General features: G+C 47.2%; 1 protein-coding gene and 1 long non-coding RNA gene across 5 annotated transcripts; one reads left to right on the forward strand and one right to left on the reverse strand.

The window, feature by feature from the left end:
- Nucleotides 1-12,115: 12,115 nt before the first annotated feature.
- On the forward strand, nucleotides 12,116-16,436 carry LOC147112264 (uncharacterized). The gene is made up of 2 exons (XR_015079473.1): nucleotides 12,116-12,740; nucleotides 16,066-16,436. It is a non-coding gene; the product is annotated as an uncharacterized LOC147112264 (long non-coding RNA).
- A 5,436-nt stretch (nucleotides 16,437-21,872) lies between these two features.
- LOC147112265 (uncharacterized) lies at nucleotides 21,873-67,179 on the reverse strand. Of its 4 annotated transcripts, none has more exons than XM_085996379.1 (12): nucleotides 66,599-67,179; nucleotides 62,112-62,222; nucleotides 58,163-58,327; nucleotides 55,802-55,893; nucleotides 54,718-54,880; nucleotides 51,464-51,524; nucleotides 47,499-47,603; nucleotides 43,403-43,810; nucleotides 27,992-28,393; nucleotides 26,140-26,284; nucleotides 25,136-25,213; nucleotides 21,874-22,972 (listed from the first exon to the last, which is right to left on the reverse strand). In XM_085996379.1, the coding sequence occupies exons 3-12, from the start codon at nucleotides 58,172-58,174 to the stop codon at nucleotides 22,948-22,950; spliced, it is 1,491 nt and encodes a 496-aa protein (XP_085852505.1). In that variant the 5' UTR covers nucleotides 58,175-58,327; nucleotides 62,112-62,222; nucleotides 66,599-67,179; the 3' UTR covers nucleotides 21,874-22,947. The 4 variants fall into 4 exon arrangements, with proteins under 4 accessions (XP_085852506.1, XP_085852505.1, XP_085852502.1 ...); XM_085996376.1 differs by having other exon boundaries at nucleotides 47,193-47,603; XM_085996377.1 differs by having other exon boundaries at nucleotides 21,875-22,972; nucleotides 28,013-28,393; nucleotides 47,193-47,603; nucleotides 66,599-67,178.
- Nucleotides 67,180-144,179: the final 77,000 nt, after the last annotated feature.

Here is a 144,179-nt window from a genome sequence, read left to right on the forward strand (position 1 = left end):
CTACGTTTCTGCTTTGAACGACACTGGATTACACTACGGGCTGGATTTTCCTTCAGCAGTCGGGAAGGAGGCGGGACTACAACTTTCGGGTTTTAGTCCCGCCTCCATCGACGTCCAGCCAATCCACGCGATTTTCCCTTGATTGACCTTGTTGAGCCCGCCCAGCAGGCTCAGCAGGCCAATTAAGGGACACCCGGCAACAGGTGACATCACAGACTGAAATTTCATCTGTCAAGACGTCTTGACAGATGAAATATCAGTGTTTCACAGCTGTTTGAAGCTGTCAAACACTGACAGTCTGACTTCTAACCTGAGTCCTTCTACGCAGACTCAATTAGAACTCTCGCCAGCACTGAAAGCTGAAGGCTGTCACTTTTGACAGCTCGCGGCCATTCTGCTTTCTGTGCTGGTTAGATGATGGACTCCCGAAACCTAGAGGAAGGAAGGCTGTAAAGGTAAGTACAGGTAATTTAAACTTCTTTACACACTTTAGACACACCAAACACACTTACCTTTGCACTCATGCACCCATCACTCACCTGAACACCGACATCTCGACCCCTCCAAGTCCTTCAACCCGACGGCCCGCCTGCTCTAACCTGGCGTGGTTTGGAGCCGTCGGGAATCCCATACGACACCCTTCAAAATACGACACCCTTCAAAATAGGGATTGGGCTAAAAACTGCCTGTTAACTACCTGTTAACAGGCAGTTAATTGGCACTAATCCCTTCCCGCCTCGGGTCGGCGGGTCCCAGTGCGGGGCGGGTACCCGCCTCCTTTGAAACTTACGTGGAGGCGGGTTTTGGGTGGGATGGTGTCGGGACCCCTGAATTCGGGATTTTTGCCCCCCGCACGCCTAAAAGCCCGCCTCACGGCACACTGAAAACCAACGCCTACATTTCTGCACTGGGCTACACTGTATTACACTGTAAGACTTACCTGCTGTGTCTCTATCTCTGCTGCTAAAAGATTTTAAACTGTGGCTGTGTCTCTGCTGAACTGGTTCTACTGATTTTTCAGCTCTGCTGGCTTGTAGGTAGCAGCTGCTGGTCCACTTGCTGTCCGGTGACTCGTTCTACCGGTTTTCAGCTTTGCTGGTCGCTGGCTTGTGGTTTTCCTTTTTCTCCGCTGCTTTGATCTACGGTGACCTTCAGCTTACGTCAATTTAGCCATCATTTCTCTGCACCGCTACCGACTTTCATTCCAACGGCAACAACCTCCATCCTCAAACTCGCTACCCTTCAAATAGCTTCTGGACTTCACCCGCTTGCTTTGGACAGCGGTTCGTCGATGCTCCGTGCTGGCAGCATCCTGCTTACGTTGGCCTTGTCCCTCCATGGGACCTCTGACTTTGACCCTGGTCTCCCTACTATTGTCTCCAACCTATTCCCTGCTACCAGGAAATATGTATTCCATTAATTACTACATTTAAACAGGCCTATGTAACCTGAGCTTTCCCCGTGCCCATTCGAGTGCGCACTTTGGCCGCTGCTCCAGACCAGAGCCATGCAATACTTTTCCACTTTTTCCCCCTCTTTTCCTTTTCTCTCTATCCCTTCCTGACCACTCTCTCCTGTCGTCATGCCTCCTTTCATCTCTCCTCTCTCGGATACGCTGCCCTCCCAAATCCCTACCTCAATCCTTCATTACTCTTCGACCTTCCTACTCTCCTGCTGCTGTCCCAGGCTTGACTCCCTCTTAGATAGGCCTACAGCTTCCCTCTGTGCCTCTCTTGGCATTCTACAAAGGGCCCATCGAGGCACTCGTCGCTGCTGCCTTACGAGCAGCAACCCCAACTGTCCCATCCTACTCTCTCGCCGACCTTCCCGCCCAGCGCACCCACTGGGGGCAAATCTCAACCCCATCCAACTCATTCCCCCCCCCCGCCCAAGCGTTGACACTGTGGACGCTGGCAGTGGGGCAGCCATCACCGACCCTCTCCATATCTCCCTCCAGAATGTCCGTTCACTTGCGAACAAGGCCCTTGTCATCCATGAGCTTATCGTGGATGATTGCATCGACATCATGACCCTGACGGAAACTTGGTTGAAGGGTGATGACACCTTACCCTTAAATTAAGCCTCTCCGCCTGGCTATACCTTCCACCACTTGCCCTGCTCAGACCGCCGTGGTGACGGTGTGGCTCTCATCACCAAACCACACCTTGGTCCGTCCCCCTACTCCTCCAGCACTTTCTCCTCCTTTGAGCATCTCATCTTATTACACCCCTCTCACCTCTCATTTAAAATTCTCGTTCTCTACCGCCCATAAATATTTTATTACCAAGATATCTTCACTGCTCTCCTCCCTCAGCCTCTGCACCGAATGACTTCTCGTCCTTGGTGATTTCAACCTCCATCTCAATTCATCATGCTCTCTCTCCTCTGAGTTCACAAGTCTCCTATCCTCCCTTAATCTCTCCCTCCATGTAAACTCCCCAACCCATATTCACGGCCACCTCCTCGACCTTGCCATCTCTCGTGGCCTCGCTACTCCCGTCGTGTCAATCGCAGATAAGGCCATTTCTGACCACTTCCTCGTATCGCTCTCCACCCACATCCCCCTTCCTCCACCACCACCGCCCCCCAACCCTACTTCCTTCTATGTTCGCCCCTGGAAAAAACTCTCTCCCAACTGCACTTATGAAATCCCAACTGTCCAGCCTTTGGCCCTCCATTCATCATGACATTTCTGCAGCTACTGATCTGGTCAACCACATCCTCACCAACAACTTTGATGCCCTAGATCCTATTAAAACAATTACTCTCTCTGATCCTGGCCATTCCCTCTGGTAGGGCCCTCATCTTCACTCCCTTAAGTTGAAGGGAAGCAGACTTGAACGGATATGGCGGACAACTGGTTTAGCCATTCACCGCCAGATCTGGCTGGACCACATAAAGCGTTATCGGGCCCTGCTCTCGTCTGCCAAAATTGCTCACTAATCCAGAATCATTCTGGAATGCAAAGATAAACCCCGGCTCCTATTCTCTACTGCTAACAGTCTTCTTAAACCCCTCTCCTCTGTCTCCTCCACCCTCACCCCCGACAACAAGTGTGAGGAGCTCATGGACTTCTTTGTCTCTAAGATTGAGACCATCCGATCAGCTGCTTCTGCCACTTCCCTTCCTTCCCTTAGCCCACCAGGTCAAACTTCCTCTAAGGTTCCCCTCTGCCCTAGCCCTGAACTCACATCTTTCTCCTGTTTCTCTCCAATCTCCCCTCATGACCTCTCCACGCTCATCTTGTCCATGAGACCCACTTCCTGCTCCCTCGACCCTATTCCCACCAAACTGCTGACCACCCAACTTCCTTTTCTGGCTCCCATTTAAGCTGATATTTGGTTGTTAATGGTTCTCTCTCCTCAGGTACTGTCCCCCTCTCCCTCAAATCTGCTACCATCACCCCTCTCCTCCAAAAAAACCCTTGACCCGTCTGTCCTTGCAAACTACCGCCCAATCTCCAACCTCCCTTTCCTCTCCAAAGTCCTTGAACGTTTTATCGCCTCCCAAATCCGTGCCCATCTTTCCCGCAATTCCATGGTTGAATCCCTCCAATCAGGTTTCTGCCCTTGCCACAGTACCGAAACGGCTCTCATCAAAGTCACAAATTACATCCTTTGTGACTTTGACAAAGGTAAACTATCCCTCCTCATCCTTCTTGACTTCTCTGCAGTTTCTGACACAGTTGACCACTTCTCCAAAGCCTCTCCACTGTCATCCAGCAGGGTGGGACTGCACTCGCCTGGTTCCATTCTTATCTATCTAATCATAGCCAGAGAATCACCTGCAATGGCTTCTCTTCCTGCTCCCGCATCGTTACCTCTGGTGTCCCCCAAGGATCTATCCTTGGCCCCCTCCTATTTCTCATCTATATGCTGCCCCTTGGTGACATCATCCGAAAACACAGCGTCAGTTTCCACATGTACGCTGATGACACCCAGCTCTACCTCATCACCACTTCTCTCGAACCCTCCACGGTCTCTAAATTGTCAGACTGCTTGTCCGACATCCAGTACTGGATGAGCAGAAATTTTCTCCAATTAAATATTGGGAAGACTGAAGCGATTGTTTTCGGTCCCCACCACAAACTCCGTTCCCGAGCCACTGACTCCATCCCTCTCCCTAACATCTGTCTGAGGCTGAACCACACTGTTCGCAACCTTGGTGTCATATTTGACCCTGAAATGAGCTTCCAACCACATATCCGCAGCATAAAAAAGACCGCCTATTTCCACCTCCGTAACATCGCCCGTCTCCGCCCTTGCCTCAGCTCATCCACTGCTGAAACCCTCATCCATGCCTTTGTTACCTCCAGACTTGACTATTCCAACGCACTCCTGGCTGGCCTCCCACATTCCACCCTACGTAAACTTGAGGTCATCCAAAACTCGGCTGCCCGTGTCCTAACTCGCACCAAGTCCCGTTCACCCATCACCCCTGTGCTCGCTGACCTACATTGGCTCCCGGTTAAGCAGCGCCTCGATTTCAAAATTCTCATCCTTGTTTTCAAATCCCTCCATGGTCTCGCCCCTCCCTATCTGTGTAATCTCCTCCAGCCCCACAACCCCCCGAGATATCTGCGCTCCTCTAATTCTGCCCTCTTGAGCATCCCTGATTATAATCGCTCAACCATTGGTGGCTGTGCCTTATGTTGCCTGGGTCCTAAGCTCCGGAATTCCCTGCCTAAACCTCTCCGCCTCACTACCTCGCTTTCCTCCTTTAAGATGCTCCTTAAAAACTACCTCTTTGACCAAGCTTTTGGTCACCCACCCTAATTTATCCTTATGTGGCTCGGTGTCAAATTTTTTGACTTATAACATTCCTGTGCAGCACCTTGGGACATTTTACTACGTTAAAGGCGCTATATAAATACACGTTGTTGTTGTTGTAGTGCTATCAATTAGTCTCATTCCCCTGCTCTTTCCCCAGAGTCCTGTTTTTTTCCTATAATTGTGGGGTCTTATAATGTTATTAAGTTTTGCTATAAATTTTCCTCGATAACCTAAATGGCCAGAACTACAGCCATGATCCCCGCCTGCCTTTTCTGCTGCCTGGAAGAGTCCGTGTTCCATTTTTTTATGGAGTGTGTGAGGTTGCAGCCCCTCTTCCATTATTTGAAGGGGCTGCTCCTCGATTTTTGGCTGCACTTCAGTCCCACGCTCCTGATCTTCAGTCACCCGGTGCGGAGGGGGTGGGGGGGTGGGGGGGGGGGCGGGCAGGTCAAGGGACCTCCTCGTGGGACTGCTCCTGGGCCTGGCCAAAGTGGCCATTATAACGGGTCATAGAAACATAGAAGATAGGAGCAGGAGTAGGCCATTCGGCCCCTCGAGCCTGCTCCACCATTCAATGAGATCATGGCTGATCATCCAAATTCAGTACCCTGTCCTTGCTTTCTCCCCATATCCCTTGATCCCTTTAGCCTTAAGAAATATATCTAACTCCTTCTTGAATATATTTAATGAATTGGCCTCAACTGCCTTCTGTGGTAGAGAATTCCACAGGTTCACCACTCTCTGGGTGAAGAAATTCCTCCTCATCCCTGTCCTAAATGGCTTACCCCTTATCCTTAGACTGTGTCCCCTGGTGCTGGACTCCCCCGCCATCGGGAACATCCTTCCCGCATCTAGTCTGTCTAGTCCTGTTAGAATATTATAAGTTTCAATGAGATCCCCTCTCATTCTTCTAAACTCCAGCGAGTATAAGCCCAATCGACCCAATCTCTCTTCACACGTCATTCCTGCCATCCCAAGTATCAGTTTGGTGAATCTTCGCTGCACTCCCTCCATGGCAAGAACATCCTTCCTCAGATAAGGTCAAGGCAGCGGGCGGTCGAGGGGGTCGTTCGGCCCGATTGCCTGCCTCTCCTCCACGGCCACGTTCGAGCCCGGGTGGCCCTGAAGATGGAGCACGCGTTGTCCGCCGGCACGCTCGAGGCTTTCCGCGCGACCGGTGGGCGCCGCGGGGACTGGAGTGCATCATCACCCCCCGGGAAGCAAATTTTAATTTAATTTATTAAGTTTCATTTGATGTATTTTTGTTAAGTTACCGTTTTTTTGATTTCTTGATTGCACCAAAAGAGCAGCCACGATCCCGTGACTCCACCGCAGTGTCTGCTCGGTTTGGGGTTTATTGTTAATTTAAGCTTGTTGTTAAAAGTAGCAAGCCCATTCCTGGAAAGCAAGAGTTGGACAGACACAGCCGCCAACTTTCATTTCTCCGGGATCTCATTCGGGCTTCTGGCCAGTTTCACTTTCCAGACGTCACGGTTTGTTGATCGCCGGCTTGGGTTTCGATTCCGCAGCCCCGGCAGTTTCAGTGTTGATTTCACCGGGTGCCCTTTGGCCGGACCGCGGACTCCGGCCGCCTCGGTGTCGCCGATCGCCAGTCACTGCGGCCGGAATGAATGTCCGCTGCAGCCGAGAGGTGGCCCAGTCCCTCGGGTCGGCTCTGTATAAGGAATGGGCTCGAAGGATCTTTGCAATCGAGGGCAGCAACAACTCAGAGCCGCTTTATTTTGCCCTCAGCCCAAGCTGCGAGGGGCCCTGGGATGAGAATTCCCGTTTGCATCAACTCCTCGCCCGCGGTCAGACGTACTCGGTTTGCATTGCCTCTGAAAACAGGATTCAAGGTGCAGAATCATACCGACATCTGCGAGACAATCTGACGAGGCTGCCTGAAAGATGCCAGGTTGTGGAACTGATGGCGTTTTCCCAAACAAGCAGGGATCTTTGATCAAGGTTTTTTTTGGTCCAAGGCGATCAAAATCATAAGGGCACAGAGCGTCTCTTGCAAGATCTGGTCCGTGAGAGTGGGCAGACAAGTCTCTGCACCTACACCAGAGAGGATGGGGGCAGAATGTGGCAGAGACTGGGGCTGGTCACTGATGGGCAGGAAAGAGAGATCTTAAGAAATTGTTCCTGGGATGGTAGGAATGACCTATGAGGAGAGATTGGGTCGATTGGGCTTATACTCGCTGGAGTCTAGAAGAATGAGAGGGGATCTCATTGAAACTTATAAAATTCTAACAGGACTGGACAGACTAGATGCAGGAAGGATGTTCCCGATGGTCGGGGAGTCCAGAACCAGGGGTCACAGTCTAAGGATAAGGGGTAAGCCATTTAGGACAGAGATGAGGAGGAATTTCTTCACCCAGAGAGTGGTGAACCTGTGGAATTCTCTACCACAGAAGACAGTTGAGGCCAATTCATTAAATATATTCAAGAAGGAGTTAGATATATTTCTTAAGGCTAAAGGGATGAAGGGATATGGGGAGAAGGCAGGGACAGGGTACTGAATTTGGATGATCAGCCATGATCTCATTGAATGGCGGAGCAGGCTCGAGGGGCCGAATGGCCTACTCCTGCTCCTATCTTCTATGTTTCTATGTATGGGTTAAAAACGGGACATGGCCTGAAAACAGGCGGCGTCATGGCCCAACTATGTTAAGCTGCATCGGGTCAAAATGGTCTAGGTAGCACGCAAAGTTCGTGCTCACTCCTCATTAACATGGTTATAGCGCTGATCTCAGTGCTAAAACCACTGCTCATTGGCTTACCGCTTAATAGGTGGGCCAATATTGAGTCCAGTCTAATTCCCAGTCATGTTTGGCACAGGCTGTATTCAGTACTTAAAGTGGAGGTGCATTGATGCAACTTGAAAGAAGCACTGAGAGTAGCAAGGGCACAGAATGTACGGACTTCAATGTCCTTCACCAAGAGTAGCTCGGGGTAACACCACTACTGACCGAGCTGGACACAACTGCCAGACTGGGCCTGCGGCAGGCGGTGAGAGAACCGACACGAGGGAAAAGCCGACTTGACCTCGCCCTCACCAATCTACCTGTCGCAGATGCATCTGACCATGACAGCATTGGTAGCAGTGACCACCGCACAGTCATTTTGGAGACGAAGTCCCATCTTCACACAGAGGACACCCTCCATCGTGTTGTGTAGCATTACCACCGTGCTAAATTCTAATTCAGAACAGATCTAGCAACTCAAAACTGGGCATCCATGAGGCGCTGTGGGCCATCAACAGCAGCAGAATTGTATCCCACCACAATCTATAACTTCATGGTTCATGCCTTTATTTAGTACACTGTAACGGGGCACCAACTTCTCATGAAAATATTGCTATCCCCTCTTTTGTTTGTTTTGGGTATGTAGTTGAACCACGCGCTATTTTCATTGTGATGACATAATACACAAACAATGAGGTGATCAACTGATGTGATTTGCATCATCGAGCAGTATATTTCTAAACTATTGAAAATAGCTATCAAAGGGAGGAGGTACAGGGCCCCAAATGTTTATTTTTTTCATCGCTTGCCCCTGTGGCACAGCTATAGAACACCACCTACCTGTGATCATGGGGTAATTTTCATCTTCTCCATCTGGGCATTAATCTGGCAGAGTGGATCACCTTCTCTTATAGATCCGGCCCTATTTCATTCCATCGATTTTCAATCAGGTTCCACAACAGGCAAATTACCCACTTGACTCTTCCTCCTTTCCAATCTAAATAAATGCACAGCGATGGGTCTGGTGTAACCAATAGTCCGAACAGCCGCAGTGGAACATCAATCAGACACTTTGCTCCAATCAGTACTGTGAAAGGCAGGTGATCCTGAGGAAATTCTGTATACTCTAAATTGATTGGCGAGTTATTTTGAAGCCTAAGAAGGTAGCTGCTTGGCTCCACCCATGTTTAAACTGGCCAGCCTCAGAGTTATACCGAGTTAGTCCTGGCACAGAAAGCTGCAAGCTTGCCCCGAATAAACTCTTGGCGCAGGTTAAAGTTTGCTCCATAGAAAAGTAATTTGAAGTTGAATCATGCAAAACACTGAAGTAAGTTTGTTACCCCAAAATGCCTTGCAACTCCTTTCTGGTTATAGTGCCAGTGATGTCAGGGATGAGAATGGTCTATTCAACTAATTTTAGAATTACTTTTTGATTAACATATTTCACATTTTAAAAGTTGCACCAGTTTCATTCCAGTAAAACATCGCACCCACACCTAATAGGTCTGCAGTGCCTTAACCTGCTCTGCAGTAAACAGTGTACATAACAAATATATTTTATCTCACTGTATTGAGTACTTCTGTTATGTGTCATCATCCTGTAGTTTGGTTATATTTTGTAATGAATATACTTAAAATACATCCGCCCAACTATTATTTGTGCATCGATTTCATTGTATGGAAATCTTTGAAATTAAAGGAAGTGTTCAATCCACGTTGCCTCAGGAAGTGATTTTTGTTGTTTTTAGGAAAGGCAGTACTTATTGCCCACCCAATGTTTCCCGGAGGGCGTTCAGAGTCAACCACATAGTGTGGGACTGGAGTGACATGTAGATCAGACCAGGTAGACACGTGGCATGTCCCTTCCCTGAAAGGCAACTTGAATTGAATGGAAAATTGGGCTGGGCGGGTAACGGGCGGCCGATCTTATATCACCCGTTTTGTGCCCCGTCAACACGTTCCAGCGATTCTCTCTGTTTCAGCAGTACTGGCCACTCTTGTAAGAGTTTCAAGTGCCTTACGTTTGGAAGTGTGCCTGTACCGCCCAATATCTACCTATACAACAGCAGGCATAACAATAGGACCTCCTTGTAATCTTAACTGGATACTGTGTCTTTCGTATGTGCCCTCATGTGCTTCAATATTTCAGTATGCCGACTGAAAATACTTTAGTGAGATGAGGCCTGATGTGAATCGTTAAGGTGCCTTACATTTTATGGACAACAGGTGAACATCCAGTGTAACAGTTTAGAATTCAATTTCATCTTAATCCAATTAGCATCAGACCCCTCCTCCTGGACAAGAAAAATAGAAATACATCACACTCTACCTGTTAATAGGCTCACGTAACTTTTCTGCCCAGCTGTTTCTGACTGGTCCTGGACTTGAGATGATTGAGTTTCCCCTTGCCTGTTCAGGCACCTTGGACGTGTTTGATAGCATATACAAGAAAGGCCATCAGCATCCACGTCAGCGATGATGTGCTGTGGTGGGATCAGCACGTGCACAGGAGAGAGGTCCACAGGAGGGAAGTTTGAAGGTGGAGGCGGAGAAAGGGGTTCATCACTCATCTTCGGATGAGGAGAACATAGTGGAGGAGGAGCAGGAGGATGAAGATGAAGCACCCATCGCCAGACCAGCCGCTTACATTGCTGCCCAGGTTGCCCTAATATCGCAAAGGTTCACCTAGTGTGAAACATAACAAATTAAATCCCACAGTCCGCTTCCACCACTGCCAGCACCAAACACCACCACCTCCCCCCCACCCACCTCCCGCCACCCCCTTTGCAGTAAACAGTCCTTCAACCACTCATCCGCCCATTGCACATCCGCCCAATGGGACACGGCATGTATTGACACTCATCATATAACAAGTGAAAGGGCGAGTGGGCCCTCAGGATGAAAATAATGGGCAAGATGTGGTGCAAATCATTACATTTTATGTGGCATTAAAGGAAACTTAACAACATAACGTTTTGTCAAACATTCATGTGCATACACTTGGTGAATTACAATTTCTTCAACTTACGCTTCCTACTGCTTCTACATGGTGCATCCCGTGTGTCTTCAGCAGAGGTAGAGGCAGGCTGCTCAGATCCCTGCACTGACTGCTGAGATGTTTTTGCCCTACGCTCTCTGGGTTTTGGAGCCCCTGAGGGCCCTGCCAAAGACAGCTCCGCCTGCATCTGTGCAGGGGCAGACTTGGCCATCAGGAGAGGAGGCAGCATGTCAGGTAATGGCTGGAGAGCGGGAGGCCAAGTGGTGAGAAGTGGGAACGTTTTGAGTGGAGCGCCCATTTCCATGTCCCCTTTCGCCATCAATCCCTCCCCTGGGCCAGTGCCACATCACTCCTACCACACTGCTGCAGACCAGATTGGTGAAGATCAATGACGTGCTATGAGGCCATGGATAACTTATCTGTCATCCTGTTTAAGGTGGTAGACAAGTTGGCATCCAAAGTCTGCACGGCCGTGGTCATGGCTTGCATGGCCGCATTTGAGAGCCTTGCTTGAAACTCCATGGAGGCAGACACTCCATGGTAGACATTCTCACAATTCCCTGTGTCACCAATCCACTAGCGATCGAGTTGGACTCCTCCATCCTCTCCGCTATCATGGAGTGTGTGCATGGCACGCCTATCATTACCTAGCGAAGTTGCTGATGGATCTCTAGCATTCTCCTTCTCAATGATAGCCCCCAGGGTTCAGCATCAGTGTCCAGCTGAGTAGAGCTTGGAGGGGATTGCGCCCCCTCCCCCACCCCCCAACGCAGACTCTCCACAGCTGTCCCTGTCACCAGTGTCTGTCCGTGCTCACTTGTGAGGTGTGAAACACCTGCTGAAATCCCAACTAACTCTAAGTGAACCCACCGAACTGCGAGTATCTGTGCTGGTGCACAGCTGTAGGTCCTGTGATGGTGCACCCTCAGGAGGAATGAAATCCTCTGAGGAATCATCCTCATGGATGTCCTGCGACTCTCGCTGTAGGTGTGAAGGCCCTGGAAGACAAAAGAAAAGGAATATGATATGGTTGTGGCGAAGTCACAATCTTGACATTCACCATACTCAGTCTTTTCATAGTTCAGTCACTGATGAAAAAAAGCCGGCATATGTGTGTCAGAGATATTCTGTCGCCAGCTATCTGCGAGGTCCCCGTCTCTCCATCTCCGACTGAGAGGGATACCGATGTGCCACTTACCTCCATGGCACCTCCTCTGTATCTGTGAGCTGTACTGTTTGCGGCGGCCCACCTCCAGTCCTGTCCCTCTCCCTTGCGTTTTGTGCACTCTGAGCTGTGGCTCAGTGGGTAGCACACTCGCCTCTGAGTCAGAAGGTTGTGGGTTCACAGTCTGAGGAAATCTACATGATATAAGGGGTTAATTTCAAGTGCTTGCTGGGTAAAAGTTTTCAGACTTGACACAGGTAAAGAGTCGATGTGTAACTAGAGCTATTGCACGTACCTGGATTATAGTCAAGAACAGATGTCTGCCCACCTAATGAGAATGTAGAAGTGAAACAATGGGTTCCATTTGAAGTAACCAGTGACTTAATAATTTGTTAGACCTAGTCTCCAGATACATGATTAAGATTAAGGAGGACATCCGGTTACACGATTATATCTTAACCGTTGACTTATGTGTCCAGGATCCTTCTGTCAATATGTCATTAATACCTGATGATTAATCTAAAATGTATCCTGATAGAGGAACAAAGGAATGTCAATTAAACTTGTTTGTTACACTGTATAAATATGGAACGCTTACGCTGTATCATTGGAATAGTAGCCTCACCCCTTGAGTGGAGGTGCTGATTCCCCTTGCAAGAAGTGAAATAAAAGGCCTGTCCGTCTGACGAATCCAAGTGTGTATTGAGTCATTACCCAGAGCTAAGAAGTAAGGCACTTCTACAATTAGGAGGTTCCACCGAGATGGCTTGCTGTACCAATTGGTGAGTTAACAGACGCCGAGTACGTTGCTCGGTTGGGAAAATCCCATCGGCCGAAGGTGGTGTTTTGCCACATTTTTGGGACTTTCCCTGCCAGAAGCATAGCTGCGCATAGTCTGTTTATTCCATTGGACAGTACTGCCATCGGGTAATTGACTCACAAGGTTCGGAGGTTAAACTGCCGTTGTGACTGCTTCCCTTTCAGAAACGGAACAGAGGATCAGCCATGAGGCGCTGACGCCCCGCGAACAGGATCGTGCAGAAAAGGACTGTATAAAGGTACCAGAGAGAGAAGGTTAAGTCAGGAATTTGATTAACTAAGGAGCTAGCGATTTACTGGAAATTGAACTAGCAAGGTTCCATAAAGGGAGTAGGGTAGAAGGAGAGAGAGTGGGTGAAGTTAGTTGGGACAAATTGAAGGCCCTTTTTGCTAAAAAATTTGGCTAAAGGGAGTAAGGTAGAGGGAAGAAGAGTGGGCGATTGTCTGAAACACAGTGTCAATGTTTAATGTTTATGAGAGTGAGTATTTAACTACTTGTTATTATCAATCAACTTTGTCCAGTAAGGCTGCATAGGTTGGGGATTTAGTAACACTTTGGTTGTTGTTTAACAAGTGTATTGTTTATTGTTTATTGTCATATGTATTAATGTTTAGTCATGTCTGATCTGTAGAGGCGTCCCACGCAGATCATAGAGTGTTACGGAATTGTTGTATGTTTTAACTAAAATATTTAAGCTGAAAAAAAACTGCAGAAGGGGTTGGAAAAGACCCAAGCCGGGGAAGTGAGTCCCGCGGCGGAATGTATGGTTGAGAAAATAGTGATGTCTTTTACATGATCCACTAAGCTATTGTGGATTCAGTATTTTCCCCAGTTAGAAATACCTTCCACGAGGGTTGAGAACCCTCGAGTTTTAAAGCATAAGGATATGTCTTAATGTGTTGTAAATATTTTTTTAAAAAAACCTTGTTGCAGTCAGTTGACTAAATTCAGTCGGGAAGTGCTGAGTTTCAGTCGCCTAGCCTCAGGCCGGTTATTAAGAGGGCAAATGTCCCACGTGAAGGCCGGGACCATAAAGTAGGCGCCGAAACTCTAAAGGCACTCGGAGTGACAAATGGTCAAGGACTTTGTGACACTGATTTGAAGTAAAGACCAAGAAGATTGGATGTGACTGTAATTTTGATACGTATGTATAGTTTATTAATCTGATCTGTAGGGGCGTACAACGCAGATCACGGATTGTTACGGGAGTTTAGATTGTTTTAAGTGAACCATTTAAGCTGCTACAATGGGTGCTAGCACCAGTAAGCCACCCGAGAAAGGCTCGCCAGCAGCCTTTATGTTAAAGAACTGGTCAATCATCCATTGATCACCCACCAAACTGGTCCAAATGGACTGTAAATAAGACTAGACCCTTTCCCTCAGATGGTTCATTTAACAGAGAAAGAATTACTTGCCTCAAGGAATGTTTAACGGACAAGAGAGAAATAGAGAACAGCCAGATAAAAAGACTGCCTCTATGTTTGTTGAGTCAGAAGAAAAAAAAAAATTAATTACCCCGAAGAAACACCTTTCTCCTCTATTATGGTAGGATAACAAGGTAACTATAGAAGGATGAATAGAGGGGAATATAGAGGAAGACGTGGTAGAGTAAGAGGGTATGGACGATCTGGTAATTGTTACAATTGCGGACAACCCGGACATTGGGCAAACCAATGCCCTGCGAAAAATCGTCAGAACCAAACCTCCAATAATGGACCTCCGTTAGAGAATAAAGGTCCTAATTTCACTGTCCATAACCCTTTTTCGGACTAGTCAGGAGGTTACCCTACAAACGGACAGGGATTTAGGAGAAATAGAGATCAGAATTACTGACTGACACCAGCAGCCCCAAGCGCCACAGACCACCAAATGCCCGTTGTTTCATTTTAGTAGATACAGGAGCAACCTTTTCGGTGTTAGGGAAAGGATATTCTGAAGGAATGCCTATTAATGGGAAAAAGACCCCGATAGCTAGATTGGCTGGAATACTACAACGCTTGAATCAATCGACTCCCCTCACAGTAAAAGTAGAATTTGAGGAAGAACACTCCTTTCTGTTATCAGGAGATGTCTCTATGAATTTATGTGGAAGAGACTTGCTGTGCAAAATTAATGCTACAATCATTTGCTCCCAATCAGGAGTAACGGTAGAAATCCAAGTAGATAAGACATATGCATACCCAGTAACAGAAATAAAACACCCTGTTCTTTACGCATGGGAAATTGCCAACCCAAGTTTGAGTCCCAAACTTGTCAGTCTGTTAGGAGCGTGGGGATTCGTTACAAGCTCCATAAAACAATACCAGGAATATCTGAAACTAGGGAAATGGCATCCAAAATTGCACTGCACGGCCTGCTATGACAAAACAGGACAAGATTATCAGCCGTTTTTAAAATTTAAAATACCTCCTAACTATTAGACTGCACAGCCCAGATTAAAAATGCACAAGAAGTGCAAAATCTTTTACTAGCTATTCAGAGACGTAAACAGATTGCAATTATTAAGTGCCAAGCGCACACGGGGCATTTGGACGAGGTTGCGCTTGGAAACGCTGCTGCAGATAGCGCTGCTAAGTCAGTAGCTATATCAAGCACTGAACGACAAGTTTCAGCCTTCCCTGTTAGGGAAAAGCCAGAGATACCGCAGCCCCCGTCCTTAGATGATGTGCTGACCCATCAAGATAGGGCCAGTTCTGATGAAGTAAAGGAATGGGTTGTTAATCATTGTTTTAAAAACACTGACGGCTTATGGGTTCATCATGACGGCTGCATGGTGGCACCCAAATCATTACTGTCACCAATTGCCCGATGTGTTCATAAATTCACCCATGCGGGCAAAGGGGATGGCGGACTATATCCTCAAGACCTGGTATGCACCAGGAATCTCAAAATTGGCAAAACAAATTTGTGAAAATTGTATTATCTGCCAGACCATGAATGCAGGAAAAAAAAATAAAGAAGGTACAGCCTGCATCCCATCCAAACCCCATGGGTCCTTTTGTACACTTGCAAATGGATTTTATTGAACTACCTGTGTGCATGAGCTTTAAATATGTATTAATTATTGTTGATATGTTTTCAAGATGGATTGAAGTGTTTCCTTGTAGAAAGAGTGACGCCACCACTGTTGCTAAATGTTTATTGAAGGGCATTGTGCCTCGCTTTGGGATACCAGCAAAACTGTCAAGTGACAATGGGTCCCATTTTATGGGAACAGTGATTAAGGAACTGTGCAAAGCCTTACAGATTAACCAGCACCTCCATTGCAGTTATCATCCACAGTCGGCTGGACTAGTGGAAAGATATAACGGGATGCTGAAAAACAAGCTTGCAAAACTGTGTAAAGAAACTGGACTTAAATGGGTTGATTTGTTGCCCATAGCTTTAATGACAATGCGGTCTGCTACCAACAGAACTACAGGATTGTCGCCTCATGAGATCGTCATGGGAAGACCACAAAGATTGCCCTTTTCGGCACCTTTAACAGCTAAACAAATGGACATCCATAAAATGGAGGAAGATATGTTGAGTTATTGCATTGCACTAACCAAATGCATTTCTAGTTTCCATCAACAGGTGAAGGAAGCCCAGGTCGATCCCGCTGAAGGAAAGTGCCATACTTTCGAGCCAGGAGATAACGTCTACATAAAAATCTTCAAGTGAAAGAATGGCCTTCAACCCAGATTTGAGGGACCCTTCCAAGTACTCCTGACCACAAACACCGCTGTAAAAGTAAAGGAGCGACCAACATGGATACACGCGTCCCATTGTAAGAAGGCATCAGTTGAAGACGATACACTGCCAAGATGAACTGGATTTGGACTTTAACAAGACTGTTCTTTTTGTCAACAATAATTGAAACTGCCATATGGATTTACCCAGATCCTCTGCAAGGCAAACCATGCATAAAAGAATGTGTATTTTTAACCAAAAATCTCTTTTATATTATATGTTATAATGAGACCATGAAAGTCCAGCTCCAGGACCATACTATGCAGGTACCCCCGTATCAACCCCTAAATCTTAGGGTAAGACAGGGTAAGATAGTAGAAGAAGATAGTGGACAAAGGCTTGATAAGCTATGGGTCACATGCCCTGATACTGTATTACCAAGTGACAGAACTGCGAACGGAGGGGTTATCTGTAATGGTAATTCGAGAGGAGGACTGGCCCTGACAGCTAAGTCAATGTTTTGTGATAATCCTTTTACACAACCCCTCGTTTCAACATCAATTACTCAGAAAAGAAAAATTAATAGGACCGCTAAGAAACAAGGAGGGAGAGGTGGAAGACTGTTAAATAAGCATAACTATCATCATGTTAATACCTTTGTATACATGAGTTATTTGCACCAGATATGGAACAAATTTGAAGCCTATAATAACACCTATTTCATCTGTGGGCATAGAGCATACCCTTGGTTACCACAAAATTGGACTGGGTCATGTTATTTGGGATATGTAGTGCCCTATATACATCATATTTCATCTTTGGATAGCCACCCTGGGACACGAGCAAAACGAGCCATTACAGAAACTGAGAAGTTCTTTGCTATAGCATTTCCCTGGTATGGAACAGGGAAGTTAGCAAGAGAATCTATAAACATGGCAGCAGTGTTGGAACAAATAGCCAATGATGCTGCTGATGCTCTTAGTGATGTAAACGCAGAAATGGTGGCTATGCGCACTGTTGCTTTACAAAACCGCATGGCTCTGGACTATTTGTTGGCAAAAGAAGGGGGCACATGTGCAATCATAAAAACCGAATGTTGCACCTATATTCCTGATAGCTCCGAAAATATCACCAACCTGGTAAACCACGTAAAGGAGGCCGTAAAGAAACTACGTCAACCTGAACAGTGGTCCATGTGGGATTGGATTTCAGGATGGGGAGGAGCATTAGGAAAGCAAATTTTGGAAGTCTTAATTGCAATTGTGATGATTATAATTTTAATTAGTTTATTGATTGGTTGTTTAAAATTATTGTGTACAAAAGTCCTTTCCTCATTAACATCAACTCCCCCAGTACCAATGATGTCTGAATATGAGGATATTAAGGGTGAGACCTTTGATGTAGAATTTCTTAAATTTCAAAATAGATTGTCCTTAGAAAGGACAAAAGGGGGGAATGAGGAAATCTACATGATATAAGGGGTTAATTTCAAGTGCTTGCTGGGTAAAAGTTTTCAGACTTGACACAGGTAAAGAGTCGATGGCCTAGAAATTCAGTTGCGTCCGCCAGCCGTTAGCGCCATAATAGGGGTAGATTTCCAGCGCTAGGCACTTAGCGCCCGGGCGCAGGCCGATCTGCGCCTATGCCCAACTTCAGTTGACATTTAGCGCCGGCGCAAAGTGTTTGCACCCGCTCAGCTGCGCGCGCAGCTTATGACGTCATTTCGTCGTGCTATGCTGTTTGTGCGCCCCAAACCGGAAATTCAGTGGCGCCCGCCCAATGTGGGCGTGGCGCTGTTAAGAACTGTGAAGTGGAACGCAGCAGAGGCCCTGCGGGCCTCGGGGAGCGCTAATTAAAGGGCACTTAGACTGAACTATAAAGGCCAGCCATTTTGCTGCAATGACTTTAGTGCTTTGGATTTCTGGACAGAGACCAAGGAACAGACCTTCCTGATTTGGGACAACATAGGAGAGGTATTTTTGGCTTCTGGCCAGAGCTTGGAAATTTCACTCATTGTGATTTCACTGTTTGCAAGTTTATTATGGGGGCTGCATGGGGTTCCAACCCTCAGTTCCAGCATTATGTGCGAAGGGCTCGCAGATGCTGTGTGAGAGGGCCAGCCATGCCTAGACGCAGAGGGGCCATCAGGCGTCGGCAATGTAGGCCTTACCCACTCAGGGAATACCGGCAGCAGGTGTCCTATCTCACCATGACTGCCGCGCATTGTGTTAAGAGGCTGCGCTTCAGAAGGGAGGTGGTTGCAGAGATCTGCCAGCTGCTTCACAGAGATCTGCGTCCACAGCTGATGTGCAGGACGTCTCTGTCGGTGGAAGTGAAGGTCACGGTGGCTCTGAACTTTTATGCAAGCGGCTCATTCCAAGCCGCTGCTGGGGACATAGCGAACATTTCCCAGTTTGCCGTGCATCGCTGCATCCGGCAGGTCACCGATGCCCTTTTCGCAAGGAGACACCAATTCATCTCCTTCCCCATGACCCTAGAGAGGCAGGAGCAGCGTGCAGTCGGATTTGCCAGGATCGCCGACTTCCCCATGGTGCAGGGTGCCATTGACTGCACGCATGTGGCTATGCGGGCACCTATCGACAATGCCGAGGATTACCGCAACCGGAAGGGCTACCATTCCCTCAATGTACAGCTGGTGTGTGACCACAGGCAGCGCATCCTAGCTGTCAATGCCCGCTTTCCAGGAAGCAGCCACGATGCATTTATCCTGCGCCAGACTACTGTGGCTGACATGTTCGAGGCACAGCCTCCACCAAGGGGATGGCTTATTGGGGACAAGGGCTACCCTTTGTGTACATGGCTCATGACCCCGCTCCGCGCGCCCAGGACCCCTGCGGAGGAGGCATACAACGAAAGCCATCAAGCCACAAGGAACATCATAGAGCAAATGATTGGCGTCCTCAAGCAACGGTTCCGCTGCCTGGATCGATCCGGCGGATCTCTACAGTATTCGCCGGATAGAGTCTCCCAGTTCGTCGTCGTTTGCTGCATGCTGCACAACCTGGCTATCTGCAGGACTCAGGCACTGCCACCTCATGTTGGACCACCACCTCAGGAGGACGAGCAGGAGGACCATGAGGAGGAGGAGGAGGAGTACCAGCCCAGGAGGGAGCCACAAGGTCCAAGGGCCGTCCGCCGGCGGCTTATTGAACGACACTTCTAGGCCCCCTGTCAGGGAATGGCTTGTGGCAATGAACGCACCTGAATGCAGCCGCTCCGCAAGCCCTCAGCCGTTTAACGCAACAACCACTTGAAACATGACACCTGGACAAGCTGAATAAATAAAAAGCTTTATTTAACAAACTCAGGGCCCTTCCCACATGAAACAGAAAAACAGACAACACCCCCAAAAAACAGTCAAAAACATATCTCACTTCCACAACCTGGGAAGGAATAACAAAACTTGTCCATCCAATTGGCCTTCATCCTCGGCCTAACCAAGACAAACCCCCCCATACAGAACACAAACACCCCCATATAAAAAAACAGTTGCCTTCATCTTCGGCGTTAGCAAAATAAGCCCCCCCCATACAGAACACAAACACCCCCATATAAAAAAACAGTTGGCAACACACTCTACTTGGTGTGCCGACAGGGCGAGTCCTTGTGCAGGCTTCTCCGGCCCCTGCCCGACCTGTTGCTCCGCCTCAACCTGGGCCCTGTGGGTGTTGCAAGGCTGGGGGAAGGCTCCTGAGGGGCACAATGCGTGACGGCAGATGCCCTTGGGGGTCGGCCTAGACGAGGTCCGGCCCTGGAGGGGCCGGCTGCTGACTGCTGCAGCTGTGGCTGGGCAGCATCAGTCTCTCCAGCAGCTCGTCGCAGCTTGGCTGGGGGAGTGGCAGTGGCGGCTGCATCAATGGGGGCAAGCTGGCTGATGCCAGGCGCTCGCTGGTCGCCAGAGACACTGGCACTCGGCCGGGCTGGCACTGCAGCAAGCGCAGCAATCTGGTGAAGGCCAGACCGCTGTGCTGCAGCAGGGCGGCGGGTGCCCTGGCGATGCTTCCGTGACACAGCGAGTGTGGCAGAAGTGAGTGCCCGAACTGCCCTGGTCTGTGCCCGCATCAGATCAGCCAGTGTCTGCACGGCACCACTCATGAACTCTCGACTCGCGTCCTGTGCTGCCGCGAGTTGGTCGACACCCCTGGCCTGTGAGTCCCCGAAATCGGCCACACTATGAGCCAGGGACTCAATGGCCTGAGGTAACTGTCCCACAACCCCCATGAACTCGTTGTGGCGCCGCTCCGAGGCCGCGGACATTTCATCAAGGAGGCGCACCTCCTGGGCGAGGACCATCTCCGGACTGGAGGCCGGACTCTCCCTCTGGGGAGAAGGCCGCCGAGCTGCCCGACCCTTCCCGCGTGCCTGGACGCCACTGGGCCCAGCAACTGCCCTCCCCTGCAACACTTCCCCCCTCTGGGGAGAAGGCCGCCGTGCTGCCCGACCCTTCCCGCGTGCCTGGGCGCCACTGGGCCCAGGAGCTACACCCCCCTGCAACACTTCCCCCTGGCTCTCCTCCAGGCAAGACGTGTCCCCTCCATTGCCATCCCCTGGCGCGGATGAGGGTTCCCCCGATGTGCCGCCTTCCTCTTGGTCCTCGTCGTCCTCCTCTTCCGAGGGACTGGCACTCTCAGCTTCAGGGACCTCCTCCTCACCAGCTGAAAGCAGGAAGGCACAAGAGTAGCTTTAGAGTGAGGACAGGGCGTCAGCGAGGGAGGCATGATTGGTGGCATTATGCGCATTGGTCGGACAGTGGCAAAGGATGTAGATCTGAAGCGCAAGGGGAACGAGAGAGGTGCAAACGGTCATGTCCTTACCATTGGGGCCCAGCACAGGGTCGGCATCTCCAATAGCAACGGGGCCAACCACCCGGGCACGCATGAGTCGAGTCATGCGCTCCTCCAGGTCACTGAGCTCCTGGAACTGGGCACGCCCTCCCCCAGTGACAGTCCGGCTCCTCAGATTCTGCGCCAGCTTGGCCTGCAAGAGAAAGGATGGCCTCTAAGTACAGTGTGGTGCCCTGTTGTTGTGTGCACTGCCTCCCATGGTGGAATAGCTTGGCCAGTGTGGTGCCCTGTTGTTGTGTGCACTGCCTCCCATGGTCGAATAGCTTGGCCAGTGTGGTGCCCTGTTGTTGTATGCACTGCCTCCCATGGTCGAATAGCTTGGCCAGTGTGTGAAGTGCAGAAAGTGCTATTGATGTTCATGCCAGTGCCATAGCTGCGGGAGGAGGGCTGGCCATTAGGCCTTTGAGGTCCCTTTGCCCATAATGTGAGGTGCACATGCAAGGATGAGGAGGACACTGGAAAGGGTACTCACCCTGACCAACCGAGTGAGGTCGTTGTACTTCTTGCGGCATTGGTCACCAGTCCTGGGGACATCGCTGTTGGCTGACACCCTCAGGGCGATTTCCCTCCAGGCTCTCCTGTACTGCCTCCTGGGAGCCTTCTTGCCACTGTCCGGGCACAAGATCTCTCTGTTCTTTTCCAACCCCCTAAGCAGCACCCTCAAAGCATGCTCTGAGAAGCGCTGCGCTCGTTCACGGGCCTTCTGCATGGCTTCAGGCGCTATTTGGGTCCACCAGCAGTGTTCAGGCCTAGCTGCAGGGCTCCACTATCCAGGGCGTGGCAGCAGACAAAGTCGACCCTTCCCCCTTTAAGAGCTGGCCGGCGTCAGGGTGTCTGCTGTCAATCAAAACATGACCGCACCTGCGCTGCGCCCGGCCTCGGCGTTATCAGTCCGCACCGCCGGCTTAGCGCCTAAAGATAGGAGTGCAACGCCAGTTTCAGCGCTCGCCCAAACTCCTTGGCCAAAGCTACTGAATTTCGGCCAAGGAGTGGGTGTGAGGAGTGATGTGATGAGTGATGAGTGAAAGGAGGGTGGGCTTAAAGCACAGGATGTAGTTGAATCAGCAAATGTACTTACTTTTCCTGACCTGGTTAGGTAATTAAATACTTTCTAGATTGCATCCAGGACCTGGGCACATCGCTCATCTCCTCAGCTACCTCCAACCACGCCTTCTGGGTGAGAGCAGCAGGTTTCTTCCATTGCTGGGGAGAAGTATATCCCTCCTACTCCTCCTGACTGCACCCAGCAGTAATTCCAGCAGGGCATCATTGAATCTGGGTGCTGCCCTTGCTCGACATCCACCATTCATCTTGAACGCCTCCAATTTCCATTTGTGGACCACCCCATTATAAATACAGCTGAGATCGCCTTGTGCGGGCTGTGCATCGCGCCCACTGCGCAGCTTGGCGACGTGGAACTCGAAAGGGGGGGTGGGGGGGTGGTGGAGGGGGGTGAAGGTGAGAGAGTGGATTTAAGATTATGCCAAACTACAAAAGTAAAACAAGAGAGATTTAAACGCCAAATTCCATATCAGCAAATACTTATAGGTCAGGCCTACTCACGTGCAAAAAAAATCTCCATCTACTCTATCCTATTAGCCTGAACCTCAGGAAACCACCTGCTACTGCACCAGTGTAAATGTTGCACTCCCCCACAGTAGCTATCCTTGGCCTTTAAGCGACATTGCCAATTTAACGGCAGTTTGTACCAAATTGCTGGAAGTCCACCAAAAACTGAGTTGCAACCTAGTTTATTTCAGACATGATTACTACAGTGAACAGAGACAGAAGACTTTTAGATGGATAAAATCTAAAATGGTGACTGTAATGGTGCACCAAATCACTTCAATATCAGGCATGCCCTGTTCCTATCTAGGAGCCACCTGATAAAGTCGAAACTTGTTTTGTTCACCATTTAAATTCACCTTTATGTCTGTAACATAAAAAGATGCTAGTTAAGCACATTTAACGGGACACATTTCATTTCATTTATTGACAATTTTACATAATTCTGGGAGTTTTGTGTATGGATCTAATTTGCAACTGAACACATAAAGCATTGACTGGCTACTTGTTTTAAGTTTTGCTCTAAAGTAGGTATAAAAAGCCCAACTTAAAAAGCCCAAGTATCGCTCTGTAAAGCTGCTATTAGCTAGTTCTTCTATGGTTTTTCTCAAGATTCCTCATCAATCCCATTTGATCAAACTGCACACGTACTGTGTGTTAACAGAGGTGCTATTAGGGTCTAGCCCGCAATTGCTTTCTCTGTAAAACAACGGTTAAAATGTAGAAAGTACCTCAATGTGAATACATCATTGGTATAAATTTATGGGCAAATCAGGAAATTCAGAAAGTGCCACCTTCCAAAATGTTGTTTTTTTCCCTCAACCAAGGATTCCCCTCCCCTATGGTTGGCAGGGCCCTCGACTGTGTCCGTTCCATTTCCCGCATTTCTGCTCTCACTCCTTCCCCTCCCTCCCGGAACCACGATAGGGTTCCCCTTGATCTCACCTTCCACCCCACCAACCTTCACATTCAACGGATCATCCTCCGCCATATCTGCAATCTCCAGTGTGATGCCACCACCAAACACATCTTCCCCTCCCTTCCCCTTTCAGTATTCCAAAAGCACCGTTGCTCCGCGACACCCTGGTACGCTCCTCAATCACGCACAACACCCCCTCCCCATCTCCCGGCACCTTCCCGTGCAAGCGCAGGAGATGCAACACCTGCCCTTTTATCTCCTCCCTTCCCACTGTCCAAGGCCCCAAACACTCCTTCCAGGTGAAACAGCGATTTACCTGTACTTCTTGCAATCTAGTATACTGTATTCGCTGCTCACGATGCGGTCTCCTCTACACGGGGGAGACCAAACGCAGATTGAGTGACCGCTTTGCTGAACATCTCCGTTCAGTCTGCAAGCGTGACCCTGAGCTTCCGGTCGCCTGTTATTTTAATTCTCCGCCCCCACTCCCACTCTGACCTTTCTGTCCTTGGCCTCCTGCACTGTTCTAATGATGCCCAACGGAAGCTCGAGGAACAACACCTCACCTATTGATTAGGCACTTTACAACCTTCCGGACTCAACACTGAATGCAACCATTTCAGATCATAACCTCTGCCCCCATTTTTTCGGACGGCAGCTGTTGGTAATGATTCTGCTATTCCCAACTACACCTCCTCTAGACCCAGCTTTTGTTTCTCTACTTGTCCCATTACCGTCGCGGGATGTGGGGATAGTGCAGGAAAGTGGAGATGAGGTAGAAGATCAGCCATGATCTTATTGAATGGTGGAGCAGGCTCGAAGGGCCAAATGGCCGACTCCTGCTCCTATTTCTTATGTTCTTATGTTCTTTTGCCTTACAGAATCATCCCATTTGTCTCTTAATCTCTCCTGTCTTCCCCCCAATCACAGACCTTCCCTTTTGTTCTTTCCTCCCCTCCCCACTTTCCCTGCCCCTACACTTGCTCAAAAACCTGTCACATCTCTAACTTTTTCCAGGTCTGACGAAAGGTCATCGACCTGAAACATTAACTCTGTTTCTCTCTCCACAGATGCTGCCTGACCTGCTGTGTGTTTCCAGCATTTTCTGTTTTTGTTTCAAATTTCCAGCACCCGCAGTATTTCGCTTTTGTATTTATGCAAGGTGATTACTTTGTACAAATTGCCACAATTTCCACATCACAAGCTTTGTTACACTATAAACAGTAAATAACATCCCCCAAGCCCAGAGTGGTGACAAATAGTTTGCATTGATAAGATATCCATATTTTGCATTAAATGTTATTCGTGTTGTATTTAAAAAAATACACATAACTTGTTAATATTACAATAAATTTTGGCAGTAAGCATTTGTAAAATGGGTTAATTTCGCCCTGGGTATTGCGGAGTTCAGTTGCTCAATCAGCTTCCTATAATCTTCAACCACATGAAACTTAGCTGAAACACCAGGAAGAAGCAAGAAAAAAAAATGAGGATGCCCTTTTTGTTTATATTGATACAGCAGCAAGCTAAATGAATGGAAACAGTACAAGACAGTGTGCAAGGCATGTAAAGACGAGACACTAGCGAGGTGAGTTGCACTGGTAGTTTCACCTTCGTTTGCGTATAGCAGTTTTTATCTTTTGATGGGAGAAGCCATTGGGTTGACCTGAGTTCAGCAGTCTTGGTGCCCTGTTACAAGAGGAAAAATGGAAAACATCCATTTCAGCATTTTGGTTCTCAGTGCTCTCTTTCAAGTTACACATGGAAAGATTAGTTGCTTTCTTCCATATTTTGTCTTATATAGATGGTGGTTAGGTGCTAAAGTCTCATCAACTCCTGAAATACGCCAGAGCCTCTGCCTCAGCTTCTTTGCAATAGAGACGATAAGGAATTTACTGAAATATTAAATTTGACCATTGCTGACCTTCAGGAAATTAGCATTTGAGAAATACATAGCACAAATGCAAAGCTAGTGAAGGGATGTCTGGCCCAACTGTGATTATTGTTCTAAAGAAGAACCTCGGATAAGGACTGCCCCGGATTGCCATTATCTGACATGGATTGAAGACCTGTGCTGACGACAGCTTCAGGTTTGTATTAACAACACTCCTCATTTCAGATCAGATAAACAGGAGTGAGTGGCGATTATCACAGCCTCGCTCCTGACTTTACATAGAAATCATTGCTGATAGAGCATGGTAACCTGCAAAACCTTCTCCCACACGCTAATTGCTGACCAGTATTAGACATAGGATTCTGAAACTAGTCCGTTTACATTTCCAATCTAAGTTCTCAAATACCATAGTAATCCGAGTGGAGAAAAGTTCTGGCAGTGATGTGTTAGCCGCAGGTGTGTAGCATGCTTTGCAAATATCATACAGTATTTACTGAACGTATTAGTGACACCCATTAGTAGAACATTAATAACTACATGAACTTTTACCATATTTGGAGAGCTTTGATTCTTTCTGTGTGTCCAATGTCAACTGGGCAATTGAACATTTGTCATGTGGCTGGACAAAACTCTTCCTAAACGTTAATGAAGCAGAGATGTGTTTCTGTAGTGTTGAGAATGGGACAAACAGCAAAGTGAAGCGCTAACTGACTGAACTTACCCAGTGGTGACGGCAGGTGGGATATTGAACGGTCCATGGGAAACTAACTGAGTGTTGTTATTCGCTCCAAATCGAAAGACGGTGTTATTGGCTGAACCAAAATTAAAATTTGGAACCAAATTACCAGAAAATGGGAAACCAGGCCCTGCAATGAGATTAAGAACAAATGTTTATTCCAGAAAATGCCATTATGCAAAACACTCCTATTAGGCTATTTGTAGATCTAATTCATTTTCAACACAAACTGATTAGACATCATATTTGAGCACATAATCAACATAACATTTATATGTGTCTATGGTTACTGATGCTCTCATAATGAAAGAAAGAACTTACATTTATATAGCACCTTTCATGACCTCAGGATGTGCCAAAGCACTTTACAGCCAATGAAGTACTTTTGAAGTGTAGTCACAGTTGTAATGTAGGAAACACGGCAGCCGATTTGTGCACAGCAAGCTCCCACAAACAGCAATGTGATAATGACCAGATCATCTGTTTTAGGTGATGGTAACCATGCATAATCCTTCTGTGGTGAACTGTGTTAAATTTACACTTGCAATTTACATTATAAATGAAAAGCTGGAATTACCTACAAGGTATAGACAATAGACAACCAATACCTCATGAGATTCTGTGTATTTGTATTCTAACACTGGTATTTTGATGTCCCTAAAATAGGCATTGTATTGTAACCACCATTTACCTGATGGAACCTACTTGTGTTTATTACTATAGATTTTTTTGCCTTCTTCATCCAATAAAGATATTATACGTTTAATTTACCTTCAGTACCCTTTAATTGAAAAAAACAAATAGCTTTTTGTGATTGTACAAGCAGTGTCTAATGTATCCCGGTTAGCAAGGCTAGTTCTTTAAAATCCAGATGGAAGTAAAATTGTACTTTAAAGGGAAGACTTTCAGCCTGGAGGTAGCTTTTTACCAAGAGTAACACATCCGGTGACTTCTGTATACTTAACATTTCCTTTTGTTACAAAGAAGACATTTTCTAAAGTGCATCATAAAGTGAACACTACTATTAAAGGGGAAGAGTCTAGCAGAGCACTCTTGCTCAAAGTACAGCCTCCCAGCTCAGTACTACAGAGATATATAGAAAATATTACACTTTGTAAAATACTGAATTTACTGCCACTGAAAGCCCTACTTTTCTGTAGTAATACTAGAAAGAAAAAGCACTGCTGTCTAGATGCAGCTGCTTACACAGCTGGCAGAGAGCTTCCATCCATCAGGTGGCTTTGGACTGGTTCCCAGAATAGTCCCAAATGTCAGGACCCATTCAAGTGATGGAGTTGTTCCGAGACAGACATGACCCCTTTCCCAGTTAACACCACAATAGGTGGCAGGGAAGGAATGGAGACCCTGCTCCTTTAAGTCGACCTCGGCCGCCAGTACCTTGTAATGGCTCCCCCGACAATCAGAAGTGGGGCGCGTGAGCACAGTATGTTGGCATGACCCTGGCAGCCTTTCTCAGTTTGATAGTTAACTTTAACCCACTACAATGAGTTGCAGAACGGAAAGTCATTTCTGGAGGCAAAGATGAAACTAAACATGCGGGGAGTGAAATTCTTCCAGTCAATGAAAAGAAAAAGACAATTTTTTTTGCTAAAATCAAATTGACGGAAGAAATTTCACCCACATGGTTACTTGCCAGACTCATTACTGGGAAGCTTTATTTCATTAAATTTAAGCCTCTGACCTTGACTATTCTTTAAAGTGTTTCTGGGATTTTTCTGACCTCACACTAAAGTTAAGACAGTGAATTGGAAGAACCCTCACAGAAAGTCAACTCCAAAGGCTTTAAGAAAAGCTACTTGCCAGAAAATTATCAAACCTTTAACAGCACAGTTCATACCAGTAGGTGGCAATGATGAAGGATTCCCAGTGATGCCAGTGTTAGCCACTCCAGTGTTAAATGGGGGATTAGTCAAAGCTGAGCTTCTCTGTCCAAAGGTAGAAGGGAAGCTGGCAGAGGATCCACACATCCCAGAACGAATGTTGCTGTTGCTTGTTTCGGTAGAGCGCCCAAAGAGAAAAGGCGGCATCTGAAATGGTGCTCTGGAGACTGCTGCTGTGGCCATGCCTGACCTGGTTGGTGCGGGGACATTAAACGTAGATAGTACAGGTACTGCAGTGCTGCGTGTCGTGTAGACAGGAGGCGGACCAAAAACACACGGGAAAGATATTGAGGCCGATGAATCTTGGATTCTGAAGGTTTTTTTTGCTGCAGGTTCACCTGCACAGAGATGGGGAAATTCTTATTATTTCAATAAACTTCTAAATTACTCATGGACAGAAAATAATTATTATCAGAGCCAAGGTTACGTACCAGCTTTGCATGGTTTGACAAGAGTTACAAAATAGGAGAAGGTGAAGTTACGAATTTAGATTCTAATTGAAAGATTCGCTTCAAAGGTAACCTCAGTTCCCATCTGACGAGTGACATCATACACTACTTATTTTCTCCTTTAATAACAACAGAAAATGCTGGAAATACTCAGCAGGCCAGGCAGCATCCATGGAGAGAGAAACAGAGTTAACGTTTCGGGTCTGGGACCCTTCATCAGAACTGGAAAAAGCTGGAAACAATTCCCCCCATCCCCCACTGTCTCTGCACCTTGAGGAAATCTACATGATATAAGGGGTTAATTTCAAGTGCTTGCTGGGTAAAAGTTTTCAGACTTGACACTGGGCAAGTGTCGATGTGTAACTAGAGCTATTGTAAGTACTCGGACTGCAGCCAGGAACAGATGCCTGCCCACCTAATGAGAATGTAGAAGTGAAATAATGAGTTTCTTTGATGTACCAATGACCTGATAACTTGTGACCGAAAGCAAAGCTAGCCTCCCTATATATATGATTAAAGAGGACCTCCGGTTACACGATTCATGCCCTGTTATAGATTAACGGTTGACTTATGTGTCCAGGATCCTTCTGTCAATATGTTATTTCTACCTGATGATTAATCTAAAATGTATCCTGATAGAGGAACAAAGGAATGTCAATCAAACTTGTTTGTTACACTGTATAAATATGGAACACTTACGCTGTATCATTGGAATAGTAGCCTCACCCCTTGAGTGGAGGTGCTGATTCCCCTTGCAAGTGAAGTAAAATAAAAGGCCTGTCCGTCTGACGAATCCAAGTGTGTATTGAGTCATTACCCAGAGCTAAGAAGTAAGGCACTTCTACAATTTGGAGGTTCCACCGAGATGGCTTGCTGTACCAATTGGTGAGTTAACAGACGCTGAGTACGGTGCTAGGTTGGGAAAATCCCATCGGCCGAAGGTGGTGTTTTGTCACATTTTTGGGACTTTCCCTGCCAGAAGCATAGCTGCGCATAGTCTGTTTATTCCATTGGACAGTACTGCCATCGGGTAATTGACTCACAAGGTTCGGAGGTTAAACTGCCGTTGTGACTGCTTCCCTTTCAGAAACGGAACAGAGGATCAGCCATGAGGCGCTGACGCCCCGCGAACAGGATCGTGCAGAAAAGGACTGTATAAAGGTACCAGAGAGAGAAGGTTAAGTCAGGAATTTGATTAACTAAGGAGCTAGCGATTTATTGGAAATTGAACTAGCAAGGTTCCAGCTTGCTGAGAGAGAAGGTTAAGTCAGGAATTTGATTAACTAAGGAGCTAGCGATTTATTGGAAATTGAACTAGCAAGGTTCCAGCTTGCTGAGAGAGAAGGTTAAGTCAGGAATTTGATTAACTAAGGAGCTAGCGATTTACTGGAAATTGAACTAGCAAGGTTCCAGCTTGAAGTTAGCTGGGACAAATTGAAGGCCCTTTTTGCTAAAAATTTGGCTAAAGGGAGTAGGGTAGAAGGAGAGAAGAGCTTGAAGTTAGCTGGGACAAATTGAAGGCCCTTTTTGCTAAAGATTTGGCTAAAGGGAGTAGGGTAGAAGGAGAGAAGAGCTTGAAGTTAGCTGGGACAAATTGAAGGCCCTTTTTGCTAAAGATTTGGCTAAAGGGAATAGGGTAAAAAAAAAAGAGAGGAGTGGGCGGTTGTCTGAAACACAGTGTCAATGTTTAATGTTTATGAGAGTGAGTATTTAACTACTTGTTATTATCAATCAACTTTGCAGCTTTGTCCAGTAAGGCTGCATAGGTTGGGGATTTAGTAACACTTTGGTTGTTGTTTAACAAGTGTATTGTTTATTGTTTATTGTTATATGTATTAATGTTTAGTCATGTCTGATCTGTAGAGGCATCCCACGCAGATCATAGAGTGTTACGGAATTGTTGTATGTTTTAACTAAAATATTTAAGCTGAAAAAAAAACTGCAGAAGGGGTTGGAAAAGACCCAAGCCGGGGAAGTGAGTCCCGCGGCGGAATGTATGGTTGAGAAAATAGTGATGTCTTTTACATGATCCACTAAGCTATTGTGGATTCAGTATTTTCCCCAGTTAGAAATACCTTCCACGAGGGTTGAGAACCCGCGAGTTTTATACGTATGTATAGTTTATTAATCTGATCTGTAGGGGCGTACAACGCAGATCATGGATTGTCACGGGAGTTTAGATTGTTTTAAGTGAACCATTTAAGCTGCTAAAATGGGTGCTAGCACCAGTAAGCCACCCGAGAAAGGCACGCCAGCAGCCTTTATGTTAAAGAACTGGTCAATCATCCATTGATCACCTACCAAATTGGTCCAAATGGACTGTAAATAAGACTAGACCCTTTCCCTCAGATAGTCATTTAACATAGAAAGAATTACTTGCCTCGAGGAATGTTTAACGGACAAGAGAGAAATAGAGAACAGCCAGATAAAAAGACTGCCTCTATGTTTGTTGAGTCAGAAAAAAAAAATTAATTACCCCGAAGAAACACCTTTCTCCTCTATTATGGTAGGATAACAAGGTAACTATAGAAGGATGAATAGAGGGGAATATAGAGGAAGACGTGGTAGAGTAAGAGGGTATGGACGATCTGGTAATTGTTACAATTGCGGACAACCCGGACATTGGGCAAACCAATGCCCTGCGAAAAATCGTCAGAACCAAACCTCCAATAATGGACCTCCGTTAGAGAATAAAGGTCCTAATTTCACTGTCCATAACCCTTTTTTGGACCAGTCAGGAGGTTACCCTACAAACGGACAGGGATTTAGGAGAAATAGAGATCAGAATTACTGACTGACACCAGCAGCCCCAGGCGCCACAGACCACCAAATGCCCGTTGTTTCTTTAAATTCACGCAGCAAACCTGAAATTAAAATGCAAATAGCTGGGAGACCTATGTCATTTTAGTAGATACAGGAGCAACCTTTTCGGTGTTAGGGAAAGGATATTCTGAAGGAATGCCTATTAATGGGAAAAAGACCCCGATAGCTGGATTGGCTGGAATACTACAATGCTTGAATCAATCGACTCCCCCCACAGTAAAAGTAGAAGAATTTGAGGAAGAACACTCCTTTCTGTTATCAGGAGATGTCTCTATGAATTTATGTGGAAGAGACTTGCTGTGCAAAATTAATGCTACAATCATTTGCTCCCCATCAGGAGTAACGGTAGAAATACCAGGAATCCCCGAAACTAGGCAAATGGCATTCAAAATTGCACTGCACGGCCTGCTATGACAAAACAGGACAAGATTTAAAATACCTCCTAACTATTAGACTGCACAGCCCTATAAAGTTACAATTAATCCAGCTGCACCATTACCCAAAAGGTCACAGTATCCATTGTCAGAGAAAGCAGAAAAAGGAATTGAGCCAGTGATGGAATCATTGTTAAAACAGGGAGTTAACGCCGGATAGAATAAAGGTTGTTTGCAACACATCGTTGCCAAAAACTAAAAGAGAAATGAAGCATTTTCTAGGAATGAGTGGCTATTGTAGACAATGAATACATGAGCATGACAAATTTGGAAAATTCGCGGTTACCTGACTTCCTCGGGAACCCAGATTAAAAATGCACAAGAAGTGAAAAATCTTTTACTAGCTATTCAGAGACGTAAACAGATTGCAATTATTAAGTGCCAAGCGCACACGGGGCATTTGGACAAGGTTGCGCTTGGAAACGCTGCTGCAGATAGCGCTGCTAAGTCAGTAGCTATATCAAGTACTGAACGACAAGTTTCAGCCTTCCCTGTTAGGGAAAAGCCAGAGATACCGCAGCCCCCGTCCTTAGATGATGTGCTGACCCATCAAGATAGGGCCAGTTCTGATGAAGTAAAGGAATGGGTTGTTAATCATTGTTTTAAAAACACTGACGGCTTATGGGTTCATCATGACGGCCGCATGGTGGCACCCAAATCATTACTATCACCAATTGCCCGATGTGTTCATAAATTCACCCATGCGGGCAAAGGGGGGATGGCGGACTATATCCTTAAGACCTGGTATGCACCAGGAATCTCAAAATTGGCAAAACAAATTTGTGAAAATTGTATTATCTGCCAGAACATGAATGCAAAAAAATAAATAAAGAAGGTACAGCCCGCATCCCATCCAAACCCCATGGGTCCTTTTGTACACTTGCAAATGGATTTTATTGAACTACCTGTATGTATGAGCTTTAAATATGTATTAGTTATTATTGATATGTTTTCAAGATGGATTGAAGCTTTTCCTTGCAGAAAGAATGACGCTACCACTGTTGCTAAATGTTTATTGAAGGACATTGTACCTCGCTTTGGGATACCAGCAAAACTGTCAAGTGACAATGGGTCCCATTTTACGGGAACAGTGATTAAGGAACTATGCAAAGCCTTACAGATTAGCCAGCACCTCCATTGCAGTTATCATCCACAGTCGGCTGGACTAGTGGAAAGATATAACGGGATGCTGAAAAACAAGCTTGCAAAACTGTGTAAAGAAACTGGACTTAAATGGATTGATCTGTTACCCATAGCTTTAATGACAATGCGGTCTGCTACCAACAGAACTACAGGATTGTCGCCTCACGAGATCGTCATGGGAAGACCACAAAGATTGCCTTTTTCGACACCTTTAACAGCTAAACAAATGGACATTCATAAAATGGAGGAAGATATGTTGAGTTATTGCATTGCACTAACCAAATGCATTTCTAGTTTCCATCAACAGGTGAAGGAAGCCCAGGTCGATCCCACTGAAGGAAAGTGCCATACTTTCGAGCCAGGAGTTAACGTCTATATAAAAATCTTCAAGCGAAAGAATAGCCTTCAACCCAGATTTGAGGGACCCTTCCAAGTACTCCTGACCACAAACACCGCTGTAAAAGTAAAGGAGCGACCAACATGGATACACGCGTCCCATTGTAAGAAGGCATCAGTCGAAGATAATACACTGCCAAGATGAACTGGATTTGGACTTTAACAAGACTGTTCTCTTTGTCAACGATAATTGAAACTGCCATATTGATTTACCCAGATCCCCTGAAGGGCAAACCATGCATAGAAGAATGTGTACTTTTAAACAGTGATTTCTTTTATATTATATGCTATAACGAGACTATGAAGGTTCAGCTTCAGGATCACACTATGCAGGTACCCCCGTATCAACCCCTGAGTCTTAGGATTAGGCAGGATAAGATAGTAGAAGAAGATAGATGGAGTAAGTGCAAATGTAACTACACTTTGACTAAAACTACTACTAAACCACCGGGCGCAGTCGAATGGCCCTATTGGGGACGGTGGAACCTGTCCACAGTACAAAATTTGACTAGTAAAAAAAAAAAAAAAATCTGGAAAGGAGAACAAGGAATAGGAATGATGCACCAGATATGGAACAAATTTGAAGCCTATAATAACACCTATTTCATCTGTGGGCATAGAGCATACCCCTGGTTACCACAAAATTGGACTGGGTCATGTTATTTGGGATATGTAGTGCCTTACATACATCACATTTCATCTTTGGATAGCCACCCTGGGACACGAGTAAAACGAGCCATTACAGAAACTGAAAGGTTCTTTGCTATAGCATTTCCCTGGTATGGAACAGGGAAGATAGCAAGAGAATCTATAAACATGGCAGCAGTGTTGGAACAAATAGCCAATGATACTGCAGATGCTCTTAGTGATGTAAACGCAGAAATGGTGGCTTTGCGCACTGTTGCCTTACAAAACCGCATGGCTCTGGACTATTTGTTGGCAAAAGAAGGGGGCACATGTGCAATCATAAAAACCGAATGTTGCACTTATATCCCAGATAGCTCAGAAAATATCACCAATCTGGTAAACCACATTGATGTAAGAAAAAGGAGACTTACCATCAAGTAACTTTAAAGTAAGCTTTAAGTAACTTATAAACACACTATATACAAGAGAGGTCTTTACCATGCCTCTGGTAGAAGCCTCTTACAATACTGAACAGACCAGTATTTATACCAGTCCAACAGGAAGTGACATTTACAGGAAGTGAGGTATGTACACAGTTCATAGTTCATAGTTCACAGGAAGTGATGACATAACTTCCCGGATGTTATCATTTTTATCACATTCTTCCCTCCTGCAGGATTAGGAGGCTGTGGTCTACCTTTTGGTCCGCAGCCGCCGAACAAGGAAGAGTCGCACCCGTTTGGATTCCCGTCGTAGAGGGTCGCTGGTCCGCTTACATGCGGTTGGCCATTGGTCAGAGTCTGTGTGGCCTGGATTGCCCTGTGAAGGGTCGGGGAGATCATGGCTTCGAGTACGAGCCCCAATAGGTTCAAAGTCGGACTGCCTCTGTTCAGAGGGAGGTGCAGAGCTGGTCTGTGGCGGATCAGTACTTTCATGCGCGGTACTGGGAGGGTCGCAACCTTGAGCACGGGGTTCTACCGGCACCAAGCTAGTTGGTGTCCGATCAGGATCCTGGAGAGGGGTACCCGATAGGTCCCAAGAGTTTCCTGGTGAAATGCCATCACCCGATGTCCCACTAGGTCCTGGTGGGCAGGGAGCCAGATCCCGTAATGATACGGTAGATTCTCGGCCGTCGGAATATCGTATGTTTGCATAGGTGGGGTTGGCATCGGTTAGTTCGACCTCATCTACAAGAGGGTCATTTTTAGACGTCCGAACGTATCTTCGGAGTAATACAGGTCCAGGAGTAGTTAGCCATGACGGGAGTGATGTCCCATGAGATGAGCGACGCTGGAATCCAAAGAACCGCTCATGAGGTGTAGTATTTGTGGCTGTAGAAAGCAGGGACCGTATAGAGTGCAATGCATCCGGAAGCACTGTTTCCCATTGCTGGTCTGGTAGGCCCCGAGATCTTAAAGCGAGACGTACGGAATTCCAGATGATACCGTTATACCTCTCTACCTGCCCATTTCCGATGGGATGGTATGGTGTTGTTTTGCTTGTAGCAATTCCCCGTTCTGAGAGGTAGTCCTTGAGTTCCCTTGACATAAAGGATGGACCCCGATCTGAGTGAATATAAGCCGGCATGCCACAGAGAGAAAATACCTGCTCAAGGCAGCAGATTACTGTGGACGCCAGCATATTGGAGCAGGGGAAGGCAAATGGAAAACGTGAATATTCGTCGATCATGGTGAGCAAATATGTGTTCCGAGTTGAAGAGGGCACTGGGCCCTTAAAATCGATGCTAAGTCGTTGCATCGGTTGGGTTGCATGTATGAGTATACCATCTGAGGGGCGGAAGAACTGAGGTTTTAATTCCGCACAAAGCCGGCATTCTGAGCATATTTTCTTTACATCTCCAGTGGAAAAAGGGAGATTCCGTGATCGTACGAAATGTAGCATGCGCGTAACGCCAGGATGACACAAACCATTGTGGACATCCATGAGAGTGGAGGATGACATAGTGGAGCAGAATGCCCGTGTGAGGGTGTCCGGGGCCACATTCTCCTTGCCAGGCCGATAGAGAATGGTATAACCAAAAGAGGCCAGTTCCATCCTCCAAAGTTGTATTTTATTATTCTTAATTTTGGTTCGTTTTCGATTATCGAGCATGAAGGCGACTGATCGTTGGTCCGTGATCAACGTAAAGTGCTGGCGAGCTAGAAAATGGTTCCACTTCCGTACTGCCTCTATGATGGCTGTGGCTTCTTTCTCAACCGGAGGATAATGTAGCTCGGCACCTTGTAAGGTCCTGGACATAAATGCTACAGGACGACCTTCCTGATTCAGAGTAGCCGAGATCGCCACCTCCGAGGCATCACATTCAACCACGAAAGGGAGATTCTCATCAATGGAGTGAAGAGCCGCTTTCTCCAACTGTTTTTTGAGAAGGTTAAAGGCTGCAACAGCCGCTGTTCCCAGTGGAAATGATCTAGCATGCAGCAAGGGTTGGATTTCGTCCGAAAAATGAGGAATCCATTTAGCGTAGTATGCAAACAGACCGAGAGCCCGACGTAAAGAAGCCGGATTCTTAGGTGACGGGAGCTCTTGGAGCGGGCGAAGTCTTTCTGGGTCTGGCTTAATGATACCATTGCCTACGCAGTAGCCAAGGATGTTGATGGTCGGTTGCGACTCAACAGATTTGGATTCATTCAGGGTCAAATTACGGCGATGGAGGGCATCCCGAAATTTTTGGAGGTTGGAGTCGTGTTCCTGTTGATCGTGACCTGCAATGGTAATGTTATCAAGATAGGGAAAAGTGTCCCTTAGGTTTTCCTGCTTAACCAGGCCATCCATTGCCCGTTGAAAGACAGCCACTCCATTAGTAACCCCGAATGGGAGGCGACGAAATTGGTACAGCCGTCCATTAGCCTCAAAGGCTGTGTACTGCTTATCTGAGACCTTCAAGGGTAACTGATGATAGGCACTTTTTAAATCGTAAGTTGAGAACACTTTGTATTCGGCCAGTTTATTAACCATATCATCAATGCGTGGCAATGGGTAGGCGTCCAAGTCGGTATATTGATTGATGGTTTGCGAATAATCGATGCATAGTCGCTGTTTGTGAGGTTTTAGAGGGTTCTTGACAATGACGACTTGAGCCCGCCAGGGCGACGAACATGGTTCAATGATATCCTCTGCTAGAAGTCGAGAGATTTCAGCCGCAATAAAAGATTGGTCTTCCTGATTAAAGCGCCGCGATTTCGTTATTATCGGTTGGCATTGAGGCGGAATACTGGCAAATAATGAGGGTTCATTAAGTGAAGCTGCTGATAATGCACAAAATGGTAATTTAGATGGTATATTAGAAATAGTAAGTCCGGGTTTGGATCCACCAAACTCAATGGTGAGTTTCTTATGCTGTTTTTGGAAGTCCAGCCCTAAGAGGAGATCACTACATAAGTCTTTGAGCACCGAAAGTCGGGTGGAGGGATACATACGACCATGAAGTGTCATATCAACAACACAAAAGCCGGAGATTCTGGTATTAAGTGATGACTGGGCCATCGCAATTGCCTGGTCCGATGGGAAGACATGTAGTTTCAATTTCGCAACAATCTGTTCCTTAATGAAACTATCAGTACTTCCTGAGTCAATTAAGGCATCTAAGGTATGCCCTTTAATTGAAATTTTTGTGGCTGCCTGAGACAGGTTCTGTGGGCAAGCAGCTGTAATTGGTGTCGTTGCACAGAGAGTGGCTAAAACTCTCGGTGTGCTTCTTCGGGAGAGAGCTCGAGAGGAAGCTTGATAGGTCCTAGCTGGAGCATCTTGATAGGCCCTAATTGGGGCAGTTCGGTAGGCCTTAGCTGGATTGGCCCTCGTAGAGGCCCTTGATAGGCAAACTTTAGCAAAGTGTCCTTTTTTCCCGCAATAACTGCAGATTGCATTGCGAGCAGGGCAGGTTTTCCTAGGGTGAAAAGCATCTCCACAAAAGAAGCATTCCTTCCTAGATTGCCAAGAGGCTGCTAAAGTGGGGTCGTCCTCCTCTTCTTCATCAGAATTATCAGAATTAGATTCCCCCATGATAGGGTTCACCTGAGACCGCTTGAATTGTCTGGTTGCAGCTACAGCAGCAGATCGAGATCTGGGCAGCTGATAGAGGTCTGCATTTCTCTTTGCCAAATCCAGTGAACAAGCTAGGTCAAAAGCTTTTTGTAGCTCAAGTGTTTTACTTTCTAGTAGACGCTGGCGTATAAATGGAGAGGCAATCCCGCAGATGAAAGCATCACGAATCATTTCTTGGCGGTACAGTTCAGCTGAGGCTGCCTGAAAGTTACAATCTACGCTGAGCCTGCGAAGTTCTTGCAGGAATTCGTCAATTGATTCCCCTGGCCCTTGTCGGGCTGTGGCCAGTAGATGTCTAGCATAGACCTCATTTGGGGTCTTCGCATACAGTTTCTTAAGTGCCCGAATCACCTCTTCGTAACTATCCCAGTCATCAACGTATTCGAACACTTTTGGGGTCACATAATTGACAAGTATCTTCAATTTAGCAGGAGCATCCACTTTACATTCATCCAGAAAATTCTCAAAAGTACGATACCAATGCTTCCATACCCTGCCAGCTGCTGGTGTATTCGGGTCCAAGTCCAGACGAATAGGTCTAAGGATTTTCTCCATGATGGGTGGTTCCCTGGATCCTTAACTTCCGAGTTTGTCTGAAGGTCTAGTATTTGTCAGTGTAAATACTAAGTTACTTAAATTGATGTAAGAAAAAGGAGACTTACCATCAAGTAACTTTAAAGTAAGCTTTAAGTAACTTATAAACACACTATATACAAGAGAGGTCTTTACCATGCCTCTGGTAGAAGCCTCTTACAATACTGAACAGACCAGTATTTATACCAGTCCAACAGGAAGTGACATTTACAGGAAGTGAGGTATGTACACAGTTCATAGTTCATAGTTCACAGGAAGTGATGACATAACTTCCCGGATGTTATCATTTTTATCACACACATAAAGAAGGCTGTAGAGAAACTACGTCAACCTGAACCATGGTCCATGTGGGGTTGGATTTCAGGATGGGGAGGAGCATTGGGAAAGCAAATTTTGGAAGCTTTTATCGCAATTGTGATGATAATAATTTTAATTAGTTTATTGATTGGTTGTTTAAAATTATTGTGTACAAAAGTCCTTTCCTTATTAGCGTCAACTCCTCCAGTACCAATGATGTCTGAATATGAGGATATTAAGGGTGAGACCTTTGATGTAGAGTTTTTTAAACTTAGCGAAATAGATTGTCCTTAGAAAGGACAAAAGGGGGGAATGAGGAAATCTACATGATATAAGGGGTTAATTTCAAGTGCTTGCTGGGTAAAAGTTTTCAGACTTGACACTGGGCAAGTGTCGATGTGTAACTAGAGCTATTGTAAGTACTCGGACTGCAGCCAGGAACAGATGCCTGCCCACCTAATGAGAATGTAGAAGTGAAATAATGAGTTTCTTTGATGTACCAATGACCTGATAACTTGTGACCGAAAGCAAAGCTAGCCTCCCTATATATATGATTAAAGAGGACCTCCGGTTACACGATTCATGCCCTGTTATAGATTAACGGTTGACTTATGTGTCCAGGATCCTTCTGTCAATATGTTATTTCTACCTGATGATTAATCTAAAATGTATCCTGATAGAGGAACAAAGGAATGTCAATCAAACTTGTTTGTTACACTGTATAAATATGGAACACTTACGCTGTATCATTGGAATAGTAGCCTCACCCCTTGAGTGGAGGTGCTGATTCCCCTTGCAAGTGAAGTAAAATAAAAGGCCTGTCCGTCTGACGAATCCAAGTGTGTATTGAGTCATTACCCAGAGCTAAGAAGTAAGGCACTTCTACAACCTCCTTAATATCTGTTCCATCTCCAGCTTTTTCCAGTTCTGATGAAGGGTCCCAGACCTGAAACATTAACTCTGTTTCTCTCTCCATGGATGCTGCCAGGCCTACTGAGTATTTCCAGCATTCACAGAATCACAGAAACCCCACAGTGCAGATAGAGGCCATTTCGGCCCATCGAGCCTGCACCGACACATATCCCACCCGATCCCCGTAACCCCTACACCAACACATATCCCACCCTATCCCTGTAACCCCACGTATTTAATCCCCCTAACACTAAGGGTCAATTTATCATAGCCAATCAGCCTAACCCGCACATCTTTGGACTGTGGGAGGAAACCGGAGCACCCGGAGGAAACCCACGCAAACACGGGGAGAATGTGCAAACTCCACACAGACAGTCGCCCGAGGCCGGATTCGAACCCGGGTCTCTGGCGCTGTGAGGCAACAGTGCTAACCACTATGCCACCGTGCATTGTCTGTTGTTATTTCAGATTTCCAGCATCCGCAGTATTTTGCTATTATTTGCTTCTTTTGTAGGTTGCATGCAACAATTATAGTTTGTTTCAAACTGAGATTTTGATTTGATTCTCATCTGTGCTGCAAGAGTTACATCCTTGTTTTAAAGGATACCCATTCCTTTTTTGATCTGCTGAGCCACCACCAAGTTAGATACACAACAGATTTCACCTTAGAAAGAGCAGCAAAGTCTTCAACACTTGAATTAATGGATGGAAATTCTTGACATGTGTTTTCGGTGCTCTAAAGATGAAACTACCTGTTTTTTTAACCTGCAAGATGTACACACATCTCCAATCTGTTGTTGTTTGATGTGCCGCATGTAAGAAACTTTAATTTATGTTTCCATTCTTATTTCTGCCAATTTTCGCCTCTCCTCCTCTCCTGACAGCACTGACTCCTCGTTACGTTATAGTTCCACGAATGCCCTCCAACACCTCACTCAATTGACTATTGTTCAGTTGTGAGACCAGGCAGTGAGGACCAGCAGGGGTTTATTGACTCGGGAGGACAGTGAATGGGGGTAAGCCCAGGGCAGGGAAGGCCCCAAGGTTTCCCTGTGGAGCTCGGATTAATATGTTGCAAGGTGAGTGTCACAACCCCCCTAGAACCACTGGGGAGGTGATGTATCAGCACGGTGAGGGAGTCTATAGACGGACGAGCACTCCTGCTCCACAAGGAAACCACAACCGAATATAACAAAAGGAAACTTACTTCCTGGGCCTCTTCTCACCCCAAACCTGCTTTGCTGCCAGGTTTATTTGGAGGCTTTGGCAATAGTTGAGACACACGTTACTGTGAGTTAAAATCCTGTCAGTGTCCAATTTGCATCATAGGACCCCAACCGTTGCATTTTTATGAGGCCCTTGCCTGCCTGTCGCGAGCACCCCCAGCGTCTCCCGAACTCAGGAGTTAAACTGGTGGCGGGAGGGGCGGGGACGGCGGGCGGGGGTAAACAGGGAGGCAAGTACTCTGCCCCCTTTTAAACTCCCGCATGCCCTGTTTTTTGTTGTTGGGTATGGTGGGGGGCGTGGGTGGGGTGTTAAAATTGGGAGTTCAGAGTAGCAAATGTTGAGAGCACTGTTGTTCAGTGTTTATAACATACAAGCCAAAAACAAAACTGCAATATTTAAACAAATTGCTCAGCACCAAGATGGCAGCTGGTAGAATTCGCTGAAAGAACATAAGAACATAAGAAATAGGAGCAGGAGTCGGCCAATCGGCCCCTCGAGCCTGCTCCACCATTCAATAAGATCATGGCTGATCTGATCCTAACCGCCAATCCACTATCACAGAACCATCTCCTGAATCTAACAGAATTAGACACACGAAATAGGAGCAGGATCAGGCTACACGGCCCCTGGGCCCACTCCGCTACCCACAGGGCCATGACCGATCCGAACCTAGACTCATGTCCAAATTCCTGCCCGCTCCCCGTAACCCTTAATTCCCTTTACTTCTAGGAAACTGTCTATTTCTGTTTTAAATTTATGTAATGATGTAGCTTCTACAGCTTTTTGGGGCAGCATATTCCATGGACCTACCACCCTCTGAGTGAAGTAGTTCCTCCTCCTCTCAGTTTTGAAAGAGCAGCCCCTTATTCTAAGACTATGCTCCCTAGTTCTAGTTTCACCCATCATCGGGAACATCCTCCCCGCATCCACCCGATCCAACCCCTTCACAATCTTATATGTTTCAATAAGATCGCCTCTCATTCTTCTGAACTCCAATGAGTAGAGTCCCAATCTACTCAACTTCTCCTCATATGTCCATCCCCTCATCCCCGGGATTAACCGAGTGAACCTTCTTTGTACTGACTCGAGAGCAAGTATGTCCTTTCTTAAGTATGGACACCAAAACTGTACGCAGTATTCCAGGTGCGGTCTCACCAATACCTTGTACAACTGAAGCAATACCTCCCTATTTTTATATTCTATCCCCCTAGCAATGAAAGCCAACATTCCATTGGCCTTCTTAATCACTTGCTGCACCTGCATACTAACCTTTTGAGTTTCGTGCACCAGGACCCCCAGATCCCTTTGTACTTCAGTACTTTCCAGTTTCTTGCCATTAAGATAATAACTTGCTCTACGATTTTTCCTGCCAAAGTGCATAACCTCACACTTTCCAGTATTGTATTCCATCTGCCAAATCTCTGCCCACTTACTTAGCCTGTCTATGTCCCCTTGCAGGTTTTTTATGTCCTCCTCACTCACTACTTTCCCCCCCATCTTAGTATCATCTGCAAACTTTGATATGTTACACTCGGTCCCCTCCTCCAAATCGTTAATATAGATTGTAAAGAGTTGGGGACCCAGCACTGACCCCTGCGGAACACCACTAGTTACTGATTGCCAGTCTGAGAATGAACCATTTATCCCAACTCTCTGCCTTCTGTTAGATAGCCAATCCTCTATCCATGCCAGAATATTACCCCCAATCCCGTGATTTTTTATCTTAAGCAATAATCTTTTGTGTGGCACCTTGTCAAATGCCTTTTGGAAGTCTAAATACACTACGTCCACTGGTTCCCCTTTATCCACCCTATACGTTACTTCCTCAAAGAACTCCAGCAAATTTGTCAAACATGACTTCCCCTTCATAAAACCATGCTGACTTTGTCCTATTAAATTATGATTATCCAAATGTCCTGTTACTGTCTCCTTAATAATGGACTCCAAAATTTTACCTACCACAGATGTTAGGCTAACCGGTCTATAGTTTCCAGCCTTCTGTCTACTGCCCTTTTTAAATAAGTCTGCCGGGACCTTTGCCGGAAACTGGTCAACAAAGCTGTTTTTTATGGCTTAAACAAGTAAGAGACACAAGTTTTACATGAAGACTACGATTTCAAATCTGAAATGAAAGTTAGTGAAAAGTCCCAGTGGACATGCAGTTGGTTTCTATCTTGTAAAGCAAGGAGGCAGGGCACCTCTGACTGTTACCATAGCTCCTCCTCTTTCACTCTTTCTCCAGTAGGCCAACAGTAGTCCTTTAAGGGGGACTGCTGAATTGCTGTTTAATGGAGAACTCTTACAAGAACTAAGAAAATGAGTTATTAATCATCACTATCAATTGAAATAGAGCTGAGCCATGAAACAGAATTTCACACACCTGGAACGAGGGAATCTCTATCCTCTCGGACACTTCTTCTTCGTTCCTCCCTTCCTGAGGGGACACCCTGTTGTGTTGGCTTTGCAGGAGATGATGTAGCACCAGCCAATTGTTTATCAGGCCCAGTTCCGGTGGACACAGATGACAACCAGGCAGTAGGGTTTATTTCAGCAGGTGAGAGAATGGTCGCACACTCTGTGCCAGTTGGAAGAAGTTCCATTGTCATTCTGTCTTCTGCATGAATGCTTGAAGCGCCGGCTGAAGAGTCCATTTGTGGGACAGAGCAGATTACATCAGTCGTGTGTGATGCGGAGGAGGTCGCCAAGGACGTAGACATTTCTGATATACTGATAATCTGAGGGGATACTTCTGTACCGTTATCCACCTCGCACATATCAATGCTCATTTCTGTAAATAAGAATTCAAGGATTCAATTCAATTCAATTCAATTCAATTCAATTCAATTCAATTTTATTTGCTGTATGTACTAGTACAATGGAATGCTTACTCCCCGTGGGGACACGTCAGCTATTTTTACAGCGCCGTGTTCAGAAAGTCAATTCTTTGGCATCCAGTGGCAGTGGGAGCACGATGTCCCTCAGCCGCTCCGTCCTCCTCGTCATCGCGGCCTCCTCCTCACTGTTGCCGGCTCGGCTCCACGTGTGGTGGCCTGCTTCTCCCGCTCACCCTCTGGTTTTCTCAGAAAGGTGACCATGATTTCCACATACTCAACCACCACTGTAAGGCTATCACTATTTTAGCATTTCACCTATGTTCAGATTTACAATTCCTTACACAAAAGACTGGTTTTCAATAAGATTTGTCCTGATTTAAGAGCTGGATTCCTTTATCCCTCCCCATTCGCTCCCCTGAGTTCATCTTTGTGACTCTGCGCTCCCTTTGTTTGCTCCAATATTCTACTTCAGTGACTCCCTCCTCCCTCCCTTGTTGAAATCTTCTGATCAAGTGACTGTCCTCCAGTCCCTTCCAGAGATTTGCTCTTTCAGTGACTCTCCCTTGACGGAGATTGTCTCCGACTGCTGCAGTTCCATCTTTCCCTGCTTCAGTAGAGATGCTCTGATTTCAATGACTCCACTGTCACTTGCCTTTTCAATGACTCCATCTGAGACCCACAATTCTTCTCCCTTTCAGTCAGAGAGTTGCTTTACCCAGGAGAAACAATTAGTAAAATTCATTTAATCAATACCACACTTTCTGCATGACTGCCTTAGGAAGAAATGAATTTAAACATGCATCCCTTCCCATGCCCCAAAGCACTGCTCTCCCATCTTACTTAATTGTGAAGCACTTTTTGGCACAGCAGAATAAATATTATGTAGCTCATTTAAATTTATTTCAGGCATATTTTGCATCGTTATATGGACTATTGATTGTATGTGAGACAATGCCTTTGTATGGTACAATAAAATTTAGAGATAATTTTGTTTCCAAGATAAAGGGAGATTTACACAAGTCTTTATTTTAATGATATGCACTAATACTCACTCCTCAGTCAAATAGTGCACGTTGTAAAAGTTACAAAAGACACTCCACCTTTCAAAGTGTACCTCTAAAAACTCTTGAATGCTGCGTCAGTGAGGATCCACCTTACACCAAGTTACACCATGGAATAATTGTGCATTAAAAGTGTAGATCCACAGAGTTTGTATAAGATTACAGTACATTGCAAAGTGTGACAAAGATGCATCTATGTGGCTCCAAGTGATGTTTGAGGTAATTCTGTAAAATTAACTATTCTGATTTTAGATGAAGTGCATGAACTTTGCCATTAATATACACAATCGATGACACAATGTTAACTTTGACACTTTATTTTGAGGACACACCAAGTAAATATCTATCTCATCCAAGTAGACAATTCCAACACATCAAGCCATTTCCCATTTATTCTTATTGTGTGGTGCTCCTAATCTAACCACAGCACTTAAATACTAAAACAATAGCAAAATACTGCAGATGCTGGAAATCTGAAATAACAACAGAAAATGCTGGAAACACTCAGCAGGTCAGGCAGCATCGAGGAGAGAGAAACAGAGTTAACGTTTCGAGTCGGGGACCCTCCATCAGAACTCTGACGAAGGGTCCCCAACTCGAAACATTAACTTTGTTTCTCTCTCCTCGATGCTGCTTGACCTGCTGAGTGTTTCCAGCATTTTCTGTTGTTACTTAAATACTAAATATTGTTCCAAACATAAAATGCACCATCTATTTGTAATGATCAGCACAATAAATACAATCAAACCACTCTTAATTTGCCCTCTACATAAAGTAGTTAAATCTAAACTCTCCATGCACTTTCCCTCTTCTAAGTTTCAACCCACGCTCAATTCTGCGGAAACCTCAAACATGTTACTGGAGTTCTATTTATCCATGTCCTTAAGGATCTTGAGGCATCTCTTCTGTAGAAAAAACAAATCCCAGGCTCTTCAACTGCTTCTCACAGCTCACATGCCTTAAGCCGGGGATCAGTTTGATTGCCCTTATCTGTCTGTGCTACCTCCAAAGCCTGGATACCCTTGTAATGGTGACCGGAATTGTACACAGTACTCCAGGTAGGACCACACCAAGTGCTTGCAGGAGTCATTATCACCTCCTGGGGTTTGTGCTCTGTCCATGACTAAACAGCCCAGGATCCAGTGAGCTTTCCTTACTGCTGCTGCACCCTGTGCTGTTGGTTCCAGTCAGCTCTCCGTCAATACGCTCCATCAAATCTTTCTCCTGTAGCCCAGAGCCATTTAGTTTATATTCCCACTGTTTACTTTCCTTCACTAGTTTCAAAACACAATAATATATACCTTGCCGGGTTCAAATCCGGCCTCGGGTGACTGTCTGTGTGGAGTTTGCACATTCTCCCCGTGTTTGCGTGGGTTTCCTCCGGGTGCTCCGGTTTCCTCCCACAGTCCAAAGATGTGCGGGTCAGGTTGATTGGCCATGATTAAAAAATTGGCCCTTAGTGTTAGGGGGGATTAAATACGTGGGGTTACGGGGTTACTGGGATAGGGCTTGGGTGGGATGGCTGTCGGTGTAGGGACCGGGTGCTAGGGTTTGGATGATCAGCCATGATCTCGTTGAATGGCGGAGCAGGCTCGAAGGGCCGAATGGCCTACTCCTGCTCCTATCTTCTGTGTTTCTATGTTTCTATGTTGCCCCCACCCCACCCAAAGTCAGTACACTAAATGCCATGTGCCTCTCATCAGGCCATCTTCCCAACCTGTTGTACGTGGTTAGTCTCTTCTCTAATGATTTAAACCCCCTCCTAAGTTGGGTGCCACCTGCGAACTTAGACAGCTGTATTTCTATTCCAAGCTCCAAATCTTCGATATACATTGTAACCAGCAAAGGCCCAGCGATGAGCCCCCCTTTGGCAGCTCTCCAGTGACTCCTTGCCCTGCCGATGCAGTTCTACTCACAACCACCCTTTGCTTTAATAACAACAGAAAATGCTGGAAACACTCAGCAGGTCAGGCAGCGTCGAGGAGAGAGAAACAGAGTCAACGTTCTGAGTCGGGGGACCCTTCGTCAGAACTGGAAAAGGTTAGAGGAGAGAGATTTTTAAGCAGGGGCAGGGAGGAGGGGAGGAGAGAACAAAGAGAAGGTCTGTGATAGGCTGGAAGGCAGGTGGTTTAACCAACTTTCAAATTCACCTCAAAAGCTTCCTAAGGCTGATTAATTAGCAACATTAAAGTAGAAGGTCACGCCTATTAACCCCACCATCTTGAGGAAGCTATTTGTATCTACGGAACAAGAAATTCTTGGTATCAATGTTTACCGTTTGATTGGATCCCTTTACAGCTTGTGCCTATGCTCACATCGGCTGCTGGGATCCACTGTCTTTGCAGTCCGACTCCATATTTCAGTGTTTCGCAGCCCCTACATCTCACCACCGGAGCTTTATTTGATATCAAACATGTATCGCACGTCCATATCTCGGATGAATTCGGAGGGTTTTTCTCATCACAGTTATTGGATCCTCTGGTTAAACTGGTCTCGGGCATGCTGACCAGCCTTTTACTGAAGTGAAAGTTTACTGGGTTCACTTTTGAGTTAGTCTTCGTCTGTGTTGCAAAGTGCTTACGTTTTTTGTTGCTCAGGATCACTCTAAATGGGGAGGTGGTATATTTGTTCTTTTGGTTCACGTGGTTGTTGTTGGAATTCTGGCAACTTTGTGATGACCTGGGTGCTAAAAAAGAACAGAGAATGATGGGTTGCACAACATCCTTTATTCAAACACAAAAAGAAAATACTGCAGATGCTGGAAATTTGAAATAAAAACAGAAAATGCTGGAGATACTCAGCAGGTCAGGCAGCATCTGTGAAGAGAGAAACAGAGTTAACGTTTCAGGTCGATGGCCTTTCGTCAGAACTGGAAAAAACCAGGAAATGGAACAGGTTTTTAAACAAGTGTAGGGGCTGGGAAAGGGGGGAGGGGATGAAAGAACAAAAGGGAAGGTCTGTGATAGGGTAGAAGGCAGGAGAGGTTAAGAGACATTAAGAGATATTCAAGGCGAGAGGAGATGGTAATGGGACAGGTGAAGAAACAAAGGATGGCTCTAGATGAAGTGTAAATTGCGCTGGCAGAATGAAAGACAGCTTCCATGTGGGAGAGAAGAACAGACACAAACAAAAGGTGTGGATAAAAAAATATATCTGTGATAGGGACCGAGGTTATGATCTGAAATTGTTGAACTCTATGTTGAGTCCAGAGGGCTGTAAAGTGCCTAATCGAAAGATGAGGTGCTGTTCCTCGAGCTTACGCTGAGCTTCCGTGGAACAATGCAAGAGGCCGAGGACGGTGAGGTCCGAGTGGGAGTGGATTCTTTATTCTACCTTTATTCAAAGCTAGAAGCATTGTTTAACCACAGATGTTGAAAGTGACCATATTAAAAAGCTATCAAGACACAAGAAGAGTCTATCCACTGATGTAAAAAGACACTGAGTGCTTGGTTTGAGTATAAAACAAGGCTTTAATCAACTGTTTCACAACCATGAGATTCTAGTTACATCACTAGTTCCTGGTTACAGAAACATCCTGAGCAAGCTGGGCCCACGCCCGAGTATTTATACTCCTTGGACGGCGCCACCAGCTGGCCGCCCAGTGTTACTTCATGAGTCATGACATCCCCCACCCCACCCTACCCAAAGTCAGTTGGAATAGTAGATCATAGGTCCAGCAGGTTCAAGTGCCTGGGTGTGAACCACACAACAACTACTCCAGAAACCCCCTTGTTAGTCTCAGTACAAATCCAAAAAAACTCAACAAGATTCTTCTCAACTCTAAAATGATTTCAAGGAAACAAAAATGTAAATACTTAACTTTAAAATCAAGACAATGGCCCTGATATATACGGGCAGCCAATAAAGGTGCGGGGGAAGGACCACCAGCAGCAGGAGGCCGCAGCTGGGGACCCTTGGGGGCTTGCTTGAGGGACCAGGGTTCTGAAAGAAAGGCACTTATCTGGTGGAGCCGGCAGCTCCCGCCTCCCTTTCGCCGCCGAGTTTCCCAACCCCTGGGAAACCCGGGCAACAACAGCGAATTTTAAATCAGGCTCCCAATTGCACTGTGGGTGCCCAATTTAAATATGTTAATCGAGTGTCCCACCTCTCCACGGCGGGACACTCGGACGTCCCGATATCCACCGCCATAAAAATGGCGGCAGGTGGATGCGCGGCGTGTCGGGGACGCGTTCCCCGTATTCAGGTCTTTAACCCTCCCACGAACCTCTCCCGCCTGTTGTGAGGGGGAAGGGGGTTAATATCGAAGGCCAATGTCAATATCGATTAAGATACAAATCCCATAATAAGGTTTGAACCTTTTCTGCAGCTGGTAAACATTTGCTCGTGGTTCTAACTGCCATTAGCTGATTCCCCCCACCCCCCCACCACCCCCCCCCCACCTACGGCCCCTCAGGATTGTAATCAGACCAAAATGCCTCAATTAATAACCAAAAATTGAGCAAGAGGATACCTAGGATTCTGAAGTGCAAAATTTTAAACATTAGCAGTGGTTAGAAAATGGCTTCAGCCAAACAATTCAGGATTGAAAGGTAATTACAAAAATAAAGCACTGGGTGGCATAAAACACTCATTAAAAAGGATACAAATACTTAGTGATATGGATAGACTCCTTTGGAAAAGTATATAAGAATAAAAGGAATGGAGTGATAAATCCCATACAGTTCCATCTAGCTCGACCCATCAATGAGGTCCATATACTGGATCCAACTCGAGCATTTTCATCTCTCTCCTGCCTCTCTCTATCCCAAGTAACAGTGACCAAGGTGTTCCAGAACCAGGGGTCACAGTCTAAGGATAAGGGGTAAGCCATTTAGGACAGAGATGAGGAGGAATTTCTTCACCCAGAGAGTGGTGAACCTGTGGAATTCTCTACCACAGAAGGCAGTAGAGGCCAATTCATTAAATATATTCAAGAAGGAGTTGGATATATTTCTTAAGGCTAAAGGGATGAAGGGATATGGGGAGAAAGCAGGGACAGGGTACTGAGTTTGGATGATCAGCCATGATCTCATTAAATGGCGGAGCAGGCTCGAGGGGCCGAATGGCCTACTCCTGCCATCTTCTGTGTTTCTATGTTTCTATAAAAGCCTGTTACCTTGGAAAAGGTTAACAGCGGAGTTTTAGACTGATTAATAAAGGTACTATTCCACACCACACTTTACTTTAAGACACTTCACAAAGTAATTAACCTGGCACTAAACTCGCAATGATACAGTTGGAATGCATTGAAGACAGCAGCCCCAAAACGATTCATCTGCGGTCCAGGAAGGCAAACACAAATGGACATTCCATGCCCTGATTTCCATTACATTTGAGGAATAATATGCAATTTATAAACGCTCTGGCCGGAATTTCCCCCTAAAAAGAAACGGGTGGGTTTGGCGCGTGGGGCAGATAAATTGTTAAAAATAGGATTCCCGATCTGATCCCGCCCACTTCCGGTTTTGCCGGCGGTGGGACGGGGGGTGGACAACCAACCCGCTCCCAGGGCCGGGTCGTCAATTTAAATATTACAATTAGGCGGGAAGCCTGTTTTCCCCCGTCCATTTTGTGTTTAACTGCCTGTGGACGGGTTTCACACAATTCGTGAGACCCGGCAGTTAAACCGAGGCGGGGACTGCTGCACCCAGGAGGTAATTGGCTTTATACCCACCTCCTGGATCCAGGGTCCCAACTATACCCACCCCCCGCGATCAGAGACCCCCCCACAAGGTCTCCAATCCCCACCATGAGGCCTCCCGCTGACCCCACTGGTGACGCTGAGGCCGGCCACAATCCTCCGGTGGCCAGCCCTGATCCTCTCTTCTCCCCCCCGCCAATGCTCCAGTGGACCCCCCCCCCGACCCCCCTGCTAACCCCCTGATCCTCGACCCCCCGATCCCTGGCAGATCCCCCGATCCCCAACCCCCAAGCCCCCGATCCCTGGCCAACCCCCCGATCCCCGACCCCCCTGATCCCTGGCTGACCCCCCGATCCCCGACCCCCCGATCCCTGGCCGACCCCCCGACCCCCCGATCCCTGGCCGACCCCCTGATCCCCGACCCCCCGATCCCTGGCCGACCCCCCGATCCCCGACCCCCGATCCCTGGCTGACCCCCCGATCCCTGACCCCCCCGATCTCTGGCCGACCCCCCGATCCCCCTGCCGTACCCCCAACCCCCGACCCCCCAACCCCACTGACCCCCCTGCTGACCCCCTGATCCCCGACCCCCCCGATCTCTGGCCGACCCCCGAACCCGACCCCACCAACCCCACCGACCCCCCTGCCGACCCCCCGATCCCCGACCCCCCCCGGACCCCCCTGCTGACCCCCTGATCCCCGACACCCCGATCCCTGGCCGATCCCCCGATCCCCGACCACTCTCGATCCCTGGCTGACACCCCCCCTCTGCATCCTTACAAGCAAATCAGGCCCTGCCGTTAAATTCGGCAGGGCCTGCGGGAAACCCGGCCTCCCTGGCCCTAACCCGCCTCCCTGCAGAAAATTCCGGCCGACTTTACACAAAGTCATTTGGTAAACTTTACCTTTTTGACAAGATGTTGGAACAAACGCAGTCCCCACAGATCGGGCATCACTGGTCTCTTTCTGTTAAAGAAGGAGAAACAGAATGAAATGACTGCCCTGCTGTCAGATCAGGACTGCTTCAGCTGTCAAGATTCACCTTCAGCACATCATTGCGAAAGTTCTCAGTTATACTCTTTACATCTGACTAATGTTTCACAACATCAAACATTCAGCCCAATACCAACAGGATTCATTGTGAAAACCTTTTTAAAATATCAATGTATTTGATTGTTTTTATCAACATGTTCGGCTTTCACATTTTACGAACAGCAGGTTTTCATTTAAACATTCCTTCTAGAGTAAACTTTCAGTTAGTATTATGCATATTGAGGCAAACATATTGAAGCAGAGGGTGAAGGTACTGAAGGAGTGTATGTATAACTCGTGCACTGTAAGACCAAGGACTTTGGCATGGAGTGCATGTGTTCAATACTACTGCAATGTACAAAACACCAAGACTAATATTTTCCAAAATTTGCCTGTCACATATCGTATTGAAAGTGTTCATGTGTAATGACTTAACATATCCACTTAAGGATAGACTGACGGAGTGTATGTATAACTTGTACCGTTTTCTGGAGGTGCAGGCAGTGAAGAAACCATACACAATCATGTATTTGTATAATAATACATACAATGATGTGGACTCCATTTAAATGTATGGTTTACTTGACCAAAAACTACCCAGTAAGCCTTGTGCATAGGCAGTGGAAACTATTGCAGCTAACAAAGAGAAAGCTTGACCGTGGAGGCTTTAGCTGTTGCTTAGGTCTTATGCTCCTCTTTGTGATAAGTGCCTAGGAACCACAAAGGCCTATTCAATTCATAGACTCTTCGATAAGAAAGCTACGGAACTCCAAAGCGCCGATTATGTCTCTTACATTTAATCACTGCTTTGAATGAGTTTGCTAACACTGAATCCTGTGGGTATGTGTTGAAAGAAGATATGATTGTATTTGAAACCTTGAGACAAGAGCGGAACATCATGTTGAGACTTGGTCAGAACCCCAATTGCCGAGACGGCTGGTACGGCATGACGCACCAAGAGTGGACGATCAGGAAAAACATCACATAAAGGACAGATAGATATCAGCCCGGTCATATGACTGACCCAGGAGATATAAAGGACTGTGAGACTAAGGAGCTCTGCTGCAGCCAAGTGGGTTGATTCCCCACACATGATCTACAGGAGCTCAGCCGAACTAAGCAATCAAGTAAAATGGTTGAACTAAGACGACCTGTTGTTGTGTCTTTCCTACGGGTCAACCCTTAAGCTTCTCAGTTGAAGAAGCAGAATCCTACAGTACTCCCACAATGCTGTTAGGTTGGAGGTTCATGATCTTGACCCAGCGCCGATGAAGGAACAGCGATAGACGTCCAAGTCGGGATGTTCTGTGACTTGGAGGGAAATTTGGAGGTGATGCTGTTCCTATGCATCTGCTGCCCTTGTCCTTCTAGGTAGTGCTGCCGAAGGAGCCTTGGCGAGTTGCTGCAGCGCATCTTGTAGATGGTACACACTGCAGCCACGGTGCACCGGTGGTGGAGGGAGTGAATATTTAAGCTGGTAGATGGAGTGCCAATCAAGCATACTAAGTCCTGGATGGTGTCGAGCTTCTCAAGTGTTGTTGGAGCTGCACTCATCCAGGAAAGTGGAGAGTATTCCATCACAGTCCTTACTTGTGTCTTGTAAGTGGTTGTAGATGCAGAACTAGATGCAGTTTTTATGTTTTTGGACTTCAGTCCATTAGGGGAAATTGTAAACTTTATAAATAAGTTGGGTAAAATCCTCGTATTTAAAAACATTATAGGATTTGAAACATCTGTACTCAAACTAGAGTTTGCAGAAAGTTAAGGAGCAAAGCTTTATGTAAATTAAAAGAATGTTTGTAATTTTTCTTCCTTTCAAAAATATAAGTGTTTTTCTTTCTTCCGTGTCCTCTTCCTCTTTCGAAGGTACTGCCTTCCTCACTAGTGAACACTTCCCGGGCAGTGGTGAGGCTCTGATACTTTGCGCAACTACACTTTATTCATGTGTGAGCCTCCACAGCAAGTACAGGTACACTATCCCTTATCCGAAAGCCTTGGGACCAGCTGAGTTTTGGTTTTCGGAATTTTTCGGATTTCAGAAGGTATTATTATAAGACTGGGAAATTTGTATTTAATATAAATTTTAAAAGTTCAGGCTACCACTTGCGACTGTTCCGTGTCTCATTCCCCTTCCTGCTTCTCTGGAAAGCCGGATATCGGCTGACTCCTACTAAGCTGGCCCGCAATCAGGTCGGGGGTCGGGTGGGGGGGGAGAAAAGAATATCGGACGGGTCGCGGTTCAGGTCGGAGGGGGGGTCGTCGGGGGTCGGGGGGGGGATCGGGCGGGGAGAAAAGAATATCGGACGGGCCGCGGTTCAGGTCGGGGTTCGGGTCGGGTCGGGGGGGGGGAGAAAAGAATATCGGACGGGCCGCTGCAGCTATCGGACGGGCCGCTGTATTGTTGGGTTCACTCTCCCGGTACCTCCTTCACACTGCCCGGCTCGGCCTGCAATCTCCTACCCAGGAGGGAACTCTGTGACCCTCTGCCCTGCTCAGCGTAAGTCGTGCGCCACTCTGGTCATGTTGTGCGCACGACTTATGCTGAACGAAAAAACTTTCGGTTTTTAGAGGTTTTCGGTTTTCGGAAGTTCGGATAAAGGATAGTCTACCTGTACCAGAGAGCTCTGTACCTGTAGAGGGCAGCACAGTTCCACCTGATCCAGTCCTCACTTGACATCCCTCAGCATCCACACCCCTTAGGGTTGGCTGTCCCACGATAAGAAGTGGGAATGCTGACTTATTGTCCTGCTGTGGCCAATTGTGGGCACCTTACTGCTGCCCTTTGCTGAGATTAGCTAACTCAGCACAGACTGCTGATTGAACTGGGACCGCTCCGGCCTGTCTTGCTCAGAAACAGACTTTTTGTTTTAAATCTCTGAGCCATCAGGATAGCCGTTAGCATATTCTTCAATACGTGGGGGGCGGGGGGCGGGGGGCGGGGATGGCGGAGCTCGTGTTTCTAACTGAAACGCACATTTTGCAAAAATCAATTTGATCATCTCATGGTTTGGAACACAGTTGCATAGAAAAGCGGGAACTTCTACTGAATTGAGCAAAAGAAAAGGCTTGTCACCTCACGAGAGGTGGCACAGTCGAATGCTGCTTCTGCTGCCATTGTCTAGTATACCTGAATATAGTATAGGATTTGATCATCTTCTACACCCCACGCTGAGAAGTGACCAGTGCTCAGCCGATTTGGCACAGGTCTCCTCTTTATCTTGACTGTACAGCCAGTACTGGGAGTGTGTACAGGTGATATTTTGGGAGAAGAGGTTGAAAGATTCTTTTTTCTGTAAAATAGTTCCAGGAACAGTCAAAAATTAGTATAATTATCATAGCATTTCACAAGACTTTTGAAACTTTCAGAGCGCATACATGTGCAGAAGTCTGCAGTCTGTATACATTTATAATTAGACAATAATGAATAACGAGAAATGTGACAATGGGCACTTCACCACATGAAAAATAAACTGCAAAAAGAATACCTGTTCTTATTATTACCATCCGATCCAGGATGGTAATATCCTCAGCAATTAATATTGATTTCAAAGCGATGTTAAACAGAGTTAAATCAATGATAGTTTCATCAGTACTTGGCACAATGTGCAGATACACAGGTGAGCAGAGAACAGGTGCGTTAAGTCATAGACAAGGGAAATTAGAATCCAAGCAGAGACTGAGAGGTTGACTGAATGAACTCCATGAGAAATTCACAAGATGTCTTATTAGTTTGAGGGAAGTAAGTAATTTAAGAAAGATGAACTGTATATCATAGCATGCACATTAAAGGGGAACTTTAAAGGTTTAGTCAACTGGATTCACTGCATTGGTGGAGATTAATTGATTTTGTGATTATATTGGAGTATCCACTATCCTAAACAATAGCACATTTTACACAAATCAACTTCGTGCATCACTGTCCAGAACATAGACGCGTAGTTTCTGGAAAATTCTACTGGATTGAGCAGAAACAAACAGACCACCCGAAGGCAATTCATCACATTCTGATGAAATAAACAGATTTACAGTAATATAAAAGTAAAGCAATAATGTAATCAGACATCATTAAAATAAATACTTTCAACAAGCTAATAATGCAAATGTTTGCACTTTTTCTAGGCAAATGAACATGCACTTTATTAACTTTATCTTTCAGCAGCTATCAATATTCAAATGTTACTCAGAATGAGAATTGAAAGGCAGTACCAAACCTCTTTGGCAGGATTTCCTTGATTGGTGTTTCAGCCAGACGCTTGTTGTTCTGCATCTGGTTAGTTGAAACATAAATGGTGGGCATTGGATCCTGGAATGAGACACAAGAGGAATGAATGTGATTCTCTCCGCACTGCTGTGGATTTCCAGCCTGTCCTTACATTGCTACGTCAGATTTTCAGAATGTATTTGGGAGGAATATCCCTACAGAGTGCAGCATGAAGACTGAGGTCGCTGCCTCCTCAGGACAACGTAAATTGGAGGGTTTCTCTATTGGTGAGGGATGGGACACACGTGTTATCCCCAAACCAGGCTTCCATCCAGTCTCCACACGAAACACTCACAGGTCCGGTACAGCCCAGCTGAAAGAATAATGGTCCCCCTACTCTTCCCCAACAGTTTTAACCCTTAAGCTTTCATACCATCAGTCGAGGCTGGATTCAAACCCAAAGTTCAGAGCTAAAGTGATAATGGGGTTGATTTCCATGTATATAGGGTGTGGGCAGTGGGCAGGTCCATCTACTCCACCCAATGACATCTTGTGGTCGGACGTCATTGACATTGAATAGGTGAGCTGTCAGCACTACTGGTGGTGTTTATAGGCAGCTCGATGATTGGGAGGGTGGGAAATCCGGCGGGGCGGCCGATCTTAATGGGCCTACTGCAGCACCTCAAAGGGCAGGGGGGTGAAAGAGGCGGGAAGTGAAATGAAGCAGCAGGGAAATGACTGCAATACCGCCAGCAGTGAGGAGATGACATATCGGAAGCTGTTAAGGCTCAAAACACATAAGCGACCGCAGTAAAAATAAATGCCAGATGGACTTCCAGCTGGCTGAAGCTAAGGATCCTTCTCCAGATTCGTGCCACCCGTAGCTTGTGGATGGGGTTGAGGAACTGGTGGTAACAATGTAGACAAGGATGGAAATGGCGCCAATGTCCTGACAACGTCTTTGGACCCCAATCTGCATATGTTAATGAGACCTCCGCCAGTCTTCGGCGAAAGCTCTGGCTGCCTAAATCGCGGCCCTATGAAAATTGGAATGGGTGGATCTCCAGCGACTAGTTGGCCGTTCAGTTTGTTGTGCGGTTTTGGCTCCGCTTCCACCTAAATCCGGGGCAGTGGAGAGGTAAAAATCAGCCCCAATATTTATAAACGACTACTGTCACCCAGTGCCTGAAAGAGTCTTTCTGAAGCGTGGGAACGTATTGGAGGAATCTAAAGAAAGTGCAAGTGGTTTCGACATTGAAGACTTTCGAACAACCAGGATGCGTCACCCTCTCCTGCACCAAACTTCCATCACCCCACAGTTCAAAGCCCGTGGGCTGGATTTTATCAATGGAGGCAAGTAGGAGGCGGGACTCCCACTTTTGAGGTTGTAGTCCCGCCTCCATCGAGTTGTGGCCAACCCACTCGATTTTGACTTGATTGACCTTGTTGAGCCTGCCCAGTGGGCTCAGCAGGCTAATTAAGAGCTTTTGACAGATTAAATATCAGTGTTTGACAGCTCTTTGAAGCTATCAAACACTGACAATCTGCACTCTAAGTTAATTTTTTCCTCTCAGGCTGATTTAGAGATCTCTCCAGAACAGAAAGCAGAAGCTGCAACTTTTGACAGCTCGCGGCCATTCTGCTTTCTGTGCCGGTGAGATGAGGGACTCCCGAGACCTGAAGGAAGGAAGCATGTAAAGGTAAGTAAAACTTATTTAAACACTTTACACACACCAAACACACTTACCTCTGCACTCATTCACCCATCACTCACCTGAACACTGGACATCTCGAACCCTCCAAGTCCTTCAGCACGACGGTCCGCCTCGCTAACTTGCCGTGGTTTGGAGCCGTCGGGCAGCCCACACTTCAGGGGTGAAAATAGGGATTAGGCTAAAAACTGCCTGTTAACTACCTGTTAACAGGCAGTTAATTGGCACTAATCCCCTTCCCGCCTCGGGGAGGCGGCTCCCAGCGCAGGTCGGGTACCCGCCTCCTGGGAAACGGGCATGGAGGCGCGTTGGGGGGGGATGGGTTCGTACCCCCCAATTTCGTGATTTTAACCCCCCACATACCTCCAATCCTGTTGTGTATGTACCTTTAAGAGAATAACTGGTCTCAGACTGCAGTACTGGCAGTGACCACCCCTGTATAAAAGGCGCTAGAGAGCCTCTGTTGTTTAGTTTCGTTTATGCCTTTCACCAGTAAAGATCTGTTTGTTTTCTCTCCTGCTAGTCCGTGTCTCAATCATTCACGGACTTAAGAAATCCCACCTCAACGGCCCGATGAAATTCGAGCCCATGTGTGTTTGTACCAGAACCGAACCCTAATCCTCACACTGGCTGCAGTCACAGAACTTACTCCAGCTTACCTGCACAGGCATGTCTTTTGTCAGCGCCTCTTTCTGTGGTTCGCATTCTTTACCTTCCACCTTCTGCTGCACTGCACAGGTCACTGGGATTGACAGATCTTGAAACTGAGCCCCGACTGAAGGCAACTGCTGGGAGTGTAAACTGGCAGCTGGTTCAAGGTCAGCCTTAAAGTTTTCATGAAAGGAAAATGAAAGGCAGCAAATTATACTCACTTTAATATTAAATAACGTGTGGAGAAACTCAAGGACATTGGAAATATCTCAGCCCATAAAAGAAAAAGAAACGAAAGACTTGCATTTATATAGCGCCTTTCACGACCACCTGATGTCTCAAAACCCTTTATAGCCAATGAGGCACTTTTTGAAGTGTGGTCACTGTTGTAATGTGGGAAACGCAGCAGCCAATTTGCGCACAGCAAGCTCCCACAAACAACAACGTGAAAATGACCCGATAATCTGTTTTTGTTATGTTGGTTGAGGGATAAATATTGGCCAGAACACCGGTGATAACTCCCCTGCTCTTCTTCGAAATAGTGCCATGGAACCTTTTACGTCCACCTGAGAGAGCAGGCGGGGCCTCAGTTTAACGTCTCACCCGAAAGACAGCACTTCTGACAGTGCAGCACTCCCTCAGCACTGCACTGGGAGTGTCAGCCTAGCTTTAACGTGCTCAAGTCCCTGGCGTGAGACTTGAGCACCATGCACAGTAATGCCGGCAAACAGTATAAAGGCCATCAGCCTTCTTCAGTAGCCTGGTCCATCGACGTCCTCATCTGAGTCGTCTACAGCAGAACTAATGAGTGACCTCTATCACACTTTTCTGCCCAGCAACCAATCAGAAAACACTTAATCTTGATTGTAGTAATCACCCATTTCCCAGTCTCAACATATTTCGCAAATCACCATATCCTTATTCATCATATATATAAATTTGCAACACATCTTGTGTATAGCAGGTACCATCACACACTTCCTGTAGCGCTTTTGTGTAACACTTCTGTGTCATTTGTAATCATTGGCAAATGCATTCCGACACATCTGAATGGATTATTCTTGCCACATGATTGACTCCCAGCCAGGGTTCCCCCAGCCCTCACTTCCATTTTCTCAAGAGTTGCAACAGGCCAAAGAAGAAAACTAAAACTAAAAACAAACCAAAACTGAGTGACTAGCTCCAAGTTAGGTCGTGTTGTTAAACAGTGATTACTACAATCAAGATCATTTACATTTTCTGTCTTTTCTTATAGAGGCAAAACAATCTTAAATGCTGTGTGTTTCAGCTCCCTCTGCAACGTACTGGTTCCACAAGGTCTACACATTCCTAAGTCAATCTGTCAATCAAACAAAACCAGGGTTCTCACCTGCAATGTGAACTAAATGAACCCACCATTCTTTACAAGGATACAGAGCAATTACATCTTGAAGCCTTAAAAGGGACACACACACCAACGTAACATTTTACATGGCAGGATTTTCCTGTTCTTATAAAACGGCAACAAGGGCTTGCATTTATATAGCCCCTTTAACAGAGCAATATGTCCCAAGGCGTTTTACAGGAGAATTATCAGTCAAAATTAGAAACTGAGCGATATGAAGAGATATGAGGACAGGTACCTTGAAGTTTGATCAAAGAGGTAGGTTTTAAGGAAACATAGAAACATAGAAGATAGGAGCAGGAGTAGGCCATTCGGCCCCTCGAGCCTGCTCCGCCATTCAATGCGATCATGGCTGATCAAATACAGCGGGGCTCGTCTGGGAGCATCTTAAAGGAGGAGAGGTAAGGCATGGCCGCCAATAGTGGGTCGATGGAAATCGAGGATGCACAAGTGGCCAGAATTAGAGGAACCTGGAGATCTCGGAGGGTTGGTAGAGTTTAGGAATAGGGAGGGATTTGAACACTAGGATGATTATTTTAAATTCGAGGCAGTGCCACCAACCAATATACGACAGCGAGCACAGGGGTGATGGGTGAACAGGACTTGATGTGAGTTAGGATTCAGGCAGCAGCAGTTTTGGATGATCCGCTCTAGTTTATTTTTAGAGATCCTCTAACTTATTGTGAGCAGCACCACGGGAGGTTTATTAACGTATCTTGCTCTGGCACGTATCTGTCACAAAGTGCCAAATGTATTTAAAAAAAGGAAACCGTTTCCTGCTGTTTGTTTTTAACCTTAATTTTTTAATAACTTTCCCACATTACAACAGTGACTACACTTCAAAAGTACTTCATTGGCTATAAAGCGCTTTGAGACCTCCGGTGGTCGTGAAAGGCGCTACAGAAATGCAAGTCTTTCTTTCTTAATAATCTTTTTAAGGGCTGGAGCCAGGGATTCACAAGCTGGTGTCATTCTCATCAATTCTCCTCCAATTGACTTCAGTGCTGTCCCTATTTAGGCCACTTCCCCTCAGAACATACTTGAGCAGTGGTGTTTAAGGAAGGATATAATTGCATTGGAGGCAGTCCAGAGACGATTCACACGGTTGATTCCTGAGAGGAGGGGGTTGACTTATGAGGAAAGGTTGAGCAGGTTGGGCCTATACTCATTGGAATTTAGAAGAATGAGAGGCGATCTTATCGAAACATATAAGATACTGAGGGGGCTTGACAAGGTAGATGCAGAGAGGATGTTTCCCCTCGTGGAGAAATCTAGAACTCGGAGGCACAGTTTTAGAATAAAGGGTCGCCCTTTTAGAACTGAGATGAGGAGGAATTTCTTCTCTCAGAGGGTCATAAATCTGTGGAATTCTCTGCCCCAGAGAGCCGTGGAGGCTGGGTCATTAAATACATTTAAGGTGGAGATTGACAGATTTTTGCAAGATAAGGGAGTGAAGGGTTATGGGGAGCAGGCAGGGAAGTGGCTTTGAGCCCAAGATCAGCCATGACCTTATTGAATGGTGGAGCAGGCTCGAGGGGCCGAATGGCCTATTCCTGCTCCTATTTCTTATGTTCTTATGTAAAGGGACAGGCCAGCTAAATACAGCCTCCATCTCAGCAGCTAAACATCACAATCGTACTCCAGACCACCTGTGAGCAATGCCGTAGGAAGTCAGCTTTATATTACTACTTTCATCACAGTGAGGACCATTAGTGCTGGGCCTGGAGATCAAAAACACTTACCACTTTGTCAGCTCAGCCCGTACCATTGCTACCTCTTACATTTACGTTAAAGACTTCCTGTATTGCCAGCAAGCTCAAGCTCACGCTCTCATTTTCTCAGCTTATTTTAAAAACATTAAACTTAAGTCAATCTTGTCACTGAAGGACAACCAATAGTATCAACAAAAACAAATTGTGGCCAAGTATTTTATCAATGTAAATCTTTCTCTTCGAGTACAGATATTCCCAAATTTAATCATATCCTGAATTAAAAATTCACGTATTCAACAATACCAGAGTTTAAGCACCAAACGATCTTGGGCACCCATTGAATCCCGTTAATACAACAGTGTTGTCCAGGGGCGAGCCACAGAGAACTAATGTCCACTTCCGCTATTGAGTTTTCAGTGCGCTGCAACCGAGTACCAGATTAGAGTGGGGCAGCTGACATTAAATTGGAGGAAGGGGACACAATATCGATCATTCTTGTCCCAGTGATGGCTGCTCAGATCAGTGACCCATCCCACCAACCTCAGTTTTTAATTTGCAGAAGAGGTCTGAGGGGACAATAGTGTCGAGTCCATTTTTAAACAGTACAGTTGTGGCACAGTGCCAGTCCTACACCACCCCCGGCCTGGCATTGCTTAGGTTACTGCATGAAATCACTTAAAAAAATAAAAAAACTCATAATAAAAAAGGAATTAAGTATTGATACAATATTTGATACACAAACGAGGCTTATTTTCTTTAATCTTGCAATCTGCGCACATTCACTTGGTTCAGCTTTAACTTTTTCTAAGGAACAACACTAGCTTCTAAATGTTACGGCTCAATTTATCCGCTAGTACTCACAATTTCTGGTGCTGAACATTTCAACGGGTCGTAGATGTGTTTTACTACAGTGTTGCGTAAGCCAAGCTTTGCAGATCTCTTCAAGGGCGTTTTTACCCTTCTGACAGTATTCTACACAATAAAGCAACAAGTGAACGCATTTGATCACATACATTGTACACCACTATTAGCAGGAGCAAAAGTGTTCAGAGCTTTTATAATTACTAAAAAGAATTAACACAGATACGGGGCAATATCCGTTTCCAGTTCTTGCTCGCCAAAGACCTCCTCGGGTTTAGTGGAGTCAGTCACTCCTGTAGATGGTCTGAGCTGGTCTATAATGGGGAGGGCAAGGCTGGTGATCAAAGAAAGTCATTCTGCTCCCTAGATTATCTATTTGCAAACATGAGATTTGATTTTGCCAAATATTCTACTTGCAGTATGCTCGGGAAAGTCCAACTTCAAAATCATTTAAAAATAAAACTCGTCATTCTCCTATGGTGTAGCGCACAGGCAATCAAGAATAAATGTAGTCTGACATGAACCTTGTCATTCATGTGGAAATGACTTATGAAATGATACTGGGCGGCCTGCTGGTGGCGCTGTCCAGGGAGAGTATGGGCCCAGCTTGCCATTAGTGAGGTGCATCTCCTTAACAGGAACTAGTGAAGGACACAACTAGATCTCCATTCCCACTTGGACCTCACTGTCCTTGGCCTCTTGCATTGTTCCACGGGAGCTCAGCGTAAGCTCGAGGAACAGCACCTCATCTTCCGATTAGGCACTTTACAGCCTTCCGGACTCAATATCGAGTTCAACAATTTCAGATCATAACCTTGGCCCCTATTACATTTTTACTTATATTTTTATCCACACCTTTGTTTTGGTTCCCCCACTTTTCCTTTTTTTTCTCTCTCCCACATGGCAGCTGCCTCCTATTCTGCCAGCGCATTTCACACCTAATCTAGAGCCGTCTTTTGTCTCCACTAGTCCTATCACCATCTCGTCTCATTTTGAATACCTCTTAATGTCTCTTCTCTTTTGTTCTCTCCCAGCCTGGCCTCTTAATCTATTTCATTCCCTGTGCCTCTTTAGTCTTGATAAAGGGTTTTGACCCGAAACGTTGACTCTAATTTCTCTCCACGGATGTTGCCTGGCCTGCTGAGTTTTTCCAACATTTTCTGTGATTAAAGCCTTGTTTAATACTCAGACCAAGTGCCTAGTAGTTTTCTTACGTCAGCTGTCTTCAAGTCAAAGAGAGCTAGAAGGTGGAAAATAATTGGACCAGGGCTGAGGTGGGACTGAGCAGATAGAAGGCGAGAATAGGGAATGTGCACCAGGGTGGGGAAGGTAGAGTGAGGTGGAGCAGGGTAGACATGGTGGGGAAAAAGGACAGAGCAGGGTTAAAGGGTAGAATATGTTGAGAGGCCAGAGGACGAGAGTTAGATACAGGGTGGGAGGAAAGAGAGAATTGAAAGGTCGCCATAGGATGTTAAAGCGAGTTTGGAGACTAAAGGAAGCAGCTGTACTGTTGGAACCAGCGACAAAAATGGGAGCAAAGAGGATAGGCAGGGAAGGACAGAATAAACTGTGGAGAAAGTTGACAAAAAATTAACTAAATGTGCATTTAATAAGTTGAAATGGCCCTTACGCTTCAACATCATGAATTAAATAAAATCTGAGGCTTCACTGCAAAAAATTAAATACAAGGCTGTCGAGTGGCCGATTAGTGAGAACGGAAGGAAGCGGAATTGTCAATTGGCTTTTGCCTCTGGTTATCTTAGAGCTATCGGAGACAGCGGCAGGGCTGCAGTACCACAAGGCCAACGAGACGGGCCGGCCAGCCAACGAGAACAGCTAAACAGCAGCAGCAGAATGGCCCAGTGGTGAAAGCAGCCATCTGATGAAGGGTCATCGATCTGAAACATTAACTCTTGTTTCTCTCTTCACAGATGCTGCCTGACCCACTGAGTATTTCCAGCATTGTCTGTTTTTATTTCAGATTTCCAGCACCCGCAGTATTTTGCTTTTGTGTTATCTAACAAATGCTGGTGGAAAGAGATGCACCTCACTAATGGCAATACTGCTGTTAAACAGAAGGGAACAGGCAAAAAAACAGGAGCTGGGGAGGGGGTAACATGCATTTCTGTGCGCAACCATGTCCCTTTACAACAGACTTTCCTTTGCCATGACGTCTGTTGTTCTCTGGGAAATGCACTGCTATGGGATCACCCTGTGCCAAGTGTTAAGTTACTGCAGTTGGAATTGACATCAAGGGCTAGAAATTCGGTATCACCCCGGCCGGGGTGCTAACTTTTGACAAGTTGTAAGTTTAGCGCCAGGTGCTAATCAATCTCGCTGCCCGCTAACTCCAGTCTCAGCACTCAAAGTATGCCCGTGAGTGCTAAATCAGGCGCTAATGGCGAAGGTGAGTGGCGATCGGCTTCAAGCAATAAGGAATGTGAGGTGTTGTGTAATCGGGAGTGAGCACTGGCGAAGACGCCTGCCAGCCATTAAAGGGGAGGGTGACTGGAGTCTGCACACCAGTCCCCAATGATTCGGGGAGTGCGGAATGGCGATATGCTGTGAGATGAAATGCAAAGTCCTTTGACGGCCCGCGACACTCCGGGGACTAAGCAGCCTTTAGTTGGCTGCAGGTACATCCTGCGCTCTCCGCCACTCATAATTGACCTTTGGAACGGAAATTCCTTGACAGCTGGGGCACATCCCGTTAAGTAGCGCCCTGCCAGCCGGCTGGTTCACGCCTCTGCTCCCTGGCGCTATCAGCGCGAGGCGGTAAGGCGGGGGGGTGGGGGGCGCTACTGAAGTTTGCAGATCGGGCACCCAGCGAGGGTTGGACTCTCGCTGACATCACGATCTGCATGGCGAAAGGTGTTATCGCCAGCGCTATGGGACTGGCGAATTTGCCGTGCGGCGCGGGATTCGCTTCTGCCTGAGTGCCCCGTTAGCGCCCCCGCCAGGTGCTAACTGGGGGCGCTAACATGCCAAATCTCTCCCCCAAAGGGTTTAAATTCAGTTGACTGAGCCACACGACGTTAGTTGACAAAATACAATGCTCACAGTGCCACCTACAGGCACAATACCATTAGAATGCTGCAACAATTCACCATCTTCTATATTTTTATTATTACAGGTAGACTATCCTTTATCCGAAAACCTCGGGACCAGCCGTGTTTCGGTTTTTGGAAAATTTCGGATTTCGAAGGTGGGTCGGCGGGGGGGTCGGCAGGGGTCGGGGTCGGCGGGGGTCCGCGGTGGGGTCGGCGGGGGTCGGGGTCGGCGGGGGTCCACGGGGGGGTCGGCGGGGGTCCGCGGGGGGGTCGGCGTCGGCGGGGGTCCGCGGGGGGGGTCGGCGGGGGTCGGGGTTGGCGGGGGTCCGCGGGGGGGGTCCGCAGTCGTGGCTTGTCCGTCGCTGCTAGCCTGGAATGCAATGAAGTTCCGCATTTCCACCAGCAGGTCGTCGTGCTCGGTCGGAACAGGGGCCGGCACCGCCGCGGGCTCAGAGCTCTCGTTGCTTTCGAGCCTTTGGAAGAGAGTCAGGTGGTTCCGCGGGGGGGTCGGCGGGGGGTCGTGCGCACGACTTACGCTGACCCTCTGCTCAGCGTAAGTCGGCGGGGGTCGGGGTCGGCGGGGGTCGGGGTCGGCGGGGGTCCGCGGGGGGGTCCGCGGGGGTCGGGGTCGGCGGGGGGGTCGGCGGGGGTCCGCGGGGGGGTCCGTGGGAGGTCGTGCGCACGACTTACGCTGACCCTCTGCTCAGCGTAAGTCGTGCGCCACTCTGGTCATGTCGTGCGCACGACTTACGCTGACCGAAAAAACCTTCGGTTTTTAGAGGGTTTCGGTTTTCGGAAGTTCGGATAAAGGGTAGTCTACCTGTATTATAATATAGTATAAAAGGATAGTGGTGTCTGTCTGTCTGTCTGTCTGTCCGGCATCACTCAAAAGTTATAGAGCGTACCTACACATATGTTTTATCAAAAGAAAGGTTATGATTAGGAGGGTGTCCTAGGCATATTTACTTTTTGGTCAGACAAAAATTGTTTGGACAGTAGACAAAAAATGTTCAAAATTCTGCTCATTAGCGGTTGGCCAATCATACGGGGGAAATCCGCTCATTAGCATTGAGTGACGTGAAGGTTGACCAATCCTACGGGGGGAGCGTGCTGCATCACGGGGGGCGTTTCATGGCGTGTGTGGGCGGGGCCTAATCTTTCAAACTGCCGTTAATTCGGCCATCTTTACCTCAGCTTTTACTTTTATTCACATTTTAACAGCTGCCACCTTCCTGTTCTATATGGCTTAATGCCAGATCATGTAGTGCAGTTGTCTTCTTAGCTATGGGGTGCTTAAAAACCTGAACTTTAATACAGGGAACTAAGGAAAAGAACAAATTAATTCAGTTTTAAATAGTATTTAGGAACAGTTAGAAATGAAGTGATCCATTTCAAGTATGAAGGAACTCAGTTGTCTTCCAGGGAAGGTCTCCTCACCTTGTGGAGCTGGAGGCCCCAGCCGGGGACTCGGCTTTCCCCCCCTCGGCCCGGTCCTCGGCTCCGTTTGTGGCCGGGGACTCGGCCTTTCCCCCCCTCGGCCCGGTCCCGGGGCTCGGCTCCGTTTGCGGCCGGGGACTCGGCCTTTCCCCCCCTCGGCCCGGTCCCGGTGCTCGGCTCCGTTTGCGGCCGGGGACTCGGGCTTTCCCCCCCTCGGCCCGGTCCCAGGGCTTGGCTCCGTTTGCGGCCGGTGACTCGGGCTTTCCCCCCCTCGGCCCAGTCCCGGGGCTCGGCTCCGTTTGCGCCCGCGGGCCGGGGACTCGGCCTTTCCCCCCCTCGGCCCGGTCCCGGGGCTCGGCTCCGTTTGCGGCCGCGGGCCGGGGACTCGGCCTTTCCCCCCCTCGGCCCGGTCCCGGGGCTCGACTCAGTGTCCGGGCCTGAGGCGCTAGGGAGGGAGAGGGGAGGGAGGGAGAGGGGAGGGAGGGACAGAGAGGAAAGCAGGGAGAGACAGGGGGAGGGAGAGAGAGAGGGGGAGGGAGGGAGAGAGGCAGGGAGAGGAGAGGAGAGAGGGAGAGGGAGAGAGAGGGAGAGGGGAGGGAGGGAGAGAGAGGGAGGGAGAGAGAGCAGGGAGGGAGGGGGAGAGAGGAGAGACAGGGGCAGGGAGAGAGAGAGGGGAGAGAGAGAGGGGCAGGGAGAGAGAGGGGAGGGAGAGAGAGAGGGTGAGGGAGGGAAAGAGTGAGGGGGTGGGAGAGGGAGGGAGAGCTCGCCTTCTTCCTTCCTTCCTTCCTTCGCAGGGGTCCATCCGGCCAGGCCTGAGGTGCTCCTTCCCCCCCTCTCTCTCCAGGCTAATCCCGAACTAAATCCAGTAGTCTCTCTCTCTCTCTTCCCCCCCGTCTCTCTCTTCTCCCCCCAGTCTCTCTCTCTCTCCCCCCGTCTCTCTCTTCTCCCCCCAGTCTCTCTCTCCCCCCTAGTCTCTCTCTCTCTCTCTCTTCCCCCAGTCTCTCTCTCTCTCTCTTACCCCCAGTCGCTCTCTCTCTCTCTCCCCCCAGTCTCTCTCTCTCTCTCTCCCCCCAGTCTCTCTCTCTCTCTCTCCCCCCCAGTGTCTCTCTCTCTCCCCCCAGTCTCTCTCTCTCTCTCCCCTCCGTCTCTCTCTCTCTCTTCCCCCAGTCTCTCTCTCTCTCTCTCCCCCCAGTCTCTCTCTCTCTTCCCCCCAGTCTCTCTCTCTCTCCTCCCCAGTCTCTCTCTCTCTCTCTCCCCCCAGTCTCTCTCTCTCTCTCTCTCCCCCCAGTCTCTCTCTCTCTCTCCCCCCCAGTCTCTCTCTCTCCCCTCCAGTCTCTCTCTCTCTCTTCCCCCCAGTCTCTCTCTCCCCCCGTCTCTCTCTTCTCCCCCCAGTCTCTCTCTTGATCCCCGGGCCTCTCTCCCCCTCCAGTCTCTCTCTCTCTCTTTCCCTCTCCGTCTCTCTCTCTCCTTCCCACACAGACAGACAGACAGACAAACTCATTTATATATATAAAAATTATTTCTACTTTTTTCATAACAACATGCCCTCAAAAAACCCTCGGCACTGCCGGGCACTCCAGCTAGTCTTTAATATATAACAATAGACACTATATGCCCTCGTATTAATAAGGTTTACATGAATTCAAACTAACACTGTTCTATGGTAGGTTTCATCAACTTTTAAAGTGAGGTTTGAGGAACTATCAGGATGTCACACACCAGGTCACACACCATCCTGACTTGGGAATATATCGTCACGCACCTCAGATCAGCTCCCACTCCCGCAATAACGGCAGTTTGAAGGAACGGCAGTTTGAAGGATTAGGCCCCGCCCACAATGCCATGAAACGCCCCCCGTGATGCAGCGTGCTTCCCCCGTAGGATTGGTCAACCATCATGTCACTCAACGCTAATGAGCGGTAGGATTGGTCAAACGCTAATGAGCGTATTTTGTCCATTTTTTGAACGTTTTTAAAAAGTAAATACGCCTATGACACTCCCCTGATTGGTCAACCGCTAATCAGTGGATTTTGTCCGTCTTTTGAACGTTTTTTAAAAGTAAATATGCCTATGACACTCCCCTAACCATAACCTTTCTTTTGATATAACATATGTGTAGGTACGCTCTATAACATTTGAGTGAAGCCCGGACATACACACAGATAGACACACAGACAGACACACAGACAGACAGACACACAGACAGACAGACACACAGACAGACAGACACCACGATCCTTTTATATATATAGATATCACCAACCAACCTCCATAACACCAGCTGCATTATATTTAGAACAGCAGTTAACTAGCAAAAATACATCTACAATGGCAATAGGCTGCTTATGGGAAGAAGGGTCTGAGAAACATGCAGCCCCATTTCGTTCACACTTTTGCTGGTCTTTTGGATTGGATCTATTATAGAAAAGTTAAAGAGATATAATAAGATGATATTATTCACACTATATATTCAGTAGTTTAAGTATTAGTGTTACTCACAATTCATTTTACATAGAAAGGTAATTATCTACAAACATATACTGCGCTGCGTACGAGTGTAACACAATTGTGGAGTTCTGGTGAGGTTGCGTAACTGCAGAAACAAAGCTTGCAAAGCTTACTATGCAGTCACGAGGTCCTCTATATTGTGGCAAGAGTCCCATAATTCCATCCAGCATAAAATATTCTGTGATGGAATATTTAAAAAGTCATAATTATTATTGGTCACATCAGAGTAAAACCATCTAGAACTGTGGAGTGGCCACAGTGACAAGAGGAAAGAGTAGAAACTCGAAGTTTGACTGTGGTAGATGGTATTCCTTAGCTGGTGGTCCTGTTGGGTGCAGCACGTTACAGGACAAAGTGCACGTGGCCCGTTGAGGGAACATGCTTTACGACCAAATAGGCTTCTCTCGTACCGAGTAATGTAAATACCACACCATCTGATGTCATATGAATAGCAGTTACACAAAAATGGTTAAGGTACATCAGATCACATTGCAAAAAGAATTAAGGGGACAGTTAGTCTATTGTACCAAGGAGATTAGAATGTGGAATTCTCTGCCACAAATTCTTCTAAAAGAGAATTCGACAGTTATTTGAAAAAATGACATTAAACGCCATGGGGAGCAAACAGGAGATTGAGATTAGATTAAGTAGCTGGTTTATCTGGAGAGGATCATCAGCACAGACTCAATGGGCTGAATGACCTGTTCCTGGGTTATAACATCATATGATTTTTCCTGGTGTCATGCAGGAAAATTATAGTATATGCGTATAAATGTATACACACACATTATGATCCACTCCCCAACGCAATTCATATTACTCTCACAAAAGGAATAGTTGTTTTTTTGAAAAAAAATCTTACTTTGGCATGTATAATTAAGTCTAAGGTGAAATTTTTTTCTGTCTTGAGAACTGTATGACATGAGTTAGAGCGCCACTAGGCTATATAGGCTTGAACTTGGCTTAGACGGACAGGATAAAGGTCTTCTCTCTGCTGCTTGGAAGGGTTGTCTACACTATCATTCCGAACAGTCTTAACACACTGCCTATATAGTAACCACAGCACAAACTGGTCATCTCACTCAGCGCAACCACAATGATGTGGGAAATGGAAAGGTAATTTAAGGGGTGATTGTCTGCAGCAATATTAATGCACATTGTTGAGGCAGAGTTGTGGTATACCTGACCTGGGACTACTTGATGGCGACACTGTGACTGAAATGGGAAAGTTTACGATTCTCCAGAAATAGCATTTTTCACCTCAACTATATTCACTGAAATGTATGTATGTTGAAAAAAAATGCCTCCTTATTTGATAAATTGCTTTGCAAAACAATCCAATTGTTAAGTCAGCAGGGGTGAGCATGATGACATGATTGACAATGGGATGACATAATCTTGATTGTGCCTCATGAAAAGTGCATCACTGTACTTCACTCGTGGCATTTTTTTTACTCAAACAAATTTGTATAAAAAGAGATTCAGTATGTTACTGCATAACATAATTTGTACAGCCAAATTCTGTTAATTTGCATTGCCTCAATATCTCAGTTAAGTGGCCTTTCACTATAATGCTCTCTGAACATTGTCTGTGTCTCTCTCAGTAAGAGAGAGCAAATAAAATAGTCCAAAATACAGCCAGATTGGAATGTGCTGTCTATGGCTCTGATGTATTGAGAAGCTGTTCTAGTTCACATGTAGGCAAAAGCCCATTACCTTAAAGGTGATCCGTCGGGGAAAATTAACTGGAGTAACGAAAAGTGCTAATTACAGTTCTGTGGAAGGAAACGCTTCAAGGACACCCTCAAAGCCTCCTTGAAAAAGTGTAACATCCCCACCGACACCTGGGAATCCCTGGCCCAAGACCGCACAAAGTGGAGGAGAAGCATCCGGGAAGGTGCCAAGCACCTCGAGTCTCTTCGCCAGGAGCAAGCGGAAGCCAAGTGCAGGCAGCGCAAGGAGCGCACGTCAACCCAAGCACCCCACCCACCCGCCCCTTCAACCACCGTCTGCCCCACCTGTGACAGAGACTGTAGGTCCCGCACTGGACTCATCAGTTACCTGAGAACTCATTTTTAATGTGGGAGCAAGTCATCCTCGGTTCCGAGGGACTGCCTAAGAAGAAGGATTACAAGATCTATATGGACGAGACCCACCAAAAACACTTACTTAATTTTACCAGTGTAAAAGGACTTATTTTGAATTTAATTGGTATAGTTAATACTGAGGAAGACCACAACAAAATACAAGATGTTAATAAACTTGCAGAATGGGTGTTTAATTGACAAATGAATTTCAATATAGACAAGTGTGAGGTGCTGCATTTCGGTAGGAAAAATGCAGAAGCCACAAAGTCCCCTGGATAAAAAGAGTCTAAATGGGATAGAGGAGCAAAGAGGTCTGGGGTACAGATGCACAAATCACTAAAAATAGCATGCAGGTTAGTAACAACAACAACTTTCATTCATATAGCGCCTTTAATGTAGTAAAACGTCCCAAGGCGCTTCACAAGAACGTTATCAATAAAAAGAAATTAACACTGAGCCACCCAAGGAGAAATTAGGGCAGGTGACCAAAAGCTTGGTCAAAGAGGTCAGTTTTGAGGAGCGTCTTAAAGGAGGAAAGAGAAGTAGCGAGGCGGAGAGGTTTAGGCAGGGAATTCCGGAGCTTGGGGCCTAGGCAACAGAAGGCACGGCCACCAAAGGTTGAGCGATTATAATTAGGGATGCTCCAAAGGGCAGAATTAGAGGAGCGCAGATAACTCGGGGGGTTGTGGGGCTGGAGGAGATAACAGAGATAGGGAGGGGCGAGGCCATCGAGGGATTTGAAAACAAGAATGATAATTTTGAAATTGAGGCATTGCTTAACCGGGAGCCAATGTAGGTCAGTGAGCACAGGGGTGATGGGTGAACGGGACTTGGTGCAAGTTAGGACACGGGCAGCCGAGTTTTGGATGATCTCAAGTTTACATAGGGTAGAATATGGGAGACCAGCCAGGAGTGGGTTGGAATAGTCAAGTCTAGAGGTAACAAAGGTATGGATGAGGGTTTCAGCAGCGGATGAGCTGAGGCAAGGGCGGAGATGGGTGATGTTACGGAGGTGGAAATAGGTGGTCTTAGTTATGCCGCGGATATGTGGTTGGAAACTAATTTCAGAGTCAAATATGACACCAAGGTTGCGAACAGTGTGGTTCAGCCTCAGACAGATGTTAGGGAGAGGGATGGAGTCAGTGGCTAGGGAACGGAGTTTGTGGCAGGGACCGAAAACAACAGCTTCGGTTTTCTCAATATTTAAATGGAAAAAATTTCTGCTCATCCAGAACTGTAGGTCGGACAAGCATTCTGACAATTTAGAGACCGTGGAGGGATCCAGAGAAGTGGTGGTGAGGTAGAGTTGGGTGTCGTCAGCGTACATGTGAAAACCGATGCTGTGTTTTTGGATGATTTCACCAAGGGGCAGCATGTAGATGAGAAATAGGAGGGGGCCAAGGATAGATCCTTGAGGGACACCAGAGGTAATGATGTGGGAGCGGGAAGAGAAGCCATTGCAGGTGATTCTCTGGCTATGATTAGATAGATAAGAATGGAAACAGGCGAGTGCAGTCCCACCCAGCTGGACGACAGTGGAGAGGCGTTAGAAACATAGAAACATAGAAAAATAGGCGCAAGAGTAGGCCATTCGGCCCTTCGAGCCTGCTCCGCCATTCAATATGATCATGGCTGATCCTCTATCTCAATACCATATTCCCGCTCTCTCCCCATACCCCTTGATGCCTTTGTGTCTAGAAATCTATCTATCTCCTTCTTAAATATATTCAGTGACTTGGCCTCCACAGCCTTCTGTGGTAGAGAATTCCACAGGTTCACCACCCTCTGAGTGAAGAAAATTTCTCCTCATCTCAGTCCTAAATGTCCTACCCCATATCCTGAGACTGTGACCTCTCGTTCTAGACCCCCCCAGCCAGGGGAAACATCCTCCCTGCATCCAGTCTGTCTAGCCTTGTCAGAATTTTATACGTTTCAATGAGATCCCCTCATTCTTTTAAACTCTAGTGAATACAGGCCTAGTCGACCCAATCTCTCCTCATACGACAGTCCTGCCATCCCAGGAATCAGTCTGGTGAACATTCGCTGCACTCCCTCTGTGGCAAGTATATCCTTTCTTAGGTAAGGAGACCAAAACTGCACACAGTACTCAAGGTGTGGTCTTACCAAGGCCCTGTATAACTGTAGTAAGACATCCTTGCTCCTGTACTCAAATCCTCTTGCAATGAAGGCCAACATACCATTTGCCTTCCTAACTGCTTGCTGAACCTGCATGTTTGCTTTCAGTGACTGGTGTACAAGGACACCCAGGTCCCTTTGTTGGAGAAGGATGGAGTGGTTAACTGTGCCAAAGGCTGCAGACAAGTCAAGAAGGACAAGGAGGGATAGTTTACCTTTGTCACAGTCGCAAAGGATGTCATTTGTTACTTTGATGAGAGCCATTTCGGTACTATGGCCGGGTGGAAACTTGATTGGAGGGATTCAAACATGGAATTGCGGGGAAAATGGGCACGGATTTGGAAGGCGACATGTTCAAGGACTTTGGAGAGGAAAGGGATGTTGGAGATGGGGCGGTAGTTTGCAAGGACAGAGGGGTCAAGGGTTGTTTTTTTGAGGAGAGGGGTGATGATGGCAGATTTGAGGGAGGGGGGGACAGTACCTGAGGAGAGAGAACTGTTAACAATGTCAGCTAACATGGGAGCCAGAAAAGGAAGTTGGGTAGTCAGCAGTTTGGTGGGAATAGGATCAAGGGAGCAGGAAGTGAGTCTCATGGACAAGATGAGTGTGGAGAGGTCATGAGGGGAGATCAGAGAGAAACTGGAGAAAGATGTGAGTTCAGGGCTAGGGCAGGGGGGAACCTTAGAGGAAGTTTGGCCCGGTGGGCTAGGGGAAGGAAGGGAAGTGGCAGAGGCAGCTGATCGGATGGTCTCAATCTTAGAGACAAAGAAGTCCATGAGCTCTTCACACTTGTTGTCGAAGGTGAGGGTGGAGGAGACAGGGAGAGGGGTTTAAGAAGATGGTTAGCAGTGGAGAATAGAAGCCGGGGTTTATTTTTGCATTCCAGAATTGTAAAGTCCGCGCCTCAATAATACACGGACTTCGGGAGAACAGTTTAACAGGTACTTTACTGAACAAGAGGCAGCTTGAAACTGAAACTACAGAAGCCTGCTAGGGCCTTTTATACAGGGGTGGTCACTGCCGGTACTGCAGTCTAAGACCAGTTATTCCCTTAAAGGTACATACACAACAATCCCTCCGCTTTTAGATAAACAGTACATAACATTCATTTAACAACTAAATAATAACTAATTACAATTACAATTTTCTCAGTAATATATACATCAACTGAAATAGTCATTTATAAGTTCAGTCTTTGAGGAGGCTTCCTGATCCGGACTGGATGGCGCCTTTCTCGAGTATCCTGTTCTGGCGGTGTAGTCAATTCTGGCTCATTGTCATTGGTTGGTTCGTCAGCTTCCAATACCCCTGCTTCTGAGGTAGACGCAATCTGTACTTCGGGCTCATTACCCGGTGCACATGCTTGTGGTACACCTCGTCTCTCACCTCATCTTCCGATTAGGCAGTCTGCAGCCTTCCGGACTCAATATCGAGTTCAACAATTTCAGATCATAAGCTCGGCCCCCATTTCATTTTCTCTTGTAATTGTTCCACTCCTTCTCCCCCCCCCTTTCCTTTTGTTTCTCTCTCACACCCGGCAGCTATCTTTTGCCCTGCCAGTACACTTTACACCTAATCCCAGCCTATTACCGTCTAGCTTCTAATCTCTTTTACTTCTTTTGTTTCTTTTATTCTTTTGTCCGATCGCAGCCCTGCCTCCGATCTAGTTTCTTTTCTTTCCAGTTTTGAAGAAGGGTCCAACCCGAAACGTCAACTCAAATTTCTCTCCACGGATGTTGCCTGACCTGCTGAGTTTTTCCAGCATTTTCTGTTGTTATTTTGGCGTCTCATGATGCTCTCTCCAAAGTCCACTGTGTACATTAGTGGTCCCTGCTGTGCGCATATCATGCCTGGCTGCCATTTTTCTGTTCAGTAGTCGCGGGCCAAGACTGGTTGCCCTATCTTGAAGCTCCTGGTTGACTTCTCATTTATGTGCTGGAACTGCTTATCCTCAACATCTCGTCTTATGTTTGGTTTGAGCAAATCCAAGCGACATCTTAGTCTCCGGTTGAAAAACAGTACGGCTGGAGTTTGGTTGGTTACTGCATGTGTCGCATTCCGGTAAGCAAACAGGAAGTTATCCACCTTGTGTTGCAGTGGTATGTCGTCATTATACATTGCCTTTATGGCCTTTTTAAAGGTCTGAACAAACCTCTCAGCCAATCCATTTGTGGCTGGATGATATGGGGCAGATGTGTAATGTTTCACCCCATTATTCTTCAGGAACCTCCGGAAATGATCAGACACAAACTGTGGGCCATTGTCGGAACAGATCTGTTCTGGCAACCCATTCCTGACGAAGATGGTCCTTAGGACTGCAATAGTTTTCTCCGTGGTGGTGGAGGACATTTTAATGACCTCTGGCCATTTCGAATGGGCGTCCACAGCGATTAGAAACATTGAGTCCATAAATGGACCAGCGAAATCAATGTGTACCCGTTGCCATGGAGATGAGGGCCACTCCCATGGATGTAGCGGGGCCTGTGGTGGAGCGTTTTGGACCTTCTGGCATCCTGTGCATCTCTTGGTCATATCCTCGATTTCTTTCTCGATTCCCGGCCACCACACAAACGCCCTGGCTAGGCTCTTCATTTTTACCCCTCCCAGATGACCCTCGTGAAGCTCATTGAGTACTCTATCTCTCAACTTGGGTGGAATTACCACTCGGGATCCACACATCAAGGTTCCCCGGCACACTGACAGCTGTTCCCTCCTTGGCGAGAATGCTGGCAACAGTGAGTCGCCATATGCTGGCCATCCCTTCACCGTCAAATCATAGACCCGAGAGAGTGTCGGGTCATTTCGGGTTTCCTTCTCAATACTTGCGTTTGTAACAGGCAAACATTCGACTATGGTCGCATGGAATATCTCCATCGGGTCCACTGCAGGTGCTTCTTCCGCCGTAGGCAACGGTAGGCGTGACAGCACATCAGCGTTTCCATGTTGTTTCGTACCTTTGTACTCTATGTCATACTGATGTGCCCCATGAAAAAGTGACCATCTTTGCAGCCGTTGCACCGTCATCACCGGAACGCCCTTCTTTGGGTTAAAAATTGAGACCAGGGGTTGATGATCAGTCAGTCAGGTGAATTTCTGCCCGTGTAGATAGTGATTGAACTTCTTCACCCCCCACACCAGGCTGAGGGCCTCCCTGTCAATCTGGGCGTAGTTACGCTCGGCTGAGGTTAGTGAGCGTGATGCAAAGGCTATTGGCCTCTCTGAACCGTCACGGAATTTGTGTGACAGCACCGCTCCAATGCCGTAAGGTGACGCATCACATGCCAACCGAATCGGTAGTGTTGGGTTGTAGTGGGCCAATACTTCTTTTGAAGTGATTTGGCATTTACATTCCTGAAAGGCACGCTTACACTCATCACTCCATTTCCATGTTACACCAGTTTGAAGGAGGGCGTTCAGTGGGTGCAGAATTGTAGATAAATTCGGCAAGAACTTATGGTAGTAGTTCACCAACCCGAGGAACGACCTCAGTTGCGACACATTTTCTGGTGCTGGAGCCTTGACTACAGCCTCAATCTTGTCCGGCGACTTATGCAACCCTTCCTCATCAATCATGTGGCCACAATACGAGATTTGTCTCCTGAAGAACTCGCATTTGGGACGGTTGGCTCGTAGCCCATATTCCTGCAATCTCGTGAGCACCTGTTCCAGGTTGGCAAGGTGTTCATTGTCATTTTTGCCCGTAACCAGGATGTCGTCCAAATAACACTGGGTCCCCGGGATCCCTTGCAGGACTTGTTCCATTGCCCTCTGCCACATAGCTGGGGCCGATGCTACCCCAAATACCAGTCGATTGTACTGGTAAAGGCCTTTGTGAGTGTTTATCGTGAGGTATTTCCTAGATGCTTCTTCCACCTCCATTTGTAGATACACTTGAGCCAGGTCAATCTTTGTAAAACGTTTCCCTCCAGATAGTGAGGCGAAAATATCTTCTATCCGCGGAAGCGGATACTGTACTGTGTGCAGGACTGGTTTCACAGTCACCTTGAAGTCCCCACAGATGCGAACCTTCCTTGGCTCCCCAGGCGTGCTGCTCAATGCTTTCTTCATTACAGGAACGATGGGTGTGGCCCACTCGCTCCAGTCCACCTTAGACAGCACCCCCGAACACTCCAGACTCTCCAGTTCAGCTTCCACAGCTGGGCGTATCGCGTATGGCACTGGTCTGGCCTTGAAAAATTTTGGGGTTGCGTTATCCTCAATCTTTATGGTTGCCTTTACTCCTTTTAGAGTCCCAAGTCCTTGTTGGAACACCTCTTCCGCGTCAGATAGAATTTGTGACAGACGTCCAGGTGCGACGTCATCATCTTTTTTGTCAGTCACAGTTAGTGCCAGAATGGAATGCCAATCCAATTGTAGTCTTCGGATCCGTTCACGTCCCAATAATGGTGGTCCTCCATCTGGTAGTATATATAGATATAGTTTCTGTGTTTCCTTTCCGTTATATTCAACTGGCACCCTTATTTTTCCTCTGGGGTAGACCTTTTGCCCCGTGTATGTCTTCAGTACAATGGACGTGTCCTTTAAGGGTATGTGTGAGAATAGCCACTCATAGTCTCGTCGATTCATGACAGTTAGGGCTGATCCTGTGTCCAATTCCATCTTCACTGGGGACCCTGCTATCATGAGGGTGACCCAAATGGTTCGGTGATCTTCTTTTGTGGTCACGTTGTGTAACTATAAACAACTTAGTCGCCTGCTCCCGGAGTCCTTATCACTCTCCTGATCTTCTGAACTACTATCTGTCAGTTTCTTTACTTTCCTGTACTGTTCCTTAGTAGTTCTTGTCGTGTTGGTCTTCTTTCCCAACCTGCAGACTCTTGCTATATGTCCCATCTTCCCGCATTGCCTGCATATTTTGTCTTTAAACCAGCAGTCCTTCTGCTCATGGGTTGTTCTGCCGCAGCGATAGCACTTTTCGGCTCCATACACCATTTCGTTAGCGCTGTATTCTTGTGGTTTCTGTTGTATTTCCGCAGCTCCCCGTGCTGCTGCTTCGTAGGATACTGCCACGCTGAAAGCCTGTTCTAGCGTCAGGTCCTTTTTTGAAAGTAGTCGTTTCTGGGTTCCTTCACTCTGGAGCCCGCAGACAAACTTATCCCGTAAGGTGTCTGCCAGTCCTGCTCCGAACTGGCAGTGCTTCGATAACTTGCGTAGTTCCGTAAGATAGTCAGCATTGCTCTCATCTTTGTGCTGGTTGCTTTTATGGAACTTGAATCTTTCTGCTATCAGCAGTGGTGTAGGGCTTAGATGTTCCTGTAAGATATGAACAATCTCCTCAAAACTTTTCTCCATTGGTTTAGCTGGGGTAATTAAATTCCGCAATAGGCCGTACGTACTCGCACCCATCAGATTTAATAATACCGACGCCCTCTTTCCATCAGCCACCTCATTTGCCTTGCAGTGCACTTCAATTCTTTCCACATACGTGGTCCAGTCTTCTACCTCGTTCTCGAAAGCAGTGATACTGCCACTTTTCGGCATCTTGGGCGATTTAAAATGGCGCCTCCCCCGCTTTTGCTTCTTCCCCAATGGAATAAAATGGCGCCTCCCGCGCTTTTGCTTCTTCCCCTTACTGCCACGCTGCTTCTAGTGTTCTACGGGGTAATGGCGGCGACCCGCAGCTTCGGCGCGTCTCGCCTTCCTTCCCTCCCGTTTAGTTTCTCTCCGCTGTCCTGTTCTCAAGCACCGACCGTGCCCTGTGCGCTCCACCCTCTCTCTCTTGTTTTCTTTTCCCGGCGACGCTGCGCGGCCCGATTTGTAGAGCCGCTCGATCGAGCTTGAGCCCGCCGCAGTCCGGAAGGGTCAGCGCGCTACCTGCTACCAGCACGATTCGCTGGAACCACAGTCTCTCCCGCAATTCTCCAAACACCGATGGATTCTTCGGGCGGTTGCCCTCGGTCAATGCCCGTTGCTCAGTCTACGACCTTCCAGGACCTTCCTTTCAGGCGAGATCCCCGTGAGATGATGCCACACTGCAGGTGAGTTCGAACTTACTCGTCGCCACTGTAAAGTCCGCGCCTCAATAATACATGGACTTCGGGAGAACAGTTTAACAGGTACTTTACTGAACAAGAGGTAGCTTGAAACTGAAACTACAGAAGCCTGCTAGGGCCTTTTATACAGGGGTGGTCACTGCCGGTACTGCAGTCTTAGACCAGTTATTCCCTTAAAGGTACATACACAACAAGAATGATTCTGGATTAATGAGCAATTTTGGCAGATGAGAGCAGGGCCTGATAATGCTTTATGTGGTCCAGCTTCATCTGGCATTGAATGGCTAAACCAGTTATCTGCCATATCCGTTCAAGTCAGCGTCTCTTGGACTTAAGGGAGTGAAGATGAGAGCCCTACCAGGGGGAATGGCCAGGATCAGAGAAAGTAATTGTTTTAATAGGGACTAGGGCATCAAAGGTGGTGGTGAGGGTGTGGTTGAGCAGATCGGCAGCTGCAGAAATGTTGTGGTGAATGGAGGGCCAAAGGCTGGAAAGTTGGGATTTCATAAGTGCAGTTGTAAGAGAGTTGGGAGAGAGTTTTTTCCAGGGGCGGACACAGAAGGAAGTAGGGTTGGGGGACGTTGGTGGTGGAGGAAGGGGGATGTGGGTGGAGAGCGATACGAGGAAGTGGTCAGAGATGGCCTTATCTGCAATTCACACGAAGGGAGTAGCGAGGCCACGAGAGATGGCAAGCTCGAGGGGGTGGCCGTGAATATGGGTTGGGGAGTTTACATGGAGGGAGAGATTAAGGGAGGATAGGAGGCTAGTGAACTCAGAGGAGATGTATTGAGATGGTGGTTGAAATCACAGAGGATGAGAAGTCGCTCGGTGCAGAGGCTGAGGGAGGAAAGCAGTAAAAGTATTTTGGTAATAAAATTTTTATGGTACTTGGGTGGGCGGTAGAGAATGAGAATTTTAAATGAGAGGTGAGAGGGGTGGAATAAGGTGAGATGCTCAAAGGAGGAGAAAGTGCCGGAGGAGTAGGGGGACAGACCCAGGTGTGATTTGGTGATGAGAGCCACACCACCACGGCGGTCTGAGCAGGGCAAGTGGTGGAAGGTATAGCCAGGTGAGGAGGCTTCATTTAAGGGTAAGGTGTCATCACCCCCTCAGCCAAGTTTCTGTTAGGGTCTTGATGTCGATGCAATCATCCACGATAAGCTCATGGATGGCAAGAATCCCAGGTTCGTATACGCACAGCGGTGCGCTCCTGGGATCCGTGGGGCACTAGGCTGCACACAACTCTGCAACGTTTGAAAACAACTTCTCGAAGGGGGGTTCGCATTTGTTTGGTTGTCGGCGGCGTATTCCTTAGCTTCGCTGCCAACCGCGAAGTCAGGGCCAATATGTTAATGAGCGTGGAACACAAACACTGCTGTGTATGATGCGGCCGGGAAGCAACCACATTGAGATAAAGAATAGATTTGCCTTCCAAAGCTAGGCTTTATTAACTTTAAAATCTGCAGCACATCTTTCCACATCCAGTCCCAACCAAAGCTGGAAAAGAACTGAATTTAAGGTGGCCACCACACATCATGTGACATCAACTACCAATGAGATTACAACATCTATCCCAAGGCAGTTAACAAACAACCAATCACAATACTTTTACTAAACAAGGAATAATCACCACACACGTTACCTGTTGAAACTCCTCCAGTTTAGTATTGAAATCATCATAACTATCGAACTTCTGGGATGTAGAAATGGCAAGGAATTGCTCCGTTGTATTGACTGGAGTAGCCATCATAGACATCAGCACCTCAGGAGAACTGCAAATTGATCAAAAGATATGCATCAAGTTAAGGGAAACAAAGCAGGCTTATCATAGATAGTGTGAGACGAGCCACTTAATGGCCGGCATGACTCACACCTGGTTGTTCATCATTCTTTGCTTACTTGAAGTACTCATCGGCGTACTTGAACTATTGCACAGGTGGGGACCCAATGCCTCATGCTGTGCCATGGATGGGGAACTGACCACACCACCCGCTTTGGGCTGGGCCAGCAACTTAGTGGAAGAAAAGGATCCTTAAGCGATGGGGGGGTCCCTGGCAGGCGACACCGATGGTACGTCCTGACCTCGCTGCTGGCTCCAGACCGCTGTCCAAAATGATTTTCTCCTGATTGGGCTTGTTAAGCCTCCCCAGCGCGTTTGCCGGCCAATTGACGGAAGCGGGTCTGATGATGTCATTTGATGACGTGCCATCAGCCGGTTTTCTTAAAGGGACCATGCGCAAATTAATTTTGACAGTTGTGCTGTCAGTGTTCTACAGCATTGAGGTGCTGCAAACACTGACGAGCCCTGCACAGAGGTGCACAGCTGCACCCAGACTCTCCCATGACTCCCTCCATATGCTTATGGAGGGAGTCACAGCACACAGGGAGGTTCTCTTCCCTTCCAATGGGCGGAAGAGACCTCCCCAGGAGACCAACGCAGCCTGGTTGCACATTGCACAGGAGGGCACAAGCAGGGATGTCGTCAGGAGGACCAGGCTGCAGTGGCGCAAACCTTTGATCTCAGTAGATCACAAAACCCTACTGCAAAGCCACACTCGACCTCATCTTGCTGTACCACTCATCACATCCCCATCACCCTGCCTTCCTTACCCTACTCCTGCACATCCTTACTCACACCAATTTACCTTGCACCTCCACCCATCCCTCTCTATCTACATTATCACTTTCCCATCTCACTAGCCACGCCTCACACTCACCTTCATCCTAGTCCAATCATACCAACTAACAATACTTGTGTGTTGTAGCCAATGTTCATGTGAAGTTTCTGTTAATGTACTGTCAAACATTGAAATCATTATTTTCAACACTTTGCTTTCTTGGACAGATTTGTGTGAACCTTTGGAAGTGGCTTAGTGAGATGCAGTGAATGGTGAGACATAACGGTACCCCCCGCAATGGTCATGAGTGTGAAAGGAATGGCTTGGGCATTGTAGGGATGCTTTATGGTGTTGGTGTGGGGTGGTGCCAACCTGGCACATCATGTGGCAGCCAGGGTGTACAGCATCCCGTGGAGTAAATCTGGCCATGATGAGGCCATCCCTAGCGTCCCAGGCAGCAATGTGGTCTTGTGCAGCATCAGTTGATTGCGGAGAAGGTTGGTGTTGGGGCTGATCGTGGTGGGATTCTTTGAGGACCAAGGTGAGACAGTATAACCCGTACCCATTCTGATGTAACAGGTGACAGGTGAACTTGAGATGACAGAAGCAATCTGTCAATGGTGAGAGAGGTTGTTCCAATTGTAGTGTATGTACCTTTAAGGGGAGAACTACTTTTTACAGCTCCTGTATACTGTAGTACCGGCAGTGACCACACCTGTATATAACCCTGAGTAGGGATCTGTACAGTTAGTTTTAGAGTAACCCTCATCCAGTAAACACCTGTTGATTGTTCTCTGCAGTCTCTTGTCTAGTTATTGAAGGACACATAACATCAAGATACACGGATTTAACATTGGCGACGAGCAGATTCGAACCTACCTGCAACTCTGCAGAAGAAGGCCGATTCCAGAAGCACAGGCATCGACCATCCAACGGAGACTCCAGTGAAACGGGCTGGCAACAGGTACGGCGCAGACCCTTCCCGCACAGCGGCGGCTAGAGCCGACCGACGGCACAGGAAAAAGGCCGAGCAGCGTCGACGGGAGCAGAGAGAGGGTAGAGCGCACAGGGCGCAGCCGGTGTTCAGGACCGAGCGGCGTCGACGGGAAAAGAGAGAGGGTAGAGCACACAGGGTGCAGCCGCTGTTCGGGACCGAGCGACGTCGACGCGAGAAGAGAGAGGGTAGAGCGCACAGGGCGCAGCCGCTGTTCAGGACCGAGTGGCGTCAACGAGAGAGGCAGTGTTCAGGGGGCGAGCAGCATCAGCGGGGAAGAAAGGAAAGCGTGGGAGACGCCATTTTGAGCCGCAGCGGAGAAGACGGGAGAGCGCGGGAGACGCCATTTTGAGCCGCAGCGGAGAAGAAGGGAGAGCGCGGGAGACGCCATTTTGAGCCAGTCTAACCACACCCAGGGATGCCGAAGAGTGGCAGTGTCACAGCGTTCGACAATGAAGTCGAAGATTGGACGACATATGTCGAACGCATAGAAGTGTACTGCAAGGCGAATGAAGCGCCAGATGACAGGAAAGCGCTGGTATTGTTGAATTCAATGGGTGCAAAAACGTATGGCTTACTGTGAAACCTAGTAACCCCAGAGAAGCCAGTGGAAAAGGATTTTGAAAACATAGTGTCAATCCTACAGGACCACTTAGACCCCACACCGCTGCTGATAGCGGAAAGATTTAAGTTTCACAAAAGGAACCAGCATAAAGATGAAAGTAATGCTGAGTTTTTAACGGAACTGCGCAAGCTATCGAAACACTGCCAGTTTGGAACGGGACTAGCAGATACTTTAAGGGACAAGTTTGTGTGTGGGCTTCAAAGTGAAGGAACCCAGAAACGACTTCTATCAGAAAAGGATCTTACGTTGGACAAGGCTTTCAGCATGGCAGTATCACACGAAGCAGCAGCACGGGGCGCGGCAGAGATACAATGGAGACCGCAAGAATATGGCACAAATGAAATGTCATACGGAACAGTGAAGTGCTATCGCTGCGGCAGAACAACACACGACCATAAGGATTGCTGGTTCAAGGACCAAGTGTGCAGACAGTGTGGAAAAGTAGGACACATAGCAAGAGTCTGCAGGTCGGAAAAGAAAACCAGCAGCAAGAAATCCCCACAGGAGAAGTACAAGAAGGTACATAAGGTGACGGAGAGTAGTGCAGACGAACAGAAAAGTGATACAGACTCTGGAAGCAAGGAGCTGGGTTGTCTGAAACTACATAATGTGATCAAAATGGAGGATCACCAAACTATCTGGGTCACGCTCAAGATAGACGGAGTCCAAGTGAAAATGGAATTGGACACAGGATCAGCCCTAACAGTCATAAACCGAAGGGACTACAAGCGGCTATTCTCACATATACCCTTGAGAGATACAGAGATTGTCTTGAAGACGTACACGGGGCAAAAAGTCTACCCCAAAGGAAAAATAAGGGTGAACGTTATATATAACGGCAAGGAAACACCAAAAATGGACCTATATGTATTGCCAGATGGAGGACCACCACTACTAGGACGTGAATGGATCCGGAAGATACAGCTAGATTGGCATTCCATACAAGCACTGACTGTAGATGCCAAAAAGGATGATGACGTCACACCTGGACGACTGTCAAAAATGCTAACTGATGCACAAGAAGTGTTCCAGGAGGGACTCGGAACACTAAAAGGCATAACAGCGACGATCAAAATAGAGGAAAATGCAAGCCCAAAGTTTTTTAAGGCCAGACCGGTACCTTATGCGATCCGCCCAGCCGTCGAAGCAGAGCTGGAAGGTTTGGAACGTTCAAGAGTACTGTCCAAAGTGGACTGGAGCGAGTGGGCTACACCCATCGTTCCTGTAATGAAGAGGTCGTTGAGTAATACGCCTGGGGAACCAAAGAAGGTTCGCATCTGTGGGGACTTTAAGGTGACAGTGAACCCAGTCCTTCACACTGTACAATATCCGCTTCCGCGGACTGAAGATATTTTCGCCTCGCTATCTGGAGGGAAACGCTTCACTAAGATTGATCTGGCCCAGGCGTACCTGCAAATGGTGGTAGAAGAAGCCTCGAAACAGTACCTCACAATCAACACTCATAAAGGTCTCTACCAATACAACCGGCTGGTGTTTGGGGTAGCATCAGCTCCGGCTATTTGGCAAAGGGCAATGGATCAAGTCCTGCAAGGGATTCCAGGGACCCAGTGTTATTTGGATGACATACTGGTCACGGGCAAAAATGACAGTGATCACCTCACCAACCTGGAGCAGGTGCTCACTAGATTGAAGGAATATGGGCTCCGAGCTAATCGCCACAAATGCGAGTTTTTCCAGAAGCAGATCTTGTATTGTGGCCACGTTATTGATGAAGAGGGGTTACATAAGTCCCCTGAAAAGATTGAGGCAGTAGTCAAGGCTCCAGCACCGGAAAATATGTCACAACTGAGGTCGTTCCTCGGGCTGGTGAACTACTACCATAAGTTCTTGTCAAATTTGTCGACAGTACTACACCCACTGAACACCCTACTGCAAACGGGGGTACCATGGAAGTGGAATGACGAATGTAAACGAGCTTTCCAGAAGTGCAAAGAATTGATCACATCAAAAGAGGTGTTGGCTCATTTCAACCCAGCACTACCAATTCGGTTGGCGTGTGATGCATCACCCTGTGGCATTGGAGCGGTGCTGTCGCACAAGTTCCCGGACGGCTCGGAGAGGCCAGTAGCCTTTGCGTCTCGGTCACTAACCTCAGCCGAGCGTAACTACGCCCAGATTGACAGGGAGGCCCTCAGCCTAGTGTGGGGAGTGAAAAAGTTTAACCACTATCTGCACGGGCAGAAGTCCACCTTGCTGACTGACCACCAACCACTTGTCTCCATCTTTAATCCAAAGAAGGGCGTTCCGGTGATGACTGCGCAACGGCTACAAAGATGGTCCCTTTTTCTAGGGGCGAACCAATATGAAATTGAGTATAAGGGCACGAAACAGCATGGAAACGCTGATGGACTATCACGCCTGCCACTGCCTACTGCGGAGGAAGCACCAGCAGTGGACCCTGTTGAAATATTTTATTCGACTATAATTGAACGCTTGCCAGTAACTAACGCTGATATCGAGAAGGAGACCCGAAATGACCTGACACTGTCTCGGGTATATGACTTGACGGTGAAGGGATGGCCAACACATGGCGACTCACTGTTGCCAGCATTCTCATCCAGAAGAGAACAGCTGTAAGTATGCCAGGGGACCTTGATGTGTGGATCCCGAGTGGTAATTCCACCCAAGTCAAGGGAGAGAGTGCTCAATGAGCTTCACGAAGGCCATCTGGGAGGGGTGAAAATGAAAAGCCTTGCTAGGGCTTATGTGTGGTGGCCGGGGATCGATCAGCAAATCGAGGACCTGACAAAGAGCTGCTCAGGATGCCAGAAGGCCCAGAATGCACCACCACATGCCCCTCTACACCCATGGGAGTGGCCCTCATCTCCATGGCAATGGGTGCATATTGATTTTGCTGGTCCATTCATGGACTCAATGTTTTTAATAGCCGTGGATGCGCACTCGAAATGGCCTGAGGTAATCAAAATGTCCTCCACCACCATGGAGAAAACTATTGCAGTCCTACGGACCATACTTGTCAGGAACAGCTTGCCAGAGCAGATTTACTCTGATAACGGACCACAGTTTGTGTCCGAAGAGTTTCGAAGATTTATGAAAAGGAATGACGTAAGGCATTACATATCCGCCCCGTATCATCCAGCCACAAATGGATTGGCTGAGAGGTTCGTACAAACCTTTAAAAAAGCAGTAAGGGCCATGTGCGATGACAACATTCCACTGCAGCATAAGGTGGACAATTTCCTGTTAGCCTACAGAAATGCGACACATGCAGTCACCAACCAGACCCCGGCCATGATGTTCTTTAACCGAAGGTTGAGATCTCGTCTGGATTTGCTCAGACCAAATGTACAAAGAGATGTTGCGAATAAGCAATTCCAGCACATCAATGAGAAGCCGACAAGGAGCTTCAATGTAGGGCAACCAGTCTTGGCCCGCGACTACCGAACAGAGAAATGGCAACCAGGAACGATATGCACACGGCAGGGGCCACTAATGTACACAGTGGATGTAGGGGAGAACATTGTGAGACGCCATGTTGACCAGATCCTAGAGTCACAGGAACGAGTCAACCCCATGTCTCGCATACCTGATGATGAATCTGACATACAGGTAGCATCTACCCCAGAAACAGTAGCATCGGAAGCTGATGAACCAACCGACGACAGGGGGCCAGAATCGCCTCCGCACCAAGAGCAAGACACTCGGGAAAGGCGCTATCCAGAAAGGATCAGGAAGCCGCCCCAAAGATTGAATTTATAAATAGACTATTTTCAGTTAATGTTGCATGTTAAAAGTGTTAATTGTAATTAGTTGATATTTAATTGTTAAATGAATGTTATGGTACTGTTAATCTAAAAGGGGAGGAATTGTAGTGTATGTACTTTTAAGGGAACTACTTTTTAGAGCTCCTGTATACTGTAGTACCGGCAGTGACCACACCTGTATATAACCCTGAGTAGAGATCTGTACAGTTAGTTTTAGAGTAACCCTCATCCAGTAAACACCTGTTGATTGTTCTCTGCAGTCTCTTGTCTAGTTATTGAAGGACACACAACATCAAGATTCACGGATTTAACACCAATGAGGTGACACTGGATAGAGAGTTTACTCCAAACACTTGCAACCTGCATAAAGCTCAATCTGTCTTCCAAATGCAGTAAGCAACAGCTTCTGAGCTTGGAAAGTGAACAGCTGTGAGATGGGAGTTTTTATAGCACATTTGCAGCTGTCAAGCAATGAGATGATTCCATGGTCATACAACTGCTGTCCTGCTTACCTGACGTGATCCCCAAGCAACGTGGACCCTGTGGGCGACCTGGTAAACTCTGATGATGAGCTGAAAATAGTTCTTAATCCTCTGTTAACAAAGTCATAATGACCTGAAATGCCTCCCCCACCGCTGCGCATTGAGTCTGCTCAGCGCTGACAGACCCGACATTTGGGAAAGGCGTGTGGCGGCGGGTTGACAGCGGGGCCCCAACGTCCTGGTTCTGCAGGAACAGTGGGAAATGGCGTGTCTGTGAAATTTAATATATCATGATAACTGCTGTGCCAAAGTTGTCTCTGGCTATTGCAGGGACGGGCTCATCGTTGTTCCAGAGTTTGGTCTTATATATGTTGGGCCTATACTCATTGGAATTTAGGAGAATGAGAGGTGATCTTATTGAAACATATAAGATACTGAGGGGGCTCGACAAGGTAGATGCAGAGAGGATGTTTCCCCTCGTGGGGAAATCTAGAACTCGGGGGCACAGTTTCAGAATAAAGCGTCGCTCTTTTAGAACTGAGATGAGGAGGAATTTCTTCTCTCAGAGGGTCGTAAATCTGTGGAATTCTCTGCCCCAGAGAGCCGTGGAGGCTGGGTCATTAAATACATTTAAGGTGGAGATAGACAGATTTTTGCAAGATAAGGGAGTGAAGGGTTATGGGGAGCGGGCAGGGAAGTGGCTTTGAGCCCAAGATCAGCCATGATCTTATTGAATGGTGGAGCAGGCTCGAGGGGCCAAGTGGCCTATTCCTGCTCCTGTTTCTTATGTTCTTATGGTTACCAGGCAGCCTGCAGGTGTTCTGCATGGTGTTAGCCATTTTCCAGGTGTACAAAGATGTGTAAAAAAAGATGTTACTGGTTTTTGTTGGCACCATGAAGTTTCCATTAGTAACATTCTGCTCACCACAAGGTGTTGCTTTCATTTTGTTGGCTGCTCTTGCAATATTCCGCTAATGTCTTTGGTTTCCTCAGGGATGTTTCAAGGTTTGCTTTAGGAATATCAAGTTACTGACCCCCGCTAGCCTAAGTCAGCTCTGACAGTTTAGCTGTAGGGTTATAACTGTTCAAGAGTAACAAATACCAAACCATAACATGGAAAGTTACTGGTATGCATTACCTTACCTGCCCTGCCAGATCATTTCATTGAATCTCTTGCAGGACGGGCCTGCAGTCCTGGACATGAGACATTTATAGCACTCAGTGCCAGTCTCTCCGATGCCTCCTGCTGCTATTTATGGTTTTGTATTGTTCTCCCCAGACTTCCTAAGGAATTGCAATTTACCTCATCTCCAGTGTTTATACCCTGGGGTCAATTATTCACTTTTGCTACATTGAGTTCCTCGTGCAAGGTAAATAATGCCTCTGAACCTATAACAACTGAGACGGTGTTGTCAATTTCGGCAGTCACAATTCACAATTCAAATCGCTTTATTGGCATGATAAGTTACATCTTATGTTGCCAAAGCATCAAAATACATTTATGGTTGAGCACATAAACGCAGTTCTATTCATACAGTGTATAAACAGGTATATCCCTGAGTGTATAAATATACAGTCGCATTGTTTATATATATTCATTTCTTAGTTTACTGGTTGTCCCTCTGTTCATGGCAAGCTGTAACATAGTGTGCCGCCAGTGTTACACAGCTTCTCTCCTCTCCCAGTAGGAATGGGAGTTTTTGGTTGTCATTCAGATTTCTGAATTCACTGTTGGCAATGACATGGTCACTAAATGTGTCCGCCCATTAAACTTTCATCGCAATACTCACTTCCGAGGTTTTCTTCCTCTTCGCCTTCGGGCAACCTGTCTCACAAAACAAGTTGAAACTGTTGCTATTAGCTACGCTAAAGAGATACCAATACAGTAAACTTTGGATGTTCATCAAGCTTGCACCCGCGGGAAGCCCCCGACCCGAATTTCTGGCTAGGGTTTGGGAGTGTGGTCACCCTGCAGTTTACCTTATCACACTGTTTACCTTCTCCAGTCTATTCTGATCTATTCTTAAGTCTTCATCGAGACTATTTGTAGTCAAACCTCGGAAGTGAGTATTGCGATGAAAGTTTAATGGGCGGACACATTTAGTGACCATGTCACTGGCCTTGTGCATGCGTGAACTCGCTGCCGGTGCTGCACATGCGCCACGTCGAGTTGCATTGCTGTCAATAAACACTCCGTTTCTGGAAAGCAAGAGTTGGACAGACACAGCCGCCAACTTTCATTTCTCCGGGATCTCATTCGGGCTTCTGGCCAGTTTCCCTTTCCAAACGTCACGGTTTGTTGATCGCCGGCTTGGGTTTCGATTCCGCAGCCCCGGCAGTTTCAGTGTTGATTTCACCGGGTGCCCTTTGGCCGGACCGCGGACTCCGGCCGCCTCGGTGTCGCCGATCGCCAGTCACTGCGGCCGGAATGAATGTCCGCTGCAGCCGAGAGGTGGCCCAGTCCCTCGGGTCGGCTCTGTATAAGGAATGGGCTCGAAGGATCTTTGCAATCGAGGGCAGCAACAACTCAGAGCCGCTTTATTTTGCCCTCAGCCCAAGCTGCGAGGGGCCCTGGGATGAGAATTCCCGTTTGCACCAACTCCTCGCCCGCGGTCAGACGTACTCGGTTTGCATCGCCTCTGAAAACAGGATTCAAGGTGCAGCAATAACAGAGCAAAAATCTAGGCTGACACTCCAGTGCAGTGCTGAGGGAGTGCCACACTGTTGTTAAACCGAGTCCCCGTCTGCTCTCTCAGGTGGACCTAAAAGATCCCATGGCACTATTTTGAAGAAGAGCAGGGGAGTTATCCCCGGTGTCCTGGGGCCAATATTTCTCCCTCAATCAACATAAGAAAAACAGATTATCTGGTCATTTTCACACTGCTGTTTGTGGGAGCTTGCTGTGCGCAAATTGGCTGCCGCGTTTCCCACATTACAACAGTGACTACACATCAAATAGTACTTCATTGGCTGTAAAGCGCTTTGAGACGTCCGGTGGTCGTGAAAGGCGCTATAGAAATGTAAGTCTTCCTTTCATCCTGATTCAGTCAATCTAAGATTAGTCAACTGACTCTTAATGCCTCAGCTTGAAGTAATGTGTGAGTGGTGACATTCTACAAACTGGTCCGTCTACCTTTAATACACATCTTCAGTGCTCGGCCCTTTAACAAATACATTGCCCTTCGTCTCAGCAGCTGCAGTATTTTTAAAAAAACCCTGAAACAAAACACATTGGAAATGTGAATTTTATTGTCATCACATTGACGTTCCAACATGCTGGATCTTGGTGTGCTCTAGCGAGGGTTTGCAACCACAACCTGACTGTTCAGCAGACGCCGTACACTTACTCGCAGGAAGGGATGCGAGTACGGAATCAATTCAGGCCGCTAGTTCACACCCTGGGAGCTGCCGATATTGAGTAAAATTATCCCAGGCCAAACAGTGGGTCTCTTTGCGGCGCTTTTGTCCCAGGTATAGCACAGGAAGACCACAACAACTTGCAGTTACAGTGTTGCTCGCATGCTGCAAGATGTCTCGGAATGCTACAAACCAACTAAAAAAAAAAAATTAATTTATGGGATCTGGGCGTTGCTGGCAAGGCCAGCATTTATTGCCCATCCCTAATTGCCCTCGAGAAGGTGGTGGTGAGCCGCCTTCTTGAACTGTGCAGTCCGTGTGGTGAAGGTGCTCCCACAGCGCTGTTAGGGAGGGAATTCCAGGATTTTGACCAAGCAACGATGAAGGATCGGCCGATATACTTCCAAGTCAGGATGGTGTGTGACCTGGAGGGGAACTTGGAGGTGGGGGTGTTTCCATGTGCCTGCTGCCCTTGTCCTTCTAGGTAGAAGAGGTTGTGATTTCAGGAAGTGCTGCCGAAGAAGCCTTGGCGAGTTGCTGCGGTGCATCTTGTAGATGGCACACACTGCAGCCATGGTACGCCGGTGGTGGAGGGAGTGAAGTTTAAGGTGGTAGATGGGGTGCCAATCAAGCGGGCTGCTTTGTCCTGGATGGTGTCGAGCTTCTTGAGTGTTGTTGGAGCTTCACTCATCCAGGCAAGTGGAGAGTATCCCATCACGGGGTATGGGGAGAGAGCGGGAATATGGTATTGAGATAAGGGATCAGCCATGACCATATTAAATGGCGGAGCAGGCTCAAAGGGCCGAATGGCCTACTCCTGCTCCTATTTTTCTATGTTTCTATGTATCACACTCCTGACTTGTGCCTTGTAGATGGTGGAAAGGCTTTGGGGAGTCAGGAGGTGAGACACTCGCCGCAGAATACCCAGCCTCTGACCTGCCCTTGTTGCCACAGTATTTATGTGGCTGGTCCAGTTAAGTTTCTGGACAATGTTGACCCCCAGGATGTTGATGGTGGGGGATTCGGCGATGGTAATGCCATTGAATGTCTGATTAATCTTTGCCATGTTCGACATTTGACATTTTTTTGCTGCAGGATAGGTTCTTACTATAGCAGACAAACTTACTTACTGCAGTTTGAGACTTTGTGATTAAGTCTATGGGCTAGCAATTCATTATAGCCCAGGAATGGGTGGTGTCGGTAGAAAAGTTAGAGAATTAGCGCCAGGTGCTAATGCTTTAGACTGAACGCAAAATTCCTGCTCACTGCTCAAAAAAATGATTGGAATCCTAATTCAAGTCTTAAAGCCCAAGCTCATTGGCGTTACAATCAAAGGGTGGACCAACATCAGGTGCAGTCTAATTGCAGATCATGATTGCTGCAGGCTTTTTTCAGTACTTAAAGGGGAGGTTCATTGATGCTGCAGCACCTCATTCTCAGCATTCAGATCACAGAAACCCCACAGTGCAGATAGAGGCCATGTCGGCCCATCGAGCCTGCACCGACACATATCCCAGTAACCCCACGTATTTAATCCCCCTAACACTAAGGGTCAATTTATCATAGCCAATCAACCTAACCCGCACATCTTTGGACTGTGGGAGGAAACCGGAGCACCCGGAGGAAATCCACGCAAACACGGGGAGAATGTGCAAACTCCACACAGACAGTCACCCGAGGCCGGATTTGAACCCAGGTCCCTGGCGCTGTGAGGCAACAGTGCTAACCACTATGCCACCGTGCTCCTGGCTGTGCAGCAAGCACTGAACCATGTGTATTCATGGCAGATCCACGCCCCAGGGAGAGAGCCCACAGATTCTGCGATGAAGCATTGGAGGCAATGGTTTTCGCTGTGAATAGACGGAGGGCGGTGCTCTACCCGGCAAGTGGCAGGAGGCACTCACCACAACTCGTCCACACCATGTGGAGGGAGGTAGCGCAGCAATTCCCAGGCAGCACTGTGCTTCCCAGGACCCACACACAGTGCAGGAAGAAATTTTACGACCTTACTCAGGTGGTCGGGGTGAGTGAATGATTCAACAAATGCTACATACCACCATCTTAACCACTGTCTTCACCAAAGCACCATACCCCCAGCACTCACCCACCAACGATCTCTGCCTACCAACACTCACACCCACATCTCACACCTTGCACACAATGACAGCTATTGAACTGTGGGAGGCACATCACTCAAACACATTGCTCCACACTCACTCATTAACCACTTTCCTTTCTCTTGCAGGCCAAGGTGGCTCACAACAGGAGGGAGCAGGAGCACACAGGCAGTTGGCAAGCTGATACCCAACCAATGTCTACGCTGGAGAATAGAGTGCTGCAGCTTATTGGGCACCACTTACCACTCTTTTGTGGTGTCTGTCATTTCAGCTTTGCGATGTGAAATGGCCTGCAAGAGGGATGGAATGATGGGGATGTGGTGAGCAAAGGGGATGTGGACTTTAAGTCATCCTGGTGTGAGGCTGGAGGTCTGTTTGGAGGAGGTGGCAGAGTTTGTCGACCACCTCCTTGGTGAGGCGGAGCCGTCTAATATACTGCTCCTCGCTTCATTGAAGGTAGGAGACGTGCTTTCGGAATACCCTTGGAGGGTCAGGCCTCCTGGTGAGAACCCTAATGTTCCTCCTCATCTCGTTGCGCATATGTTCCCATCATTCTTGGTGCCTACGCTCCCTCCACCATAGATCCTGGCGGGTGAGGTTGACTGCCAGTACAGCCCCCATTAATGTTACCAAGTGTAGCAGTTTGATTTTTTTTAAGAATCAATGTAGCTATCAATCAAAGAACCTTGAAATTACTCAATGAAACTGTTGGAGTATGTGAAACTGACAAGAAACCACTGAAACTGCACCAACCTGACAGCTACGAGTCAATACTGACGATCCCTTTAAATAACATCCCTGGAGCCGGCTTTCTGGTGCTTTGCGCCAGCTCTCCCTGTCAGTGTTTACTCCAGGGGCTAAGGTCGGTGGCGACAATCAATTTTGCAGATCAGGCAGTCAGTGAGCGTTGCACACTCACTGACGTCATGATCCACCTGGCGTTGATGTTCCTGGCGATAACTCTTACTGGCGCCGCTACGGTGGGGGGGGGGGATTTGGTGTGCGATGCTGGATTCGCCACGCCCCAGCAATACTGCTCTAGCACCCAGTTAGCGCCATCTGCTGGCGCTAATGGGAGGCGCTAAGGGGACAAATTTTTCCCCCTATATATTTTTCCCTTTAATTGAATGAAAAACTAACAGATGCAATCAATGGCAGGGCCAGTGCATCACAGATGGAATCACTGTGCAGTCCTTTGCACACACATGGATAAGGGTCTTGTCAGCTAACTTCACTTTGACAACAATTTGGCCCTGAATTTCTGTGAGGGTTGTCCTGATCTCCCACCATAACCTCAACGCGATGCAGAGGACTGTTGAAACACATCGGGAGACTTTCTGGGACATTTTATCAAGACTTCACCAACACTCGAGCAACATTTATTCTAGAAATTCTCTGAGGACTTCACATAAAAAGAGTAAGTGCTGTATTACTCCACCTTATTGGAGATCTTTTAGGAGTCACCAGGAGAAAGGGAGTGCTTGGTCATTGGCATCTTAATAAGGGTCTCCCTTGGTCTGCAGGAGGAATGGGAAGAGGACATGAGGCCAGGCAGAGCAGCACCAGCGGCTGCAGGAGAGAGGGACAGGAGGGCAAGGTTGACTCCTTCCCTCCTGAGGGTACAGGACATCCCTCCTCCTCTGGACCTCCCTCACCAGGACCTTCAGTGCCGCGTCTGAGAACCTACACGTCCTCTCTCTCGGTCCCTGAGCCAGTCTGAAGCCTGTTGCTGTGTGCCAGCCAGAGCACTCCACACCTTTAGTGGAAGTGAGTGCATGGAGCTCACATACACCGCTCCATGAAAATTGCGTCTAATCATGCAGGTGTCTGACTTAACACTTCCAGTCAAGTTCAAATTATGGTCATCAGCAACTAGGACAAAAATTGCGTGTTAAATCCAGACTTTCAAACAGATGTGTCTTATTAGCACAGCAACCATTTAATGATTGTTTTAACCCTTTCACCAAAAATAACCCTCTGTACGTTTAATTTACCTTAACTACCCTTGATCCATATTTAATTGAACAAACAAGTAGCTTTTTGTGATTGTATAAGCAGTGTCTAATGTATCCCGGTTAGCAAGGCTAGTTCTTTAAAATCCAGATGGAAGTAAAATCATACTTTAAAGGGAAGACTTTCAGCCTGGAGGTAGCTTTTTACCAAGAGTAACACATCCGGTGATGTCTGTATACTTAACATTTCCTTTTGTTACAAAGACGACATTTTCTAACGTGCATCATAAAGTGAACATTACTATTAAAGGTGAAAAGTCTAGCAGAGTACGTTTGCTCAAAGTACAGCCTCTCAGCTCAGTACTACAGTGATATATAGAAAATAGATATACAGGAAACTTTCTGGTATCCGGCATGGACAGGACCGAGCTGGTGCCGGTCTATCAACAATGCCGGAGAATCGAGTGCTATAGTTAAAAGATACGGAGCTCAGCGCTCCGTCTAAAGCAACAAACCCAGCTTCAAAACAATCAGCACAGCTTGCAAGCATCTCTGTAGCTTAGCAACAGCTTCAGTTAGACGCTTGCACAGCCAGAAATGAGTATAAAAAAGTGACTAAAAGTAAAAAAAGTTATCTGAACCGACTCCTGAATTTTGCCGGTTAACCGACATTTCCGGTTATTTAGTGGCAGGTTAATCGAAAGTTTCCTGTATTACACTTTGTAAAATACTGAATTTACTGCCACTGAAGCCTGAGGATTGGAAAGTGGCAAATGTGACACCATTGTTCAAGAAAGGGTGTAAGAACAATCCTAGTAAAACGGGCACTTGGAGAGGTTTAAGCTAATTAAGGAGAGCCAACACGGATTTGTAAAAGGCAGATCATGTTTGACTAATCTGTTGAATTTTTTGATGAAGTAACAGGGAAGAGCGTTGAAGGGAATGCAATGGATGTTGTCTACATGGATTTTAGGAAGGCGTTTGACAAAGTACCACATAGAAGGCTGGTTAACAAAATTGAGGCTCATGGAATAGGTGGGTCATTGACAGCTTGGATAAGGAATTGGCTTAAGGACAGAAAACAGCAGGTTGTGGTAAATGGCTGTTTTTCAGACTGGAGGATGGTAGACAGTGGTGTTCCCCAAGGGTCAGTGCTGGGGCCACTGCTTTTTTTGATATATATAAATGGCATGGATATTGGAATACAAAGTAGAATTTCTAAATTTGCCAATGACACTAACCTTGGGGGTGTGGGAAACATTGAGGATGATATCAATCGACTGCAACAGGACATAGAAAGGCTAGCAGAATGGGCAGACAAGTGGCAGATGGAATTTAATACAGAGAAGTGTGAGGTGATGCATTTTGGCAGAAGGAACAGGGAGAGGCAATATACACTTAATGGCACAGTTTTAAAGAGTGTGCAGGGACAGAGGGACCTGGGAGTTAATGTACATAGGTCCCTGAAGGTGGCAGGACATATTGAGAGAGTGGTTACCAAAGCATATAGGATCTTGGGTTTCATAAATAGAGGTATTGAGTACAAAAGTAGAGAAGTTATGCTGAACCTTTATAAAGCGCTGGTTAGGCCACAACTGGAGTATTGCGTCCAGTTTTGGTCACCACACTTTACGAAGGATGTGAAGGCCCTTGAGAGGGTGCAGAGGAGATTTATCAGAATGGTTCCGGGGATGGGGGATCTTAGCTACAAGGACAGTTTGAAGAAGCTGGATTTGTTTTCATTAGAGCAAAGGAGGTTGAGGGGTGATTTGATAGAGGTGTACAAGATTATGACGGGTTTGGATAGGCTAGATGGGGAAAGGCTGTTACCACTAGTTGATGGTACAAGGACTAGGGGACACAGATTTAAGGTTTTGGGCAAGAGATACAGGGGGGGATGTGAGGGAAAAACTTTTATACGCAGTGAATGGTGAGGACCTGGACCTTGCTGCCAACGGAAGTGGTGGAAGCGGAGACACTCGATGTTTTCAAGGGGAGACTGGATAGGCACTTGAGGGAAATAAACTTGCAGGGCTACGGGGATAGAGCGGGGGAATGGGACTGACTGGATTGCTCCACAGAGAGCCGGCACGGACTCGATGGGCCGAATGGCCTCCTTCTGTGCCGTTATGACTCTAGGGAGGAAAAATTTGGGGCGCCATTATTGGCCCTGCGCAAAGTTTAGCACCTGGCGCTAATTTTCATCTCCAACGGCAAGCTTGGCTCTTATTGCCCCTGGAGGTGATTGGAGCGCTAAATCAGGCGCTTCACCTGTCTTAAGGCACAAAGGCAGAGGAGCGAGGCACTACCTCAGAGCGCTGGCAAAGCAAGGAAGGGCAAATCAAAATGAACCTGCAAAGTGCTGCTCAGTACCCAAAACTCCTTCACACAGCGTTGAATCTCTCCAAAAGTCTCTCTCTCTCTCTCTCTTCTCAGAATGCGTGGTGCAAAAATGTCACCAACAAAAAAAGGCAGGACGTGGTCGCCTTTAAACAGTGCTCCTCCAGTCCCTTCCTGACAGCATAACGCTCCCCTCAACCTGTCATTGCTAGCGGCAGGTGGTAAGGCAGGGGACGCCACTCAATATCCGGTCCGGGGCACTACTGGGGCATTGCACGCTCGACTGACGTCACGATCTGCCGGCGCAGGAGATTGTGGCAGTAGTGCTTAGCGCTGCCGCAAAATGCCTAGTTAATTTCGTGAGCGGCGCAAACATCGCCGCGCCCGGGCGCTAGTTGCTTTGCGCCCCGGCGCTAGTTGCTTTGCGCCCCATTAGCGCCATCTTAAGGCGCTAATGGGAGGTGCAAACAACTGAATTTTCCCCTATGACTCTCTCTGAAAGCCCTACTTTTCTGTAGTAATACTAGAAAGAAAAAACACTGCTGTCTAGATGCAGCTGCTTACACAGCTGGCAGAGAGCTTCCATCCATCAGGTGGCCTTGGACTGGTTCCCAGAATAGTCCCAAATGTCAGGACCCATTCAAGTGATGGAGTTGTTCCGAGACAGACATGACCCCTTTCCCAGTTAACACCACAATAGGTGGCAGAGAAGGAATGGAGACCCTGCTCCTTTAAGTCGACCTCGGCCGCCAGTACCTTGTAATGGCTCCCCCGACAATCAGAAGTGGGGCACGTGAGCACAGTGTGTTGGCATGACCCTGGCAGCCTTTCTCAGTTTGATAGTTAACTTTAACCCACTACAATGAGTTGCAGAATGGAAAGTCATTTCTGGAGGCAAAGATGAAACTAAACATGCGGGGAGTGGAATTCTTCCATTCAATTAAAAGAAAAAGACTTTTTTTTTGCTAAAATCAAATTGACGGAAGGAATTTCACCCACATGGTTACTTGCCAGACTCATTACTGGGAAGCTTTATTTCATTAAATTTAAGCCTCTAACCTTGAATATTCTTTTAAGTGTTTCTGGGTTTTTTCCTGACCTCACACCAAAGTTAAGACAGTGAATTGGAAGAATCCCCACAGAAATTCAGCTCCAAAATGTTTAAGAAAAGCTACTTAATGGTGGCAGGTAAAACTCACGGGAACTGGTCAACAAAGCTGTTTTTATGGTTTAAACAATTAACAGACACAAGTTTTATATGAAAACTGTACAATTTTAATTCTGAAATGCAATGAATGTTAATGAACAGCCCCAGTGGACACACAGTTGGTTTCTATCTTGGAAAGTAGTTAGGCAGGTAATCTCTGTCTGTTACCGTTGTTTCTCCCCTTTCACTTTCTCTCGTAGGCCATCACTAGCGCTTTAAGAGGAACTGCTGAATTGCTGTTTAATAGGGAACTCTTACAAGAACAAAAATTCATTATTAATCATCATCATCATCATCAATTCAAATTAGAGCTGAGCCACGAAATAGAATTTCACACACCTGGATCTAGGAAATCACCTTCCTCTCTGTGTCGTTTCCTTCATGCCCACCTTCCCATGAGGACACCCACTGATCTTGGTTTTGCAGGAGACAATGTAGCACCTGCCAATTTTTCATCAGGTCCAGTTCCAGCAGACACAGATGACGGAGACATCTTGGCTGGACTGCTAATCTGAGGGGTTGCTCCTGTACCGTTATCCAGCCCACATTTGTCAGTGCTTATTTCTGTAAATAAGAATTTCTGGATTCAGTAGGTTTTCTCAGAAAGGTGACCATGATTTCCACACACTCAACCACCACTGTAAGGCTATCACTATTTTAACATTTCAACTATGTTCAGATTTACAATTCCTTACGCAAAAGTCTGACTTTCAATAAGATTTGTCCTGATTTAAGAGCTGGATTCCATTATCCCTCCCCATTCGCTCCCCTGAGTTCATCGATGTGACTCTGCGCTCCCTTTGTTTGCTCCAATATTCTACTTCAGTGACTTCCTCCTCCCTCCCTTGTTGAAATGTTCTGATCAAGTGACTGTCCTCCAGTCCTTTCCAGAGATTTGCTCTTTCAGTGACTCTCCCTTGACAGAGATTGTCTCCGACTGCTGCAGTTCCATCTTTTCCCTGCTTCAGTAGAGATGCTCTAATTTCAATGACTCCACTGTCACTTGCCTTTTCAATGACTCCATCTGAGACCCACAATTCTTCTCCCTTTCAGTCAGAGAGTTGTTTTACCCAGGAGAAACAATTAGTAAAATTCATTTAATCAATACCACACTTTCTCCATGACTGCCTCAGGCAGAAATGAATTTAAACCATACATCCCTTCCCATGCCCCAAAGCACTGCTCTCCCATTTTACTTAATTGTGAAGCACTTTTTGGCACAGCAGAATAAATTTAGCCAGAATCTGGTCAGCGGCGAAGCAACGGTGCGCTCCACTGACCTTGAAAACAGCTGCCCACAAAGATCATAGAATAAAAAGCACAGAAGGAGGCCATTCGGCCCATCAAGTCTGCCACTGGCTCTTTCGAAGTGCAATCCAGTTAGTCCTACTCCCCCGCTCTTTCCCCATATCCCTGCAATTTTTTCTCCTTCAAGTATTTATTTAATTCCCTTTTGAAGGCTACTATTGAATCTGTTTCCACCGCCCTATCAGGCAGCGCAGTCCAAATCCTAACCTCTCGTTGCGGAAAAAAGTTTTTCCTCACGTCGCCTCTGGTTCTTTTGCCAATCGCCTTAAATCTGTGCCCTCTTATTACCCGACCCTTCAGCCCTTGGAAACAGTTTCTCTTCATTTACTTCATCAAAATCCTTCATGATTTTAAACACCTCTATCAAATCTCCTCTTAGCCTTCTCTGCTCCAAGGAGAACAACCCCAGCTTCTCTAGTCTATCCACATAACTGTAATCCCTCATCCCTGGAACCATTGTAGTAAATCTCATCTGCACCCTCTCCAAAGCCTTCACGTCCTTCCTAAAGTGCGGTGCCCAGAATTGGACACAATACTCCAGCTGGGGCCGAATTAGTGTTTTATACAGGTTCAGCATAGCTTCCTGGCTTTAGGACCCTATGCCGCTATTTATAAATACCAGGATCCCGTATGCTTTGGTAACCTGTCCTGCCACCTTCAAAGGTTTGTGCACAAACACCCCCCCCAGTTGTCTCTGTTCTTGCACCGCCTTTAAAATTGTACCATTTAATGTGTATAGTCTCTCCTCATTCTTCCTACCAAAATGTATCACCTCGCACTTCTCTGCATTGATTTTCATCTGCCCATGTGTCCGCCCATTCCACCAGCCTCTCTATGACTTCTTGAACTCTATTCTTATCTTCCTCACTGTTTACTACACTTCCAATTTTTATGTCATCTGCAAATTTCAAAATTGTGCCCTGTACCCCCAAGTCCAAGTCATTAATGTATATCAAAAACAGTAGTGGTCCTAGTACGGAACCCTGGGGAACGCCACTCTGCATACCTGCTTCCAGTCCGAAAAACAGCCACTCACTACAACCTTTTTTTATCCCTTAGCCAATTTTGTATCCATGCTGCTACTGCCCTTTTTATCCCATGGGCTTCAATTTTGCTAACAAGCCTAATACGTCAAACACCTTTTGAAAGTCCATGTACACATCAACCGCACTGCCCTCATCCACCCTCTCTGTTACCTCATCAAAAAGCTCAATCAAGTTAGTCCAATATGATTTGCCCTTATCAAATCCATGCTGACTCTCCTTTATTAGTCCATGCTTGTCCAGGTGGCTGTTCATTTTCTCCCGAAACGTTAAACTGACTGCCCTGTAATTGCCAGGTTTATCTTTCTCCCCTTTTCTGAACGAGGGTGCAACATTTACAATCCTCCAGTCCTCTGGCACCATCTCTGTATCCAAGGAGGATTGGAAGATTGTGCCCAGCACCTCCTCAATTTCTACCATTACTTCCCTCAGCAATCTAGGATTTGGACCGGGTGACTTACTCACTTTTTGGTCATGGACAGAGCACAAACCCCAGGAGGTGATAATGGCTCCACCAAGCGCTTGGTGTGGTCCTACCTGGATCTTGAATATCTCTGCAGAGGCTTCTCTTTAGAAAAAAAAATCAAATCCCAGACTCTTCAACTGCTCCTCACAGCTCACATGCCTTAAGCCGGGGATCAGTTTGATTGCCCTTATCTGTCTGTGCTACCTCCAAAGCCTGGATACCCTTGCTGTAATAGTGACTGGAATTGTACACAGTACTCCAGGTAGGACCACACCAAGTGCTTGCAGGAGTCATTATCACCTCCTGGGGTTTGTGCTCTGTCCATGACTAAACAGTCCAGGATCCAGTGAGCTTTCCTTACTGCTGCTGCACCCTGTGCTGTTGGTTCCAGTCAGCTCTCTGTCAATATGCTCTATCAAATCTCTCTCCTGTGTTTTGATGAGGTAACAGAGAGGACCGATGAGAGCAATCCGGTTGATGTGAGGCAAATGGCATTTAATGTAAACTTCCCAACCTTTTATAATTGGTTTGTGACGTAAGAAAACTACTAGGCACTTGGTCTAAACAAAGCTTTAATCAACTGTTTTACAACATGGAGGTCTAGTTGTGTCCTTCACTAGTTCCTGTTAAAGAATGTCCTGCACAAGCTGGGCCTGTGCCTGAGTATTTATACTCCCTGGGGAGCGCCACCCGTAGGCCGCTCAGTATTATTTCATAAGTCTTTCTTTCATGAATGACTGATTCATGTCAGTTTGTCTCTTCTCTAATGATTTGAACCTCCCCTCCTAAATCTGGTGCCACCTGCAAACTTAGACAGCTGCATTTCTAGCCCGAGCTCCAAATATACATTGCAGACAGCAAAGGCCCAGCAATGAGCCCCCTTTGGCAGCTCACGAGTGATCCCCTTGCCCTGCCGATGCAGTTCTACCACCCTTTGCTTTCTCTGGTTTAACCAACTTTCAAATACACCTCAAAGGCTGCCATTGTATCCTATGACTTAGTACCTTGTGTACTAATTGCTTGTGTGAGATGGCATCAAAAGCCTTGCTGGCTGACTTCAAAAATATATTATATATATACATATATATAACATTTATAAGGCTGATAAATTAGCAGCATTAAATTAGAAAGGGCATTGTCTATTAACTCCACCATCTTGAGAAAGCTATTTGTAATTACAGAACAAGAAATTATCATCAATGTTTACCATTTGACTGGATGCTTTGCAGCACTACTCCATACTTCAGTATGTCACAGCCCCTACATCTCAACGCCGGAGCTTTATTTGATATCAAACATGTATCGCAAGTCCATATCTCAGCTGAATGGTGAGGGTTTTCCTCCTCACAGTTATTGGATCCTCGGGGCAAACTGGTCTCGGGCGCGCTGACTCGCCTTTCACTGAAGTGAGAATAAAACACAGTCCTTAGGTTTGTTTTTTGAATTCGTCCTCATCCAGTTTGCAAAGTGCTTGGACTTTTTGCTGGTCTCGACCGCTCTAAATGGGGAGATGGTGTATCGGTTCTTCTGGCCGACATGGCTGTAGGTGGAATCCTGGAAACTTTGTGAGGACCTGGGTGCTGAAAAGAAAAACCACAGAGGATGGTGGGTTTCACAACATCCCGCAGCCAAAGCAAGAGGAAGCGATTCATCACAGATGTTAATAATAGGTTTTTAATATGGTCACCGTCAAGATACAAATATACAGGAAACTCTATTTATTATCCGGCACCAACGGGACCGGCGTGGTGCCGGTTTGTCAAAAAGTCCGGGTTACAGAGAGGTATAGTTTAAAAGGTACGAGAGCTCCGTACACAGCAACAAATCCAGGCTTCCCTGTTGCTTAGCAACATGTGCAGGAACTCCGGCCACAGACCAAGCATCCCTGTTGCTTAGCAACAAGTGCACGAACCCCAGTTACACAGCCACAGATCCAGGAACTGCCACTAATATGAAGTAAAACTTACCTGAACCTACTCCTGAATTTTGCCGGTTAACAGAGAGTTTCCTGTATAAGAAAGCTTATTTTTGAGCTAAAGTTTAACCTTGCTGTGCAGGGGGGTGGTCACTGAATTGTGAATCTTTGAGGACTGGCCTTCACTAGTACAATCCAAGCAATGGGCCACAGAAGGTGCTGGAATCTAAGCCAAGGACCAATGCGTGTTATAACAGCTCAGTCTTTGAAACGGCACAAATACAGCAGCTTTTTTTAATAGGCCAGCTGACAAAAAGAATCGGCTGAAAATCTTTTTTTTTTTCAAATTAGAAGAATGAGAGGGGATCTCATAGAATTTTTATAAGTTTCAAACAGGACTAGACAGACTAGATGCAGGAAGGATGTTCCCGATGGCCGGGGAGTCCAGAACCAGGGGTCACAGTCTAAGGGAGAGAGCAGCAGAGAGCAGCGAGGAGGAGCCCGGCTTAAAAACCGGCGGCAGTTGCGAGGCCCGACCACTCGGAGCAGCAGAGAGCAGCGAGGAGGAGCCCGGCTTAAAAACCGGCGGCAGTTGCGAGGCCCGACCACTCGGAGCAGCAGAGAGCAGCGAGGAGGAGCCCGGCTTAAAAACCGGCGGCAGTTGCGAGGCGTACCAAATCAACAGCAGAGGAGGGGGGTAAATAGTAATCAGTGTGTGACGTCACCAGGGAGCAGCTGGTGCAGTCGGGAGAGCAGGAGGCCAGTAACTCTTATATAGGTGGAGCTGTTGCTAAACCCGAAACACTACAGTGTAGTGTCTCCCACCCTTCCACCTCCTCTAACCTTTTAGGGGTTAGGGGAAGTTGAAAAGGTAGGTTCAATTTATTTTATTTCAGGAGCCTAACCTAGGTGGAAAAGGTTCCAGGACAGGAGGCGGCAGTGAAAATACAACACCAGAAAACAGGTAGGTGACTGGTTGGTGAGTACTTTCACAAACTTATTCTAAGTAGAATTCAATAATTAAGCTAAATCGTAGTAAATAAAAAGGTATTGTAAGGGTTAAGTCATGGAAGGGCAGCTCAGACCCGTGTCATGCTCCTCCTGTGCCATGTGGGAAATCAGGGACACTGTCCCTGACAACTATGTGTGCAGGAAGTGTGTCCAGCTGCAGCTCCTAGCGGACCGCATGGCGGCGCTGGAGCTGTGAATGGACTCACTCTGGAGCATACGCGATGCTGAGGATGTTGTGGATAGCACATTCAGTGAGTTGGTCACACCGCAGGTAAAGGCTAGCTCAGACAGTAAATGGGTGACCAAAAGGCAGGGTAAAGGCAGGAAGGTAGTGCAGGAGTCACCTGCGGTCATCTCCCTCCAAAACAGGTTTACCGTTTTGGGTACTGTTGGGGGAGATGACTTATCAGGGGAAGGCACCAGCAGCCAGGTTCAGGGCACCATGACTGGCTCTGCTGCACAGAAGGGCGGGAAAAAGAGGGATAGGGCTATAGTGATAGGGGATTCAATTGTAAGGGGGATAGATAGGAGTTTCTGTGGCCGAGACCGAGACTCCAAGATGGTATGTTGCCTCCCTGGTGCAAGGGTCAAGGATGTCTCGGAGCGGGTGCAGAGCATTCTGAAGGGGGAGGGGGATCAGCCAGTTGTCGTGGTACATGTAGGTACCAACGATGTAGGTAAAAAGAGGGAGGAGGTCCTACAAGCTGAATTTAGGGAGTTAGGAGCTAATTGAAAAGTAGGACCTCAAAGGTAGTAATCTCTGGATTGCTACCAGTGCCACGAGCTAATAAGTTTAGAGAGAGTAAGATAGATAAGCTAAATACGTGGCTTGAGCAGTGGTGCAAGGGAGAGGGATTTAAATTCTTGAGGCATTGGAACCAGTTCTTGGGGAGGAGTGACCTGTACCAAGGGGACGGTCTACACCTGAACTGTGAGGGAGCCGATGTCCTCGGGGTAATATTTTCTAGGGCGGTTCGGGAGGATTTAAACTAATTTGGCAGGGGGATGGGAACCTAGGTAGTGGAAAAGAGGGAAGTCATATGAAGTCAGAAATAGATGGTAGAAAGGTGAGAAGCAATAAGCAAAGGAGAGAAACACAAAGGGCCAAACTAATTCATAATGAGAGTGTGAAAAAAGCAAGCCTGAAGGCTTTGTATCTTAATGCTAGAAGCATTAGGAACAAGGTGGATGAATTAGTTGTGGAAATAGAGGTAAACAAGTATGATTTGATTGGGATTACAGAAACGTGGCTGCAGGGTGGGCAAGGCTGGGAACTTAACATCCAGGGATATACAATATTTAGGAAGGATCGGCAAAAAGGTAGGGGAGGTGGGGTAGCATTGCTGGTAAAGGAGGGGATTAATGCAATGGAAAGGAAGGATATTAACTCGGATGAAACGGAATCTGTATGGGAAGAAATGAGAAATAGCAAGGGGAGGAAAACGTTAGTGGGTGTGATATATAGGCCTCCAAATAGTAATATGGAGGTGAGGGAAGGCATAAAAAGGGAAATTAGAGAAGCGTGCGATAAGAGCACAGCTGTCATCATGGGTGACTTTAATTTACATATTGATTGGACTACCCAAATTAGTAAAAATTCTGAGGAGGAGGAATTCCTGGAATGTTTTCGGGACGGTTATCTGGACCAATATGTCGAGGAGCCGACTCGAGATCAGGCCATTTTAGACTGGGTATTGTGCAATGAGAAGGGACTTATCAGCAATCTTCTTGTACGAGGCCCCTTGGGTCAGAACGATCATAATATGATCGAGCTCTCAGTCGAGATGGAGAGTGAGGAAATTGAATCAGAGACTAAGGTCCAGAACTTAAATAAAGGGAATTACGAGGGTATGAGACGGGAATTGGGTAAGATTGATTGGGTGGTGTTTCTGGGGGGATTGACAGTGGATAGACAATGGCAAGCATTCAAAGATAGAATGGAAGAATTCCAGAACACGTTTATACCGGTTTGGCATAAAAATAAACCTAAAAAGGTGACTCAACCGTGGATAACGAGGGAAATTAGGGACAGCATAAAATCAAAAAAAAGGGCATATCAACTGGCAAAAAAAAGCACCAGACCGGAAGATTGGGGGCAGTACAGGATACAGCAAAAGAGGACAAAGGGATTAATCAGGAAGGGGAAAATAGAATACGAAAGTAAACTTGCAGCAAACATAAAGACAGACTGCAAAAGCTTTTATCGGTATATCAGGAGGAAAAGACTGGTAAAATCCCAAGTCGGTCCCTTGCAGTCCGATTCGGGAGAATATATAATGGAGAATAAGGAAATGGCAGACCAATTAAACTCATACTTTGGTTCTGTATTCACAAAGGAGGACACAAATAACCTCCCAGGAATATCGGCAAACATAGGGACTAATGAGAGGGAGGAGCTGACAGAAATTAGTATCTCTAGGGATATGGTGTTGGGTAAGTTGAGGGGACTGAAGGCCGACAAATCCCCGGGGCCTGATAAACTACATCCTAGGGTACTTAAGGAGGTGGCCCTGGAGATAGCAGATGCTCTAAGGATCATCTTCCGGAACTCCATTGACTCGGGAACAGTACCCGTGGATTGGAGGGTAGCTAATGTTACCCCAATATTTAAAAAGGGGGGTAGAGAGAAAGCAGGGAATTATAGACCAGTAAGCCTTACATCGGTTGTGGGCAAAATGCTAGAGTCCATTATTAAGGATAAAATAGCGGAGCACTTGACAAATGGGGAAAGGATCGGACAGAGTCAACATGGATTTACAAAGGGTAAATCGTGTTTGACTAATCTGCTGGAATTTTTTGAGGAAGTAACTGGTAAAATAGATGGGGGAGAGCCAGTGGATGTGGTGTACCTTGACTTCCAGAAAGCCTTCGATAAGGTTCCACACAAAAGATTATCATGCAAAATTAAGGCTCATGGAATTGGGGGCAAAGTATTAACGTGGATAGAGAACTGGCTGGCGGATAGAAAACAGAGAGTTGGAATAAACGGCTCGTTTTCGGAGTGGCAGGCAGTGACCAGCGGGGTGCCGCAAGGATCTGTCCTGGGACCCCAGCTGTTCACAATATATATAAATGATCTGGATCAGGGAATTGGATGCAATATTTCCAAATTCGCTGACGACACTAAACTAGGAGGAGGGGTGGGCTCTGATGAGGATGTCAGGAGGCTACAGTGCGATTTGGACAGGTTGGGGGAATGGGCGGATACGTGGCAGATGCACTATAATGTGGATAAATGCGAGGTTATCCACTTTGGGGGTAAAAACAGGAGGGTAGATTATTATCTAAATGGCAATAGATTGGGAGATGGGGAAGTGCAGAGGGACCTGGGTGTTCTTGTGCACCAGTCACTGAAGGAGAGCATGCAGGTGCAACAGGCGATTAAGAAGGCAAATGGTATGTTGGCCTTCATATCAAGGGGGTTCGAGTATAGGAATAGGGATACCTTACTACAGCTGTACAAGGTGCTGGTGAGACCGCATCTGGAGTATTGTGTACAGTTTTGGTCGCCCCATCTGCGGAAGGATGTTCTTGCCATGGAAAGAGTGCAACGGCGATTCACCAGGCTGATACCTGGAATGGCGGGAATGACCTACGAAGAGAGATTAAATAGTTTGGGCTTGTACTCACTGGAGTTTAGAAGATTGAGAGGGGATCTCATCGAAACATATAAAATTATGGCAGGCCTGGACAGGCTGAATTCAGAGAGAATGTTTCCAATGGCCGGGGAGCACAGAACCAGGGGCCACAGTCTAAAAATAGCGGGCAAATCATTTAAAACAGAGATGAGGAAGAATTTCTTCACTCAAAGAGTGGTGAGCCTGTGGAATTCCCTGCCACAGAGGGCTGCGAAGGCTAATTCAATAAATATTTTCAAGAGAGAATTGGATATATTTCTGAAGGCTAAGGGGATTAAGGGTTACGGAGAAAAGGCGGGGACGGGGTACTGAACTGGTAAGATCAGCTATGATCTCAGACGAAGATCAGCCATGATCTCATTGAATGGCGGAGCAGGCTCGAAGGGCCGAATGGCCTACTCCTGTTCCTATCTCTATGTTTCTATGTAAGCCATTTAGGACAGAGATGAGGAGGAATTTCTTCACCCAGAGAGTGGTGAACCTGTGGAATTCTCTACCGCAGAAGGCAGTTGAGGCCAATTCATTAAATATATTCAAGAAGGAGTTAGATATATTTCTTAAGGCTAAAGGGATCAAGGGATATGGGGAGAAGGCAGGGACAGGGTACTGAATTTGGATGATTAGCCATGATCTCATTAATGGCGGAGCAGGCTCGAGGGGCCGAATGGCCTACTCCTGCTCCTATCTTCTATGTTTCTATGTTACAGGTGTTCCCAACCCAAGATTGAAGCTGTGAACCAAATCCGCTGTAGTAAAACAAGGATAAGTTCTGGTTAAGATATATTTGACTGTGCGACTATAAAACTTTGTACCACATGTCGACGTCAAAGAAAATTATATTAAACAGATGATAATCAGCTGAATCTGGCCCAAAAACTTTAAGGATTTCCATGAACTTAATTCAGAGTATAAAATAATTAATATTCATTACATATTATATATACTTTATAATTATTTCCTGCTATTTCATTGTTCACATGCCTGTCTCAAATATATTACTATTCATTTTTGCTGGTAGATGGAAAGCGCCTTTGCTTGTGATTGATATTTTATTGGTGACGCTGATCAGCATATTTCGGATGGGAGTTTTTTTAACCCAGGATTTGTTGAGGCTGCTTTGTGATGCTCCTCTGTCATTGTGACATCGTTAATCATGGTGGAACCAGGAGTCACAGAGCAAGGACAATGAGATTTCCGTCCCAATGTCCCATGGAGCAATCACAGTGCCTAAACCAATGAGCAGCAGTTACCATAGAAATGGTTCTACTCTTTTGATTGGACCAGCCACCAGGGCACACAAGTACAAACTAGTAAAAGGCAAATTCAAGACCTCTTCAGAAGCAATTATTCACACAAAGAGTAGAAAGAGGGCTTGAGTATAATAGTAAAGACGTCTTACTGCAATTATATAGGGCCCTGGTGAGACCACACCTGGAGTATTGTGTACAGTTTTGGTCTCCTTACCTAAGGCAGGATATACTTGCCATAGAGGGAGTGCAACGAAGGTTCACCAGACTGGTTCCTGGGATGGGGGGATTGTCCTATGAGGAGAGATTGAGTAGACTAGGCCTATATTCCCCGGAGTTTAGAAGAATGAGAGGTGATCTCAATGAAACATACAAAATTCTTACAGGGCTTGACAGGGTAGATGCAGGGAGGATGTTTCCCCCTGGCTGGGGAGTCTAGAACCAGGGGGTCACAGTCTCAGAATAAGGGGTCGGCCATTTAGGACTGAGATGAGGAGAAATTTCTTGACTCAGAGGGTGGTGAAGCTTTGGAATTCTCTACCCCAGAGGGCTGTGGAGGCTCAGTCATTGAGTATATTCAAGGCTGAGATCGATAGGTTTTTGAATATTAAGAAAGTGGAGATGAGGTAGAAGATCAGCCATGATCTTATTAAATGGCGGAGCAGGCTCGAAGGGCCAAATGACCGACTCCTGCTCCTATTTCTTATGTTCTTATGCTCTTAAAAGGGGGTGGTAATGGGACAAGTAAAGAAACAATAGATGGGTCTAGAGGAGCTGTAAATGGCAACAGCAAAATCATTACCAGCCCCTTCTGTCCAAAAAAATGGGAGCAGTGGTTATGATCTGAAATTGTTGGACACAATGTTGAGTTTGGACGGTTGTAAAGTGCCTAATTGAAGGACGAGGTGCTGTTCCTCGAGCTTCCATTGAGCTTCATTGGAATAGTGTAGGAGGCCGACGACAGAGATCAGAGTGGGAATTGGGCGGAGAATTAAAATGGCAAGTGACCGGAAGCTCAGGGTCACACTTGCGGACTGAACGGACGTGCTCAGCAAGGCTGTCACCCTGTCTGAGTTTGGTCTCCCCAGTGTAGAGGAGACCACATCGTGAGCAGAGAATACAGTGCACTAAACTGAAAGAAGTACACCTCTGTTCAGTCCACAAGCGTGACCCTGAGCTTTTTAAAAAATTCATTGATGGGATGTGGGTGTCGCTGGCTAGGTCTGCATTTAGTGCCCATCCCTAATTGCCCTTGAAAAGATGGTGGTGAGCTGCCTTCTTGAACCGCTGCAGTCCATATGGTGTAGGTACACCCACAAAGCTGTTAGGAAGGGAGTTCCAGGATTTTGGCCCAGCGACTGAAGGAACGGCGATACAAGTCCAAGTCAGGATGGTGTGTGGCTTGGAGGGGAACTTGTAGGTGGTGATGTTCCCATGCTGCCCTTGTCCGTCTAAGTGGTAGAGGTCGCGGGTTTGGAAGGTGCTGTTGAAGGAGCTTTGGCGAGTTGCTGCAGTGCATCTTGTAGATGGTACACACTGCAGCCACAGTGCGCCGGTGGTGGAGGGAGTGAATGTTGAAGGTGGTGTTGTGTATGTACCTTTAAGAGAATAACTGGTCTCAGACTGCAGTACCGGCACTGGTCACCCCTGTATAAAAGGCGCTAGAGAGCCTCTGTTGTTTAGTTTCGTTATGGACTTCCACCAGTAAACATCTGTTTGTTTTCACTCCTGCTAGTCCGTGTCTAAATCATTCACGGACTTAACACTGGCGACGAGTAAGAAACGTACTTACCTGCAACTCGGCAGCAGCTCCGACGACGTTGTTGAAGGTCGGAGCCAGAAGAAAGAAAAAAAAAAATAGAGTCCATTGGAACTCGAGAAACGGGCGTCGGCCATCAATCATCGGGTTCAAGGCTTTGCAGGAGCGACTTTCCAGAGCCAGGCTGGGTTCCTCGGTCCGTGGTTTCCCAGCTAATCGGGCTGGTGGCAGGTAGTGCTCTGATCCTTCCTGGGCTGCGGCGGGCTGAAGCTCGATCGGGTGGCCTGTCAACGGGGCTGGGCAGCGAGTCGGGAAGCAAAGAGAGAGAGAGAGGGTGGAGCACACAGGGCGCGGCCGGTGTTTCGAAGCCGGGCAGCGTTCGGACCTCAGAAGAGGGAGGGAAGTGTCCCAGAGGGTCCGCTGCACGACGGGAAAATAAAAAAAAGAAAAAGAATACGCGCAAGAAACCGTGGAAAGCAGCGCTAACAACAGCGGGGAAGAAGACAAAGTGCGGGAGGTGCCATTTTGTTAAATCGGAGAAGAAGGCAAAGCGCGGGAGGCGCCATTTTAGATTTGCAAGGTGCCGAAGTCTGGCTGTATCACTGCTTTTGATAATACATTAGAGGACTGGACCACGTATGTGGAAAGAGTCGAGGTATATTTCGAGGCAAATGAAATAGTGGAGGGGAAAAAGGCATCAATATTGCTAAACTTAATGGGCGCTAGAATGTACGGCCTATTGCGCGATCTGATTACTCCAGCCAAACCGAAGGCGAAGAGTTTTAACGAAATTGTTGCTGTTCTACAGGAGCACTTAAACCCTGCACCGCTGTTGATAGCAGAAAGATTTAAATTCCACAGGAGAACTCAGCACAATGATGAGAGCAATGCTGAGTATCTTACGGAACTATGCAAGCTATCAAAGCACTGCCAGTTCGGAGCAGGACTGGCAGATACCCTACGAGACAAATTTGTCTGTGGACTCCTGAGTGAAGGAACACATTTTGATCCAGCGACGGTGAAGGAATGGCCGATATATTTCCAAGTCAGGATGGTGTGTGACTTGGAGGGGAACTTGGAGGTGGTGGTGTTCCCATGTGCCTGCTGCCCTTGTCCTTCTAGGTGGAAGAGGTCACGGGTTTGGGAGGTGCTGCCGAAGAAGCCTTGGCAAGTTGCTGCAGTGCATCTTGTAGATGGTACACACTGCAGCCATGGTACGCCGGTGGTGGAGGGAGTGAATGTTTAAGGTGGTGGATGGGTTGCTAATCAAGCGGGATGCTTTGTCCTGGATGGTGTCGAGCTTCTTGAGTGTTGGAGCTGCACTCATCCAGGCAAGTGGAGAGTATTCCATCACACTCCTTACTTGTGCCTTGTAGATGGTGGAAAGGCTTTGCCTTCGTATAAGCCCTTTCATTTAGTTGTATATTATTTCTCACTTCCCTTGTTGACCAAGGTTACACAAGTAGAACTCTTTCCCTTTAGAGGTGTGTACAGGTCTTGTATGCTACCAAATACTTCTTTGAACACCTCCCACTGTTCATCTAGTTTTAGCTGTTATTAGATCTGCCCATCTGACCTATTGTGGTCAATTCCTGCCTCATCCCTCCAAAGTCAGCCTTACCTAAACTTAAAACCTTGGTTTGTGATTCGCCCTTATCCCTCTCAAACTTAATATTGAACTTTATCACATTATGATCATTGTTAGCTAGGTGTTCCCTTACCATTAGATTACTGACTGCTTCAGGCTCATTACCCATTACCAAATCTCAGATGGTCTGTTCCCTCGTTGGTTCAAGAACATATTGTTCCAGAAATACACTCGAGAAATTCACTGCCTTTGGGACATGAGTTGTTCTGCTTCCTCCACTCTGTGGAAATTAAAGTCTCCCATTAGAACTACTCTATTTTTGCAACAAGCTTTTCTGATCTCCGTATTTATTCATCCCGCTACTCCATCACTGCTATCAAGAGGTCGGCAGAAAACTCCCACTAAAGGCTTGCATCCTTTTCTACTCCTCAATTCTACCCAGTGCATTTCTACTGTTAACCCCACTTTCTAATGCCATAATGGTGTCCTTTATCAAGATTGCTGCTACTCCTTTTTCCAGTTTCCCTGTTCTTTCTAAAGACAATAAGGCCCGAAAACGGGTGCAGGCACTGCGAGACGAGATTTACTCGCACCCATTTCAAAAATGCAGGCAGCACGTCAACTTGGCGCTGCTGGCTAATTTAGATGATTTTTAGCGCACAGCCGAGTGACTATCGCGCTGGTGACAGGCCGTGCGCTCAGCAGGGGGCTCAAGGTCGCATTTCCTTTAAAGCTAGGCTGTACACTTTAACAACTTTTTAAAATGTATTGCACCAAAGCAACTGCTCCAATAAAATGTAATAAAAACACAGTCCAAAAGCTGAAATCGAAACTTACCTGGATGATGTGTGTGTCCCTTTAAGAAGCACCGGCAGCGTTCCCTGTACAACTGCTGCACGCACGTTCTTCCGCGCGTGGTTTGGAGAGAGTGGTACGCAGAGCAGCCAACGTCCACAATCGCAGTCGTGCGTCAGTTCAGGCGTTGCACGCCGATTGATGTCACGCTCTGCATACTTACACATGAGAAGGCCTTGCACGAGGAAACCCAAATCTTTCTGAACACCAACATTTGAAAGTTTCTCACCATTTAAAAAATATCTGAGGAAGGATGTTCTTGCCATGGAGGGAGTGCAGCGAAGATTCACCAGACTGATACCTGGGATAGCAGGAATGATGTATGAGGAGAGATTGGGTCGATTGGGCTTGTACTCGCTGGAGTTTAGAAGAATGAGAGGGGATCTCATTGAAACTTATAAAATTCTAACAGGACTAGACAGACTAGATGCAGGAAGGATGTTCCCGATGGCCGGGGAGTCCAGAACCAGGGGTCACAGTCTAAGGATAAGGGGTGAGCCATTTAAGACAGAGATGAGGAGGAATTTCTTCACCCAGAGAGTGGTGAACCTGTGGAATTCTCTACCACACAGGGCAGTTGAGGCCAATTAATTAAATATATTCAAGAAGGAGTTAGATATATTTCTTAAGGCTAAAGGGATCAAGGGATATGGAGAGAAAGCAGGGACAGGGTATTGAATTTGGATGATTAGCCATGATCGCATTGAATGGCGGAGCAGGCTCGAGGGGCCGAATGGCCTACTCCTGCTCCTATCTTCTATGTTTCTATGCTTCTAAGCGAGCGCAGGCAACGGCAGCACTAACGGACTCTCCAAAAATGGCAGCCGCCATGTTTTCAGCCAAACTGGCCTTGACGGCCGGCGCTATGCCCCCGAATTTCGCGGCCCTTACAACCTGGCATATTTATCTCCCAGTCATGCCCAGCTTGTAGCCAGGTATCATTGCTAGCCACTGCGTCATAGCTTTTTAGCTGAAATTGTGCTTCTAATTCACTTGTTTTATTTCTTCTGCTCCGTGTATTAGTCTATAGAACTTTAAATTTGGCAACAGACCCTCTCCTGCCTTTATGCCCGGATGTTGTTTTAACACATTTTAACTTATCACATTCCTTGTTTTTAATCGCTTCTGTTGTGTTTTGATCAGTTATTTTATAATTATTTCCTATATTTTATTCTGAACTTGAAGTATTTAAACCACCTTTAACGCTGTGATCTGTACTCCGCTCTCATCCTCTTTTAAATCATCAGGCTATTTTTATTTGCGGCTGAGCCCCACCCCCCCAGCCCCCATTTGTAGTCCTTTCTACAGCCCTATTAGTCCTTTCAGCCCAGCTGCTTATTATTCCAGCGGTATAGTGTCAGCTGTGGCTCAGTGGGCAGCACACTTGCCTCTGATTCATAAAGGTTGTAGGGTTCAAGTCCCACTCCAGGGACTTGAGCACAAAAATCTAGGCTGACACTCCAGTGCAGTGCTGAGGGAGTGCTGCACTGTTGGAGGTCCCGTCTTTCAGATGAGACGTTAAACCGAGGCCCCATCTGTTCTCTCAGGTGGACGGAAAAGACCCCACGGCCACTGACGTAAGAAAACTACTAGGCACCTGGTCTAAGCGTTAAACAAGGCTTTAATCAACTGTTTTACAACATGGAGATCTAGTTGTGTCCTTCACTAGTTCCTGTTAAAGAATGTCCTGAGCAAGCTGGGCCCATGGCCGAGTATTTATACTCTCCCTGGACAGCACCACTCGCAGGCCGCCCAGTATTATTTCATAAGTCATTTCCACATAAATGACAAGATTCATGTCAGCCACTATTTCGAAGAAGAGCAGGGGAGTTCTCCCCAGTGTTCTGGCTGATATTTATCCCTCAATCAACATCACTTAAAACAGTTTATCTGGTCATTATCACATTGCTGTTTGTGGGAGCTTGCTGTGCGCAAATTGGCTGCCGCATTTCCCAAATTCCAACAGTGACACCACTCCAAAAAGCACTTCATTGGCTGTAAAGCGCTTTGAGGTGGTCGTGATAGGTGATATATAAATGCAAATATTTCTTTTTTTTAACGGCTCCTTCCTGTCCCAGTACTGGTGCCAGTGTCCCGTTAAATGGAATCCTTCTTTCTCACACCAATCCTTTAGCCACGTGTTAACTTTCCTATGTTTGTCCCAATGCCAATTTGCACGTGGCTCTCTCGCCCCCTCCAGTGTCTCTAAATTGACCGACAGCTTGTCCGACAGCCAGTACTGGATGAGCAGAAATTTTCTCCAACTAAATATCCGTTCCCTAGCCACCGACTCCATCCTTCTCCCTGGCAACCGACTGAGGCTGAACCAGACTGTTTGCAACATTGGTGTCGTGTTTGACCCTGAGATGAGCTTCTGGCCACATATCCACAGCATCATTGGTCCCGACATGGTCCACGACAACTGGATCTTCCCTCTCCCTTTCCAAGTTCCTTTCCAGCTGCATAGAGATATTCCTTACCCTGACACCTGGTAGGCAACACTTGCTTCGGGACTCTGGATTGTGACTGCCAAGGAAGTTATTCATCTCCCTAATTATTGAATCCCCTATAACTACCGCATTTCTATTCTACTCCTCTCCCCTTTGGACTGTCTACTTCTCCACGGTGCCTTGGTCAGGACTGTGGCTGTCATTCCTACATCCCTTCCCCTTATCCTCACAGGTAACAAGTACCTGTTACCTATTGGATAGGACCAGTGTCTGTGGGACCTCCTTCTCTGTCTCCCGTAGGTTCCCCCTACCTTGCTGACTGACAGTCACACTCTCCCCTTCCTGTACCTGAGCTTTCCTCTGAGGTGTGACCGTACTCTGGAGAAAACAATCCAGATATTCCTCCCCCTCCCTTATGTGTTAGAGCATCTTTAACCCGTTCTCCAACTCAACCACAAACAACAACAAAATTTGCATTTATATAGCGCCTTTAACGTAGTAAAACCTCCCAAGGCGCTGCGCAGGAGCGTAATCAGACAACATTCTGAATCTTTATTTATTTAACTATGTATTTATAGCTTATGGTTAAAAATACTGTGTGTGTGTAGTCAAACAAACACTTGGCTTAATATCCTTGGGTTCCGCCCCTCCTCCCTCTCTGCTGACGATGCTGTCATCTTTTGAGATTTTTTCCCCCTGGGCTCCTTTGCAATCTCTCCGATTCCCCGCTCCTTTTAATTGCCTCGCTAGGCCGTTTTTTATCTCTGAATACACAACATGTTAATATAAATGACATTGGGGAAAAAAAAAATCATGCTGTGAAAATGTGTTGCTTGCATGACATCATTGCGTTGCGCACGATGTCATCAAAGCACGAACGAGGCCCAGCTTGTTTTGGCTCCTTTACTAAACCCACTTAGTAAAAGAAATGGGCAACAAAACACAAATGTGCAATTAGCTGCTCTGCATTGAAGAGGTGGCTGTTTTCGTTACCTTATCTGGTAGGGAGGATAGGTTTTGTATGGTAAATCTTTATTTTGGTATTAAACAGCAATTGTTATTCAGCTTATGCCATTGGCATTCCCTGTCTCAGTTGTTAGATGACCACCGTGCCAGGTTGACAGATTGGAGCTGCGGCAAATTGATGAAGACAGGATTTTTACCAGGCGTAAGGTTTCTAAGGGTTTTCAGCAGGCGGAGGTTCAGACAGATCGGAAGTGCCGGCTTTCAGCGCACGCGCTTCGCACGCCTGAAACCGGCATTTCCGATGTCCCTCTGTAGGGGGTTTCTCTTGCTCTTTCTGGTCTCCTGCCAGGCTTCGTGCAATAATTACCCTTGAGTGGTTCGACCCACTCCCCCCTACGGTTCTAGACCTTGGACTTAGGTGCAGAGAACAGTAGTGCAGAGAAAGAACTCAATAGACCAGGTTGAATAGCACGAAATGGATGCTTTTATTTTTAAACAGTTTGAAGCATTACAAAATACATGTCATAGGCACAGATTAAAGTTACTACAATCATGCACAAATTTATGAACTTGACTCTATGGAAATGGGGAACACACGGCACATCGAAAAAGGGGAAACACATTACGATTTCCCTTAACTCCCTCCCCTATACCTAAACTAAGTTTCGACCTGGGGAACTTGGGATCATGCTCACCACTCTCGAAATCGCGAGAAAGGGGGTTCGCAGCCTTTTTGGCACCGCTTTCCGTCGTCACGTGGATTTGGAAACTTCTGGCGCAGTCGATATTCTCTCCTCCCTCGAGGCGGTGGGGTAGACCCAGCCTCGATGAGCGCTCGTTAAGGTTGAGATCCACTAAGTCAATTTGGGTTCATGGAGCAGACCCAGATGCAGGCTATGCACTTGGGAGAATCTTGTGGCATCGATCGCCGGTTCTCCAGAGGGTTTCTTCTCCGTCGGCCTGGGTCGTCGATGATCTCCCGACCCCAGTACCCGGGCCACCCTCGTCGTCTTCTCGTCGTGGCCGAGCCTTGTTTGGCTGAACACCGACCACGTTGTCCTTTTACCGAAACCGTCCGTCTTTAAAAAAAAAACGAAAACGTTTTCATCGATCTGCCGAAGTGGAAGAGGCGCCGATCCGGGCACCGTCCGCCCTTTGTTCGTTCCTCGTAGAAGAAAGTTCTTGAAGAAATGGAAGCCTGAAGTCGCCCAACAAGAAGCCGTGACAGTGAAGAAGAAGTTGTTCAAGTAACCCGGAGTCCGAAGTCACTTAGATGGACTTTCAATCCATAGTTATACTCTTTTGGGACAGTCTTATCTCCCGCCAAATCATAGTCCTGTCTTTGTATTAATTTTGGCGGGCAGAAATCTCTGCAGGGGCGCTTTGTCTTGTAACGGAGCCGGTGATAACTTAAACTGGCCTTCCTGGCCGATAATGTCTTTCAATGTCTTTTGCATTGTCACCGTGGCTCGGTTCGCATATTGATCGGTCCGGACATTTTCCTTGATGGCTGCTAAACGGTTTTTCCTTTGTACGATAAATGGGTATAAGTGTTTTTACATTGTCCGCCCATATCTTGATGGGCCCCATCCTGTACTTATAATCCATTGAATATGTATGCTGTTGCCCTGAGTTTCGGTTCCCAGAGACTGGCTTTCGTGGGCTCACTGTCTTCAATCCACAAGCCTGTCTGGCTTGCAGTAACAGAAATAAAATGGTTCATAAACTGATCACGGGGCCTGGCGGCCATTTTGTATGCCCTTTTATCAAAGGTTTTTCTGTGCAAGCTTACTTTGGTCAATAAACAGTCTTATTTTATCCAGTTTTCTTGCGTGATTTTTGCTGAAAATTGCGAATCTTACAGGCCCCCCTGTGATACTGATAGCTTGCTTAAAGTATCAATAATCCTTGATGAGCAAATTTTCCCTGATTCCCCACATCCAAACATTCCTGGCACTTAACTATCTATGCCCCTCACGACACATGCAGTTCCCATTTCCGGAGAAAATGAAAATTACCTCATGCACATTTGGAATCATAGACAGCAAAACTTAAACTATAACATCTTCACCTGTCAGATGGGCAGGGGTTGATACCCTTTTGCGCCATCTGCATGCATCTTTTATTAATCCAAAAAACTTACTAACAACTAATAACATAACCATACTTATTTCCTTATAACCCAAAACAATCAAAAAAAAAAAAAAAAAATTTTTAAATGGAGGGACGCTTAATCTTATACTAGCAGCTTAGAGTGGGGTATCTGCTTCCCCCATCTGCACATAGCGTTCTCTCCATTCTCCTGTGTTCTCGTGCCTCTGGAGGCGTTTGCCTCTTTTGCAATGCACGAAGAGCAAAAATATCACAATCAAAACCTGACATACTACTAGGATATGGGATGCTATTCTAATCCAGGCGGGGACCTCTATGTTGGTGAACAAGTCCCACCATGGTGGGATGGTTATGTCCAATATGTCTTTTCCTATCTCTAAAGTCTTCTGCTCCAGTGTATAGAAATATTTCTGCGAAACTATAACGGCTTTTAAAACCTTGGTGAGGTGTTCGGGAAGAGGGGGAATGACATAACCAAAATGCGCGACAAATCGTTGTAAGTCTGTGAAATTCTCTTTGATAGTGATGTGTACAGTGGAGGGCGCAGGAATGGGAACAATTCGTTGTTGTGCCACTTGAACCTCGGCCCTGGGTTTGAAACAGAAACTGCTATCACCGACCGAACACCACTCGTGTTGTCCATATCGGTACTGAGGCGCTGCAGTGGTGACGCAGTATGTCCCACCCCCGATATATGCTACCTGTGGGGGCACATGGTCCTCTGCCATTGCCTCCATGGTGCAATTCACCGGCTTCGCGCTAGCGGTTCTGAACCCGCACTGTGGTTTCAAAAAGGCATTCAAGTGCTGGGGACACAGGATGATGTGTGCTCCCCGGCTCCGACATCCCGAGAGGTCGGTGCCTGTCATCGTACGCTCCCATCTGATGACGTAAGGCGGGACCACTGCGTAACGAATGTGTGCGCCCCCCTGAATGACTCCAATGTTCTCTACTCTGTATACCGGGGCGGGCTTTGCTGCGGGACCCAACACCGGCATTCTTACTACTATTCCCATAATAGTGTGATTCGAATGTCCGCAGTCCACTGGAACTGGGTATGCTTCTGCGGCTAGTCTGAGCTGGCACGGGCTTAATGCATTCTCAAAAGGGTGGAGCGCTTGCAAGTGCTTGTTGCTGATCCAGGACGGGACCAAACCCTGTTTTAAATCCTCAAGATTACTGCGGCCCTCGCCCAATAACCACGCCCCGTACAGCACACAGGCCTCGTTTTGCGCAGCTTGATCGGATGCATTCCGATCCTCCTTAATGAGTGCATTTACCGTTCTCGCGTGTTTCTCCAGCTCAGCAATTATGTCCTTAAAGTGTAGTGTCATGGCCTGGCCCTCATGCAACTCAGAACCCACGACCTTGTTTTCGTCTGTCAATATGTTCCTTAACTGGGCTTTTAAACCGTTGATCTGTGTCTGCAGTTCCACGTTATCTAGAGCGTTGACAACAGATGTCCCGGTATTAAAAGCAGTGAATATGTCATTTACAGTACCCCTTCTTTGCCTCCCGACTCGATCCAAAACTTCTGGCGGTGTGGTGTATAATTTGTCTCTGTCGATGTCGGCAAAGTCAAATTCGTAAAATTGTCTAAACATACTGGTTAACAGGACCTGGTATAATTGTTCCGTTTCTTTGGGACACCACTCCGGCAATCTTACCTCAGTGAGATTTAAAATCACTGAGGCCACCGCGTAGTGTACCCCTTGGTACAGCACCTGACCGGTGGGTACCAATACTAAACCGTTCCCGGGTCCCTTGGTGGTGGTTGGGCACCCTCCTTTCTGGGCTAGTGCTACCGGAAGCGTGGGCAGGGGCTTGCGTGGGCGGGTGATGAGTTCAGTGGCGTTCACCGGAATAGGGGAGTATGGGGCTCCGCACGCTCGAGTGCTAACATCCCATCTCATCCCCTTCCCTTCATCCTGCCACTGCCTCTGGAAGAAGATGGACACGCCCTTGGGGCAGACGCGTCTCGAACCCCACATACAGACATATATTCCCTCATCCGGTTCCCACCATTTGTCCCAACACACACGTAATTGTCCGTGAGTTCCCGTAATAGTCCGATGGGTATTATTACCCAGTCGCTCCCACTCGACCGTAGAGTTTCTCATGTCCTTTCCCAGCTTTCGTAGCCACCACCATCGCCTTGGTGGTACGTTCCCATTGCACACCAGACAAATCCTCTTTCCCACGGTGACGCTGACTCTGGGCGCTAGGATCCTCACTCGAGGGCACGTTAATGAAGTCTCTTGGTAGGCAAAACCGAAATTGCTGGAATATTCCGTAGAATTCGTTCCCAGCCAACCTGGCCATCTCCCTTGGTGGAAGTAGGTGGCGGTTTCCTCTACCTCTCGCTCCCCCGTCCCATCTGTTGCGATGGGGGCCGTGTCCCCGGAGCACCCGAAAATGATGACGTCCTTGGTGCGGCCTCGGTAGGCCCACCCGCACCCGATCGCCATGAACGCGACGACAATCCTTTCCATCGTATCCCAGGTTTCTGTAACCAACAAAATGATGTAGCCGGGCTCCCGATAGGTGCTGGCCTAAATTAATTGGACGCGCGGGTTCCTGGACCCCGCTCCCTAACAAACACACATACCGGGCAGACTTCAAAATTGTACTCTTAACACCATATACTTTACATTCCTTAAACTATGACCATAATTACCTATCTTAACTTATGTACAGCGCCGCCCTCCGTGGGGCGGCTTTCCGAATCCCTGTGAGGTCTGTCGTGTGCCACACCCTGCGGTGGGGCTGCATTGATCTTTGGCCTTGATCCCCCGCAGCCTGTCGCTGCTGAACGGGGATCATGTCTTCCTGGGGCTGCTTTAAACCGTGGTTGGGGAGGATGGGGAGAATCTGGCCAAAATTTTCTGGGCTGGGGCGCTCGAGCTGACCTACGAGGGGCTGCTTTGGGTTGGGCTCCCGGGGCCGATGGACCTGGGGTCGTGACTGTTACCGTCACAGCCTGTGGTTCCTCCACAGCTGCCGGCTCCAGCTCCCCTTCCTCAGGCTCCGCCCCCCCGGGGTCGGGATCTGTGGCTTCCGACTCCACCTCACCTGTCCCTACAGGTAACGAGTCTCCACCCCCACTCCCTACCTCCCCCAAGCTTGAGTCGAGGGCGGGACTGCCGTCCTCTGACTCTTCCTCCTCCGTGATTGCGTCTAAAGCGAGGTTGAGCTGTTCGGGCTCTCCCCTGCCTAAATCCCATTCAAAAGATGAGACCTCCCACTCCAATGGGATGGCCTCTCCCTTCACGCAGGCTACTGCTCCAGCCTGTGTGGTCTGTGACTCTGTTACAGGCTGAGGATCTTTGTTCTCAGACCTGGTCCCCTTTGGTGGCCCTGGTGTACCCGGTTTAAACAGTTTACACTGGTTGATGTGAAACCATTTGGTACGTCGGGGCGTCTTCACTGCATAAACCATGGGGCTGGCTTTGTCTACAATGCTGTATGGCCCCATGTACAGTGGTTCAAAACTCCCTACCCTGGCGTAGTTTCGGACCATGACCTGGTCCCCGACTACCCACTCTTGTTGTTTCCGAGGTTCCAACAACAGTTTATTTCCCTGGTGCTGTCTTCCCATGTTCCCAGCCGCCTGCCCATAAATCTGTCTCAGGCGCTCCAAGAGGGTTTGGGCGAATTTGTCCCGTTTCACCTCTCGGAGCTGGCCCTCAGTGAGCACCGGGGCTAGCACATGGGTGGGTGTTCGCATGATCCTTCCAGTCATTAACTCGTGCGGGGAATACCCCGTGCTTTTGGACTGGCTGGCTCGGATCCCCATGAGGACTAAAGGCAGGACCTCCGCCCATTTCTGGGGCGAGCCCATTGTCTCTTTCCTCAGCTTTTCCTTGAGGGTCCGATTCATACGCTCAACAATCCCGGATGACTGGGGATTGTATGCTACGTGCCACTTTCCCTCAATGCCCAAGAGCCTGAGGGCGTTCTGCATTACTTGACCGGTGAACTGACTCCCTTGGTCGGACTCTACAAAACGGGGGAGTCCCCACCGTGAGAACACTTCCCGAATCAAGATCTTAGCAGTACCCAGTGCCGTAGCTGTTCTGCACGGGAAGGCTTCTACCCATTTGGTGAACACATCTACCAGGACAAGGCAGTACTTATAGCCTCCCTGGGCGGCGGGCAGGGGCCCTATGTAGTCGACCTGAATCGACTGCCATGGTCCCTCTACCCTCCTGATGTGCCCCATGGGCACCTTCCTTTTGTGGGGGTCTGGGTTGTTAGCAGCACACACAAGACAGCTTGCGCAGAACTCGCGGACATCGTCCCGAAGTCCCGGCCACCATCCCGCCTGTTCCACCCGTTGCCAGGTGACCTCAGGTCCGGGGTGTCCCGCTCCTGGACCCTCGTGGGCCAATTGCAGGAATTCCCTTCGGTGCTGCTGCGGCACAACCCACTGCTCCTTTCGGAACAGCATACCTTCTTTGACTGTGAGGGCTGCCGTACTGTACGGACCTTCTACCTGTTTGCCCTCTGTGATGGCTTTTAGGACTGCTTTTAGGGCGGGATCCAGGGTTTGGACGGTCTTTAGGTCTGGGGGCGGTGTCACCCCTGTGTTCCCGGGAATTCCCTCCCTGCCTTGGATCGCCGCCACGGGTCCGGGTTCGTATGGGTCCCAGAGAATGCCGCTGCGGGCACCCTCCCTGGCTAGCGCATCCGCCTGCTGGTTGCCCTGACTGCGGGGTTCTGTAATGGAGTGAGCCTTCACCTTATGGATGAACACCTCTCCTTTCTCCCCCACAGCTGCTAGGATCTTCTCCAGCAAGGGCTTAACTGTTAAAGGCCGCCCGTCCGCGGAGGTGTACCCGCGTCGGGACCAGATGGCGAGGTACTCCGTACACGAATTGCACGTGAACATGCTGTCTGAGCAAATCGTGTATGGGGTTGGGAAAATCTCGGGGTGGGTAACCACGTACGCCACCGCGGACAGTTCAGCCTGCTGCGCGCTCATAGTGCTGGGGAGCTTAATTGCCAGGGCAATGTTTGCCGCAGGGTCATAAACTCCACACCCTGTGAGTCGCTTGCCGTCAGCTACAGTGCTAGAACCGTCTACGTAGATCTCGCGGCCCGTGGGATGTATCCCGGCCCGTAAACCTATGTTAACTTCCCATACCCCTTCTACGGAACATTGATGGGCTGTCCCGGGATATGCCATATTGGCTGCGAGCCTTGGCGCGCAGAGGCCTTTAACTTTGAGATCCATCTGGGAAAGGAGGAGGGTCCAGCGCGCAATCCGAGCGCTGCTTACGGTCCCATCCTTAATCCTCCCGTCCAGAAGCATCTTCGTGGGGGTGTGATGGGTGAGGAGCGTAATGGGAGAGGTCCCTGTGAAGATCACTGATCTGTTCACAGCCCAATGCGTGGCCAGGAGATGCCGTTCGCAATTGGAGAAACTCCTCTCCACATCCGTGAGCACCCTGGAGGAATAAACTACTGGTCTTAGCTTGCCGTGCCGCTCTTGGAGCAGTACTGCGCTCAGGCTGTCCCCACTAGCGGCTACCTCCAGAAAGAACTCCTCTCCCCCATCTATGGCCCCTAGGGCTGGCGCGGTCTGCAGATCTCTTTTCAACTTCTCGAATGCTGCCTGGCACCCCTCGTCCCAAGACCACTCGACTCCCTTGTGTAAGAGTCGAAGTAGCGGGGCCGCTGTGGCAGCATAGTCCTCGATGAAATCTCTGCAGTACCCGGTCAATCCCAAAAAGGACCTTACACCCGTTACTGTGTTGGGAATCGGCAGATCTTGTATAGATTCCCGTCTGGCCTTATCTATGGCTCTTTCCCCAGCGCGGATGGCCAGACCCAGGAATTTAACTTCCTGCTGGCCGATCTGGGCTTTCTTTGGGTTTACTTTGAAACCCTTCCTTTCTAACAGTTCCAACAATTCGGCTAACAGTGGGCCGTGCTGCTCCCTTGTATCTGTGAACAGGAGTAAGTCGTCCACATACTGCACTATCTGGTTGGGCTGGCTGAACTCTTTCAAACTCCCCGCCATACACTGATGGAAAATGCTGGGGCTGTTGTGAAAACCCTGTGGTAAGCAGTTCCAGGTGTACTGTTGCCCTTTGAAAATAAAGGCAAACTTGTACTGGTCCTCCCGCCGCAGCGGAATGGACCAAAAACCGTTCGAGATGTCCAGCACCGTGAATGTGGTCGCCGATGCTGGAATACTCCCTATTAAGTCTGCAACTGCTGCTACCGTGGGCACGCAGGCTGGGATATTACTATTGAGGACTCTATAGTCCACCGTGGCTCTCCACGAATTGTCCGGTTTCTTTACCGGCCATAATGGGGAGTTCACGTGGGTGGCTATCGTCCTCAATACGCCCTGCTGTACCAATGAAGATATTGCTGTCTCCATGTCGGGTTCTGCCTCCTTGGGGAAATTATACTGCTTTTGGGGTCGGATCATGGGGTCCCCGTCTACGCTGACTTCGACCCCAGTGACTCTCCCGCAGTCGTGCTTGTGGGTGGCGAACGCGGTCAGATTTTCTGACACACGCGCCTGCAAGTCCGTTGGGACGTTTGTTATCATGAGCTCGAGATCGTAACCTCCTGATGGCTTCATAGTGCACAGGGCCCCCTTTTCTTCCTTCCCCGGGATTACGACTACCTTACCTAAACCGCCCTCGGCTCCCCAGAGACAGTGATTTCTCAGGTCCACGAGGATCCCGTGTTCCACCAAGAAATCAGCCCCGAGGATGCCTTTCCCCCCCCCCCTCTTTCCACTTCAATAGGATGCACGTCCATGTGGTGTGGAGCGCTCCCAACTGAATGGAGAGCGGGAGGGAGTGCGCGCCAGCCTGTGCTCTACCTGTGAAACCCGCTACTAAATATGGAGCCTGGGCGGACAGAGGTGAGGCAAAAGGTTTGTCCGTGTGGATCAAGGTACACGAAGCTCCCGTATCCAACAGGTAACTACCCCTTTGTTTCTCCACCTCCATCTCCACCACAGGTCTTCTCCAAGCGTCATAGCGGAGCGGACACAAGTAGATGGGCTGCGCGGGCGTCAGTCATTTAGGTGTTTCGGCTGGGGTCTCGGGGGCGATAGGGCTGTTAGCAACCGCTACCTTCCCCTGCCAGGTCATCAGAGACCGCATAGTCTCCAAGACTGACTCGATCGCAGCGGGGTCCACAACCGCACCACCCCCTTCATTCGGGGCAAAGGCTACGGTTGGGTTCTGGACTGGTGTTGGGGCAGCGGCCTGCACTTGTGGTTGTGCTGGTGTTGGGGAAACTCTCGGGCCGTTGGCGACTCGGGCTTGGGCTCGATCTTGGGCTGCGGCGAACGCTCTCTCCCTCTTATCCTTCCAAGGATTCCTACAGTCCTTGCGCCAATGACCCTCCTTCCCACACCCGTAACAACTGCTATTTGCTTGGGGATGGCGATTTCCCTCCTGACGCCATTCCTTTTTAGCAGAGGCTGCGGGTCTCACCTCATGCACCTTTCCTTTCACAACAGGCGTTTTCTTGCCCTTGTTGTTTCTATAACTGATCGTGAGCTGATCTAGTACTACTTCCTCCGTGGAGCGGGCGTTAGTGGGGTCAAACCATGCTTTGGCCTGTTCCTTCACTACTGGCAGGCAACCTGCTACCAGGCACCGAAGCCAGTGAGCCCTTTGTTCGCCATCCAGCCCGGCCCGGGCCGGCCCGCCCGGGCAGCTGCGCCGATACACTGGCCACAACCTGTCGGCGAAAACCCGTGGGGGTTCTCCCTCTAGCTGCACTGTCTTTTCTAAACGGAGGAACGGAGTTCCGTCCCCCTCTCCCATGATCTCCAGAATCTCATCCCGTAGCAACTCATAGTCCCTGTGCCCTCTCTTGCTCTCGTCAGGGAGACACTGGAGGAGCGAACTGTCCAGGGAGAACAGCAGCATTTTAGACTGTTCAACCCCGTCGCAGTCATTGACTGCTGCGGTCTGCTCCACGTCCCTGAAATGCACGGAGGGATCTCCTGACTCGGAGAGTTTTGGGATGTGACTTATCATCTCTCTTAGCTGTCGTGCGCTATGAGGCATTATGATCTGACTCTCAAGGGGTCCGTCATCGCCATTTTCTTCATTTGGACCGATCCTCCGGTGTCTCGTTGGACACATTGGCGCCGACCCCGACTCTACTGTCTGGGGTTGCTCTACCTCAGGGCTCTCTTCCTCTACCGTCTCCGTCTCCTGTCCCGGAGTCCAAGACTCCTCATAGGCAGGAGGCGCAGAAGGTTCGGGGGTTGGTACCCCAACTGCCTCTTGTGGAATCGGTCTTTTGGATTCCTTGGCTAGCAACAGCTGACTCGCTGGTGGATTTATGAGACACACCAACCCGTTTGCCTTCGCTAGGGCCTTTCTCAGGTCCTCTAGCTCCCGGCGGCAAGTGCTGTGGTCGGTGTTCTCAGATCTATCCTCCATGGCCATTTTATATGCTGCCCTGGCTCCCAGGAGCTTTTCCTCTTGGGCATCTACTTGTTTGGCTAGACGGGAACACCTCTCTCTCATTCTACCTTCACTGGCCTTGGCCTCAACGACCTGACATTTTAAATATTCTACCCGGGTTTCGTGGCAGCGAATTACAGAGCGGCGTTCCTGGTTCAGCGCGTCAAGCGATTCAATCAGTTTTTGACCTCCCGCAACCTTTTCCTCCACGCCTTTAAGCAAGCCGTTGATCTGGACTGTCTGTGCTGCAACTACCTGGTCCAAAAGCTGGACTTGCTTCTTGTAGCACATCAGCCAGACCGCCTTTTCTACAGATTTCTTATGCTCTCTACCCGCTGTCCACTTGATGGCTGCGTCTAGCGGGCGCCTATCCCTTAGTAGATCAGATATCCATTGTTTTGTGAGGTTGACTTTTCCGAAAACATAATCTGCTATTCTTTCATCCATCACATTTCGTTTATTCAGATCTTGATCTAACACACTACTTTCCTGCTGCCAAGGTCCTGCCGCGGTCGCCATTTCTGTAGGGGGTTTCTCTTGCTCTTTCTGGTCTCCTGCCAGGCTTCGTGCAATAATTACCCTTGAGTGGTTCGACCCACTCCCCCCTACGGTTCTAGACCTTGGACTTAGGTGCAGAGAACAGTAGTGCAGAGAAAGAACTCAATAGACCAGGTTGAATAGCACGAAATGGATGCTTTTATTTTTAAACAGTTTGAAGCATTACAAAATACATGTCATAGGCACAGATTAAAGTTACTACAATCATGCACAAATTTATGAACTTGACTCTATGGAAATGGGGAACACACGGCACATCGAAAAAGGGGAAACACATTACGATTTCCCTTAACTCCCTCCCCTATACCTAAACTAAGTTTCGACCTGGGGAACTTGGGATCATGCTCACCACTCTCGAAATCGCGAGAAAGGGGGTTCGCAGCCTTTTTGGCACCGCTTTCCGTCGTCACGTGGATTTGGAAACTTCTGGCGCAGTCGATATTCTCTCCTCCCTCGAGGCGGTGGGGTAGACCCAGCCTTGATGAGCGCTCGTTAAGGTTGAGATCCACTAAGTCAATTTGGATTCATGGAGCAGACCCAGATGCAGGCTATGCACTTGGGAGAATCTTGTGGCATCGATCGCCGGTTCTCCAGAGGGTTTCTTCTCCGTCGGCCTGGGTCGTCGATGATCTCCCGACCCCAGTACCCGGGCCACCCTCGTCGTCTTCTCGTCGTGGCCGAGCCTTGTTTGGCTGAACACCGACCACGTTGTCCTTTTACCGAAACCGTCCGTCTTTAAAAAAAAAACGAAAACGTTTTCATCGATCTGCCGAAGTGGAAGAGGCGCCGATCCGGGCACCGTCCGCCCTTCGTTCGTTCCTCGTAGAAGAAAGTTCTTGAAGAAATGGAAGCCTGAAGTCGCCCAACAAGAAGCCGTGACAGTGAAGAAGAAGTTGTTCAAGTAACCCGGAGTCCGAAGTCACTTAGATGGACTTTCAATCCATAGTTATACTCTTTTGGGACAGTCTTATCTCCCGCCAAATCATAGTCCTGTCTTTGTATTAATTTTGGCGGGCAGAAATCTCTGCAGGGGCGCTTTGTCTTGTAACGGAGCCGGTGATAACTTAAACTGGCCTTCCTGGCCGATAATGTCTTTCAATGTCTTTTGCATTGTCACCGTGGCTCGGTTCGCATATTGATCGGTCCGGACATTTTCCTTGATGGCTGCTAAACGGTTTTTCCTTTGTACGATAAATGGGTATAAGTGTTTTTACATTGTCCGCCCATATCTTGATGGGCCCCATCCTGTACTTATAATCCATTGAATATGTATGCTGTTGCCCTGAGTTTCGGTTCCCAGAGACTGGCTTTCGTGGGCTCACTGTCTTCAATCCACAAGCCTGTCTGGCTTGCAGTAACAGAAATAAAATGGTTCATAAACTGATCACGGGGTCTGGCGGCCATTTTGTATGCCCTTTTATCAAAGGTTTTTCTGTGCAAGCTTACTTTGGTCAATAAACAGTCTTATTTTATCCAGTTTTCTTGCGTGATTTTTGCTGAAAATTGCGAATCTTACACCTCCGGGTGGGTACACAGCCCGTACACACTCGTAGGCATCGGAAAATACGGGCCATAGTTTCAATGCATCACATAGAGATCAGAACCATAAGAAAGTCCAGCAAAGGGACTTCTATCTCCAATTGCCAAGTGAGGTGCTGGGTGGAAAACTTGCAACTTACCTCATGAAGCGTGAAGGCGTTAGAATCTATTTGTGCTAATCACCAATGATTGTTATGAAAAGAATGTGAAAGTGGGACGCGTAACTTCTCTGTGACCAGCCATTGGAAAACCTATTTAAATGTTGAAAGAAAATGAGGTGATGAATACAAGCTTTCTTACTGAAGTCTTCAGTTACGCTGACATAACACACAAGAACTAATTGAGGTTATAGCTTCACCTTGTGGCCAAAGCCTAAACAGCACTAGTGGCAACCTTTAAAGGGCATTGTTGCAACTTAGAAAATAATTCTAAAGGAGTTGTAGTACCAAATAGCTTAAATATATTAATATCCCCAAACAGCATTATTATTGATCTACAAGGTACTCAGTTGGTGACTTAAATGCTACTTTTTGAACATCACCATGTAATTAATGAGTTGTGTGGTGAAGCTGCTATTCACAAGTGGAGGTACACTGCTTAGATGTGCTGAAGTGAACTGTCCTGAAGACTGGGCAGGTTTAGGCAATCAATAGCTGAGCCATATAAAGCAGGAGGGCGCAAACGGGGCGCAAATCAACTAGCGCCTGGGCGCGGCCCCGCTAACGCCTCCTGCAAAATTCAGCCGGAGGTTAGTGGGCGATTACATCATCACCCTGCTTGCGCCCCGGCTGTAACATTGGGTGGCGCCCACCGACTTACCGCCGGACGCTATGTCCAACGGAGTCAGGGGGGCCTACCTGCGGCCAGGGTGGCGCTAGTTAAAGGGGAGGTGCCGGGCGGCCAAGTTTGTTGCTGGCCGCCTGCCAGCACCTGCCCCCCTGTTGCTGTCCCCGGCCTCCATGAAGCCCCCCAGCAGGGTGCCGGCTGCTCTCTGTGAGCCCGGCATTCCCGATCCCTGGTGGCCCAGCTGGGCACCGGGACGCGCTGCGCTAGGCCCGTCCCCTTTAAGAAGAGGAGGAAGGCCCACAGTACCGCAGCGCGACGTACCACAGCGCATGGCTCTCTCTCTCGGTGCTACCTGGGAAAATTAGCGCCCCAGCAAAGGTAAGGGGGCGCTACCCAATTTTTACCCCTTAGTCTTTGTGGTGGGTTAGCGGATCTCAGCCAGGCATGGCCAGGGAGGGGAGCAAAATTGGACCGGGGTCAACTGCTGATCATTGTGTAGTAACCCCTGCTGGATGTGTGTATGTTGGGAGAGGACAAGATTGGTTTTAACTTTGATTTCCACCACCCCCCCCCTCCCCCGCCAACCCCTGCACTTACACAGCCTGAGTGACATTGGTTGTCAAGGCTGATACATAAACAATGGGCACCTGGGTGAGCCACCAGAAGAAGGAGTCAATAATTTCAGGAAATGAGAGGAGGGGAGAGAATAGGTAAGAAAAAATACCATCATTAAATTTTGTTTTAAAATAAATATATAATGGGGATTAGTATCGCCATGGTGGACACTTTGATATTACCATAATGTGAAATAAGAACAGAACTGCTCTGATGAAAGATCATCGACCTGAAACAGTAACGCTGGGCTGAATTTTGCCGGTGCTCAGAGGGCGGGTTCGGAGGCAGGTCCGCTGTCAAAATTGAAATGATTGACAGCGGGTTGGGAACCCGCTCCGAACCCGCCTCCATGTAAGTTTCCAAAGTGTCGGGTCTGCAATTTCAGAACTGACCCGACACCAAACGACGGAGGAGGCATTTAAGATAGTTAAATGCTTGTTAAACACTTGTTAACTACTATTTTGCCAGTCTTTTTCTATTTTACCACTTTTTTAATGGGCTTCATGTTGTATGGAGATCATGTCAGGTAAGTATGTCGGGTTCTCTATGTCTCCCCATTGCTGTGAGTAGGTGATAGCTGCAAAAGTGGTATGAAAGCTACCATTTCACAGCTGGTCACTTTCCAATGTCAGAAGCTTGAGCCTTCAGGACTTGGAAGACATTTTGAGCTGTATGCAGTTTGGAAGTGTTTGGAGTAAACTCTCTATCAACTGTCACCTCCTTGGAGCAAGCTCTCTCACCATTGACAGATCACTTCTGTCATCTCAACTTCAGCTGCCATCTATTCCAGTAACATCGGTGCCCTTGAAAAAATCTCACCTTGGTCCTCTGAATCCCTCCACGATCAGCCCCAACACCAACATCACCAGTCACACCAACAACAATACCAACCTTCTCCACAATCACCTGATGCTGCACAGGACACTGGGCATCAGCACCCGACCGTATTGCTGCCCGGGAGGCCAGCGATGGCATCACCACGGCCAGATTTATTTCACTTGACGCTGTACACCCTGGCTGCCACATGATGCACCAGGTTGGCACCACCCCACACCAACACCATAAAGCATCCCTACAATGCCCAAGCCATTCCTTTCACACACATCACAATCGGGGGGGGGGGGGTAGTTATGTCTCACCATTCACTGCAACTGAGACACGTCCAAAGGTGCACACAAATCTGTCCAATAAGGTAAAGTGTTGAAAATATAGATTTCAATGTTTGACAACACATTAACAGAAATTTCACATGAACATTGGCTAAACCACCCAGGTGCCTACCCTTGTGTGTTGTTGTGAAGGAATAAGCAATCTACCTATTCAGAAAAATACACCATCCTATGAAAGAATTTTGACTTTATTAAAACATGACAAACTGGGCTTGAAAATCTGGAAGCTTCAATAATCTAAAGCTGTGAACAGCATACAGGCTATTGAGATAAGATAAGTTGTTGACACTGAATCAATAGCCTTGTTGAAACAGAATGTTTAAGATTCCTGAAAGTCTGAAGCCTTGGACAGAACACAATGGTACACCTAGTTATGGTGTTTTAAATTAAACTTCAGAAAGAAACACATAAAAATTAAGAAACATATGCCTTCGTAAAAGTAACATCAAATGAAACACGGAGACACGAGTCTGTGTTGCAACCAGTTGAGGTAACTAAGAAGACAATGGTGCACCCAGTTGAGGTGTTTTTAATTTACACTTCAGAAAGAGACACAAACAGAAGACTTTGTTAAGAATGACATCAAATAGATGCATCTGCTCCACACCGTTTTTTATGATAAGTTTTGAACACCTAATGGTAGAGACACGAGTCTGTAATGCTACAAGCTGATCTGACTGTAAAGATTGCAGAAGTCAGCAGAAAAATGACTAAAGATAATTAGCTTACATCAGCAGAAAACTTCAAAGGAAATACCACTGAGAAAGGGTAAAAAAATTGAACTTTCAAATAGGAAGACAGATTCGCTGTAAAGGGGAAAAGTGATTCTCGGCTTCAGAGGCAAGCTCTGTAAGTCTACAACTCGGGGATCAAAAAGGTACAGTATTTGTTTTTGGTGGATATCCTGGAATAAGACTAAAATGTAAAAATGTAACGAAGTTAAGATTTGAGAATAAGGATCTCTGATAAGATTGCAAAAGCTTTTTGTATTTGGAACTGTTAATGTTGTGATTGAAATACTTACTGTAATTACATGTCGGTTCTTTAATAAATCTATATATTTTTAGAATTGTCTCACATCGTACTTCTGTATCAAAGTCGCGAACTCAATCTCTGTACACTCTTTGGTCAGGAGTTACAGAATTCTGGGGGAGTTTTCCGGAGCCTTATAATATCCGGAACGTTACAGTCTAGCTAAACTTATTAAAAGTGCTATCTGGAGGACGGTAACATCTTCAGGTTGTTCCTTTCCTTTAGGGAGAGAGAGTCTGGACCTTTAGACCCAATTAAGCATCTTTAGGATTCAGCTACCTCTAACTTTAGTTGAAAGTGAACGTCTGGGGAATGCACCTGATCTGGGGTAGCCCTAAAGGGGCTAGGACTAGTAATTATCCCTTCATTGTTAGTTGGTATGCTTGCAGTAGGATGAGGGTGAGTGTGAGGGGTGGCTAGTGAGATGGGGAAGTGATAATGTAGATAGAGAAGGAGGTGCAAGGTAAGTTGGTGTGAGTAAGGATGTGCAGGAGTAGGGTAGGTGATGGGGATGTGATGAGTGGCACAGCAGGATGAGGTTGAGTGTGGGTTAGCAGTAACATTTTGTGATCTACTGAGATCATTGAAAGGTTTGTGCCACTGCAGCCTGGTCCTCCTGAAGACATCCCTGCTTGTGTCCTCCTGTGCAATGTGCAACCAGGCTGTGTTGCTCTCCTGGGGAGGTCTCTTCTGCCCATTGGAAGGGAAGAGAACCTCCCTGCGTGCTGTGACTCCCTCTATAAGCATATGGAGGGAGTCATGGGAGAGCCTGGGTGCAGCCGTGCACCTTTGTGCAGTGCTTGTCAGTGTTTGCAGCACCTCAATGCTGTAGAACACTGACAGCACAACTGTCAAAATGAATGTGGCCGTGGTCCCTTTAAGGAAACCGGCTGATGACGCATCTTCAAATCACGTCATCAGACCCACTTCCTGTTACTTGGCTGGGAACCTCGCAGGGCGGGCTTATAAAGTCCTATTAGTGTAAAATCGCTTGGAGAGTGTGAGCTGCAGTAGGCAACGGCTGGGACCGCGACACCAAACCCGGCCGCCCCGGACCTGCCTCGGCCGGTGAAATCGCGGCCTTTGTTTCTCTCTCCACAGATGCTGCCTGACCTGCTGAGTATTTCCAGCATTTTCTGTTTTTATTTCAGATTTCCAGCATCTGCCGTATTTTGCTTTTGTTACAATAATGTGAGGTGGTTTTATCTTTTCTTCAGAAGCATTTGCCCATCATATTGAGAAGGCTTTAAACGGGATTTGGGGCAAAATGTCTGCACACCTATAGCCCAAACCGTAAAGTATTCATAAGATTTATTATAGAGCTAGTTAACATTTTCCACTGGGAGTCTATCGATGGATGAAAATGATACCAACACTTAGAGACCAGAATTTTCAAGTTACTCTTCATTGGAGCTCATTTCCAACGGGTTGGACCTCTGCCTGCTATGGAGACGCCCCCTTGATCCCAGCTGGGTTTCTGGCCCCGCTGTCAATTACATACTGGAGGCAGGGTCCCTGGCCTCTTGGGGGCAATCCACCCAAATTTAGGTGGAAAAGGTCTGCAGCTGCATAAAGATGCTGGCCTCCTCTGAGCTGACAGACTTTTAACAAACTGATGTTCCCCCTCCCTGACCTGTGTGAGTGTTTACACAGGCCCTAACTGAGGCTGCACTCGGCCAACCTCAGAGTACTGGACGCGCCTGGGCCTAACATCAATTGAGGGAAATACATTGGAGGACATATTTCGCTAAATTGCGTAGATTTACCAAATGCTCACCCAAATATAGCTGGTCAGAGTCTCTGCTGCTGTGCCTGGACATGGCAGGGAAGCAGACAAGGCAGCGAAGTACCTCCCCAAGCAATTTAATGAAATTTCTGATATGATGAGCTAATAGCTGTAGCTGGAGAACAGAGATTGGATGTGGGTGTCACTGGCAAGGCAGGCATTTATTGCCCATCCCTAAGTGCCCTTGAGAAGGTGGTGGTGAGCCACCTTCTTGAACCTCAGAGGGCAGTTAAGAGTCAACCACATTGCTGTGGGTCTGGGGTCACATAAAGGCCAGACCGGGTAAGGATGGCAGATTTCCTTCCCTAAAGGACATTAGTGAACCAGATGGGTTTGTTATAACAATCCAGTAGGTTCATAGTCACCATTACTTTTGCCTAATGGTGCCAGACTTCGAGTTCCTCTCGAGTGCTGCCAGGCCTAAGCAGTCCCCAGTGCTGCCAGAACCAGCTCTCCTCTCCTCTCCTTCTCCTCCTCCACCCTTCCCCTTACCCCTTACCTCCCAAGCCCTAGCTCCATGGTCTCATAGCTTCTCCCACCCCCTACTATCACTGCTAACTCCATCCAATGTGCTGATGATTTCCGTTGAGCAGACCTGATAAATGGATATGTTAGTCGGAGAAATTGTAGTCCAATGTGTAGTGCATTAGCCTGATTCAATACATCATTGTTTAGTTATGATGAAAAGATATTACTCAGCAGTACTTGAAAGCCTTAACTATGCAAATCCCTGTTGACTTCTTACAAACTGAGAAGTGCCAATACCCTGTATTTAGTCTGAATTCTCAAAGATCAAATTTCATCCTATTGTTTCCACTCAGCCACTTGTAACCTGAAGCTGCTTTGTGCCGGTGACCTCTTCATTTACTCAAATATGTGAGGTTGGTGAAGTGAAAGCCCAACAAGCATTTGGCAACTACACACATCTTTGCATGTCCCGTCATTTATATCATTATAAACCAGAGAGGCTCGATAAAATATCAAGCAAGACTGACTCAAAGGGAACCATCTGTCCAGGTGTGTAATAGAAAGTGGTAATAGTGGTTAAATACAATTTAATGATAGAATGCCACAGATTATAATTTCTGCTATCATCAAATGTAAGAACCTAAACAAATTCTAGTTTTGACCCTGTGTAAATACCATTAACTTAGTAAGAGGGAAATCATCTACTGCTTCATTCTTCAACGTGCATTACTTCGGACTAACACTACATCATATTGTTAAATATAAGTGTTATGTCTGACATTGGTGATAGGTACTCGATTGCCTTGGCCTGAGCACATGGAGTTTGATAGTGCTGTTATCATTGTATTGTGTATAGGTATGCGATTGCTTTTGCCTGGGAATGTGTGTGTGGAGCAGCCATTAAAAAAGCAACATGAACTGAACTCTGCTTACGGCCTCTGGATTATCTTTGCAAACGCAACAATAAGCAGCTGAGTAATTTAATCCCTAACCTTTTGGATATTACATTCTACAAGGTATGAAAAGAAAGAAAGAAAGAGTCCCATTTTACCTTTTCAAGTGCAGGCTTCCCAATCTCGGAGAACCCCACCGGGGTGTAGGAGACGAGTAGGAGGTCTGCGGGGGTCGGAGGGGTCTGAAAGTGAGATGTAGAGGTGAGTGATGGGTGCAAGTGTGGAGTGGTAAGTATGTAAGGTGAGTGTTATAAAATGTTCACCTACCTTTGTTTCTGCCTACAGCCTTTAGCCGCTGTGGATCCAGAGTCCCGACATCTTCATTGTAGATTTCATAGACTCCGAACCAACAGCCAGGTGATTTCTGCAAAGTTGAAAGGTTTGATGAGTCCTGAACACAAGGACTCATCAAACTACACAGAATGTCAGTGTTTGACAGCTTCACAGAGCTGTCAAACGATGACATTTCTTCTTTCAAGAAATCTTGACAGATGGCACATCAGACGTTGACGTGCTCTGTCAGTGACTTCCCTCTAATTGGCCTGCTGAGCCCGCTGGGCAGGCTTAACAAGGTCAACCAGGGGAAAATCCTGCTGGTTGGCCAGAGGCTGATGGAGGCGGGACTGAGACCCGGCAAGTAGCAGTCCCGCCTCCATCATGTCTCCATTGAGAAAATCCAGCCCTATATGTCAATGAAGTAACTAGGGATAATCATATATTGGATCTAGTGTTTAGTAGTAAGCCTGACCTCATATCACGCCTCCATGTGGGGGAACATCTGGCCAATGGTGACCACAACATTATACGGTTTCAAATAAAAACAGAAAATGCTGGAAACACTCAGCCGGTCGGGCAGCATCTGTGGAGGGAGAAACAGAGTTAAAGTTTCAGGTCGATGACCCTTCGCCAGAACTTCCGGGGGAGGGGGGGGGTGGGGAAAGGATCGTAGACAACTGTGGAAGTAATGGGAAAAGCTTTTTCAGTTATGTGAAGAGCAAGAGAGCTGTCAATGACTGTATGGGGCCATTGAAGGATGTTCAAGGGCAGATTATAAAGGACTCACTGGGTATGGTGGAAATATTAAATGAATACTTTGCATCGGTCTTCACCCTTGAAGATGATGCTCAACTAATAGTCTTACTAATGTAATACCCACTGGAAATGTTATGTACGCTAAGTATGGTTATCAATCTTTGACTTAGACACTGTATTATCATTGTTATAAATCCCTGGGTTAAAGTTGCCATGTGAAGGTACGGCAAGAACTTTTAAGGACACAATGTGACTAAGAGCAGACTTTCCATAATTCTGCACCAGTATCAACTGTTGCAGACAGTGAGGCTGCGCTGTCTCCAGGCAGAAACCCCAGGAGGAAGGGGTGGTGTCGGGTTTTTCGAGCGGGAAAAACTGCAGAGAGCGACTGGAAGAGGAGAGGGCAGGAGCTCTGAAAAGAGGGCTCGGGAGGCAAATGGCTGCCGCATCCCGTCCCGGGCTTCCAAACTCGGCCGCCACCCTTCATATTAGTAGCTCTGCATCCAGAACTCAAAGTGGGACTCAGTGATCGTGAAGAGAATTCAACGAAGGGGTTTGGAGTCGTAAGTCTTGCAGACATTATACATACCATGAGCTCCAACTTAAGCGTGCCAACGAAAGAGTGCACTCGAATTTGGACACAGGGGCAGTCCTTTGAATCCATGTAAATGGAGAATGTATGTTTATTATGTCTAGAGTCATTCTAATGTATGCAAATGTCTAATTTAGTTCATTGACCTGTAATCTTCTTATACTGTCTGATGTTAAAACTATAAAGTAAGATAGTTAGAATTAAGCCATTGTAGTAGTGATCTCCTTACTGGACTATAGAATACTGTCTACAACAGAGACCACATCTCACATATATCTAGAGAACCGTGAAGGGGTTACATTTTGGGGGCTCGTCCGGGATTGTGGTCTATTTATGTCAGTAAACTAACAATATTGAATGCTCATTGCTAAGAGAGTGGTTTGTGGTTTCTACTGGGCTGTTTGAGCATAAAAGATGGATGTTATTGAGATTGAAGCTTGGTGCAAACGGAAGCAGATAGCTACTACCCATGCCATTGTGCTGAATGGTGTTGCTAACGATGACCCTAATGATGTCTTGCTAAGGGCTCTGAATTGTGTCAAAGCCTTTGGAAAGGTTAGGATAGTTGAGCGCTGCTTGGATACAGCTACCAAGAAGCAGTTTGTGTTGATCCAGACATCAGAGAACCTGAGAGGTCATGGTTTACCTGAGGCAGTTGGGCTTTCTGAAGAGGCTGGTCCCTGGCCAGTTCAGTTTGTCCCTATCACTACTAAGGAAGAAGAAGGGTTTCAGACCAAGTTGTTGTCATTCTTGAGACAAGAAGGAAAGACTGTTGCTGATGTCAAAGGTCTGATAGGTCCTTCGGCCCTAGATATGAACACTCAGTTGGTCAGTGCCATTAGTTCTCTGGTGGATAAATGCACCAATCTGCCCTTTGAGGCTCAGGGATACCGTAAGCTCCGTATGTTCTCAGGAGTGAGACCAACTCCCAGTGGGGAAGAGGAGTACGACGCCTGGGCTGAGCAGACCCTGCCTCTGCTAAAGGAATGGCAGTGCAGTGACAATGTGAAGAGGCAGAGAATAGTAGAAAGCCTTAAGGGTCCTGCTGCTGACATTGTAAGATTCTTAAAGGCGCAGAACACCTCTGCTACTTCCTTTGACTACATGCAGGCTCTAGAAACTGCCTTTGGAACTACTGAAACCATTTCAGATTTGATGGTCAGATTCAGAAGCACATTCCAGTGTGAGGGAGAGAAGCTGTCCAGTTATCTGCTGAGAATAGACAAACTGCTGCATTGTATGTTACGGAAAAGAGGGATTGAGTTGCCTGAAATGAATCGGTTCCGCATTGAACAGGTTGTGCGAGGTGCATTGCTCGAAGACGTGACTGCTCTTCGCATACGCATGACCCATAAGTTGCGAGATCCACCTACCTTCACTGAGCTGCTAAGGGAAGTCAGAGAGGAGGAGGATATGCTTCAGGCCCGGAATGTAGCAAAGAGTGCTGTGATGTCCAAGCTTGTGACTCCTGTTACAGTTCCTACTCCTAAGGGTGATGTCAACCCTGAGATGGAACAGCTGAAGAAGGAAATAAATGTCATGAGAGCCGAGATGGCATATTTTCGGTCTAAGCCCAACACAGAAAGGGATGACGCACGGGTGCAAAAGGTTGAACACCTGGCGAAGTCTAACAGCAAAATGAATGATTCCTCTAAAGGATATCCCCATGAAGGAGATAGACCTGGAGTCTTTTGTTATAACTGTGGAAAGGATGGACATTTCAAGCGAGAATGTAGAGGTGAGGAAAATCTAAAAAAAGTAAATGACCGTCTCATAAAACTTACCAAGAAGTCGGGAAACTACAAAAGGGGCACAGTAACGGAACGGCCTGCTGTCCCTGTAGTTAAGACACGTTCCGCTAAGTGCAATAATAGACGAGGGGAGAAGAAAGTCATCGCAACAAAGGTTCTTGGAACAGTAAAGTGGTTCAACGTACGAAATGGCTATGGATTCATCAACAGGAATGATACAAAGGAAGATGTATTTGTACATCAGACTGCCATAAAGAAGAATAACCCACGGAAATATCTACGCAGTGTTGGTGACGGTGAAACTGTAGAGTTTGACGTAGTGGAAGGTGAAGAGGGTGCAGAGGCGGCAAACGTCACTGGTCCAGGTGGAGTTCCAGTTCAAGGAAGCCGATATGCCGCGGACCGAAATAGTTGCCATCGCTACAACCCTCGCCGCCGAGGGCCACCACGTAATTACCAACAGAACATTGACGCAGATGCTCTGTCTCGTCGCCCACACTACCAGAAACCAGAGTGGAAAGATGTTGCTTCAGCAGATGTGAAAGTAATGTGTCAGATGTCCGTGGTATCTGGACCAAAGAATTCATTTCATGCCCGAGAGATTGACCACTTGGGAGCGTCAATGCATGCTGTTCCCCAGGCATTTTGCAACCTTTCCAGTTTGGATGTACAAAACTTACCCATGTTGTGTTCATCTGAAATATCCAAAGTACAACAGGAGGATCCCTGTATTCATGAGGTGTTTTCAGCTCTCCGTCTGGGTGATATTACACAGATCGACAAATCAAAACATCCTGACTGTCGTCTGCTCCTAAGAGAATGGGACCACTTGGAAATGAAAGAGGGAGTGTTGTGTAGAATCACTCACCCACCCACTAAACCATGTCATTCACAGTTGGTCCTGCCTGAAAAGTACAGGGAAATAGTGATGAAGTCTTTGCATGATGACGCAGGTCATCTGGGAGTAGATAAGACCTATGGGATGGTCAAGGACAGATTCTATTGGCCGCGTATGAAGTCTGCGGTTGAGGAGTTCTGCAAGTCCTATGCACGTTGTGTCCAGAGAAAGACTTTACCTAAAAGAGTTGCTCCTCTGTTTCACATGCAAAGTGACTAGGAGTGCCAAGTGTAATGATAGCCCCTACGGTTCGATATGTTACCTCCCTTTATACATGGTTGGGAAGCATGCAACCACTTATGTGTAAAGTTCATTAGTCATGGGGACATGCCTATATTTGGTAGGGGGGGGGAGTGTAATACCCACTGGAAATGTTATGTACGCTAAGTATGGTTATCAATCTTTAACTTAGACACTGTATTATCATTGTTATAAATCCCTGGGTTAAAGTTGCCATGTGAAGGTACGGCAAGAACTTTTAAGGACACAATGTGACTAAGAGCAGACTTTCCATAATTCTGCACCAGTATCAACTGTTGCAGACAGTGAGGCTGCGCTGTCTCCAGGCAGAAACCCCAGGAGGAAGGGGTGGAGTCGGGTTTTTCGAGTGGGAAAAGCTGCAGAGAGCGACTGGAAGAGGAGAGGGCAGGAGCTCTGAAAAGAGGGCTCAGGAGGCAAATGGCTGCCGCATCCCGTCCCGGGCTTCCAAACTTCGTATTAGTAGCTCTGCATCCAGAACTCAAAGTGGGATTCAGTGATCGTGAAGAGAATTCAACGAAGGGGTTCGGAGTCGTAAGTCTTGCAGACATTATACATACCATGAGCTCCAACTTAAGCGCGCCAATGAAAGAGTGCACTCGAATTTGGACACAGGGACAGTCCTTTGAATCCATGTAAATGGAGAATGTATGTTTATTATGTCTAGAGTCATTCTAATGTATGCAAATATCTAATTTAGTTCATTGACCTGTAATCTTCTTATACTGTCTGATGTTAAAACTATAAAGTAAGATAGTTAGAATTAAGCCATTGTAGTAGTGATCTCCTTACTGGACTATAGAATACTGTCTACAACAGAGACCACATCTCACATATATCTAAAGAACCGTGAAGGGGTTACACTAACAAAAGTAATAGTAACATAGATGAACATATTGTTGTTTTAGAAAGAATTAAGAAGCTGGGCCAGATGATATTCAACTGAGGGTCTGCCGGGAGATGGGACATGTGCTGTGTGAGCCCCTAGCCTGTATTTTTAATAGCTCACTGCACTCTGGAATGGTTCCTATAGACAGGAAGTCGGCTAAGTTAGTCCCCATCTTTAAAAAAGGTGACAAGACGGATCCGGGTAAATATCGGCCCATTAGTTTAACATCTGTAATGGGTAAGATGCTTGAGGGAATCATTAGGGATGTAATATATGAATGTTTGGATAGAGAGGGACGTTTTAAGGGCAACCAACATGGCTTCATAAAAAGTAATGTCTTACAAATCTAATTGTATTTGTTGAAGAAGTTACAAAGTTGGTGGTGTAAAGTCTGTGGGTTGTATAGCGAAGTAATACACAGACTACAAGAGTAACTTTAACAGGACTTTACTATTCGAAGGTCAGGGCGAATCTGCCCAATAAATTCTGCCACAGCACTTATATACCGGTGTGGTCACCGTCGGTATTACAGTATACAGCAGCCAGGATAAAGTAGTGCCACACCTAAAATAGTTCTCTTAAAGGTGGACGGTTACATACAATAGTTCTCTTAAAGGTAGAACAGTTACATACACTACAATCCTCCCTTTTTAGCTTACAACATACTTATTCCCCATTAAACATAACCTCCTAACATATATCCAACTTTATGTTAAAACAGTTCACAGATGTCATCTCTGCGGAAACAGTTCACAGATTCAGTCTCTGCGGGAAACAGTTCATAGATTTAGTCTCTGCGGGAAACAGTTCACAGATTCAATCTCGGTGGATGCGCCTTCCGTGCTTCTTGACTCGGTCCTGACAGCGCCTCAGTGGTGCAGCAGTTCCCCGTGGTGTAGTCGGTTCACGTTGCTGGAGTGACTCATCCAATAGTCCTTCACTGGACTTAACAGCTTGAACTTCCGTCCTTCTGAACCAGCATTGTTGGCTTGTAAAACTTGAGTACCTTGGGAAATTTTCTACTTCCAAACTGATTTGGCTCCGTTCACAGGGACCCCGTGCGTGATCTAATAGTGCTGATGATGGTCCAGATGATGATCATCTTCTGCTTCGTCTTTTCCTTTTCTGTGGTTCAGATGGTTATCATCTTCTGCTTCGTCTTTTCCTTTTCTGCTTCTTGGAGACTCTCGGGGCTCCATTGTCAGCTGCCAGCTGCCTGCACAGTTCCTCCCGTAGTAGCGCCACCATCTCCCGATGTTCCTTAGACTTTTTGTGATTCATCAAGGTTTCTGCACTTTGGGAGTTTTCATTACAAGCTGGGCAGAACAGGTCCTCGTAATATTCGGTGTCGCTCAACAGGTCATGGTAATATTCGGTGTCGTCCTGAGCTAAGCCAGCGGGAGGGTCTTCTATTTCCTCCTTGCCCAGCTGAACGTTAGCCGACTTTTGTTCTAAATCCCGACATCTGTCCTGAAGAGACTTCATCATGTGTTCAGCTTCATCCCGCTTTTTCTGGGCTTCCTGCAAGTCTTTTACTAATGACCTCATTTGCGATTTCAATACTTCAACTTCATTCGGAGATTGATTGATCGGACCATTCAATCCCTCTACTGAAGTAGCTGTTTCAGCATTCTGTTGTTCTACATTGACGTGAGGCAGCGTACTTTTGGCATCCAAGAGCGGCTCTGCTGCAGTCTTCTCAGTCTGTGTTGCCACCTCAGCTATTTCAATAACCTTTGAGAGTTCCGAACCCCTTTTCTTTGAAGATTGAGGCTCGTGTTCAAGTTTTTCCCATTTCAGGGTCTTGTCCCTCAGCATATGAAGAAGTTGGCTGACTGTTAACTCTTCTGCCATCATCCGTTTCCTATTAGCTGCAGGGCTGTTTATAAACTTGCCCTGGGGCTCCTTTGCTGTTTCTACTTTGCCATCATCCGCAGCCTCCACCATTCGAATTTCCACAAATGAATCGTCCGGTGATGCTGCACCCAACTTCAGTAGGAGCTCGGAAGTCATGTCGACCAAATCAGCCTTTTCTGCCTGCAACCTGCTAACAAGCGCCTTCAGTTGCTGCACATCTTGTTCCACCAGATTAGAGCACGCACCTTCAGAAACCGAATCAGCTTTGATTCGTTTGGCCTCCTCTCGCAGACGGTTTGTGTGCTCCTGCTCCCTTTTCTCCCTCAGCTGCTTCTGTTGTCTTTCCAGATTCTCCCATTCAGTCTCATAGAACTTTTTCATTGCTTTCATCTCTTGTTCGAGAC

Source organism: Somniosus microcephalus, chromosome 9 (assembly GCF_052327205.1).
Source record: "Somniosus microcephalus isolate GS21.2 chromosome 9, FLI_Smic_1.0, whole genome shotgun sequence".
Classification (NCBI taxonomy): Eukaryota; Metazoa; Chordata; class Chondrichthyes; order Squaliformes; family Somniosidae; genus Somniosus; species Somniosus microcephalus.

What these genes read in the sequence shown, in the direction of transcription:
- LOC147112265 (XM_085996376.1), bottom strand. An exon ending in TAAAGGGATCCAATCAAACG is followed by an intron (nt 43,811 to 47,192) that starts GTAAACATTGAT and finishes TCTTATTTACAG; the next exon opens with AAATGAGCATTGATATGTGC. An exon ending in CCACCTGCCGTCACCACTGG is followed by an intron (nt 25,214 to 26,139) that starts GTAAGTTCAGTC and finishes CTCTTGTAACAG; the next exon opens with GGCACCAAGACTGCTGAACT.